Source organism: Zeugodacus cucurbitae, chromosome 5 (assembly GCF_028554725.1).
Source record: "Zeugodacus cucurbitae isolate PBARC_wt_2022May chromosome 5, idZeuCucr1.2, whole genome shotgun sequence".
NCBI classification, from domain to species: Eukaryota; Metazoa; Arthropoda; class Insecta; order Diptera; family Tephritidae; genus Zeugodacus; species Zeugodacus cucurbitae.
Window position 1 is genome coordinate 54,116,730 of NC_071670.1, and position 121,943 is coordinate 54,238,672.

At 35.1% G+C, this 121,943-nt stretch overlaps 17 protein-coding genes, 4 long non-coding RNA genes and 1 pseudogene across 26 annotated transcripts; 10 read left to right on the forward strand and 12 right to left on the reverse strand.

The window, feature by feature from the left end:
* Window positions 1–5,114: 5,114 nt before the first annotated feature.
* Window positions 5,115–11,349, reverse strand: LOC105208982 (septin-2). The gene is made up of 4 exons (XM_011179105.3): window positions 10,340–11,349; window positions 7,499–7,857; window positions 7,332–7,432; window positions 5,115–7,267 (listed from the first exon to the last, which is right to left on the reverse strand). Exons 1-4 carry the CDS (start codon window positions 10,341–10,343, stop codon window positions 6,604–6,606), a joined length of 1,128 nt encoding a protein of 375 aa, XP_011177407.1. The 5' UTR covers window positions 10,344–11,349; the 3' UTR covers window positions 5,115–6,603.
* Window positions 11,350–33,736: 22,387 nt separating this feature from the next.
* LOC114803617 (uncharacterized) lies at window positions 33,737–38,707 on the reverse strand. Of its 3 annotated transcripts, none has more exons than XR_003752074.2 (2): window positions 38,201–38,707; window positions 33,737–34,450 (listed from the first exon to the last, which is right to left on the reverse strand). It is a non-coding gene; the product is annotated as an uncharacterized LOC114803617 (long non-coding RNA). The 3 variants fall into 3 exon arrangements; XR_008471252.1 differs by having other exon boundaries at window positions 33,737–34,522; XR_008471251.1 differs by having other exon boundaries at window positions 38,166–38,707.
* Window positions 38,708–44,647: 5,940 nt separating this feature from the next.
* On the reverse strand, window positions 44,648–45,586 carry LOC105209104 (serine protease SP24D-like). The gene has a single exon (XM_054231793.1). The coding sequence runs from the start codon at window positions 45,413–45,415 to the stop codon at window positions 44,648–44,650; it is 768 nt and encodes a 255-aa protein (XP_054087768.1). The 5' UTR covers window positions 45,416–45,586.
* Window positions 45,587–47,126: 1,540 nt separating this feature from the next.
* On the reverse strand, window positions 47,127–48,359 carry LOC128922180 (uncharacterized). Its single transcript, XR_008471443.1, has 3 exons — window positions 48,172–48,359; window positions 47,916–48,065; window positions 47,127–47,853 (listed from the first exon to the last, which is right to left on the reverse strand). It is a non-coding gene; the product is annotated as an uncharacterized LOC128922180 (long non-coding RNA).
* Window positions 48,360–52,132: 3,773 nt separating this feature from the next.
* On the forward strand, window positions 52,133–119,656 carry Cpm_1 (carboxypeptidase M). 4 transcript variants are annotated; one of them, XM_011179114.3, is made up of 10 exons: window positions 52,133–52,494; window positions 55,299–55,403; window positions 113,360–113,610; window positions 113,818–114,150; window positions 114,208–114,395; window positions 115,198–115,227; window positions 115,374–115,618; window positions 115,694–115,870; window positions 116,061–116,153; window positions 118,809–119,656. In XM_011179114.3, exons 3-10 carry the CDS (start codon window positions 113,438–113,440, stop codon window positions 118,956–118,958), a joined length of 1,389 nt encoding a protein of 462 aa, XP_011177416.2. In that variant the 5' UTR covers window positions 52,133–52,494; window positions 55,299–55,403; window positions 113,360–113,437; the 3' UTR covers window positions 118,959–119,656. The 4 variants fall into 4 exon arrangements, with proteins under 4 accessions (XP_011177416.2, XP_054088500.1, XP_054088499.1 ...); XM_054232525.1 differs by lacking the exon at window positions 118,809–119,656 and adding an exon at window positions 116,531–116,769; XM_054232524.1 differs by lacking the exon at window positions 115,198–115,227 and having other exon boundaries at window positions 115,359–115,618.
* Window positions 61,255–64,232, reverse strand: LOC105208986 (transmembrane protease serine 9). The gene is made up of 4 exons (XM_011179109.3): window positions 63,938–64,232; window positions 63,339–63,873; window positions 61,986–62,332; window positions 61,255–61,923 (listed from the first exon to the last, which is right to left on the reverse strand). Exons 1-4 carry the CDS (start codon window positions 64,177–64,179, stop codon window positions 61,398–61,400), a joined length of 1,650 nt encoding a protein of 549 aa, XP_011177411.2. The 5' UTR covers window positions 64,180–64,232; the 3' UTR covers window positions 61,255–61,397.
* On the reverse strand, window positions 65,635–66,550 carry LOC105209105 (serine protease SP24D). The gene is made up of 2 exons (XM_029038271.2): window positions 66,288–66,550; window positions 65,635–66,222 (listed from the first exon to the last, which is right to left on the reverse strand). Exons 1-2 carry the CDS (start codon window positions 66,506–66,508, stop codon window positions 65,697–65,699), a joined length of 747 nt encoding a protein of 248 aa, XP_028894104.2. The 5' UTR covers window positions 66,509–66,550; the 3' UTR covers window positions 65,635–65,696.
* LOC114803623 (trypsin beta) lies at window positions 68,415–69,523 on the reverse strand. The gene is made up of 2 exons (XM_029038268.2): window positions 69,092–69,523; window positions 68,415–69,026 (listed from the first exon to the last, which is right to left on the reverse strand). The coding sequence occupies exons 1-2, from the start codon at window positions 69,325–69,327 to the stop codon at window positions 68,501–68,503; spliced, it is 762 nt and encodes a 253-aa protein (XP_028894101.1). The 5' UTR covers window positions 69,328–69,523; the 3' UTR covers window positions 68,415–68,500.
* LOC128922155 (trypsin-5-like) lies at window positions 71,791–74,035 on the reverse strand (annotated as a pseudogene).
* LOC128922352 (serine protease SP24D-like) lies at window positions 74,612–75,560 on the forward strand. The gene is made up of 2 exons (XM_054232532.1): window positions 74,612–74,899; window positions 74,973–75,560. The coding sequence occupies exons 1-2, from the start codon at window positions 74,664–74,666 to the stop codon at window positions 75,496–75,498; spliced, it is 762 nt and encodes a 253-aa protein (XP_054088507.1). The 5' UTR covers window positions 74,612–74,663; the 3' UTR covers window positions 75,499–75,560.
* On the reverse strand, window positions 76,846–80,701 carry LOC128922354 (uncharacterized). The gene is made up of 3 exons (XR_008471590.1): window positions 80,562–80,701; window positions 77,245–80,462; window positions 76,846–77,186 (listed from the first exon to the last, which is right to left on the reverse strand). It is a non-coding gene; the product is annotated as an uncharacterized LOC128922354 (long non-coding RNA).
* On the forward strand, window positions 80,581–81,502 carry LOC128922348 (serine protease SP24D-like). The gene is made up of 2 exons (XM_054232528.1): window positions 80,581–80,869; window positions 80,943–81,502. Exons 1-2 carry the CDS (start codon window positions 80,634–80,636, stop codon window positions 81,466–81,468), a joined length of 762 nt encoding a protein of 253 aa, XP_054088503.1. The 5' UTR covers window positions 80,581–80,633; the 3' UTR covers window positions 81,469–81,502.
* LOC128922353 (uncharacterized) lies at window positions 85,855–90,353 on the reverse strand. Its single transcript, XR_008471589.1, has 2 exons — window positions 87,170–90,353; window positions 85,855–87,111 (listed from the first exon to the last, which is right to left on the reverse strand). It is a non-coding gene; the product is annotated as an uncharacterized LOC128922353 (long non-coding RNA).
* LOC128922351 (serine protease SP24D-like) lies at window positions 90,468–91,392 on the forward strand. The gene is made up of 2 exons (XM_054232531.1): window positions 90,468–90,759; window positions 90,833–91,392. The coding sequence occupies exons 1-2, from the start codon at window positions 90,524–90,526 to the stop codon at window positions 91,356–91,358; spliced, it is 762 nt and encodes a 253-aa protein (XP_054088506.1). The 5' UTR covers window positions 90,468–90,523; the 3' UTR covers window positions 91,359–91,392.
* LOC128922350 (serine protease SP24D-like) lies at window positions 94,316–95,241 on the forward strand. Its single transcript, XM_054232530.1, has 2 exons — window positions 94,316–94,608; window positions 94,682–95,241. The coding sequence occupies exons 1-2, from the start codon at window positions 94,373–94,375 to the stop codon at window positions 95,205–95,207; spliced, it is 762 nt and encodes a 253-aa protein (XP_054088505.1). The 5' UTR covers window positions 94,316–94,372; the 3' UTR covers window positions 95,208–95,241.
* On the forward strand, window positions 98,254–99,179 carry LOC128922349 (serine protease SP24D-like). The gene is made up of 2 exons (XM_054232529.1): window positions 98,254–98,546; window positions 98,620–99,179. Exons 1-2 carry the CDS (start codon window positions 98,311–98,313, stop codon window positions 99,143–99,145), a joined length of 762 nt encoding a protein of 253 aa, XP_054088504.1. The 5' UTR covers window positions 98,254–98,310; the 3' UTR covers window positions 99,146–99,179.
* Window positions 101,495–102,489, reverse strand: LOC105208985 (trypsin alpha). The gene is made up of 2 exons (XM_054232526.1): window positions 102,219–102,489; window positions 101,495–102,125 (listed from the first exon to the last, which is right to left on the reverse strand). The coding sequence occupies exons 1-2, from the start codon at window positions 102,452–102,454 to the stop codon at window positions 101,579–101,581; spliced, it is 783 nt and encodes a 260-aa protein (XP_054088501.1). The 5' UTR covers window positions 102,455–102,489; the 3' UTR covers window positions 101,495–101,578.
* Window positions 104,025–104,989, forward strand: LOC128922347 (serine protease SP24D-like). Its single transcript, XM_054232527.1, has 2 exons — window positions 104,025–104,316; window positions 104,390–104,989. Exons 1-2 carry the CDS (start codon window positions 104,081–104,083, stop codon window positions 104,913–104,915), a joined length of 762 nt encoding a protein of 253 aa, XP_054088502.1. The 5' UTR covers window positions 104,025–104,080; the 3' UTR covers window positions 104,916–104,989.
* Window positions 105,119–106,172, forward strand: LOC114803622 (chymotrypsin-2). The gene is made up of 2 exons (XM_029038267.2): window positions 105,119–105,500; window positions 105,559–106,172. The coding sequence occupies exons 1-2, from the start codon at window positions 105,259–105,261 to the stop codon at window positions 106,082–106,084; spliced, it is 768 nt and encodes a 255-aa protein (XP_028894100.1). The 5' UTR covers window positions 105,119–105,258; the 3' UTR covers window positions 106,085–106,172.
* On the forward strand, window positions 107,057–108,013 carry LOC105209106 (serine protease SP24D). Its single transcript, XM_029038269.2, has 2 exons — window positions 107,057–107,356; window positions 107,441–108,013. The coding sequence occupies exons 1-2, from the start codon at window positions 107,121–107,123 to the stop codon at window positions 107,964–107,966; spliced, it is 762 nt and encodes a 253-aa protein (XP_028894102.1). The 5' UTR covers window positions 107,057–107,120; the 3' UTR covers window positions 107,967–108,013.
* On the forward strand, window positions 108,536–109,528 carry LOC105208984 (serine protease SP24D). Its single transcript, XM_011179107.3, has 2 exons — window positions 108,536–108,834; window positions 108,902–109,528. Exons 1-2 carry the CDS (start codon window positions 108,593–108,595, stop codon window positions 109,422–109,424), a joined length of 765 nt encoding a protein of 254 aa, XP_011177409.2. The 5' UTR covers window positions 108,536–108,592; the 3' UTR covers window positions 109,425–109,528.
* LOC105208983 (serine protease SP24D) lies at window positions 109,975–110,880 on the reverse strand. Its single transcript, XM_011179106.3, has 2 exons — window positions 110,607–110,880; window positions 109,975–110,549 (listed from the first exon to the last, which is right to left on the reverse strand). The coding sequence occupies exons 1-2, from the start codon at window positions 110,837–110,839 to the stop codon at window positions 110,021–110,023; spliced, it is 762 nt and encodes a 253-aa protein (XP_011177408.1). The 5' UTR covers window positions 110,840–110,880; the 3' UTR covers window positions 109,975–110,020.
* Window positions 119,657–121,943: the final 2,287 nt, after the last annotated feature.

A 121,943-nucleotide genomic window follows, 5' to 3' on the forward strand; every position in this document is an offset into this window, starting at 1 on the left:
GTAATTTGTTATTTAACATTTCGTCTCATTTGTAGTGAAATTGTTTACTTGAATAGCTGACTGACTGACAGTTGTTACAACACGAGTTGCGCTTAATTTTTCTGCACCTTGGCACCCACACGGAGCAATTGTTGTTGGGTAGACAAGCCGCACAATCTTCCCTCCACTCTCCCCACTCCGCCACTTTTCAAAAATGTATTGCCTTTATAAATGAATGCTTTTATGGTTTTTGTTGTAATATCATCAGTAATTTAAGTACCGTTGTAGCCACCGAAAGCTGGGTGTGTTTGTGTTTGAAGTGTTTTTGTTGTAGCATTGTTGCTTCTGCGGTTGCCATTTGTCGGCAGTTCGATGTATGGGGATGCCAATGGATTTCCAATTGATAAATCACTGCTTCTTCTCTTCTTGGTCGCCCTTTTTATAGCAACATACAAGCTTCATTCAATATCTGATGCTGATCTGAGCAACCAGAGGAATCTTTAAAATTTTGAAATATATCTACTTAAGTTCTAAATTGAATTAAAGCTCTCGCAGCATGACTTTAGCAACTAGTGGCCCTGGAAAGATGCCTAAGAGCTTTAACTTCATAAATATAGAGGTCTCTCGAGTCAACCGTTCTTCCCCCTCTGACCGATAGTATAGAATAAACAACTCACATATGCTTTAGAATGGTATCTAGATGATATAAAGCTTTCTCCATACTTTCCAACGTATCTAGGCTCCATAAAACGGTTACCACGGGCATTAGTATAACCTTGAACCCAAATAAGTTTCATAGAAATATACTTAGAAGAAAAAGAAAACTATATGAGACCATTACTATGAACTGTTTTTTATCCCCGTCTAACCATCGATTCGTATTAAACACCAGTTGGAAAGACCCTTCAGTGATCTAAGACCATTGAAAGGATTATGTAAGAATTTGTATAAGTGAAATATTTGGCAGGGCCTCATTTTCTATTTTTAACTATTTTGATAATTGTTGAATCTTGATTTATATTCACCATATCGCTTTCATCTCGACAGCATTATTCAAAATTACATATTGAGATGCGCTCAATATCTACCGTTATAACAACAACAACAAAGTCCTATACTCTCGGTTCAAAACCGAAACCATGTTTCAGACTGACATCCAAGTCAAATAATGGATTTCGATTTTGGGAGATCCGAGGCAACCCCTGTATCTATATCTTCAGGCCAATATTAGTCTGACCTAGGTAACTGAAACAGTCCCAGATTAATACCTCAAGTCGTCAACATATCTCAACCTTATTCGGGCATTGATTTCTGTGGGGGAAATATTTCTTATTGTTTTATGTTTAACGGGAACCTAGCTAAACTGTCCTAATTCACATATAATTTGGTCCCAAACGCACTCACGCAATATACATAGTTTCGATATGAAGCTTATTTTCTTGTTACAAACCCATTTCCTTAGAATTAAAGAAACGGCAACTCTGTGACCAACCTCACATATTTCTCTGTCGGTCGCGCATGCGCTCAAACCATATGTGTTGCATTCCATAGCGTCGTAGCAGTCGGACACCTTCGTATAGGCGACATTACAGGTGTGTCCTCACAAACAAATAATAAAAATAAAATAAAAAAATAAGTAAATATGATGCCAAATAAATGAATGGAGGAGTTGTTTATGCATTATTATTTGCTTATTGTGATTGTGATAACCGTAATACGCACATGCCATCTCTTAAAGCTTTTCTGTAATTGTGTCAAAAGATGAGATAATAATATTTTATTTAGAAAATATAACAGTGTGTAAAAACGTATTTATGTATTTTTAGATATTTAAGTTTATTTGTGAGCACATTTCCATTTTTGGGCGTTCAAATGTTAGGTAATTGTGTTGGAGGAAGGCAGAAGTAAATAAAATTATATGTAATTAAGTAAGTTTTTGCATTTAATAAAATATATGCTCATACATATGTGTATAGATTTTTATTAATTAAAGCCAAATTTCATGTATGTTCTTAATCAGCGCCTAAAACTGTGCTACGATTTCATGTGCGCTTTACCGTTTGTGTTTAATTTTTGTCTCCTTCGCACACATAACAACAAAACTTGTATATTATTTTTTCAATGCAGCGCAGCAACAAATTAATTTAACAAATTTGTAAGCAAACTCAAACCAACTTCAACAACCCAGCTGGATATGCACCGCGCACTGCATTACCATTATCGGTAGTTGTTGTCTTGACTAACCACAGCTAAAGCAGTTCCTATGAAACAGCAAACTACCACACTGCTATCCAAGCGCATCAGCAACCCAGTCACACGTCAAACTTCCGCCGCCAAAACAATGAATTGGCGTCAGTTTCCTTCCTTCTGCGTGCAAAACAAGTCGTTCAGCAATTGTGAAAATTGAAAATGTGAATTTCTTAGTAAAAATCAGTGTTTTTGTGGTTTTTTGTACAAAAATCAATAGTCCAGCAAGTACTCTAGTCTAATTAAGTAAACAATTGCTGCGGGCCAAGTTCATTATGTGTTTATTTGGAGTGTGAAATTTGTATGAAGACAATGAGTGCAGTGTACATATATGAATCTGCCATAGTTGATTGTGTTTAATAGACAGTCTTTGCAACTAAAGTTATACTGCAAATTCATGAGATTCATGATTGTAATTAAGAAGAGCAAATTTAAATATTTTTAGTAGTAAGTCTAATTTAAGTGCTTCAAATTCCTTATTCGATTTTATTTTGTAGCCGAGACAATTATGTGGGATTAAGATGAGCTAATACTTGTAGAGGCGTTTGAAAAGCTTAAGTAGGACAGTTTTGAAGAATTACCTTCCCCTCCATCCCCCGTTGAATAATTTTACGGCTAGCAATGGAGATATCATGTAATATAGTTTAAGCTACTAAGCGCTCCTAAAGGAACATAAAACAAATTCGGCCTTAAATGAAGAGACAACCAACATTTCCATAAACAAGAGTCTATATAGAAAGCGCTAAAAAATGCCAGATTTATGTATTGTAAGCTTGCTGAACTACAACATTAAATATTGCTTGGTATCTCTTAGCTAATAAAACCAAAGATACTGGTTTCCTCGAGCAAATTCCTACTTGCTCTTTACTTTCTGTACATAGTTCGTGACTTTATCAAACAAATTGTAATTAACCTCAAATAAGTAAGTATTGGACTAATTGGAATATTACATTCTTAACATAACTATGGCAGGGCATTTAATGTAAATTGAAAAGTTTTATGGTTTTTTCTAATATTAAGGTTTACAGTCTTGCCTTTGGGTTTTCTATAACCGTTACAGTCGTAGAGGAATTCATGACAGTAGACGTGGAAAGTATTTGTTGTCGATATTCATGTGTGAACATCTAGATGGCGCTAGGTGAACCTCAATCAAAAACTACAAATTTTAATAATTTTTTTTTTGTATCTTCAGTTAATAATTTATTATGAACTTTTAATCTTAAAATTCTAAAATACTAATTAAATCGTATCGCTTCTTATACAAATAGGATAATAATACATAATAATAATAATAAAATACAATTTAATAATAATAAAAATAGAATATAGTTCATAATAGCAAACATATCATAATTTTACATACATATTATAATTTATATGTATTTTTGTATGTTTTTAGTATGTATATATGTAGTGTTCATGTGTTCTCTTCACTTTTACAAAATATATATAAACAGCATTTATATAACCAAGGAAAATGGTTTACACCAACAACTCTTGTGGCGCGCCCAATACACAACTAACATGAAACGATTCAGCAAATAACAAAGTATAGTTACTTTACATAAATCGTTATAGCTTAAAACTAAAAATATAATAAAGTATAGTATGTGAGTGTGTGATGTGTGTTCTCGCAGTTAGTTCGTTTAGTTAGTAAGAAAGTTTTACATTAGAAAACTTATGCAAAAATAGAAATACAACAATATTTAATTTAACTAGAATAGCAGACGACGATATACTTATTAAAAATGTTGCTTTAAAATTAATCGCAATTAATTGTTAATTTTAATAAGTTTTTTAAATTCATATTTCGTATTTTTTTTATTTAAATTTATAGTTTTCATTTTTATTTAATTAATATATATTTTAATAATTTATTTTTTAAATTTAATTATATATTTTTTAATTGTTTGCAGACCTCCGCACGCTTCTCTACAACTGTTTACTTATAAACGAAACACATTTGATGCTGATACGCTCACTGCTTTGGTATGTTTTTCCTCAATTACTTTCTTATTTTTTTCTCTTTAGTTTGTTCTTCGTTTGAATTTATTTTATACTTTCGATTAAATTATTCGCTTTTTTATGATTTTTGCTTATGCAGATTATTATTTTGTTTGAAAAAAAAATTCGTATTAGGTTGTGGCGATTATCGAGTATGACTAAAACTGTTTTTTTTAATAAAAAATATTTTTTTTTTAATATTCAAAAGTACTTTAAATAAAAAAATTTAAAAAATAAAAAATTGAATTTTTAGTAAAAAAAAATTAAAAATAATTTTACTTCACTTTCAGATGATATAGATTCTCTTTCAGTTCTGGTGACAAATACATTAATTTGTAAAAAAATCAATTTATAATTTATCTTTGAAATAATTATATCATTAAAATCCAGTTGAATGCATATGTGTTCTGATTGAATTTAATTAAATGAATATTAGTTCAATGTAATTTCATTTTAAGTTCAATCAGAAGTGTAATTTTTTTATTAAATTCGACTATAAATTAATCTTCACTGATTTTAATTTCAAGAGCTTTCATTATTGATTATTTAAAAATTAGTTAATTGAGCGCAATCAGAATTTAATTTTATTAAATTTAATTCAAAGTAAATAAATTGGTTCCATTCATAAACAAATATTATATTTAGTAAGTAATTGAAAATTCAAATATTTAGGACATTGAAAAATTAGTTTATTTGAGTTCAAATTTAAAGAAAGTAATCCTAATTAAGTGACGCAAAATCAATTCATTCAACATTACTAAATAGATTGCATATAATTCAAATCGATGCACATTAATTTATACCAATTAAATTCGGTTTGTTTAACTTTTAGGCGTAATCGTAGTTAACATAGTCGTTTCTCAATTTAAAATCTCTTTGTGAACCGAGTTTTAATTGAATATGATTTTAAATTGTTGATTTTCACTTAATAAACAACTCTAGTTTGACTAAAAGCACAACTCAATCAGTTCGACTAAATACAAATTGATTTAATTTGGAAGAACTAGATAGAATTTGAATTAATTCACATCCAACTTAAATCAATTAAAATTAATGACATTCAATTTAGTTCAGTTCAACATAAATTAGAAGAATACAATCTAAATTCTTAATAAAAAAATGTAATAATTATCCATAAATGAATTCAATTTAGTCAAGTTAAATATAATCAATTGAATTAAATTAGAAAGCAATTCAATTTGTTAATAATTCAATTTAACTCAAAGTAATCATGTTAAGTAATCACGTCATTCGTATTGAGAGTTGTTAATTGTATTCAATTTCAAAAAATTAATTTAATTCAATTAATTCTTCCAAATTAAATCAGTCAAAATTGTACTTTTTCATTTAATTTTAATATGTAAATTCTTTGATTTTAATATGTTTTTTAAATAATTGTTTAATTAATATTCAATTAGTTTAAATTTGCCTCAGTGATTGACTAAATTCACATTCACTATAACTTCAATTCAACTGCTTTATTTTAACTAAAGTACGATAATCTAATTAAAATTCCACGATTTGGTAAATATTTAATTATAATTCATTTAAAATTGCCAATAATAATATTTTCAATTAATCATCACTCAATTTAGTCATAATCGATTAATCGCACAACCCTACCGCTCTATTACGAAATAAATGTTGTGTGGCCATACAATTTGAACTCTTTATACGCCAACACTATTAAATGCATTATTTTGCGCTGTTTTCGAAAATGTTTTTATGTTAATTTATTATTAATATTATTTTTTTATAATTATTTATATTTCGTTTAAATATGATCGCTTTTAATATGCAATTGATTAGTAAGTAGCTATTTAACGCTTGTGAATACCGCTAACGTTTGGATTCTCGAAAAACCAGTTATATGTATGTGTTGCATGCCACATAAATATTTCACTCTTGTAATGATGAATGTGGAATGTATTTATGTGTAATTTGTATTTGTTGAAATAATCCTTAAAACAGCTGATCGTTGTTGTTCTGTATATATAGTATTAATATTCATATTTTATTGCACTTTTGTGGGTTTGGCTGAATTTCGAAAATGAAAATTCATCGAAAATGGGTTCTGATAACACTTTGGTGCGCCTAGTACTTGTGCAGGTTAAGCTACCGTAACTCTGTTTGGTTTAATTTAAACTCAAACCTGGCTATAAATGGTGTACTCTATATATTGCAGTATATTTGTATGTGTCTGTGCTTGAAAAAATTACTCAAAATAAGTATTTTCCAAATCATAAATACTCAGTGTTGTACAGTTGTGCGCGAAATATGGGTACTTTTAGATTCAATCGTTCCTACAAGGAATACTCCAATCAAACTGCGCTCTCTGGGTTACTCGCTACCGCTCACTTTCTTCGTGCGCACCTAAACATCGATAACACTATCGTTTTTCTTCATCTCCATCAAATGTGTCTGCTTGAGTTTCTCCTGCATCTGCGTGAGCATATCCTGCATGCGTCGTATCTCTTCGTCCTTCTGCAAGAGCAGACGATCGGTCTCCGTAATGGCCGCATCGAAACCATTTGTCGAACTGATCGAGTCACGCTTCAATTTGCCACGCTCTCGGAGCGCATGTTGCGATATCTGTGAGATGCATTGTGCACGGAAGTTCTCGTAGTGCACATCCTGTGTGGTGTCCTTCAGATCTTGCATATGTGTCGAGATGAGGAAAGTGCGTAATTTGTTGAAATCACTGTGTTCGGGATCCTCTACGTCCACCACACCCCAGGGGTATTGACGTCCACGCACTTTTTTGCCCGCCACCTCAAGTATCGTATTGCTGCCGACGACGGCGAATGGTATTGAAGCTTTTAGATCGCGATCTTGCTGTTTGAAGTCATCGTCTTCGTCTGAATCGCATTCGGGAAACTGATACAACTGTATTTTGTTATCCTCCAGATCTTGTAGTATGCGTTCCTTCATTTTGCGCACCTCATTTTTGGTTAGACAATCCGCCTTGGCGATCACCAGAACAATATTGACTTTACGATGCAGACGTCGAATAAGATCCAGATCCATCTGACGGAGACTGCATACGAAAAAGAAGGTTTAATTGAAAATTAAGAGAGCTTAACATCATCAAAAATACTCACCTATGACCCCACGGCGGCACAAAGTACAGACAGCAATGCACGCGATTATCCTGTATATTACGACGATTCAGTCCGCTCTCATCTGTGAAGTATTGACGGAACTGCGAGAATAGAGGAACAGTATTAGTTTGATTATACAAATCTTCCATTTTAATCAGTTAACTCACCTGCTCATCGATGTAAGCGGTACAAACGCGCCAACTGTCTTCACAATTGATGCCATCACCGAATCCTGGTGTATCCACCACCGTCAAGCGCAAGCGCACACCACGCTCCTCTATATCCATTGTCTTCTTTTCGACACGCGTCGTTTTCTCGAGCCGTTCTTCAACATTTGGTATTACGCGATTCTTGTAAAGATCGCCAAGAAACAAACTATTAATCAGCGTTGACTTGCCGAGGCCAGATTCGCCAACAACCATGAGCGTAAATTCGAAACCGCGTTTCACTGATTTCCGATGCACCTGCTCCGGTAGAGTGGCGAAGCCAATGTAATCGCGATCTTTGTCGAATGATGGAGTTTTAGCTGGAAATATAAAAAATATATAATTTATTAGGTGTGAATTTTAGAGGCTTATACGTTAAATCTTAAGTAGATGTATTTCATCAAAGTGGTTAGAAGTCTCTTTTGGAATAGCCGTAGCAATCATCAAACTTTTTTTGACACTCTCAAAAAACATACTTAAGTGTGGGTCGAACTGTCTCAGTTTGTATTTTTTGCGAGTTCTAATTGACTGAGAAATTCTCATGGGTGCGGTACTATATTTACTATATTTTCAAAATAAACTATCACACAAAAATTCAACAGGTGTTACTTGCTATCTTGTTGTGTGATTTCTTTTATAAAGTGTGTGTTTTAAAACGCCCCCATAATTCACATGAAAGATGGGAATTCTATAACTATTGCTGTTTTCTACTAATGGTCACTGATTAATGTATTTTTTTTTTCTTTAGTAACATTTTCAAAATAGCGCATTTCAGTGTAAATATTATACATTTGAGAGAGATGAAGCCATCCATATAGTAAATGTCATTTTCACTTTCTTTTCCATACTCCGTTCTATGCGAGTTATGTGGTTAGTTCGAGTATGAGGGTATATTTTTACTGATTTCATAAATCTTTTTCAAATATCAAGATTAAGACAGAAGAGGATTCTGCACGCGTCTACATCCTCCTATGGGATAAATGTCAAAAGTGTAAGCGAAATCTTGAAGAAATCATGAATATTCATAAAGGCAAAGGGACCAACGATAATTCACGCCTTTTAAAGAGATAAGGCAAATATAAAGTACAGTAGCATAAAATTTTCATAGAATTATCAGCTTTCTAGCCAAAGATTTATTATCATTTTATGAAGCCTCCTGATCAAGATTCAGATTACTTTTTTGAGCAGAAATTTTTAGAAGGAATATTGTAAACTTCCCCAGTAGATGGTTCATTTATTCACTCATCACCAACACCATATGTATAATAGTTCGAATATGTCATTGAAATGTTTGTATTTATGTTGTATTTCCTCATAAGGATAAGGTAGACCAACAGTATTAAAGAATTCCTATGAAGTTTTATATTTCGGGATAAATATCCTAGTACAAGTAGAACCATAATATGATATATGATAAATATAAAAAAATTCAAGATAATGAAAAATAGGTTTTTAAGTCATGGAAATGTGTAGGGGACTTGCTAAGTGGATGAGTGTAGACTTACTTACTGTCTGAATATTTATATTTATTTTTTATTACCTAAGTTAAGGTTTTTGCGATCCCGAATATATTAGATAATTTCTTTAGAGTGGGTTGGATAACACATGAAACATATTTTTTAGTTGTGGATACATCTTGCCATGTCATGATTAGATAAACCATTTAAGAATTTGAATATTGGTCTTTTTCAGTTTTAAAACAAGGCAGATTTGCACAGCAACGAGTTTAAAGATATGTTTTCATGTAACCCAATATCTCTCCCCTACCTTTTCTATAGACCTGGGTTAGGTATTAATACTACGAATTATTTGAAAGAGAGACAGCAGTTGGATAGTTAAATAACCACATTTTTGGAAGTGAAAGATAACGCAAAGATAGCTGGATCTGTGGGTTTTATGTCAAGCAAGGGTTGTTAAAAAGCTAATATGAAATAAAATATGAAATAAATGTATTTCTATCAAATAATTGGAATATAGTAGCAGTGCCGAAAGAGAAGATAAATATTCCTAAAGCAAGACAAACTCTCTATACCTTACACATTCAAATTCTATCACGATGGTGTCTAAGATTATTCATTATCACAAAGTATATAATATCTTCGATGTATGAAATCCAAATAAAAAGTTAAATGAAAATAAAAAATATTAAATTCAAAACAAATAATTTCAGTACTAGCCACTAGTAACAGCCACGCCCATAATTACTTTATGCCTCCACTGTAGCTGTCTCCGGCATAATTACAACGGCAAGTAATGCACGCATACACTTTGCCTTTGTCTTTGAGTTTGTTTTGTTTTGTTTGCTGCTCCGCACAAACCCCTAATTAGTTGCATGCAACAATGCAACAAACAATGCATACAAATTGCGATGCGCTAGGCATTTTTCACATTTCGCAAACACACACACATACAGAATTCAACCTCGGCACTAATTTGACAGAAACGCGTGCCACATACCAAAACAGCACATCGAAAAAAATATATACAAATGCCTACACTTGCATTTATGTTTGGCACTATATTTTTGCACGCGGCTGTGCCTTTGGGTGCTCGAGAAGGAGGTTAAGTGCAGGAAGTATGTTGTTTCCTTCCAAAAATTTCGGTTTTTTAAGCAATTGCCTGAGGTTTGTGCCATTGTGGGGTGCAGCGCCTTAAAGTATGTTACACAATTTGGCGACAGTGTGCTGTGGCAACACACAAACACACTCGAGCATATGCAAATTTTTACACATGCGACTTAAGCGTCTTCCAAGCAAAAATAAAAGAAAAAAAAAGAAATATGAAAACAACAACAACACTTACACATTGCTACGCTTAAAGTTGATGCGTTATTTGCATACAACAACAACAATTATTTTTTGTTATTTGCTGAATGTCTGATTAACAAGCAGGGTTTATTCTCTAGCTTACTGGCAGTATTACTTGACTTTCGAATTTTTAATTTTTTTTTTTTTTTTTTGTGTTTTTTGGGTGGCACCCGCTGTGTGTATCCTCTGGCAAAGCGTACACAGAGGTCCTACGCACGTCGATTATTTCTTTCTCACTTTGCTGCTTTCCTTACACGCTAATGTATTTCCGTTTTGTAAATTATTGTCTTTTGTTGGTTTGCACTTTCTTTCATTGATTGCGTAATAAATTCTGTTTATTGTTTAATATTTTTTCGTGCGTTTCCCGTTATTAATGTGCCGTTAAATAGTATAGTTGCCGTGTCAATGTACGCCACACACTGTACTCAACGTTGTATTTGTTGCTTTCGACGTCGCTCGTATTCTAATAAGCTTCTTCCACTATTCTTCGCTTTATCAAGCTTCCGAGCCGTGTGTACACTTCTCTTGCCATTCACTGCGAATTCGCTTTCATTATTGAAATAATAATAATAGAAATTGGGCGGTTAAACACTCGAGTCACCACTGCAAATTTAATTATTTAAAATAATTATTTTTATCGCTCTTTGTCTCTTAAGCAAAATTTAAATGCTGAAATTTCCTGTTTTACACTTTCAATTTGTGGAATTTTCATTTGTCTCTCACTTTACATCTGCCTTTCTTGTGGTCACTGTGTTATGGTCCGTTTTTTGGGTTGTTATCACAATTGTTGTGATTTCTGCGCATGCGCTGCTTTTATTTATTTATTTCTTTCTTTGCTGGGCGCCTTGCTTGAACGCGCTCACAGGTTCGCAACCCCTTTGAGTTTGTAAACAAATACTTAACAAATTTTTTTAGCCGAAAGTTGCAAATAATATTCGGAAATAATGAAAAAAAAACATTATTTTGCGCACAAAATATTATTATTCATAAAAATTTTAGTCTAAGAAAAAAAGAATTTTAAAATTTCAGAAATGTAACTCAATTTGTCGTCAAACTCAAGACCTGCCATTTAGCGGCATTTTTCTTCAAATTGCTCACTGGTTTGCTGCTTCAGTGAGCCAAGAATGAGCTACCCAGTAGGAATCATAATAAAATAAGCAATCAAAATGTTTGAGCTTCAATGATTCCAGGAAGTATAGATCATGATTATATTTGGTCTAAATTTAATTCGAAATTATATATCTAGAGTTATATAATTTTTATCCACAGATATTTTAGAATATTCAATTACCACTCATTATAAATAATTTCATTCGTTTTGATCATTTTATAATTATTTTTTGTATATAAGAACTGTCGTCAAACATCCCTTTCAAGTCTATTCACTGGACTTCTTATACATTTGCTACAAAAAAATTAAAACAAAAGTTATTAGGTGGCAACTCCAATAAAAAAAAATAATTTTTAATATTTTCTTTTTCCACTTAATTGTGTCATATTTTACTTATGAAATTAAATTTAATATTTAGGAGAGTTCCTACCTACGGAAATATTTGAATCTATTAAATAAATAATTTTTGTCTTCAAAAATAAAAATTTTAGGATTTTAGTCAAACATATCTTCTTTTTTATTATTTTAAATTTTTAATATAATTTTTTGATAGAAAGAGAGATTACCATGTTGGTTTATTTTTACTGTTAAAACTTTTAACTTTATTCTGAAAGGTTTCTATTTTTCTTGAAACTATGAGGAAGTATTTTACAAAAACTATTTCAGACAATTTATAAAGGTGGCAACTCCATTGAAATAGAAATAAGAGTAATATAGCTAACCTCTATAGAAAATATGAATCTCACAAATCATCCTAGTTAAGATATTTGAAGAAGAGAATCCTGAATAGGTCAAGGATGTTAAACCTGCGTTCGAGCAACTGCCTGAATCTAATTTGTAGCGTTCGACATCAAGGTAATATCTGTGCTAAATTCTATTATAAATTTTTTTAAATATATCATAGTGAACTTCGAGTATATGTCTATACACATTCCCTCGACCAATGCCATATTATTACTAAAAAGCTGTCTATGACTTCTTAAAATAATTCCTATCTCTCATTTTTCTCTCGAATACTTAAATTACAGCATTCTCTTAACGCATTGCCGACTCGTGCTCTCTTTGAAAACTCTTTAACTCTAAAAGTTATCGATAACAAAATCGCTATTAGAGATGTTAACTGTGCGAAATATCGTATTTGATTAAATAAACAAGCTATTTTATTTTAAATACAAGGACACTGGATATGCTTGGGATTTTAGGCCTTTATTCAAACATAAATAATCTCTTTGCTTTAGGCATCGTATGTTCATATGTGGATGTTATGGGTGCTATGCGTAAATAACATTGCATCGCTGAGGGTGTTTTATGGGTATTAAATGCAATTGCAGTACAATGGTTACAGTTATTCGTTTGTTATTCAAATGGGGTAGTTAGTAAGCGTAAAACACATGTATGACGTTTTAGCTATACAAATATGCAAAAGGGTGCCATTTCAAATTGGTGTATTTAATTATGAGACAGACACGCTGTCTGCGTGGGGTTTTATTTTTGGTTAGGGAAATATTTTGCGTTAGGGATGTAATTTTGCTAATTTTCATATATTCAAGAATTGATAGAAATTCAAAGAACTTCCGGAGTTTGCTTTAATGATTATTTACTGGTTGATATTATAAAAATGGATATGAAAGAATGTTGACTTAGTAACCCCAATCTAAGATTCCATAACATTAGATTAAGTCAATAAAGAGTTAGTAGTTTACAAATAAAACGTAGGAGTAAACTATTTACTCTGTCACAAATAGCTTTGTAACTACCCCAAACAGCGTTAACCCAAGAGCGTTCGTTTCAACTGATCGAGACCATAGATACATTGCAGCTGCTATTATATTCGTATTTGCTTTCTGTGCCCTAGTACTTACTCCTGCTTAACATTATTAAAGCATTCCGATAGCAACGGACGGACTATTGTAATAACTCCAGTGTTTATCGACATTTTCTTTAAAAATTTATTAAATATTTTCACATGAGTTCAACAAAATGGATCATTGACGACTATATAATACACTTCGGTTTCAGCTAAACCTTATTTTTGAGGCTTAATTTTGTAATCGTACTGTTTAGCTTGTAAGGAGAAATACATTGATCTAAAGATCTTCTTTATTCAAAATGTGTGTAGGTTATGTTTTCACCTTTAAATCTATGCTCATTACAGAATTCTGTTCAAAAATCAGTTCAAACTCTTTGGAATTATTTGTGAGATTCTTGTTAGCTATTAAATCGTCGAGGTCTAAAGGACTAATAAATATACCGCGTTTTCCATACATTTCCTTTTATTTTCCTCCTCCTTTATACAACCTAATCAGAGTAATCAAAAACTGTGTCTAGGAACCCAACTACCTAACGCTGTAAGGCAGTTATTAACCACTGATGTGTCCTCAAAGAATCTGTCCTACGACTGAAATTGACATAAAATATTGATACGGGCCTTTTCACTGCCATCGTCCATAATATTATCATAAAAAGTATCTTTGAACACTTTTCGAGTTTAAATCCATTTTTTTACTGCACGACTCCCGGATATTAAGATCGTTCGAGGTCTTTAGATCCATTCGGTTTCTAGCTAGGTTTATGATTGCCAGAAGGTAATTGACTGAAGATGACTATATTCATATCATAATCTTAATGTTATCTGAGATCTTTCACCAACTCGCAACCCCTAATGAGATTTACTATTTCAGATACAGGGCCCACTAGTAATGAAATAATCTTTGTTTATTTATCTATAAACACACTAAATCACAACAATCGCCATCGATTCAACAGTTTTCTCCTCCTTATGTTTTGAGATATAAATTCTCTTCACCTTAAACGGTATTAGATTTCCTTTTACTTCCAATCACATATAAGTAACTAACACTCAATTTCTTTCAATCGAATTTGCTTGTAATCTATATTGACCTCACATACAAACACTTACATAGATACTCATAAATAAATAGTATATAATTCAATCAGAGCACACCAATTTACCTAGCACTTGGCAGCTTTACAGCGTCGAGGCGACGAACACTTCGCGGTAAGCTGAAAATAATCCTCCAGCTGGCAGTGAGTAAATTGAGATGCTGGTTCAAAATCCAATGAAAAAAGCTATAATAACAACAAAATACTAAAAAAATACAAAAACAACATACGAAAAGGTGAAGGTGGAAAGGCAGCGCATTGTAGCAACAACAACAACACTAAGCTTGTGGCAAATGTATAAGCAAAGAGTTGTCGTTGTGTGCGTGGGTGTGAGTTATTGTGTATGTGTGTGTTTGGATCTATGTGTTGGTGTCGATGCAACTACTAAGTTGTAGTGGGTAGAGCAGCATAGTGAGCGTACATCGGAAATCTCATATTCCTTAGCGACTGTTGGCGGTATATGCACAACAATAACAATAACAACAACAACAGCTGCAGCAACAAACTAGAAAGCAGCTGAGCTCAAATTGCTCAATATTAAATTTACAATTTTATTATTTTTTTTTTGTATTTTTTATTTGTTGCTTTTCGCTGTGTCTTTTCTATGGCTTTCATCTAGTCTTCTTAATATTCTTCAACGATTAACCTACATTCATAGTTGTCAGTGCTAGAGAGCAACAACTACAACAACAACACTGGCGTATATTAAATCAAAGTGTTGATTGAATTTAATACCCTTACAAAGCGTTTTTTTATTTCTTTTTATATTTTTTTTTTGTTGTTTTTGTATTTTTTTTTTAATTTTTTTATTTTTGTTTTTTAATTTTTTTGTGTGTTTTGCTTGGGAAGCTTAGACACCAACGCAAATATTATTAGGTAGAATGGAAAAATTTAAGCAGTGAAATATTTTCATGAAAATTTATTAAATGAATATTTATAGGTTAGAAAATGTCTAGAAGCTTGCTGATAAGCTTAGCTTGTCGTTTATATACAAATATAAAATGTATTTTTTAGAGCTGCCAACAAATTGTCAACCACCTGCCTTTTACTTGGGGTCAATCACCAAGCAAATACCCAAACAACCACCTCCATGTATCCAGCCACCAGTGGCCACTCAGTCACTCAGTCAGTCGCATAAAAGCGCTGGGAAGTGCTATTCTTCAAGTGTTTCGCGCCTACTTTGCTTTCATACCTTGCAAAGGCACGCAACTTCAAGTGGCATGACTTGCAACAGCAACAACAAAAACAACAATGGCTACTAGAAGCGCAGCAGTCAAAAGGGGTTACCAGTCTATAAAGCAGGGAAAATGGCATTTTGCAAGCCCTTTAGTGTTTTGGGGTGAAATTCCCGCAATTTCATGAGCCTCAGTCTGTTTATATTTCTCACTTTGCAATATACTACATTCCATGAAATACTTGTATTTGCACCCCAAAAAAGTAGAAAAATCGCAAAACAAAAAAAATCGATTTGTAGTCACAGGCAAAGTAAAGCTCTTCAGTAAATTCCTTTGTTTTATAAATTTTCTACTGAAAATATTTGCGCAATTTTTGCATGCAAAATACTTTCAAAGTCACGCAAAGCACACGAACTCTCATACGCACACATGCGTTCTTCTACAAGGACTTTGAGTTACATGCTTGCTGAGATGTTTGAGTGTGTGCAAAAATATTTGCTTGTTTATGAAATTTTTCACAGAAACAGCTTTTGACACGCGTTGCATATACTGTTAGCATTTCTCTGGAATGGAATTTGAGTCCCTGAACGCTGTTAATATTTCCACCCTCAAAAAACTCGCATTTGAAAAACAGAAATTTGCTTTAGTGCGAAACTGTTTGCATTTAAAATTAATTTTTGTGAAATGAAATAATTTTAAGGTTTGTTTCGTCGAAAAAAGAGCTTTTTTCATGAATTTTTTTAGAAAAAATTATTGCTGTAGGTTTATTTTACTTATTATTATGTGAAAGTGCAACATTTGAAGGATACTTAAAAAAAATTATTCGAAAAATAGCGAGGAATAACGGATTTATCGTCGATCTCTGCAGGCACCTCGAAAAAAAGTTGTTGTGCGGTGACCAGCCTACAGCATCACTGGATCATCCGAAACCAAAAAATCAAAATGCTTTCTTTAGTTTATTAGTTTATCACCATTTAGTACTCGGTTGAAATACATTTTCCAGAAATTATGAGATCTCTCTTAATAGATTTAAAAACATGCCCAAAAAAACGAAATTTTAAGTTTAAAAAATTAAATATTTAATATTTTTATTAAATTTAATATTTTTATTATTAGACTGGCACTATTTTTGAAACGTTTTGAAAATTCTACTTATTTGTTCGTAAGCATATTTCTTCCGATTCAAAGATATATAGTTTTTCCAATTAAGAAGAAGGCTTAATCACATTCACAATCATTCAAAACATTCAAAAACTGGTATTTTTCGAAATATAAAGATTATATTTTTCGAACATCCAACTTTGAACTATAAGTGGTCAGATCTCTCATATTTCTTGTTTAAAAAATTGTTAAACAACATTTAAATATTAGGAAAAAGTAGTTTTTATCCATATTATTGATTTTTTAGTAACTGGATTCTATAATTGATAATCAAGCATTTCAATAAGACTATTTTCGAATTTCGTTGGCAAATATTTCTAACTTCGAAAATCGGAGAATACACGCATTTTACTTAGGACTCAATCTTCCGTCTGATCCAATACACAGCCTAGTATTACATAGTGTAATTAAAGATAGTATTATCAGGCAAGCCGTACAATTATGACAACCGTCTATTGTGTTTATTTGCATTTGCTTAACTGCCTCGATAAGCCTAAATATAACAGTTTAATTAATTTTTGAAAGCTATATTTTATATATATATTTTCTTCTAGTTTATTACATACGCAAATAACGGTATATCTACAAAATATACTGAAAATAATTTTTAAACAAACTTCCTTTATTAATATTTTAAGTTTTCTATATCAAGCTTTACGCAGTCGAATATCTACAAATTTTGTTTATTTAACGTTTATCTACATAACTTGGATATATTTTCTATATGTATATACATGTATGTATGTATGTATATATCTGCATAGCTTATGTATATATGTATCTATACATACCTACTACTGCATAATTCCAGCGAATAACAGTTAGCACACATTGTTTTGCAATTAACACTTTTCTTATCACTTTTGCGTTCCAGCTTGTATGAGATTGCCCAAGCAAATCGAATTATCAACAAGTGTGGTATGTTTAACTAAGTACATACATACATATGTACACAGAGCCATACATATGTACACAGAGACATACATATACTAGTATAGTTTTATAACCGCGATAGACAATTTACGCTTAAACGATTTGGAAAAAAAGTATATATATTTTTAATAATAATGCCGATAAGATAAAGTACTCGAGTTAGTCATATGCGATACTTGCTGAACACAAGTGCATGAAGGCATCAATGCATATAGATATATATATATATGTATGTCTAAATATAAATTTATATATTATTATACATATATACATACATATGTAGATAAATATAGATATACACAGTTATACATACATATGTTTATATGTGATTATATCATGGACTAAGATATGAACAACAACTTAACTATGCGGTGGCAAGTATATAGCGACTTCTTCGAAATTGTTTTACAAATTTAATTTTGCATGTCTGTAACAACAACAACAACAACAATTATCTAACAACAAAATTTCATATCATAAATTAGCGCTGCTGAAAATTTAGCGCTCAAATGGCACGTTTCTATTGGATTATCTGCCAGCGAGTATGCATACACACACTCAGCCATAGATATAAGCACACACACATAAATACATATACAGAGAAGTGTACGTGTGTTCATTTGCAATTATGAATTTAAAGTGTTTTCTTTGCGTTCGGCTCATTTGCATTTGCCGCCTGCCGCCTGACGCCGCCTGCATGACTAACCCAACCTTTCTCATAACCATAGAATCGCTTAAGCGATGTTGACCTGCTTTCGACACTCCAATGATGCAAATGAACGCCTTGCCACTTGCTACTTGCCGCTTAACGCTGCTGCCGATATGAATTTTTGTGCAACTTTTTTTATGAGTCCAGTGTGTTTGTATGTGCGTGCGTGTGTGCGTTATGGCGCTGTGTTGCAAGTGTGCTTTATTCAAAACTTTGCTCGTGTCGGCCGCCTCGCTCGATTTATAACTCTATTAGCACATCGCAATGACCCAAAGTGCTAAACGTGTCAGTGGAGGGGTTGTGGGGTGATGAGTGGGGGAAAGTTGTTAAAGAAGCGAACATTTATAAATTTTAAAGGCCATCGTGTTTCGTGAAATTCAGTACGCCTAAGCGAATGCTTTAAATGACAGTGAATTCCCTTCACTCTTCATTTGACCCACTTCAGATCTGTGGAACCTAATTTTCAAAACTTTCTTAGAAACATCTTATAGCCATTTATTTGGCATTTAAAAGCTCTAGAAACAGATTCCTGGCCATTAAATTAAAGATCAATCTGACCCAGAATGCGCAATTGTTCTGGAACAAATTTCGAAAAAAAAAATTTGGGCGGCCCGTTATGGTAATGGATTTAAAAGAAGGTTCCTCATGACAAAAGAAAACCAAAAAAAACAAAGTTTGGGAGGTTATTCATTTACATTTTCAGATGATCACAAGACTATAATGACCACTTCCGACTCGAGATTTGATAATTCTTAGATATACAGTTATAGATTATCGCTGGACATACCATTAGAGACTATCGAAGAACGATTCTTATTTAATATTTCGCTTTAGAACACCTACTGAGTAACAGACTTTCTCCACCTTCTCGCTTCAGTCCACTACATTTTGCTTAAAAATCTCCACTCCAACTCCACTCATTATGGTGGGAAGGAATCCTTTTCTTCAGAAATCCAGTATACAATATACATTTTTATCTGGTTAAAGACTGTCCGCCACAGGTCAAAGGTCAGTGTAAATAGAATTAAGTCTTAAGAAAGTATAAGAACCTCGAAAAATAGTGTTGAGCTCCTGAAAAAGCAGTTCAGTCAAGTCCAGAGAAATTGTGAACCATCAAACCATCAAAGAAATTAATTTCGAGAGAGATTTCAGTAAGGGGTTCCACAAGTTGAATTATGACAACCATGCCTACAATAGTAGTTATGGCCCTACAAGTTGGTGGAAACATGAGGTAGAGTCAAATCATGATACCCATTAACATCCAACAATAATATTCCCAAAAAGCATAAATTGTAAAACTTCAAAGTGGAAATTTCGCAACTTTCTAAAATTTAGTTAATTTCGTGGCATTCCACAATACCTATTAGCACTCGAGTCGCATGTTGCCACCGCGCTTTGTTGCGTCAGTGTGTCTAGCACTTCCGCCAGCAGCGGAGACGCCATCGCAAACATACGCCTTCAACAGCATCATGCTCTTCATTAAACGTTCGAGTTTGCGCTTGCAAAATACAGTATTACCAACGCCGCTGCTTTCGAAATGCGAAATGCTACGGCTCAATTAAGTTCAATTTAGATTTTATTGCGTTGAAAAGAACAATGGCCTACACACATACACTCAGGTCTATGAGTACTATGGATAAATGCGCTCGTAGTTGCTTGCAATCAATAAAACGAATCTCAGCGGCGGCCGCAAAACAGCAGATGCTCGTTGTGTAGTGAAATCACAGCAAGATATGTGATGACTAATAATAAAAGCAGAAGGAATCATATTTCTAAAGGTCCAACAAAAACAACAATGGCAAATACATACATACATGCGGTAGTCTAAACAGTTGGAACTTGAGCAATGCACAGTGGTGTGGATGGCGGGAATTTGTGAAATATTTTTTTAAATAAATAATATATATTTTTTATTAAAAAAATCAGAAACTTTTTCGTGCGAATTGAGACCTAACGGAAATTTCTGAAGATCTACGGAACAATACCTACATATAGCAAGTGTTTTTAATACATATTTAGGTTCTGATACTCTCAATGCTAGATTTTATATATTATTCGTGGTAGAGGGTTTTAAATCAGTACTACGAAGTGCTCAAGAGCTCCCTGTTTGTAAGTTATAACAATGATTGCTTCATTTGCTTTATATATCAACTTAAAATACTAAGAATTTCAAAATTCTTCAACCCAACTTATTTCTGTCCCTCCAAAAAAATATAAAACCAATTTTTACTGAATGAAAAATCGTTACTATTCCTGACAAAACTTCACTTATAAAGTTCTAGAAAATATAAATTTTAATTTACATTAATAATTTTGAGCTTTAAGTAGCCTCTTTCACGAATAGCTTAAAAAATTAGTGGACTAAAATGAGTAAAGGTCACTTAACAGTAGAATTGTATTGTTTATTTTCTTTATTTTGCCGTCAAATGTATATACCTTCTCTAGCGTAACTATGTATTTAGTCATAATATTGATAAGGAAGTGAAAAATAATACATATCTTCCCGGACTTTATTATATTATCAAAATTTCGAAGAAGTTGTAAGTATGTGATAGCCTCAAAGCCATCGTTAGTAAGTGGTAAAACTATATGAGGTTTTGACTATACAGTGGAACTTCCATAGCTCGAACTTCTATAATTCGAAAATCTCAATAATTCGAACTTTTGATATGGCAATAGAATTTAGAAATCAAAATTCATACAAATTTCTTTCCGTAACTCAAACTTCCCTAACTCGAAGTGCTCCATAACTCGAACTCTTGAATTGGCAATAGAAGTCTAATTTCATACAAATTTCGTTCCATAAAACGAAATTTTCGACCAGGGCATAATATAAAATTTAAAATTTTACTATCAAGGAACAACTTTAAAGCAGTCTCTATATTCGAATGGAGGCGAACAAAAAATATGATATTACACTTATAGATTTCATAAGTAACAAAAGCATGGGATACAGACGTCAAGAACCAAACAATAGCAAAGTGCAACAAATAAAATTACAGAATAAATGATTTAACGTACGTACATAAAATTTTATTCGATGTAAATTAATAAAACTGTGTATAAATCTATATTTTACAGCTTTTTGAAAATTTTTATGTTTTAATGAAAATTCTATAACTCGAAGTCTGTCTAACTCAAAGTTTTTTTGTGGATTGTGGTGATTCGATTTAGAGAAGTTCCACTGTATTTTCTTAAAATTTATCTTTCTCTGAAGTCTTAATAAGATTGTATAATTTCGAAACCATGTTTTAAAATAATTATGCCACCCCATATAATATAAAAGGTTGCCTACAATTAGGCGCAATTTCACTTTATATCTTATATTTCAGCATAGTTAAACGCCAAACCTAAAACAATTGTACTGTTTGAATTTTTTCTAATTTTTTTCGATAAAATTTCTTTTTTATCCTTCATTTTAACCTTTAAAATATTGAATTACCAATCATTAAGTCGAGTGATAACCCTCAAAAAAGCATAATAAAAAACTATAATTTTAATTCTAAAAAATTTTTTTCTTCACCTTTTTGCATGCAACGAACCACTGTACTTTGGTGTAAACAATATCGATCACCATAGTCTGCAACGTGATTAAAAATCAAAATATTAGAATACGTATTAAAAATGTGTTGAATTACGCTGAAGATCTATAAAATCTTTAGAAAATGTAGAATTCATTCGTTACAACGTTGCTTGATAACTGTTAATTTGTTGAATTGAATTTTGCTACCCTTCTCTGTGGCTGTTCATCTCTTCTTTTTGTTGTAAACTTGAACTAAAAGCACTGAAAAATTTCAAAGGTTGCTGAAACAACAACAAGACCAGGAAACTAATCGTAGACCAGATGCTGTTTTGACGATCGCTGTGATCTGCAGACTCCGCAATCACACATACAAGAGAGCACAATATTAGCAGACCTCATTGGGCTTTAAGTAGAAAACCCACAACTCAGTCTAAAACTTTTCCAAACGAAAAAATCTTTCAGATTTCTGTTTCTAGTTGCTTACACAACAGCAATTGGTGGCATGTAGATCTGCCTGTTGCAATTTCTTTCATTCTGTTTTACGCCCCCTTGCATCCGCTCTTCTAACTCTTTCGTTGGATTTCTCAATGCAAGTAGCATATGTTGCGGGCTGCAGCTGCTGTGGAATCTTCTTTCTTTTGTTGCTTTGGTAGTAGTTGCGCAGATCTGCTTGCCATTGACATAGAATACCTTTGGTGGAAATTGGAAATGTATCGCTTTGCCCATAAATAGTTGGATTAGCATACACATCCGTACAAACATATCGATAAAGGGATGTCTGTCTGTAGGAGAATTTTAGTGGGAATTTGCGTTTCTACACATAACCGTCTCGGTGCATTTCAGTTGACATTTTAGAATGTTCATGGGAATTTCCATTGGCTGGGTATGCGGTGTTGCAATTTCACAGTCGTTGGCAATAAATCAGCTGTTGCTGGCATCGAGAATTCGCTAACAATGTCTGAGCTTGGACCACTGGAAATTGGATATATGCTGGTGAGTGAAGTGGGGTAAAAAGTGTCTCAAGTTGATTTTATTATACCGAATTGTTGAAATTTTTTTTGAAAAATGTTAGACTAGCACATCACTTAAAATCTTACTAAAACAGAAAACTCTACTTCACATTCTATAAAATCTGAATCTGATAAGAATTCTGTTATTTCCATTAAAACTTCGCTTGTATGGGAGGTTAATTATTAATTTATCTTGTACAATACTCAACATTAGCCAGAGAAGTACGATATTACTTTAATAAGTTATATTATACTATATTATTGAATTGTAATTGGGTGTTTCACAAGTTCATATCAAAAATTTTTCAATTAAACTTTCATTTGTGTGTTTGTGGGATTGTTTCCAAAAATTATAATGTAAAACGTATGAGTAAGCTGAGGCGTAAGATGAGGAATTCAGTTCTCAAACGGGATTTCATAATAAATTTCGGATAATATAGAGCTTCGGGAAATATGAGAGACTTAATATTGACTCAAACAGTTAGATCATACAATTTTATCATTTAAGTTTATCATTTAAGTTTATTATTAAGTTTATCTTAATCGCTACATAATAGAGTTCTAAGTACCTAATAATCACCTAACAATTCTAGAATATGGATCTAAGTCCCTAAGAAACTCCTAGTAGTTCTCGAATATGAATTTTAAAGTTTCCATTCCAATCGAAATCACTTATTTTAAATGATAAACATTTAACTCGAAGATTATTGTGGAATTCTAGAAAGATATTGCTCGGATAGAGTAGACAAATGAAAAGTAAAATACATTATGATGGATTATGGTATCCATCAATGGTTAAATTATTGTACGGAACTAAATAGACAGTTACTTCAATGAGTCAATAGAGATAAAGTTTTTATTTCACTGTCTAAAATGAAGATTCTTTATATGTTTATCACAAAAGAGCCCAACGATCTTTTCCGATTAATAAAATAAGGATGTAGTTTAACATGGAGCTTTAGCTTAGCGCCATCTAGGCAAAGAATACCAAGATTAACGAGCTTTTACTATGCTGATCATCAAAATTTAAATATGTATCAATCAATATCAACTTTGATCAAGGAAAAAAATAAGTCTATTAATTTTCTAATCTTAAAAAGTACTCCTTATTATTTTAGACTTCTTTGAAAGCAAGCTTTTAGTAAATCCATGAAGCTTAAAAGCTCAATGTATCATGTCTTCAAGAAAGAGGTTAATAATTTCAAATAAATTTTATCCTCAGACTATTTATTAACCACAGAGAATGTAAGAACATTCCACTTTATCACTTTAAGGCTTATCGACGCTTATCGACACAACGCAGAAACCACAAAAACAGATTTCAACAAGCTTTTACATTTATAAGTATGTACACGCTCCCGAGTGAAGAATCACAACAATTTAAATATGTGGCAGAACATTTTTGTTGCCTGCCATAAATTTTACAAGTTGAATGAATGCAGCTACAACACAAAGCTAACAATAGCAAATAACAACGACAACGACAGCAACAACAATATGAACTAAGGCATATGACAAAAACTATTAGTGCGCAAAACTGTGGCACAGACCCGCTCGAATAAAAAACAAACGAACTCTGAAAGCTGAACGAAAGTAGGGAAAACATTTTAATAACACAAACATATTTTTAGTTAAAATACCGCAAGCACACGATGGGGAGAGGGGTGCAGGTAGGGGCGAGAGGAGCGCCAGCCGTACCGGGAACTGCCAGGGAGCACTTAACGCTCGATCAGGCAAGATGACAGTGCAGGGTGGCGGTAGAAGCAAAAGTGTACAATGAGTAAGCTCCCAAGTGGGCGGAGGGGACTGCCGTAACAATGTGATGAATGCATTTGTCATGACATGAGAAATAAAATTTGTTGGAAAATATGTCAACGGTGTGTTAACACAGATTTTTCATTGCAGTTTAGTTGGTTAAGTGCTCTCCACAGCAGCCCCTTCTCCTCTCCCTCCGCTGATCACCACGCTCTCCACCGCTCGACAGCTGGTTCATCACTGCACACTTCGTTCGGTTACTTCCGCTTTGATGGTTTTGCTTGCAATTTATGTTGTTGTAATTCCGTTGTGCTGCTCACTTTGTCATGTTCTTTCGTTTGACTCTGTTTGTTGTTGTTGTTGTTGTCGGTTGGCATTTTTAGTTCATCGCTTTTTTGTTGCTCATAATTGTACGATAAACTGCTGCACAATGCCGTGGAGTTGTTGTAAAGTTGGCAACATTGTTGTTGTTGTTTATTTGTGTTTTTTTTTGTTCAGTTTTTGCGGTTTCTGGAGCACATTTTAGCAGTTCAACCGTTTTGTGGCAAACTCTGATTGGATAGTTGGCTGATGCTCCGCTTTTCACTGTTAGCTGCAGCTAATTGATGCTAATCGCTGGTGTCAGCGGTTGTTCTGAAGTGTTTTTTTAGTTATGCGAAGCATGAGTTGGTATTTGACGGGTTGAGATTTTTTTATGAAATTCTTTGTTGTGGTCTTTTGTAGCCGTAAACGTGAAGGTATGCTGGTATTAGACGAAACAATTTGTTTCTTCGAGACAAAACTTAGTAAGTTTGGTATAAACATTCAACTATATTAGTATTATGGAAGAGAAGTACTATAGAGAGGCAGACCTTATATCAAATCAATTATATTTAAAATATAGGTGTTGCTCTAACTCTAACACTCTATATCGGTTCATATTCGGCATTATGCTGATTCTGCTCTACCTAGCTTCTAGAGATTACCAAACAGTGGATCTTTTTGATCTATCCTCTATCCAGACTAAAGTAACCTCCTGATACCAAGCATATCAGTGATGTTTAAAAGCCTTGAAAGAAGAAAGTTGTTCCTCCGGTCTTCATTGTTTCAAGCTACATTGAATGGAGCCAACTCCACCGATTTTTTTTTAGAAACTTCTTGCCTTATTTGACTGGTGACACTGGTGGTTCCTTCTGAGTTCATCACTACAGCACTATTGTTTGTCACCGTGCATATTCTTACACAAAATATTTCGTACTGAAACAACCGTTCAACGAATTATAGGTTGGATAGCTACTATAAAAGTAATGGCCTTGTGGGATCCACTCTATTCCCTCTGCTAATCAGGCGATCTCGTCCTAAAAACCTGAGTATAGTCATTGAGTTTTATAGGATTTGCAGTAGGGAAACTCTACTTAAGTGGCTACTTCATATTTTAACCTGCCAATAACTATGTTTTCATTATCCATATTCATATCAGAGTATTTGTTTTTTACAGAAGAGGAAATATATTCCATATATCAGTCCAGAGGTATAATTTACAGAAAAATATTACCAATACAGCTCAAGATCTGTAAAAATGTTCTCTATGACGCAGTATCCATAATGACACTGAGCCTGGACGCAGCTATCTTACACTTTGAGAGACCTAGTTGCTAAAGCTTACTAATTTGTGATGAGCTTTTCTAGAGGTTATTTATATAAAACCTAACCGAAGGTTCTGGGTTTAAGGAAAACCTCTTTATTAGAATATTTCACAATACTAGTAGCACAGAATACCTCATACAGGGCTTTCCCAAAATGGAGTTTGAGAAGCGGTGACATCAGTGAATAATATCGAATGGGAACTATTTCGACATTTTTGGAAGAAACTGTTTCATATGTAAGAGACGACAATTGATCTTTACTTTCCTATATACATATATATTGTCGACTTAGAGAATCGATTTATTAGAGTTATTGGTGGATTTTTTGCAATACATTTTATGCATTAAATCGTATTTGATTTTAGTTAGTAGATCTCGGGTTCAGCATATTATTCTCTGATATTATAAAAATATATAGTAAAGTTTTGAATATTACTTACTTCTATATCATTAATATATATATATATTTTTATAAACACAAATTCTTTAAATTATTAAAATTTTCAATATTTGTTTTTCACCGCTTGAAGTCACAGGTGCTGGCACATGTCTACCAAACCTTCCCTTATATGGACGATCACTTACACAAGCCCTTGAGAAATCCAAAACTTACAACAACAACTTGCTATTCAAGCTGAGTTATTCATACATTCAATTGATGTCACTTTCTGCATAAATAAAATAAATACACCACTACACACATAAATATATATATATATGTATATGAATTTAAATGTGGCTGTGTGTATGACTACTAGCTTACAACTGCCACACAATTTATTTACTGCATATTTGTGCATATGTTCAGCTGTCCCATTTGTCTAAAACTAATTTTCCGCTTATGTGATTATGTAAAAGTGTCAATGCACACTCATAGGTATGTACATATATAATTGGTAGCGCCGCAGCGGACCTCACGTTCTTACTATTAAGCGCATAATTTCTATACGAACTTATTGACACGTAAATACAAATCTATGTACATACATATGAACAAATATATTTACAAACATATATATTCACATACATATACAAGCATATTTACAAGCACTTTTGTTGTCTTGAATATTTACTGTTTTACCTTAAATGCCTTCGAGCTCATAAACTCATTAGGAATGTGGCCAAATGCCATTAACTTTCCGATTTCAAATGAAGTGAGAGACTGATTGAGTCTTGTAAAATATGTAAACGGAAGTTAGAAATAGCAAGCATATTATTTTAAGCATGAAAGTAAAGTTTTCTGAAAAATTATTTTTTCAAATACTGTTTTGAGTTGGTTCTACTTTCATTCACAACACTGTATATAAAATTTAACTAATGAAGATAATTAATACCTTCATTGCTTTTATTTTTCTCTAATTATTTTTTTATTAATTTGTTTATTATATATAATTATATATTTTATAGTATATATCCATACGAATTACCTATATGACCGAATAAATTTTTTTTTTCGAAAACAAAAAATCAAAATCATAATTAAACATTCACCAATGCTTATCTTAATTGACTTTAGTCAACTCGTTCACACGTTGCTGAACCCACATTACAACAACAACAACAACAAAAAAAAAACATTTCTAACGAATCACCTGTACCTGCTTGAGTTAATGGTTATTTGCGGCTACCTCGCAATGATTCCGGCGAATTTCACGATGATTTCATTACTTGTATTGCTTACTGATTAACTAAAGAGTCATCAAAAGCAATGAAGGTCAGAATAATGTTCGATAAAACTTCGCTATTGGAGTCCAATAAACATCTACCATCACTAGAACCGTAACTATCGGTAAGGCAATCGATCTACTTCAAATATACTGAATTGATCTATTTAATCCATATTTTTTCAAAGCGATGCTGACAGCGTCGACTCGTCGACGATTCCACAGTAAATGTTTGCATCATTTTAAGATGAATATTTCTATATATTAATATATGAATATGAAGATAGCGAAATAAAACTTTACTAAAAACTGCATTTGAACTGAGGTATCACTTGTGGAAAATTGTCGCAATCGGACTATAACCATTCAAGACCCCGGATATCGAACATGAAGAACTCAGTGCCTAAGATTAATTTTTCACCGAAAACATCGGTAAATCGGTAAGATATTTTAAAGTGATGTAGTAGGAATCTTTTTATTCTAATAATATGTCTCTGTACCAAAAATTATTAAAATCGGGTCATAACTTCAGCTCCCATATAGCTCATATTCCGATTATCAAACTTACGGTGGGCTTTATACCGCGTACGGTTAATATGCGAAATATCTTAGCCAAATTAAGTGAGCTTATAGTCTTGGATATAGTGTACCTTGGTGGTGAAAATGAGTGATATCGGTTCAGGCATTACCTCAACCCTCATATACTATATTATATGATGATTTTCATTATTCTAGTGGACTTTATGCAGAATTGTATGTTATCTTAATAAATGTGGTGGGATTAATCTACTTAACTGCAACTTTAAGTGACGTTTGGGTTCTAGTTTTTTAAACTCATGAGTTGGGAACTTACTCGCAGTGTAAAACTTCTATCCTTTTGTATTATCAAAAGCACATTTACCTTTCCATATTATATACATATTCATCTTTTAATGAGCGTTCAACTAAGCTATAACACATCGTTAAGTCAAAATTTAAGTATATAACTTAAAAAAGCTGAATGGTAGCTTTACATTTTAATTATTTTTCCTTCTCTAATGTTTGCAAATTTACCCTTCACCTTGCGGTTAAAAAAAAAGAAAATAGAAAAGCAATTATGAAGATAAAAAGATTAAAAAAAAAAACGCTCATGATTCATCAACTGATAGTTAGTGGCTTATGGTTGGGCGTTTTTTCTACGCTGTGAGTAGTGCTACCACAAAAACAGCAGAATATTGAATATTGAAGATGAGAAGACGAGTCTACTTCATCGCAAATCTGAAAAAAGTTATAGATATATAAGAGATTTATATATATTTTGCTATTCTTCAATAGCTCTGTGCCACTAAACGCTGAGCCAGTCACTTCTCACTGCCTCGATTTTCCTAACTCCCTTCCACCGCTGCGGCTGTCAATGCTGTTTAGCCGTTTTCTATTCACCAATTGAGCATTGCATTAATTTCTATTTTCCTTCTACTGTTTAGTTGTTGTTTTTTTAGTTTAAAGCCTTTTACTTTTTAAATTTTTATTGTTTCTTGGCTTTATGGTCATGGCAGCAGCTCTTTACAAACACATTAAAAACCGCATACAGCTCCAGGTCATAAAGCAATAAAAAAAAACAACAACAACAACAAGGGTGAAAAAAAGTTTGCGACTGCCACACATTGAGGCGCTTCGCTAGTAGCAATGCTCGACTGCAAAACGCTGAGAAACCCCGAGCGCCCTTATTCACCTAGAAATGCAGACTTTGCAGCATAAATGTAAGAAAGTCTATAAAAGTATTTGTTGTTGTTGTCGAGTAACTATGGCAAAAGGAAAATGCAAGCCACAACAACTGTCGCCACCACCATTTATGGGCAGAAGCAACCGTAACAACAACAACATAATTTATAACAATTACAACAACAACAAAACCAGTAGCAGCAACAACGCTAAATGTTTGCAACTTTTTTTTGCCTTCACCAACCATTGTTACCTTAGCAAATATCGTTTTCATTTTATTTCTCTTTCTTTTTGTTGCTGTTGTTGCTATGATTTTCTTTTTTCACTTTACTGCTTTATGCTTAGCTTTGTTGTACTTGCTGTTGTTGTTGTCGATTGCTCTGTCGACATACATTCGCATAAATGTTCTACGAACATTAACGACATGTCAACTACTGTTATTGTTGGTCGCGGCGTGCACATCCGTAGCGGCTAAATTATGTTGTTGGCGGTTGCCGATTGTTGTTGGCTGGTTAGCTTGTGACTACTGCCAATGGTGGTGAACGATGGCCAGTTGGTTAGTTAGCTGGTTGACTATTGCTTGCTTGGTGCCGTTGGAAAGCGCTTCGAGGCATTTATGTGCTCAAATGTGACAGCAACAACAACAACAACAACAGCACTATACAACACAGCGCCAATATTAACAACAACAGCAGCAGCATGAGTTTATTAGGCAGCATAAAACGCAAAAAAAAAACAACAAAAACACAAACAAATACGGAATTAATAAAAAGTAGTTTTGTGCAAAAAAGGCAAAAGCAACACAAAACAACAAACAAATGGCACAACAACAGTGAAATGTTGTTGACGGAAGAAAGCATGCGATTGTTAAATGCAACCTCATGCACATACCAAGAACTATGTATACGTCAATTCTAATATATGCCGACTTCAATGTGTTTGGAAAAAAAGGGTTCAAAAGAGTTTTCCTTTGCTTGTGAAGCCCTCGGGTTAGACCGCGTTTAATATATACAGTAACAAGAATATTAAATCACAATAATGTAGATTGGTTTTAAAGTCAACACTCTGCAACAATAAAATTGTTTCCCACCGTTAAAATTATAACGGGTGATTTTTTTGAGGTTAGGATTTTCATGCATTAGTATTTGACAGATCACGTGGGATTTCAGACATGGTGTCAAAGAGAAAGATGCTCAGTATGCTTTGACATTTCATCATGAATAGACTATGACATGAATGTGTTTGGAAAAAAGGGTTCAAAAGAGTTTTCATTTTGCTTGCAAAGCGAAGCCCTCGGGTTAGACCTCGTTTAATATATACAGTAACAAGAATATTAAATCACAATAATGTAGATTGGTTTTAAAGTCAACACTCTGCAACAATAAAATTGTTTCCCACCGTTAAAAATATTATTATGTTGGATAATTTTAAGATTAATTCATTTCTCTCTTTATCAGCTTTTCATAATTTAACATTTTGAGTATAATAGGGGACTATAATATATTCTAATAATAATAATTCTAATTCGAATAAGAAGAAGAAGTTTAATTAATGACTTTAGAGCTTTCTGATAAATAATTTAATAGTATACGAGATGTGTTCAAAAAATAACGGGAATTCTTCTTTCTCTTTTTTTTTAATTTTTATTCATACTTCTACATTACTGTTGTCGCTTTCAAAATAGTCCCCATTCGATATCATGCTCTTATGCCAGTTCTTGTTCCAATCATCGAAACACTCACCAAGCTCATATTTTTGTATAGCCTTGGCTCTTTCAGCGATTTCCCGTATACTTGCAATACGACGGCACTTTAAGTTTCATTTTATTTTTTTGGAAATAGAAAAAGTTACAATGTCTGGCTTATATGGAAGCTAGAGCAGTTTTTTTCACAAACGAGCAACGAAATTCCCGTTAATTTTTGAACATTGCATTTACTTCCATTTGTTTTTCTAGAAGTGTTTAAGTTAATCATTGAGGAATGGAACAGCGGATAGTTAGTAAAAAAACCCTCATAATGTATTCTAAAAAATCCTCAGTCCTGTCTGCTTTGAGAAACTATATTAAATTTATCTATTTACCAATTTATCCGAGAAGTGGTAGAACTTCTCTAATCTTCTATAGTTTTATTAACCTACTAACAGATTCGACACATTTTTTGTATTATATAGGTAAAGGCTACATAATTTAACAAGATATAGTGAGCAGGTGCCGAAGAATCCACTCTTACCATCTCATTCTGACTCCGATAATAGTACTAAACCTTTTTGAATCTCATCAGTTTACAACGACTTCATTTGTCACCGACCCAAGCGCTACCAGGTTCAGATGAAAAAAAATAGAGAAAGTATTACTTCATATAGTAAAAATCTTTTTGTCGTGGTTCTGATATCTGATTGACGTAAAACATCCATTAATCTCTCTGATATAATTTAAAACAACTCGATATTTTCCAAACAGCGTGAACTATTTAGCAGCATTGTTGATATGAAATGATAGCAGGAAGATTAATGATTGTTTCGAAGATTTTGAAAAAGATAAGTGTGGAAATCTGTAAAAGAGATTTCAGAAACTTAACACACAAAAAGTAATTTTTTGTCTGTGAGGTTTCAAACGTTAAATACTAGGTTTATTTTGTAGGTGGAACCACCAAGTTTTTTAAAATATTTTTAAACTTTCTGTGTTCCATGGTGAGCAAACGTGGGTTCCACATTCAGTTCATTTTCGTCCAAAAATTTTGCTTGATATGGTGTTCGAAATACCTAGTAGATATTTTATAGAAGATAATTTCATACTTTCTATTTAAATTGGTTGTAGAAATTTCACTGATTAAGCTCAGAGCCCCAATATTAATATTATAATGTTATCAAGAATACATTCCTTCCCATTCTATATGAATATGGTTCAAACCCATCGGTTAAATATATGAACCTCAATTTTTTTATAATATTTAATACATCCATCCGATTTATTTTACCAGTATTCATACCACTACTCAAATATAATACTTCTGGGACTTTTCTTACATATTCGAAATATCAATTTTAAAACTATTTTATTCCCACGAAGCTTTGGGGATAATTTTTCACTGATCACAATATCTCTTTGGTCCGAAGCTATGACTTTTACATCGAATTTGGTTGCACTTGAACCAGAGATCTGACTCGACCTGAATTAAGATTAAGACAACAGATGGCGTTACAGTTATCTGCCCATAATTTTGAATTCAATCTGACCGAACCGAGCTAAATGTAAGTCCTTTATACTTGAGGACTTCAGAAGCTCACTCGAGACCTCAGCGGACTTCAAAAGAGAGCTAAGATGTTCTCATCAAAAAAATTTTAAATCATTATATAAATAAAGGTGTAACTCAACTATTTCTACAGGTACATCTTATACTAACTTAAAGTAACCTAACCTATACTCGAAAACGTTCAGATTTACATCCAAGAATACTTTTCTTAGATGCAACAACAATTCTAAAACCCATAAAAATCACTTAACACCACCAAGTGTTTCCAAGCAACTAACAGTATGTACTTACGTTTTGGAAATAATGGCGGCCGATAACGTCCACTGCCGCCACTGCTACTGCCAATATTCACGCTTGTATTGCCATTGCAATTGTTGTTGCTGTTCAAGTTGTTGCTATTGAAATTATGATTACTGCCAGTGCCACTGACACTGCCACTATTGCTGCTATTGATGCTGTTGATAATGCTAGCAATATTGTTGTTGCCATTGGTTAGTATGCCATTGCTCGTGCTCGTATTGCCACTGCGTTCGCCAACGCTCCGTTCCGCGACGCCGCTGCCGGCACTGCTGGCGCTGCCAACGCTGTTGCTGTGATGACTGCTCAAGCTGAAATTGCTGCTTCTTTCCGACGGCTGTTGTTGTTGCGATTGCGAGCGCTGCAATATGGCATCGGTGACTGCGCCGCCACCCGTCGATGGTGACGATGCCAAGGCACCGCCACCGAAGAGGCGTCTTTGCTGTAGAAAAGCCGTTTTGTTGCTGTTGTGAAACGTGGATGGGAAGTTGTTGCCGTTGTTGTTGTTCGTATTGTTGTAGGCGAGTTTTTTGTTGTTGTTTTATTTATTTATTTTACTTCTTTTCTTCACGAAATTGTTTGTTTGGATGTGATTTTGCGCGATTTTGCAATGCTGTTGACGTTTTTGTTGTTATTTTTGTTGTTGTTGTTGTTTAATAACTGTTTACACTTTTTTCTTTACTTTTTACACATTTGTCTTTAATTTATTTACTATACGTTTTGTTGTAATATTTTTTTTTTATATTTTTTGTTTTTGTTGTACTGACTGCAATTAAATATTTACGTTGCTGTTGTATTAACAACTTGCTTCCACTTTATTTTCGTTTTTATTTATTTTCATTCATTTATATTTATTTTCCATTTATTTATTTTTTTATTTTGTATTTGTTTTTATTTTTGTTTTTTGTTTATCTTATTTTGTGTGCTTTACGTATCGTTTAACTCCGCAGCTCATTAAGTTTCCAACATCAGCCACTTTTTATGCCCATTATTTGTTCGCAAATCTGTTTACCAATTCTGATTATTTTTCGCCCGCTATCTTGTTGCTGTTTTCTTATGGTGGCTATAATATCGCCACTTAAAACTCTGTATGCGTATTTTGCAAAATTGGTTGTGTTTTTTGTTGTATTAAATTCGCTAGTTTCGTGCCGGTCTTTTTTGGCAATTTGATTTTTGGATTTTTTCGCAATCGTTTTCTTTAGCGTTTTCTAAGATTTTTGCGATTTTAAGCAACGCTTGATTGCAATTATCGATAATAAGCGACCATTTGGGCTTAAAAAACTATTTCTGTTTCACAAGAAGAAGTAAAAATAATGTTAAACTGAGACATCCAGTAGAATTGCAGTAAGGTTTGTATATCTGAAAAAACGTACAGAGTGTAACCTTCTCTGAACCTATGGACATATGTAGATAGGATGGTAGGATAGATTGTATGGTATCTTCCCAAAAACATTTTTCATTAGTAACCTGATAGTGGAATTTCTAATTTTTCCACGCCGAACTAATTTAGTGTGCTACATCTCCGGCACTACCTCCAGAATATAACAGGTTCTTCAATAAATAATATGTAATAGACCATCTCATTTGCAAGAAAACAAAATCCCATAATGGTTTAAAGAATTCTACAGACTTATATCACTTTCGGAAAAGTGTTTATAGAATTCGGGATCTCTTGGGTAAGACACTGTTTGATAAATAAAATAAGAATGACTTCTCCATTTATTTAGACGAAAATTTCAGCAAGAGTCAATCTTTTGGTAGGACAAGATAATCCTATAGACGACATTGGAACAACTTCTGTATAATTACAGTAGTTTAAAGAATTTTCAGATCTTAAGATGTATGAGATCAGATTAGAAATTCGCTTGATTCGAGTGTACTGCGATAGACCCATGAAGAACACCAATTTCTTCTCTCCAAGTCAACTCATAGTTTTGTATTTGTATTCTAATAAGCGAATCAAAGAATTCAGTTCTCTGTCACCCAATGAATGATAAATAGATGATTTGCTCAGATGTCTGAAAATACTAGATTCTAATGTAGGGATCACAGATTAAATAAAAGTTCTTCCGAAATCATGACAAGTTATTTTTAGTAAATTTTGATTGAAGGGAAGAGTCCGAACAATACTTATTCCAAAGTGGCAGTAATAGTGTTTCAACATTTAGTCTTGGTACCCAATACTAGTATCCTAAAATATTAATGGCATTCCATTTAATGTACCAGAATTTCATAACCCATGTCATAACTACGACATCACTTCAAGATCTTATTTTAGTTTTATATAGTGATTGATCAAGAAGCGAATGTCCATTGCTTGGTTGCTTTAAGTTTACACTGAGAAGTTGAATGCACTGTTCCTCTGCATTCAGTTTATTGTCAATACTAATTTTAAGCTAACAAATTGTTTATTTTTTAAATTTACGCTCTTTGGCTTCGATTTGCGTCCATTTATGGTCGGCGTCTTTTTCAGACAAACGGAATTTTTGCTAACTATTTCAAGCAAAGCTGCGAAATTATTTCAAGCCAAAATGGTGAACTGCTTACAAAATCAAAGGAATTTAGTGATTTGGTATTATTGAATTTAGCTTTAGTAAACGTTTTAGTTGACAAATATTTGGATTTTGACTTTAACGGGCTCGACGGCTTCTGTGCGCCATCAAAGTTGCAGAAAATCAAATATTATCGCAATAATGGCTTTTGGTAACTCACTTATTCCCATGTACATAAATTGTTGCATATATTAGCATTATTTTTTTATTTTAATTGTTTTTAATATATTTAATTTAAAGATATGACGGAGCTTCAAAATCGCTTACTCTATGTGTATTATTTCCCAATGATACTCTACTAATATTTACATCGCGAGCAATTTTGTTCGAATGAAGGCAAGTGGCATTGATATCTACCCTAATTACTGTTCGAACACGACTTGAGTTGATTATGTACTTAAGTTTTTTGAGGTAGCTGAGGCTTTCCATTGCTAATCTATTATATAGTACACGCTAATTCATCTATGGCTCAGTGGCTATATTAATTCTCAAACGAGGACTAATTTTAGGCATTTTGAGGGCGTACTTTCAATTATAGCGTTTATGTGTTAATGAAGTTAATTTATGAAAAATTGTCAGCGAATTCTCATTATTCTGTGAGTTTGCGATTATAAAAGTGGGAAATGTTGATAGCAAGGCCATTAATTTCATATATTCACATATGTAGAGGAAGATACAGTTGAACTTCGACTCAAAATAATCGACAAAAAACTTCGAGTTAGAGAGACTTCAAGTTATGGAGGTAATTTGTATGAAATTTGACTTCTACTGTCAATTCAAGTGTCCGAGTTATGGAGAACTTCGAGATAGAAGCTCATGTTATGTAATTCAACTGTGCATATTTTAAGAAGAGTCTTGAGAACCTTGATGACAGTTCTTCCAACATCATCATTCAATCATTCCATGAAACTCTGAGGGGATTGTTATTGCAATGAGCAGAAAACAATCATTACTATGCTCATAAAACGGCATAACTAGAACTAGAGTTCGACACATATGATATAAAAAGAAAATTTCGTAATTTTATGTAAAAATACACCCGGTAATTATTTAAGCTATCTTAGTAAAACCAAAAATTATAAAAAATAGCATACAGTTGAACTTCCATAACTCGAACTGTCTTGAATTGGCAATAGAAGTAAAATTTCATACAAATTACCATCCATAATTCAAAGTCTCTCTAACTCGAAATTTGTTTTGTGTATTATGGTGATTCGAGTTCGGGATTGAACTTCCATATTGTAATCATATGTAAACCATATTGTAAATCAGTTTGAATGTAGAAAGTATTGGCCCGCAAACACGTATATTTCTCTCAGCTATACTATACATATCATATTTAAGTCTTATTAACCTAGTAAACTTTAGTTAGTATCAATAAGAATATCATTTGAAATCTTATAACAATTAAAATTGGTACATATGTGCTGCTTTCTTTCAAAAAGTTGTGAAATCCTTCATGCCAAGTCCTCTATGTATTATCAAATATGCACTCTAACCAGAACTCAACCCTTTTTTAATACCTAAAATACAAGTTTACCATTTCTGTATACAAAATGGTAGTAATGCGATTCAAAAAAATTTAAATATGAAGACTTTTATACACATACAGACGTTTACTGAATCTACGACGCAGATCACTTTAGAGACTAAATTTTCAATGAAAGTTGTATCAAATAATTTTCTTTTTTATGAAAAATTTCAAAATCGTTGCAAAATTTAGTTATGAAAAATCGCAAAAAAAATTTTAAACTTTTTCTTTGAAATCAAATCACTGCATTCAATTTATATAATGCCAATTTATATATTCACATCTCATATTCATATACATACACACATACATAAAGAGATATATGCCATTTTATAAGCAAAAGTCAAATGTCCTTGAAAACTACGCACACACTAGCGCAAAAGTCCATCCATCGTTGTATGTGTGCGTATGGGTACAGCAGATAGTTTCCATATTGCACTTGCAGGATGCAATTGCCAGCGTGTCACACATACACAATAAGTGTAGGTCCTTATACACACATATGTATGTCAGTTATTAGGTCTCTATTTGATGACACCCATCTCCACCTGAAATTTTAATAAAATACTAGTGCTTGCACACTTTTCATATTTATTACACCTTAACACATTTATTATGACGGCTTTTTAATGCCACACTACACTTGATAAGACGAATTATTTATGTAGATATTTAATATATTTACTTTAGACACACAGCTGTCAAGCGAGAACAGCATTACAAACTGATTACATGGAATTGATTGATGCACATAAACGCCAAGATATCGAATATTATATTTATTTTCACAGAATTAAACAGCTGCAGAATTATTTTTTATTTTAAAATTTTTTCTTAAACATATTTTTTTCATAATATTTTTCTTCATCAATTTTATAAGCCCACAATTATTATAAATAATTTATTTCATCACACTCACGCATTGCTGCACGCGAAACATCAACGTTAGCTCACCTTGGCCTACCCCAGCGCACTGTGGCACTGACACAGTGTTTCGCTGACGAAATTAAGAATCGCAAAAGTAATAGTTTTCAAAGCGCGTTTTCGAAATTTCACGATGCGCCACAACGCGTTCGTCGCTTATTAGCAACACTCAAGGGTTGTTTGCTTGTCACTAGTATTGTTGTTGTTATTTTGTTAGTGTACGACGATGCACCATCACCACCATTAACCAAAAACAACAACATTACCCGTTCGTTAGTGGTTGTTCTAATCCCAAGGGGTGGTAATGCGCTGCAATTGCCAGTCTTGCTATTGTTGTTGTTGTTGTTGTTTCCACTACGAGTTGTGTTGAGACTCACCGACTAACAACTTTTGTCGCACGCGTGCAAACACCTCAACAATTCCGAATGAACTGAGGCCACAATGCCGCCGATAAAGGCAAATAGCCAGCCAGCCAGTAGTTAGACGGCATAGCTTGAGCAGCAGCAATCGCGCTAGCAGCTGTTGAGCGTGGAGCAGAGAGCGGCATTGTCGATGAGAAATGTATGCGTTGAGTCGGCAGTGCTGCAGTAAATAAAGCAATTGGGGGGCGTCTTTGGAGTCATTCACTAGCTTGCACACACACCACTACACATACATGTGAGGTTCCATCTCATCAGCTGTGGAAGTAAACAGTTCGGGTACACTGTGCGACATTTGTTGAGACTTTTGTGATCTGTGGTGATTTGAAAATTCTATTTTAAAATATTTATGTATTTATATTATATAATTATAAAATAAAAATAGAACAAGTAAGGCAGGGCTAATTTCTGGTGTAACCGAACATTTTATATTCTCTAAATGTATTTATTAAATATATATTTCATATATTCAGCATAGAGCCCACTAAAATAACGAAAACCATTATATATAGTATATGGGGGCTGGGATTATTCCTGATCAAATTTCAAATATTTTCACTATCAACCTATATTATATCCAAGATTCTACGCTAACTTCATTTTGTATGATTACGGTATGCAGGCCATCGTATAATACTCGACCGAAATCAATACACAAAAATGTCATCATTTACTCCCTGTTTAAGATCGTTGATTATTCTGTAACGGGATATTACAATCACTTAGTTCCTTTGAGATGCTTAACTTATTGTAAACAACCCTAGCCGATGGGCTGAAATCTGAAATGTTCCACCCCTCCCCTTATATATTCGATATGAAACCTATTGAAAAATGGCAATTTCAGTTTCGCTATAAATAATTACGGCCACTATGAATTGAGGTTAAAGAGCCGCTACCAAGGCGTCGAGTTTTTTTTTTAATTACAGCAAATTGAAACACTCTGATATCTAACTATAGCTATTAAAATTCCGCATAGTGTATGACTTGCACTGGCACGAGTGCTAACAAAGAAGGCGCACGAGCCTCACTATGCAACAAAATTGATTGTGACACCCACACACACACTCCTAGAACCTACATATGACCAACAACAATACTTTACGAATGATACGAATGCAACGCTCAAAACAGAAATGATAAAACATCGCGAAAATGCAACAAAAAGCTGCAGAAGAAAAGATTTGAAAATACTCGAGGAGACCAGAAATGAGTATGTGTTTGAGTAGAGCCGAATGAGCAACGGAGCATATTTTGAAATGAGTTTAATACAGTGATGGCTAATGGCAGTGGGAAAGTCAATGACTTATGTATATTGAAGAATTAAAAGAAAGGGTATTCAACGATAAGAAGCCAATCTGAGAGACGTATACTTTATTCAAGATTACATTCATCTTAATCCGAACTTAAAGCTTATCAGGGGTGTTGTGGAATCCAAGACAGATTTGCTGAATATCAGAATGGCAAACCAATTCTGATTTTCATTGGTGTCACAGAATCTGATTGGATTTTCGTCTTTTCGAATATAAGTAAACCAATATTCGAATCAGCTGTTCCGCTATTTATTCATGGGGAAAAATTAGCGACATGTTTTTGGAATTGTAATCATATAATTAGTTCAAAATATTCATTAAACCCAAAAAATATAATTAAAATGAGAAATTATTTCAGCTTTTATTTTATTTGGCAATGAAAGTAGCGCGAAAAAATGAAAGTTTTAAGGAATCACAGTAATTCGCTTTATACTCAAAGAAAGTCAAAAATAGTAATTATTTTTATGTAAAAATGTACATATAAGTGTATATATACAGTGGAACTTCTTTAACTCGAATCACCATAATCCACAAAAAAACTTCGAGGAAATTTGTATGGAATTACCTTTCAATGTCACTTCAAGAGTTCGAGTTATGGAGAACTTCGAGTTATAGAAATTCGAGTTATGGAAGGAAATTTGTATGAAATTTGATTTTTAAAAGCTAATGCCAATTTAAAAGTTCTAGTAATGGAGATCTTCGAGTTATGGAAGTTCCACTGTATATTGTTTAACTTTTATATAAAAAGTTATATAATTCCATGGTCTAATCTGAATTACTTATTTTGTAAAATTCTTAGAATATTTAATTTCTTTCCGTTGAATTTAATAATTACGTCATTTAGCGTTCTTATCTTATTTTTTAATAATAATTATATTTTTTCCAAAGCGTTTTAACGGCAAATCAAAATAAATTTGAACAAAATGTCTCGAATCTGTCAGCCCTGAGCTCTTGGCTTGTTTCTGATAGTTAAACCGATAATATTGATATCCATGACACCTAAAACCAATAGAATTTCTGATTCGAACATCAAACCAATAATATCAGGATTCATGACACGAACCAGAATTTTTTGTCGGTTTGAATTCTGATTCCGACAACTGGCAGATTCCACAACAACCCTGTATATTAAAAGTGCCTCTCGTTAGGATAAATTTCAAATTGTCCTTTGATCTGATAGTGAACTCGGCCCTCGTCCTTTGAAACCAATTACCATTGAGGTTATCGGCACATAGGTTTGGTTGAAGTTGAGAGTAACATGCTCAAGGAAGATATGATAAATGGCGAATCCAATTTCTAGTATCGCTTAGTTGTCAAAGGTTATAGGTTTCTAAGTTGGGTAGAAATAGAGATTGTCTCGTCCAAAAGCCGGTGAACTTCATCTGACAGAAAATCACTTCACGAGGTGGAAAAAAGGTTTTACAAACCCATATCGTTTTGGCGTAACGCGTTCTAATATTGTCTCTATCTTGTGTGGATTAGATTCTATGAGACTGTTGATATAAAGAAGGTACATTTCTAGTAAAGTGGAAAGTTTTTTATGATTAGATATTGATTTTAATTTACGGCTGATGTATTCCTGGATTAGTTCTCTTATATAATAAAATAGTAGTGATTCCACTTGTGACGACTATGAACCGTTACATCTGATTCGATATTCATGATATTTTAAAATATAATATTAATTTGCTTACTCTTTTAACTTCCCCTACAATGTAGTTTCCAGATCATATTTGCATAGTTCCTCCTCCTCTTCCATTATAGTTTCTCAGCCTACGATAAAGAGGAACTGAAAGTGAGTTTCAAACTTTTTTACGTGCATTATTGGAGCCTTGTGGACATATTAAAAGTAATTTTATAATAAAATGGAAATGTGAGTATGTTTCATCGCTGCCACACACGCCCCACAATACAATTGATAAGATCATCGAACTTGCAAACTTGAATGCACACAAATGTATTAACAGCACTTATGATTTGCTGATGTTGACTTAACTTTTTTGTTTACACTGGAAGGGTCCAATGACTGCTTGCATATTTGTACATATAACCATACGTATTAGCACTTATGTATGTACATATGTAAGTAAACAAAAAAATAGTAAACAAACGATGCTTTTCTATGCAGCTTTTACTTTAATATTTTCCAACAACAACAAAAACAAATATGTGTCTTTCTTAATAAAATACTCAACACCTTTTTGTCTAATTGAAAATAAAAATCAAAGATGTTTACATAATTCCATCTGTGGTTATATACAAACAACCAGTTAAGCCTTGAGGTGTATTTATATTTACATTATTTACATACATACATATGTACATATACTAAGTTGAACCCATCTATTTTTGTTTTGTCCAAGTTGGTTTTGAAAGCAATTAATGCATTTCGCTTCCATTTCCGGTCTGCCACACTGACTCTTACTGCGTCCATCAGTTTCTTTATTCGTAAACAAATTTGTTGGTAAATAGTGAAAGCGTGTTTGCTAGAATATGTTACTTAGTAAAAATATTCTTTCGAGAATATAAATTCATATGGGCATTTTCCAATTTGAAGTTTTAGAACTTTTTTGAACTTTTGTTAGCTGAAGTGAAGAGTTTCACGAATACTACTAAAGGGGTCAGAAATTTAAAGCATAAGTTTATATTATTGATATCTACATACTATATCCGTTTGTGGTGACTAATGTGGTACAATCTCTCAGATTCCTAGTTTTTTTATTGAAGCTATAGAGAAAGAGGAAAGATAAATTTTCGCAAACAAACCGTTTTTGCCTTCAATTTTCTATTATCTAGTTGCAGAAAATCCAGGTTCAGAATTATCTCAAGTCCCCATCATTGTATAGTCAGTATGACTAACACAATAATCGACATCATTTGATCAACAATTGCGTACTCGTTTCTTGAAGCTTTCTCCGCTACTTATTTACTTTGAGATTATTGTCATTGTTAGCCAAACTGATACTCAATGATCAGGAAGGCCATCTGTCTAAATCAATTAAAAAATTAAAATCTTCGATTTCGACCGCCAAGAAATCATTATTTTTATTGTTAAATATTCCACAAACAAGTGTTTGGGAACATTTAAACCCGCCCACTTATGGATCAAAAACTATATCTCAGGAACTACTCGACAAATTTCAACGAAATCCAGTTTTTATTTTGTTTTAGCATCTCAATGATATAGTTCGAAAATGAGCGAAATCGGTTAACAACCACGCCTACTTTCCTTGCATAATTTGGAGACCTTAAAAAATTGAGTAAGCAACAGTACAGATAGCGGTACAAAACTTTACACAAACACTATATTTATAGTATTGCAGAACTCGTCTAAAAATTGCCGAAATCGAACTTTTTAAGGCCCGAAATACCGAACATCCGGACCTTAGAGCTTGTGGCTAATTTTATATATATTAGGTCTACAACTTTGCTTCCGCCGTTTTCCAATAGATATCTCTAAAGTCAAGCACTGGTCGATTAAATCGATTAAATCGTTTTATATCTTTCTTGGACCTTTGTGTCAACATTAACCCAACAAAATATTTGTAGAGATCTGTTTGCATCCCAAACTTATTCTCAACTGAAAATGTCACTTTTTAAACCGAATTCTCGACATTTGTGGGAAATTTTGCATTTCTTAATAGAATTTTCCAGCTTCCGATGGACTTAACACCGGATGGGTATAATATAGCTTGGTGTCAATAGTTGAAATCGGTTCAGGAATTACCCCAGCTACCATATACTCTAAAATGTTGGGTTAGACCCGAACTTAGCATTTCCTTACTTGTTATATAAAGGTTTTGAGATCAAAATTCAATTTTTAGATCGACTGACTGTAGTCAATCCATTTTTTCGTGGGGTCTACTTCATATGATAAAATATGAAATACCTAATAGTCTTTGTCAAAGTTTCGGCCTACAACCTATCTTAGTGATATCCTTATCCTTTTTTAAAAAGATCTGTAAATAAATGAGAATAGTGATTAAATAGTTATTCCTTCTCTAAAGGAATAATTTCGTTAAAAATAAATTCAATTACATTGTTAAAACAGACTCATATCCACTTTTTGGAAATGCATCTCTCTAGAGTGGATTTTCAATACAACAACCACTATAGTCTCCCCCGCGAAATTCTCTCTTAAAATCTCTACTGTAATTAACGTAAAACTACTGAATTTACACTATTTATATATTGGTATATATACCAGTAATATCTGCATACTATTCGTACTGGTGACCTATATACTATACACTTGATGCATGATGTAGTGCCCGAAAATTGTTGCAGTTTTCGTCAAGGCGAAGTGCGCAATTGCAAATTTATTTTGTTGCTTCATTTTAACGGTCGCATATGTACATTTTGTATTTGTATATTTTTTCTGGGTATCCTTTAATATACATCCGATTTTACATGCATATGTGTATTCCCTAAAATGTATATAAACATTGGTATATGCTTGAATTAAGGTGGGCTTACCGATAAAATGTTATCAATTTGCAATCAGTAGAAGGAAGTATGATTGTATAATGGTATAAAGCTTACTCCATGAGTTATACCAGTTTATGCGATTTATACCAGTGGTTTTTTCGATTCGCTCTTATTCAAGATTTATGGAAATTATTGTAGAAATCTGAGTTAGAAATCCTACAGTGATTTGACTGCAGATTATCTTCTTTCTCTTGGAAGAAATAGAACTCTTTCCCTTCAAAATCAATTTATTCACCTTCAAAGACAACAATCTTGCATCACTATTTCATATTTTTTATTATCCACTCTCTTGTTGCTACCACATCCGTGAAAACATCGGGATATCCGAGACCACAATCACCTAAGATATAGGAATTGACTCCTACAAGTTCGCCTTTATGAGCGGCCGGACCGCCAGAATCGCCATGACAAATGCCATGTCCCACCGGTCGTCTCATGCACCTCATTGCGTCTCCCAACCTATATACTCGCCTGACACATTGTGCACGACTCATCGAATATTCTGTATTATATTGTAAAACAGGTGAAATATCGGTTTTGTTTACTTGACCCCAACCACTCACAATAACTGGCGCACCGTCGGGTATATTTGCTTTAGCCAATGGTATATAGTTGATGACGCTGTTAAACTTTAACGAACTATTCAGTTTTAATACAGCTATGTCATTATTATAATTGACATATGCTGGATGTACGATCACCCGTGAGACGCGCTTTTCAACACCACCACTCATGAAGTATATCGTACCAGCATACACGGTTAAGAGCTCAGGAGTTCTCTTAGCCTTGTCGACACAATGCGCTGCAGTCAAAATGTGATCACGCGATAATATTGAGCCTCCGCAAATAAATATTAACGTACCATTTTCTCTGATCACCAATACCTGATAGGGGAATTGCCCTTTCGCTGCCGTTCGGCCGCTAAATATGCGAGGTTCTAGAAGCGGACGGAATTTACGCTTACCACCGTGGATGTTGTTGACTGAAATTGCGGCCAGCAAAGTCCAAATGACGAGAACCGATTTCATGTTTGCCTTTTACTCCAAACAAACAATAGATGAACTGGCATTTGGACTTGAGTTGGGTGGGCTTACCGTATATATATACAGTTACGAACAAGTAGACTTCTTTCTTGTATTTGTAGGAAATTTAATTTTATTGCAAAAGTGATAACTATAATGAAAAGCTATACTTTGTTGAAATTGAAATAAGTAAATCAATAATCCGACACTTGTTTACAGTTACTTCCGTTCAAATGAGAACGACGCTTCTAGATTTAGCATTTTGTTTAATAGGTCACAGTCAACCTTTCTGAAACATAATATCGTTTATAATATAGGAGATTTATACCAAAAATAGATAACTAAGAAAAAATAATGCGATGCTCATCTCACCTCAGCGAACTCTCAATCCATATTCCGATTGTCTTCATTGGGGGTCTCTCTATCTTACAGTCACGTGTAGTAGCAAGGAACCACCAAGGAACCAGCATCCTTTACGATTGTGTTCAGGTCCAAAGTGAACATAGTACTACCATTATTTCCTATTTATTTTATACTGCAATCATTTGAAGTACCGCTGGTAGAGGATGAAGGTCAAACATGAATAGAATGTGAGAGAGCGAATAAACATAAAAAAAATTTTAAATGTTTTAAGCCTAGACAAATACCTTACTATAGTTTTCAATGGAAGCTTGGCTTACAAAGCTCAAAAGTTCATTACTACCAAAGTGTGGAAAGCTTCAAGAGTTATCCAAGTTAAAAACCGAGCTTTTCATAATTTATAAGAGTTGTAGGCGAAACGCTCTCACACACTTCCACTCTCTCTCTCACTCTACAGCGCTTTCGTATTACATACATATTGACTCTGCAGAAAAGCTTAGCTTTTCCACCCTTATGAAATTGGCTTTTCATTCACCGACTTCGTCGTCACCGCTAGCCTTGGTGGCTTTGTTGATGGCTGTGTTTGTTTTTATTTTTCTCGTCTCACCTTCGAACTGCGTTAGGCGATGCTACAGACTGTATGTCCCTGATCTTGAATTTTATGAGGTAAATGCATTAAGAAAATTGTTGAATGTCAGTGGGGGATTTAATAACTAGAATGTCTGTAGTTAATAGCCATTGGAGTAATTTATTAAAAGAATGAGAAACTGGAGTTCCCAAGGAGACTAAGATGTGCTCTATAATTAAATTTAGCTTATTATTTTTATAATTCTCATCTTAATATTGAAAATCAGGATTGGAACTTGAAGAATCCCCAAATCTTCCTAAGCTTTAAGTTTAATTATTTCTTTCTTTTATCTTTCATTTCCTCCATTTAAGTTGGCATATATTTTAGTTGTGCACATATTCTCCGCTCATTTTTTGGCTTCCTGCACATGACATTGAACTCACAGCACGTTTCAATTTCAAGGTAGTATATATATTTATTCACTCACTTGCCAAATCTGAGTGTAGTAGAGAGTGGGTGAGTGTCTATTTCCTCATTTCCCGTGAAATATACGAAAATTGGTGGATTTTAATGTAGTATTGTGGTGAATATATAACTCAGTTGTGACGTCAAAGACATTTTCCCAGTTAACCTTAAAGTTCTTTGTTGTTTCAATATTTGATAAACTTGTATGATACTTTAAAGGGTTTAACATGTTCTTTCATATTTGATCAGGATTTTATAAATTATATTTAAATCAAGAAATAGTTTATTTTCTAAGTCAACGATATTTCGACTTTGGTGGGAATATTTAATCCTTCAATATAGCAGATTTCTAACGTCTTCATGACAAAAATAATTCCAGATATCTTCACTCATATATCTTCTGCTCTCTTGACATGAAATACTCTTCTTATAACAAGAACAGAATTTCCCAGTTGAATTCAATAGAAGAGCGCATATCAGTTTATATGGTTTAGACCAGTTGTTTGTTCGATACGCTACGCACTCGTATATTATTATAATTAACATATAGAATCTTTCAGATGGTTCACTGGGTTGTACTGCATTGACAATGCATTCATATACTATATATGGGGATTCAGCAATTTGGCTTTTAAGAGATCGCCTAAAAATAGGCTACGTGGTTTCATTTATATTGATATATTTATATACATTTGTACGTGTGTAGAATAGGAAGGTCAAATTAAATTTGTTGTTGTTTTGTTATTTAAGAAAAGCTTCCATTTCTGATACAATCCATCTGGATTTTTGTTGTAATTTTAATACTGGTTCAAAAATATTGGCAATTTGTCTTGAATATAATGCCAAATATTTTTTTTTACTTTCATCTAATTTATTTATGCCTTATAGAACTTTTCCAATTGGGATTTAATTTTTCTAAATTTCGTTTTTATACTATTCTTTACTCCTTTTTCCTCCCAGCTTGCACCAGTTTCAAGCACAAACGCTCTTTCGTCCCATCCTGTATATAAAAATACTCTTTAACGTGTAGATCAGCTCCTGGACATCCTCTCTAAATAGTAGTATATATTTGGATAAATATTTATTGAAAAGGTTCTTTTATTTTAGATTTACCAAAAAAAACTTCCAAATCTCAATTTTAAGATTATTGACATCTTTAAGCTTCATTGATTTTTCTTCTCTGCCTAAGATTCCTTATGTCCTTGGTCGGGTATAAAACCAGATCCGTCCCTGCTCTACACACAGAAGGAAGCGTCGGAGGCCCTATAAAGTATATATATAAAGGTCGGTTAACTATATAACCTTAATGTTTCTAGCAAACAACCCGGCTAAAAAGAATTAGTAAAATGTTTTCTTTTTTTTTACTTACTTTTTCTTACGTCTTTAGATTTGCTTAAACACATAGTTACTAAAAGAAATGCACCTGTGAAGGGTATATTAGCCGAAGTTAACGGTTTTTCTTGTTTTAATTTAAATCTGAAAAGAGGGTTTGCCTACATTCGTTTTATGGACTTCCACAGCTCAAATATTCATTTATAAAAAAACATTTCCCATGAAAATCACTAAACTTTAAAGAAAAAGTGAATTTGTACAAATTTGACTTCAAAGTATTGCCGGCATTTATTTAAAAAATTTTTACTAAATACAGTACTGTCGCCACTCCAGCGGACTGTCTGCGCGAATCCAAATAGCAAGCTTCCCACTTTGGTGGACTCACTAGCCAACCGAGTCCGTTTGCTATTCCTAATTGTGACGAAGGCTTGGCTCCAAAACCGACATCTTCCTGACTTTCCCAATTAATAAACCTATATGTATATTTAGTAAATGCAACATAGTTGCATTGCAATAAATCTTCATGTCATTGCACTGTCGACAACTTGACATTGAATAACGACGACAAAAACTTGTCAAATACTTCGCGAGCATGTGAAGCATAACGGACCTGTTGTACGAGTTAGACGACGCGCCTTCATTACTTTGAAGTTTTCATTTTTCTTGCTATTTTTTTGCCCAAAAGTAAACGCTAACTCAACGAGATGTCTCTATTAGTAAAACTATTGAAAAATATTTCACATTTGTCAAACGCAAATTGGAAGGCACTGGAGCCAGTGAAATACATGAAATTGTTGGTTAATCGAACTATAATCGGTTGCAAAGGCGCCACTATATTTGTAAAGTAGATGTAGACGCAAGGTCGATCAGGAAAATATCCAGAGGTGTGTGACCTTCTGACTAAGAAAGTGGATAATAACAATAATCTGACTTAGAGCGACTTGAGTACTCCAATTAGTGTTTAAACATAAATCTTCAGTAGAAACTTGTTTATGTTCTACAGTTCCATTCATCTTTATCTCACATTTTTCTAAAAATCGAAAAGGTGAAACCCAAATAGTAGGTATGAAGAGGGTTTCAATAAGAGTAATACAAGAAACGGTTAGAGATATCAATGAAATTGACATGGCCACCACGCGCACAGTTGCAGATTTTCGACGGTTTTCAAGCATAAATCGACCGATACTTCTGCAATTTCAAGTTCGATATTCGTACGAAGTTCGTCAATCGTCGCTGGCTTGTCGGCATAGACCATAGACTTAACGTAGCCCCACAGGAAATAGTCTAACGGTGCCAAATCGCACGACCGAGACTGGGCCGTTCACCAAATTTGGTTTTCAATAAATCGATTGTGAAATTCGCTATGTGGCTTGTGGCGCCTTAACCACATATTGTCCAAGTCCATATCATCCAATTCGGGCCGGCTATCATTGAGTCGTTGCGATTCCCGTTAACAGTAAGGTGCCGGTTTTGATCTTCACGAAAGAAGTTTATCGGGATGCAATGGTGACTCATGGAGTACGTGTGGATTGCTGCCTGACCACTAACGCATATTTTGCTTATTGACGAAGCTATTCAGCCAGAAATGAGTCTCATTATAAATTGAACGTACCGCTCTTAAATTGAGGCTACTGACTCCGAATTTTGGTTGTAAATTTTAATTATTTCGACTCGTTATTGCATCGTATATCTGTACATGATGAAATGGCGAACCTTACTGAAGAGAAATGTCAAAAGAGCGGGAAAAAATATGGCATCGTTTACTGTCTCTATCGATTTACTTTTGAAAAACCCTTTATTATGATATTATTATGACTTCGGAAGTTCAAACTAGAAGATCTGATAATAGATAATATTAATTCATTCAGACTTCAATGCACAATCTACAATAATTTGAGACCAGAGTTATCACTTTAAATTCCACATGAACTTGTCGACATATCATATAATCTACCCACATACGTCTTGCATTTTAAATCGAAAGTAATGACATTAATGACAAGTTGCAATTTCATTGACTTAGTATAACTAATGACTTAAAACAGGAAACACTCGATCTGCATTGCAATTGCAGGACAATAAACTTGAGATTTGCGAATGTTAATGGCAATTCGAAATACAACAAAAACTTATAAAAGAAAAACCATACCGTCTCAAACACATAAATTACTGCAAAAAAAACTGCTTTCAAAATTACAAAAAAAAAAAACGCTTGAGACTCGTCAATCAACTGATTCCATTAATTTCATAAAATTGAATGTTTTATTACTTGTTTGTGGAAAACTTAATCTAAATGGCCACTAATGTGGGAAAATATAACTCATTTAATAGCATTTAACAGTCGGTGCAATGCACAGCAGCCAAACCTATTAACGCTCTGTTACAATGTAGATGCTATCACATCTATGTTAAAGTTAACAGTGACAGCTTAATTACAGATTTGAAGCTACTGTTGCGGCTTTATCTCTATACGAGTTTAGTTTCATGCAGTGTACAGTGTTGTGATTTGATTAGTGAGGGATACAAATTTTCAATTTCTGAATAAAATTTTAAATTCGATTAACAGTTTCTTAACATAAATATTATAAAAGAGAGCGGGTGTTGAAGCTGCTTCACTATTCTAATATCTAATATAAGCAATGAAGTTAGAATATTACCACCTGTTTGTCTATATATGAGCACTAACATATAGTTTCAAGATGAAGAATCTTTTGAAAACTTACAGTTTTTATTGAAGAGGGTTGCCACTTTTTGTAACAATTTATTTCAATAAAATTGATAAAGTAGTAATCAAATACAATATTTGTAGCAAACTAAAGAGGCAAAAAGAAGCTTACGCTTAAAAATATAATAGAAAAGAGTTGCCACCTATTAAAAATATTATGCAATTGAACAAAAGCAATACAAAATATGATTTATCATAATTAAATATATACATAAGTATGATTTAGGAAGATTTAAGTTAAAAATATTTTTGAAAAGAGTTGCCATCTTTTTAAAAATAATTAATAAAGTATATATGTAAAATTTGATTAAATGAAACTTATAACTTAAAAAATATAAACGAAACATTTTTGAGTGATATTTTTGGGTAGGGTTGCCATCTGTTAGAAAGGATTCAAAGAAGTTTATAAAATAAATTCATTATTGTAAAATCTTTATCGAATCAAAAATATTTGATATCTACTATTCGACGAAACTGGTATTAATAACATACTAGTAACAACAAAAACTATATACAAGGTGTGTTCAAAAAATAACGGGAATTTTCGTGTTTTTTTTTTTAATAAAATATTTATTCCTTCGTCTAAATTAATGTTGTCGGCTTAAAAAAAAGTCCGCAATCGGTATTATGCACTTATGTCAGCGTTTCTTCCAATCGTCGAGACACTTCTCAAGCTCAATTTTTAGCTTTGGCTTGTGAAACTTTAGGAATAATTAATAATTAGATATGTTTCTGGATCATTAGCCATAAAAAGTCATATTTTAGAGATCTAAGAAATCTAAAGTGGAAGATGCATTTCTCAGAAAGTTAAAATCTTCAAAAAAAACTATAAAATGTTTATATGAATTTTAGCACTTTTGACAATTGCTCAGAAAATTTTAAAATATTCAAGCGAATAAAAAGCTTTTTTTAACAAAAATCTGTGCCTAAATTTGAACACCATAATCCCACTGTGCCGCTGTTAATTCCATGTTTATCTGCTGTCAAGCAACACCAGTAGCTACAACCAGCGGCGCTCATTCAAAAGCAGACAATAGTAAACAACATAATTTCCCCCAAACGCAGCAAGCGCCAACACTCACCACACACACACACACACACAAACACACTCACGCATACAAACAAACATAACAACAAACATATGTTGACTAGCTTCTAGCGGGCTCCAACGCACCACAGCACACGACCACCACCACCACCACCACCACTATCCCCACCATCGCTCGAGTTCGAGTCAAGTTCAGTGCTGTGCGCAGTCAAAGCGTAGTGAAAACCGCTTTCAGCTTTCAGTTGAGCTGCAACGTTACAACCAAACGGTTCGGTTTTAAGACACAGCGACTCAAGACTCAGCCTCAGTGGAGAAGAAAAAGAGTTTGTATGCGTTAGTGCGTGAGTGCGTGTATTTGTGCTGTGCAATAAAACGAAAGAAATAAATAACAACAACAACAGCAACGAATGAAAGTCAACGAAAAGAGAAATGCAATAAATTTAAATATTTCAATAAATTAAAGAAACGAATTCTAATTGATTTGTATGACAGTGAGAATTTTAAGCGACAACAACGGAATTTCATTGACTTCGAAGTGACGAAGTTTGTTTGTGTGTTTGTTGTAGTACGCGTATTTGTTGCAAAAGGTATTTATGATTTATGTTTTCGCTGCATAATTTGTGCAAAAAGTGCCAATGAGCAGAGTAAATATGTAAAAATAAGAGGAGAAAGAGTCAACTGAGAGGTGTTGAACTCCGGGGGAGTTCAAAGTCAAAGTGCTTTCTATGAGTTTAAATGTTGTTTTTTGTTTGTTTGGCTAGCAAATGGATATTTTGCATATATGTATTTAGAGAGATGAAAAACAGCCAAAGTCAAAGTCATAAGTCAGCAATAGGAAGATATCAGTATAAGAAAAACTAAAAAAATAGTAGAAGAAAATTTGTGCTTCTAAGCACTTTTGTATAAACATATACAAATACATATAGTTACAAATGAAGTAAAAGAGTCGTTAAAATGCTTGCGTGCGCCTAACCCCTCCCCTTAAAGTGGTGCTCTGCGGCTTTTGACAATAGAAATATACTGAAATTTTTTGTTTCCTTAGTTCTTTCTTTCTTTCGTTTTTGTTTACTTTTGTCTGTATTTATATACTTTTACATATGTATGTATATATTCGCTTTGTATCTTCTTCTTGAGCACAGATACTCGCATTAGACTTTTGTGCGGTCAGAGAAATTTTGTAGGTCAGCGTTTGACTTAAAAGGGTTTCGAAGACATAGGTACGTATGACATGCATATGTATGTCTGTTCATTGGCACGAGTTAATGTCTTATTTATATTATGATATAATTCTATGTTAGAAGCACGAGCTTTTGATTGAAAATTTAATAGGCAATTTATTAATTCTTTTATTAATTTAGCCCCATGACAATTATTAAAATTGTTAAAAATATTTTTTTTTTCGATTTTCGATTTATAAAATAATTTCGGGTCATTAAAATTTTACAATACAGTGATTTTTTAATAAGGTTCAAAATTTTTTTAATTTATTAAACAATGTTTCTTAATTTATTTCTTAAAGTTTAATATCCTTTCATAAACTTTTAAAAGTTATAACCATTTTTTCAAGAGAATTTTTAATAGAATAGTATAGTTACTTTTTTAATACATCTTAGAAAATATATTTTTAAACCACCTTTAAACCTTTAAAGTATTCCTATATAATAAAAATATGATCAACAAACCAAAATATATAAAGATTATATGTAAAAGTTTAGAAATCGGTAATTTTTTAAAAACACTTCAAATGTAATAAAATTAAAAATCTATTTATAACATTATAAAACATGTAAGGAAGGGCTAAGTTCGGATGTAACCAAACATTCTATACTCTCGCAATTTATTTATTTAATTTTATTAATATAACAAACAATTTGAAACACATATTCTGCATATATATTGTAATAAGTCCATTGGAAGTTTGAAAACCCTAATATTAGGTATATGGGAGTTAGGAGAAGCTATGGCCCTATTTCACTAATTTTTGGCACGGAGACATATTATTATAAGAAATATATTCCCTCTGAATATCTTCAAAATATCTGAGAGACTTACTTATTTATTCGGTAAACAATTGATTCGAAGCTTTGAGGTCCTCATGTTTGATGTATAGGCCCTTGAATACTTATGATAGGCGTGGTTGTGAACCGATTTCATTGTAATTGGTCGAGTAGTTTCGGAGATATGGTTTTTGACCCAAAAGTGGGCGGAGCCACGCCCGTTTAAAACTTTCAATACCAATTTCAACAAAACCTTTGTATGGGAGGTAGGCGTGGTTATAATCCGATTTCTTCAATTTTTGAACTGTATAAGGTAATCCTAAAAAAACGATTCTAGAGAGTTTCCTTGATATAGCTTTAGTAGTTTTCAAAATATGTATGTAGAAAAAACTTAATAGGGGCCGGGACAACGCCCACAAATATGCCCCTTCCTAGTGCGATGCTCTGTACCAAATATAAATTTTTTAACTTTATTTATGGCGTAGTTATGACACTTTATATGTTTTTTGTTATCGCCAATACCAACCTCCTCAGGGTGCCAAGGAACATGTGTACCAAGTTTCGTCAAGATATCTTAATTTTTACGCAAGTTATCCGTTGCACGGACAGACATCCTGATTTCAACACCACTTACCATCCTGATCATTCATATACATATATATAACCCCATACCTAACTCTTTTATTTCTGAGTGACACAAACAACCGTTATGTGAACAAAACTATAATACTTTGCAACTTTGTTGCGAGAATATAAAAATTATAAAATTAAATATAAAATCCATATTTGAATGAAATTCAGAACTTTGGGCATTCAGTTATTAAAAAAAAAGTTTTTGAAAAAATTTCATAGACTTTCCTTCTTAAGAAAGAAACATTTTAAAATCGGCTTTTTTAGCAAGATTACTGTTGAAATGCAAGAGTCCTCAAATTTAATATATCTCAAAACATAAGTAACAAGTAAATTATAGACATTTCATCAACTTTATTCAAAATTTTTCCTATCTTTTCTAGCCGCATCCAAGGCTATTGTAAAATAATATTATATTCTTCGTCAAGATTGTAATGCTATCCAAAAAATTCAAAACTTTATAAAATTAAATTTTTTTGTTCATAGCACTCTACAACATCAACGCAGCGTTACAACAAAATTTTAAATATAGTTATAATTGAATTTCTTAAAATTTTAACGCACTCGATAAATAATAAATTTTCAACAAATAACTCCCTGTGCTCATTATACCCCATCGCACCAAAACAGTGTTAATAAATTATGATTAAATTGATAGGTCGATGCCGATAACCTTACTATGTTAATAGAAAACTTATATTAATTAAAAATGAGCTGATAAGAAATAATATTCACTTGAATCTGTATCTCTTTCTATTTTCCAGTGAAATCATAATTTTACTAAGTATCAGTGCAAATTTTAAGCAGAATAATCAGCAACAGTGTTTATTAAATTCGCAGTTGCAGCACAACAATCAGTCAACAGCAGGGTAAGTGCAAATATACAAATATTTATTTATGTATTTATATAAAAATAGTCAGCAATTGGCTTCATATGAATTTATGTGCATATGTATTTGAGTGCATATGTTTGCGACTGGAAAATTTAAGTGAAAAGTGTAATAAAGTACAGATGCACAAATGCAGCATTCACGGCCAATGTCAATGGCAAGGATATGCAGGAGATGTAATGCACGCTGGCTGGCTATGTACCAGTTGGCTGACGGTTGCATGCAGTCAAGGTGAAGGTTAAAGGCGCGAATATATCTATACATATATTTTGGGGTGAAATATACATACATATATATAGATATGATTGAGGAGAGCAGAGAGTGTGAGGCTTCAGGTGTGTTGTTGTTGTACTTATCGCCGCAAAACTGTTCGACCGAGTTAAGCATAGATGATAAAAGCATCCAGTGAAGTTGAAATAGAGTCAAAGTTAATTATTTAATACCTTTTTTTCAACAATTACCTGCAGAAAGCTAAAATTTTTTTATATAAATTTTGTGTATGAGGAAAATAGCAAAAATTCTTTGTTTACATGCAAAAATAGTTTGCTATTTTGATGGTTTGTAATGCGCATGTCCTAGAAAAAATATATTTTACTCTCTGTTCTGCTTCCTCTCTTATACTCTTATAATGATAATTCTCTTATACACTTGTTATAAGGAATAGGTCCAATTTGTTTTCGCTTTGCAGCTTTTTCGTCTCATCTTCGTATCCCTTATATCTTCGCCAGATATTTGGCCGAGCTTATCCCACCATATTGCCTTAGGAGACTTCAACATCCTAGGGAACCTACAAGTTTAAATTCAATTCTGAAAGGCTTCCATTAATTTCTCAGACCTTTTCGTGTTAGCAATTCAATGGATATTATCATTAATGAACTAAAATGGGAACGAAGCCAAGTCTTAGGTCCTGCATAATCATGATAATATAATATATGATGCTTTGAAAGATAACCCAGAACATCAAGTTTTTGGTTCTTCTTTTAATCGCATTTCAGTATAATTTTTAGGGCTTCTCCCTTGACAATCTGACGTAAAGATGAATCTATTTTCGATTAATATCATAGTTAGTTAGAGAACTTACAGTACTGTTATAGTTTAAGCTAATCTGAACCTTTATGTCTCTCTTTCTAGATATATATGCATATCTTAAAAATAAGTAAAAATAGTAACTTCTCTTAATAGCAAATCTAGATGTCATTCCACGGAACAAATATTTCCTAGTAACATTAAGAAATAATGATTATAGTTTTCATGTATGTCATGAACCACCCCACATCATAAAACCATATCTATTTCTATATGGTAAATATCAAATACTTCACTTCTTCACTTTATTTTTCTTATTGCCAGTCTACACATGGTAAGTCATTAATTTTTCAATCAAAATATTTTATTGCATTTCACGCATACCGTTGCAGCTGTCAGCATTGCAATTTTTTCAAAAATTTCACACATTTTCACTTGTGCATACGATTCAAGATCTTCACAGACTACAATCAATCAGACTCGAGAGGCGTTGCGCTTGCGCATAGCTCACCGTCACCGGCAAGTTTTTGAGTGGGTTTGCACATTTCTTTTATTTCCATGGAAAGTAATTTCACGAAAGAAAAACTTGCCAAGCGAGTAATAGGCGGCGAACGAGTTTTTCCCAAGTGGTAAATGTTTACCGGCGGTAATCGTTCGTCACTCTGCAAATGGCTAGTGGCAACTGTTTAGATACCGGTAGATACGAGGACGGTTTGAGATAACAGTGAGTTATTAAAAAAGGTTCATTCTCCCAAGTTCACATTGAGAAAATCTTAGATTTCTAAAAATTTGATGCATAAAAATCGATATATCTTATGACCGTGGTTAGAAACTGGCATAAAAACAGATCAGTTTTGAATTGTTGCAGCATGAATTTTTGAAATGTGGCACCCTTTTTTATAGTCATTTCTGGAGCATCGCTGAGCCCATAATTTTATGCTCATTGTCATACAAGGTGTCTGCAGCCTCATCTGCCATGTGACTTAATTTTTTTCATTTTTTTACGAGCTTAGTTCCTTCAGAATACTTCAATTTGAGCAAAATGCTGACAACTTCTACTCAAAATTTGACATCTGTCATTCTAACACCTGATATTTGACAGTAGCAGAAGTAGTTCTTTCGTGAGAAATACGATTTGTTTCAGCTTTAGCGAACTGCCCTCGTATATATAATTACATTTGCTCATATTTCAACGTCATTCCAACTGATATGACAATCTAACTGTCACTTTAGTTTACCAGTCTGCTGTCACAAATTGTATTTAACTTCAGTACGCTTCACACAAATGTCACTCAACCACTTTGTTCACTACTGACTACTCTTATTGTTGTTGTATCATTATCTTTTGATTCAGAGCAGAATTTAACCTAGTGACCTACAGCTAATACGAGTACTAACACGCTAACTACAATACTAAACAAACAAACAAACAGAAGCTTGTATTCTTGTTCTAACTTCAGCGATCATCAAGATCTTCACGTCAAAATGTTAATGGACTCATTTGTCAACTGTCTTGTTGCGAAATTGCAAACCAGTATTAACGGCATTTTGCTAACGGTGTTTATAGAAGTAAACAAAAGTTGAGTAGAAAAAAAGAGTAATAAGCGCTTGATGAGTTCTATTGTATTTGACGAGTACTTGGCGTATTTAAGCCAGGCTTAGAAGATTTTTTTCGATTTGGTTTTTTCTTATTTTTTGTTTATTTTTTCTTACAAAGTACTTTAATTGTTTTTTTAATTCTCAACTCAAACAAAGCGTAAACGTAATTTATTGCCTATTCATTGCCAAACATTAGGTGTGGCCTCACAGCGGCTGAAAAGCACAGCCCCGAGAATAACACTGACAATTAGACAGCCAGTTGTTGCCAAATCATTTGCGAAAATGCATACATACATATGTACATACTTCAGCTTGATTTAAAGCAAGCTGTAATTAAGTGCTGTTCTAATGAAACAAACAAAAATATTTGCAAATCAATTTACATATTTTTACTGCTATTGTTTTTGTAATATGTGAGTTGAATATTTAGTGTTAGCGAAAATATTATTGAATCAAAAATTCTCAGCAAATTGATCACGAAAATAATTCTGAACCACAAAAATATAAACTGTTGGCATTTCGGTATTCTATTTTCTTTAAATCAGGATCCCGAAATTTATACAAAAATTTGATTGTACGCTAAAATAGCTTAGGTTAGGTAAATTTGGCAGGCAATTAGCCACATATAAACCGATTTTGGTCCTTTGCATTGAAGTTCATCATTCTTTAGGATGGCTGCGTTTAACGAGAATTTGAAAAGGTGATGTGGTTTCACAAACTATAACACTTCCAGATTATCGTACTGTGAAGCTCCCAAGTGCTGAAGCCGTTGCCTTAACACTGCCGGACAAGCACGCAAGAGATGTTCCATTGTTTTTCTAGTACCTTGCTCTTGACATTTCCTGCATTCTTCGCTTTCTGTGATTTTGCGGTGTCCATGGGTTTTACGCCTCTGTTGACAATTTCGTCCAGTACCTCGTTACCCTCGACACACACACACAGTGTCTGGAACCAAGTAGAATTGGAGTCGCTTATTTCTGGCGACATCCACCACTGCTGACCAGCTACACAAGGCGCAGAAAGAGAATATTGCCTTGATTGCCGCCTAACTGTTTACGTACTTTTTACTTTAAAGATAGCTAAGCGGCTTTTCCAATACCAAATAGAAATGTACTGCAATAAATACTGCAGTTATTCGGTGTTTTGAAATGCTGTCTTACACCTAACTCCGGACAGTATATCCCCGCACCTACTCCGTCCTCGAGTCATCCGTAAATATATATATAATGTGTTGCGTGCAGCTGCCATACCTTTACGCCAGCCACCTCTTTCCAGGTTTAGGTTTTCCAGGTTTTTTATGACCGAAGGTTCTATGCATAAATTTTCCTGCTGTCATTAGTCGTCCCGCCGATTTTGTACGCAATAATTCTGATTAAAAATAAAACAAGATTTTTAGCATGTCAGGGTTAGGGAGGTCGGCATTCAAATTTCTTTAATATGGGTTCCCAAAATGTTTCATAAAAGTTGCACATTACAGTTATTGTCTTTATGATTAAGTCTTTATAAGATATTTAATAAAATTCTGTTCTAATCAAAAAACAAAATGAATTTACAAATTAATTTAAATATTGATGTTTTAAAAATAATTCTGAATGGCAGTAAAAAGTATTTAAAACTTCGAGATTTCGGGATTTAATTTTATATAAATCGGGATAGCATGAATGTGTTACAAAATAAAAAAATAGAAGCTAAAGCTATGCAAAAACAATTAAAGAAACATTTTTTTAGTTTCGGGATTTCGCGATCCCGATTTTTTTGAATTGTCACAGTAAAGTAATTATCTTTATGATATTTATGTAAATTTTTAATAAAATATTTTTTTATAAAAGTATAATACATTCCCGAATTCTTGACGAACCGGCAAGTGCACTCCCATGCATTCACTGCCAATTCCATGAAACCAGTATTTTTTATTGTAATGTGGAAATTTCCAAATTGATTCATTTTTACTATTTAGCAGACCAAAGCGGATATTCATTAATTAAAAAAACAGTCAAGCTCACTTTTTCAACACTTTCTCTTTCAATGATAAAATTTAATTTGTTTACTCGTATATTAAATCAACATATACAGGCCATGGGCGAATTTTTTTTTTGCTCCACTTTGGAGAAATTACTTCAAAATTATTTCAATATAACCACCGCACTGTAAATAAATATAAACAAAAACCCGCCTGCCATAAGTAGCGTATCAAATTACCTGAGCGTCAGACAGCAGAAAAACACTCCAAATTATTTGTGTCCCAAAATGTATGCATAAATAAACCGTTAAGTCTTAATTGTGCCTACGCTCTATTTACTTTGGGGCACAAACAAGCGACGACTGCTGCAGCCGATCATACAGGGTGTGTGAATATTTTCTATAATGGAAAAAAATAAATGTCCGTGCTCTTTATATATGTAAACTTTAGGCCTCTTTGGCCAGCTTAGCAGCCGGTAGTGTTTGGTTTTCAAATGGTGACCCTCCCAAAAAGGAGTCCGTAGGTCAGTCGGTCAACACAGGTCTGTCTCAATAAGTGAGTTATAGTCATCCGAGAAAACTTATTAGATTATTATTGACGGGAGAAACCAGCAAGACCAATAATTTACATGTATATGTAAACAGTGAAGATATCTTCAATTTGATATAGAATAATGACAAACCCCACTAGAGAGTAGAAGCCACAACAGACAGTTCTAAAGTATCAGAATCAACTCGGATTTTTTCCGACTAAAAAGGCTGCCTTTCGGCGATTTAACCCTGTTTGGATAGGGAAGTAAGCAGCTTATAAACGAACCTGAAGATCTCGCGGCTAAGATTTGGAAATTTAGCCTACTTACGTACCCATTAATTTAAAAATATGACGCATGATAACCTAAGTATAGGTTTCAGACTGATATAACAAATATAAATATCTTTAGAATAATTTCGACTGATTTCAGTTCAATAAGAATAAAGCACTTGTTGCGCCTACTATTAGCCATTTGTGGCTGGTAATATATTTCCTAATATTTTGTAGTACTTCTATCGTCACAAAGGTCTAGACTACTCGAGATCGGGGTTACCGACGATTTACAAGCTTCATATGGTAATAACTTAAATGATATGGGAAGCCTAAAGACTGAAACGTACATCACTTATTCCAAATTTCATGAAAACTACAAGCAAATATTAAACGAATAAAGTTAAGAGGTTCGAGCGCCATCTTACAAAAGTTTTCCCAATGTTTCTTTACAAAAATCCCAAACAGTTTTTATTACTGAGACACATCTTCACAATACTGGTCAACAACTGAGACCAAGTGGACGAACACTCATAAATTTATTTAGTAACATGATTAAATTCATGATAATTCCGATAACATTACAGTTACAATTCAGCATGTTTCTTAATCCAATCAACATGATAGAAGACCTTAGCATAACCATCTGGATTAGCGGAGCCACAACCACCATACACGAATCCAGCAATTCCGACGACCTCACCCTCGTACAAAGCCGGACCACCGGAGTCACCATTGCAAGCGCCATTATTTGGAGCATGAGCCAAACATATGAGCGCATCACTATCCCACCTTATGGCCTCTTTGCATTCACTGCGTGAGATGGCAGTCAAGGTGTTCCATTTCAACTCACGCGGCACATCACCACCATGTTTCACGCGACCCCAACCCGAAATTATTACTGGCGAACCGGAAGGAACTTCCTTGGTGGCCAGGCGAATGGGTTGTATGTTCTTCGTCAATACTAAAGGCCGGCTGAGACGCAACACCGCCACATCATTCAAGAAATTTCCGTAATCCTCATGTGTGACAATCGATTGAACGTTCACCAAAACGCCACCGCTCAGACGATCGTTGGATCCAGCGCGTACGGTAAACAAGGAAGCATTGTAACTGTTGTATAGTGGAAACATGTATACCAGAATTTTATTGTATTGCCAAAATGGTGTACTTACACAACATAATTGCCCTCCGAATCGGCGGTGCCAACACAATGTGCCGCCGTCAATACGTAATTCCGACTCAGTATCGAACCGCCACACGTATGCGAACCGCTGCGTCGCAAAGAGATTTGATGTGGGAATTGTCCGTCGTAGGCCTTGTCACCACCCACAACACGTGTGGTCGGACCAGCTTGACTGATGGCGATGACACCCAAAAAACAGATCAAAGCGAAGAATTCGAATTTTGCCATGTTGGACCGTAACGCGTGGAAGTCCAAACTAAAACTAAACATTGACGCACGTAACGGTTGACTTATTACTATATCTTGGGTGGGCATCCATAAAACGCTTTGTGCTAAAATAAATTATTTTATAATACTTAACGCATGCAGAACTGGGTAATTGATAAGTAATCTAGTTCTTATTTATTATAAGCCAATATTTTCTTGCGATAATGTTGACAGCACAGAATTTATAATACGTCTAAAGCAGTTCGAAAGCGGTTTAGTACGCTTGACGTAACAGTTAAAGGCACTGAAAGAAGTACTAACCGAAGAACCTCCTCCTTCATTATTGCTCAGAAAGAGTTCATAGAAATAGTTAGCAAGAGCCTTAGTAGACACTGAAGACTGATCGGGGTGTAGAAAGGTAGTTTGAAGCCTGGAGAAACATACAGCTATACCAACCTATGAAATGTATGTGATAATCCCAAAACTTCCGAGCGATTTCCTTATTATCCGTGTAGCTCCGTTAGTAGGCCGTGATGAATCGTTATTCATCTCTGATCGATCAGTCCATGGCTTCTAGAATTCTAAGAATTCGATACGAATAGCATGCACCTCTATGACTTTTAGACTGGACTTTCTATATTTTTTGGACTGACCTAGACTAGCCAGAGTTGTTTATTTTCATCTGGCCTTGTCATCGTTTATTAATCTGTATTATTCATTAGACTTTAATGTTAGTTTTATGAAGTTCTACCTTCGTTCGTTGGTTGGGTGAAATGTATCCAAATGGAATTGATCCAAACCAGCATTTGGACCAATCTATACGAACGATTTAGTTCTGAGTGAAATTGGATTTTTCTAGTGTCAAGGTAAAGTAATCGGGAAATCACGAACACAATACACAATCCAGCTGAAAAGTGACTACAAAAGTCAAAAGACTCGTTTCAAATAAAACACGGACGATACTCACAGAAATATCTCTAACTGATAATAATTTAGACCACAGATGACTAAGGGAATAGAAGTAGAGGCTCAGCTTGCATTAAATAAAACACTTTGTAATAGTTTTGACTTAAATCTCCTTTTATTACCGACAAAAAACTTTTTCGAATTACTTAAAACATAGTACCCACACTCAGTTCGCATCTCCCAAATCAGAGTGCTCCTTAATCCAATCCAAATGATTGAAAACCTTTGCGTAACCATCTGGAGAATCGCTGCCACAACCATTGACGACGAAACTAGCCACACCCACCAGTTCACCTTGATATGCAGCCGGACCACCAGAATCGCCAAAGCAAGCGCCATTATTCTCCGGATGTCCCAAACAGAGCAGCGCATCACTAGCCATACCGATTTTAGTGAAGCACGATAATTTCGACAAAGCTTGTACAGTGTTCCACTGCAATTTGTTGGGTGCAAATGAATTGGTCGCTGTATTACCCCAACCGGAAATGATGACACGGTCACCGGTCGGCACTTCAGCGCTTGCCAGCGGTATTGGTTGTATGTTATTGGAGAAAATCAGTGGAGTTTCCAACGTGAGCAATGCAAGATCGTGCAAGAAGTCACCATAATTCTCATTTACGACAATATTCGAGACCTTTGTGACCACACCGCCATACAGACGATTTGTAGCGCCGGCGCGTATCGAGAAATAACTAGCTGGGTAACTGTAAAATGTATCATAAGAATTAGTCTGAATTTCACAAACAAATGATGCAGCAAAAGACTCACACGAAATAATTGCCATCCTCATCCTCATCGCCGACACAATGCGCCGCCGTCAGCACAAAATTAGTGCTAATGATCGAACCGCCGCAAACATGTGAATCTTGAAAACGTAGCGATATTTGGTAGGGGAATGCGCCTTCAGCTGCATCCTCACCACCGACAATACGTCCGCTAGTTTGAGGTTTCGCGCTGGCCCAGGCGAGCAGCCCAAAGCAGAGTAGAATTTGCAAAGATTTGCTCGACATAACGTCTTAACAATGGGTGTGAGTGACACGAACTGAGCTTTGTACGCATATCGCAATACGTTTTTATGTTCTAATCGATTTTACCAGATCAGTAGATAACTATTTAAATTATTGTAAATTATTTATTATCAAGGTATAACAAATCAGGGGATTTGAGTTATTTCTATGGTCAAGATAACTAGTTTATGACGATTTGTATAACCTTAATGATAAGTGATAAGTGTTTGCGAGTCGTCATGGAATTTCCCCTCCTTGACCGTCAATAGATTTTTTGTTTGGGGAAATCTTTAAAAAGAGCGCTATCTTTATAGTCTGGACAAACCGGCTCTTAATCTAATCACGTATTATTAGCGATTTCATAAAGCAAACGTTTACATTGTCCAAACTACATTAGAAACTCGCGGAAATGAGTTCGTTGTACTATTTTCTTATTCTTATCAATTTTTTGAAATCCTTACACTTTGCTCAGAACTCAATGACCTCCGATGTTTCCAATCTATTTGTGGATAGGCGATTTTAGTTAAGATTGAGAGTACGCCCAAGAGTTTTCAACAGCTTCAGGTCTCTGAGCAATAAGGGAAAAAATATAGAATTCGATTTTGAAGGGACCCCTTATCGTTTGAGACTCATGAACTCAAGTGAGGTCAACGTTGCTGATTAAATATACAGCGGAGACAAATGAGTTATGATCAGAGGTATTGAAGCACGATGAGTTATTTTGGTACCCCATAACCGTATATATGCACCGTTTAATCTCAAAATCTATATGATTTATAATAATAATATAGATTATCTGATAATAATTCCGGCTATTTCATAATATTAACATCAGAAAACCCGCGTGATTTCTTAGAATTACTTATGTATGAAACTATTGACTCTTTCTGGGAGATTCCTTTAAAAGTACAATAAGGATTCTGCTGGACTATAGAAAAAATAATTGAAGGACTATCCAGAAAACTGCAAAATGTAAATTATAATAAAAAGTAAGAGTCTAAGGCTTATTAAGGACCAAGATTTAGAACATATCGGGAATCACGACACTGGACATCTATAGTCTCTATATCGAAGTAGTCTCATATTTCTCTTTTCGTCCGCTGTTACGGTAGATTCATTTCTCTATCCATCCCATGCTATATATTGGTACGGAGAAACTAGACCTGCCTACCGAATAAAGACGCAATAGAAGATATAGAAAGGAAAATCCAGGAAAATGAAGTTTGTGAGGGCTACTGTAAACAATTTCTTTATAGTTTCATCCATTCTCATCCAGTGTAGAATTTATGAACTATGTCGAGGAGTTCTCCATTGATGATTCTAGTAAATAAATCGAAATTTTTCACTTCATTAACTCCTGAATGACTCTACTCTTACGGAGTTGTATTAAATACGTCTTCTTAGGAGACTTGAAGAGTCCAGTGATACCCATGATTAACAATACAAAACAATAAAGACTTAAGCGACTAAGCACAAAAACTATTTAATTTTCATCTTTACATCACAACAACACAATCCATTTATATCATATTTTCATGAATCCATTTAAGATTGTAGAATACCTTGGCATAACCATCGGGACGTGAGCTACCACAACCGGTGACAACGAAACCTGCAACACCCACTAATTCGCCATTGTACGTTGCTGGACCGCCGGAGTCGCCATTGCAAGCGCCAGCGCCTTTGGGATGATTCAAGCAAATCAAGGCATCGGAAGAGATTAAAATCTTACGGAAACATTCACTCTTGCTCAACGCTTCAACGCGATTCCATTGCATGATAATGGGCAAAGTGTCACCCTTATTCTCGGTAAGACCCCAACCGGAAATGATAACCTCAGAGCCAGAGGGCACTTCAGCGCTGGCCAACTCAATTGGCTGGATTTTCGCCGAGAATGTCAAATGCTTCGCCAATTCCAACAAAGCCAAATCATTTTCGCTGTTGGCATAACCCTGATGGACTGCGACACGTTTCACTGGCACGACTACACCGCCGGCAATGCGATTGTGGGTACCAGCGAGTATGGTGAAACGTTCGGCAGCAAAGCTATGGGTGTATTAAAAGAAAAATAATAAAATTCAATACGAATATGTTCTGAATGTTCTACTCACGGTTTTAGGCCAATTTCGACCACACAATGCGCGGCGGTCAAAATATAATTGGAACTAATAATCGAACCGCCGCAAACGTGTACATGATCTCTACGCAGAGAGATTTGATGTGGGAATTGTGCGGGTGCTGCGTTGAAGCCACCCACTACACGCCCGGTGGGATCGGCTGTAACCGCCACGAAGGTGGCTGTAAGGAGTACCAAAAAATGTAGGAAAGCCATTGTAGTCACTCGGTTGACGATAGGCAAATAAACTGTGCAATACACAGTTCTATATTATTTATACACAGAAATCAAATCTCTGATTTGAATCCATAAAATTTATGCGCACTTAACCAACATTTACAAATCAGTATATAAATCAAATGTTATAAATTATTAAATCTATAATCCAAACTATAATCCATATCAAATATGTTCGGCATATGCCGAATTAGCTGGTAAATAATACAATAAACACTTATTATTCTTATCTCTTATACTGGGTACATACATACGTAAACTCTCTATACCATATATAAATAATACCCCTGATCCACGTCCCAAGTATATACATATTCGATTCTTTAACATAGCGCTGCAGAAAGTTTCGAAAAACACTGGAGATTTTCCGTTAAAGCTCAAATGTTGATATTATTATTTGAATTTTTACATTTGAGCTCATCGCTCATTCAAAGTTCTTCAAATCGGACTATAACATTTTAAGGCCCCATATATCGAACATGAGCTCTTCAGTATGTACATATGATGGTAAAGGAACCGTTATTCTATTATAGCCGAATCAATAATAGCGAATTTTTTCTCTTTTTCTCGCAAATTCATCGCCAATTGGAAATCCCTAGTGAAACCAGGTCATTCTCCACTTGATCTTTTCCACGGAGTGGAGGTCTTCCTCTTCTTCTGCTTACACCAGCGGGTAAAATGCATCGAACACTTTCGCAGCTGGAGTGTTTTCATCCATTCAGACAACATTAGCTAGCCAGCATATCCGCTGTCTTTACATTCGCTGAACTATGTCAATGTCGTCGTATAACTCGCACAGCTCATCGGACTATACATCTTGCGTAAAACTTCTCTCTCGAAAACTTTTTGTGACTTCTAATCGGATGTTGACATCTTCCACACTTTTGGAACGGGAATAATAAGCGACTTGTAGAGTTTGATTATATTTTGTCGAGAGAGGACTTTACTGTTCAGTCCAAAGTAGTTTGGATAATTTTTTACTGAAAATAACGGTATAACTCTCACACATTCTATAGTTATTTGGAGGAAATATTTTTCTTATAATAATGCGCCTCTGTGACAGGAATGGGGAAATCGGGACATTACTTCTCCTAGCTCCCATATACCCAATATTCGGCATCATTTGTATGCTTTGCTAAAGTCGTTCAAACAAATCTTATTGATTATTTGAAATAAGTACTATCTAGGCTGTAGACTTCTTGGAAATACTTCTTGAATCCATCTATATAGTATCAGTTGTAAGTACGAAAAATGTGTTGCTGGTATTACAGATAGAGCTCTAAAATTAAAGTTCTTGAAAAGTGAAGTATGGGCAACAAAGTAGTTCTCCTCGATATATGTCAAATTATTTTCTTTATCAAGTTGTTGTTTACCTTCGCACTATTAAATTACAGTATTTGAAAATTTTATAGCCTATAAATAATGTATTATCTACTGATAACCACGTCGAATGGCAATTCCGTCAAAAGGAATCCATATAAAGCTGATAATAGTGGCACTGTCTTATCTCATTGATAGTGATAAATCAGTACAATGTCCATTAATTTAAAAGGAGTTAAAAATATCTGTGACTTACTTCATCAATTTAATTTGAAGCCATCATATCGTGGTCTTTTTAATAAATTGATGGAAATCTGAAGACAGAAAGTCTATATTAAGTGATAGAAATAAGGTTTATTTCGACAACGTCAGATCAAGTTTCCAATTGGTCGGACAAGATTCCGAATATTAAATTAACAAGCCTTTAAAGAAGATCTCAATGCACAAAAATGTTTAGACGATCCAAACCCCAAAGCGGTCCTCGTTAATCGGGAGGGATAGAGTCGAAACAAGATGGTTCTTATCTACTCAAGAGAGTAATAATTTAAAAAAAAAATTAATTCAGTACTTTTTATTAAAAACCTTCAAAATTTATTCGCTTTACTATTACATATTATTACTGTAGTATTACACCAACTCCCCGCGCTAAACTCACAATTGACCCTGGATCCATGTGGCAAAGTGTGAGACATTCACGAACACCTCGGCATAACGCGAACCGCATGCGCCCACTACAAAGCTTGCTACACCAACTAAACGATTGTTGTAGACAACACCGTTACCGGCATCACCCAGACAACTGCCCTCCTTCAGATTGTGCGCCAAGCAGAATGTGGTCTCATCAGTTTCGGGGAAGCCCTTCTTGCAATCCTCTTCGCTGGCCGCCGAGAATGCGACCGATTGTAGTTTATATGGTGCCGCACCAGACGTCTGCTCACCCCAACCGGCAACGGAGAGTTTAGTGCCAACAGCGGGCAATTGATCGGCGCTGGTGGCGAGTGGAATTATGGAGATTTTACTGCCCACCACAACGTCACTGTTCAATTGGATTACAGCGACATCATTGTGTATGTATGTGTACGCGGGTTGTACAGCAATGGAATCGGCATAGATGATCTTGCCACCGGCAAACTGATTGATGCTGCCAACGCGCACCGAGACACGATTGGAGGCGACACTGTGGGGAAAGAAAAATAATGGATTATTGAGAATTTGAGAGAAAAAATCTTCACTTGCACTCACACTTTGTTGTTGTCGTCGACAACACAATGCGCCGCCGTCAAGATTTGCCGTTTGCCAATAATGCTGCCACCACAGACATGCGCACCATCCAAACGTACCGAAGCGACGAAAGTGAACTGACCGGATGCGACATCCTCACCGCCCAAAATGCGACCCGACACTGTCGTTGCCTGGCAGTTGGCGACGATGCCGGCGAAAGCGATCGCGAATAGCGCGAAATTTACTGTTGAACACATTGCGTTTGCGCCGTTACTGAGTTACTGACACTGACTGAACTGGCCGTACCGGATCGCCGCTGCAATTATACTCGTATGAAATGAATTGTAGTTAAGTGAAGATTTTCACACACAATCGTATTTGAGTTTTGACGATTGATTTTGCCGTATTGTCGTATCGTAGCTTCACTTGTTATCGTAACGTGGCGTTGTTGTTAAATGTTCGAAGCGTTGAATTTATTTATGACCCACTTTTATGGGAGTAACGCGTACGCTGGCTAATTACTTTATTTTTAAATTTACATTTATTGCGCCTTACGCGCCTTGAGTTGGCAAATTTATATTTTCACCGACTGACTAATCTTATCGCCTATATGGTAGCTGAAGGTTGGCGTTTGATAAAATTCGGGAATTTCGTACGATAATTTGAAACAAATAATTGTTATTAAAGGTGATTACCATCGGGTAATGAAATGAAATCATTAAATTTCTTACAAATTTTGAAATGTTTCTTTTTAATTAGTTCTAAAGAAAGTGATGAACCGATTGGCGTGAGTAACGAGTTCCTTTATCGAGCGAAACTCTCTTTTTATTTCCATTCTTTATGATTGACTCTTTCATGATCCTTTTTGTTTCTCTGTGGACAAATATTAAAATGCTATCTGAAATCAAACTACAAAGATTCACGTTTTATTAAAATATTTCTATGACTAAATATTCTCTTTTGAAGTCCTTTATAAATGAATCTCATGTGGAATATATGATATATGTACATTAGATCAGTACTTGAATAACACAGCCAAACAAAATTTTTTTTGTCATGACCTAGGGGTCTTATGCGACTCTCAGCGACCCTGAAAACCCTCAAGTAACGAGTTTCGAGCGATACATTTTTCAAAATTTTCCAAAATTTTCCAAAATAGCCATATTAGATCCGCCTTTTTGGAATTCTGATAAAGTCGACACCGTATTCGTAATTAGCAACCCAAAAGACCCTCGAATAACGTTTCAAGTCAAGTTTAAATAATGCTTTCCCCCATATTGGTTTTCTGGGGTTATGTGAAAACCTTGATCTGTTGGGGTCAAATGGAGCGGAGATTCGGATAAGGCACACACAGTAAAACAAAACTTTTTTTTGTGTGGCTGTGTAATTATTAATCATGCGGTATCGCTCCTCAGGCGCCGTTATATTGGATTTCTGGAAAACTAACTCTATTTATACATAGTTCAAGTCCCACTGGATCATGGACTAAATTTATTTTTTTCCACTATGTAGTACTAACCTCTAAATCGGCTTTTTCAAATTTCAGGGTAGAACCGAAACCATCATGTTATTGGAAGGAATTTTTTGTGGCCGAATCATATAAAGAAATGGGTCAGTCAATTTTCCATTAAGGTCATATATTATTATTTCCTTAGAATACATTTTAAGAAGATCTGAAGAGTTCACGATCTATGCTGATAAACTAGTAATGCTGGGAAAATATTTGCCAGATTGACAATATACTCGAAATTCTGTTTAAAGAGATCTAAAACCCAAAATATTGATAATTTCTTCTTGTTACCTAAGTTTTAAATGGATCTATACCCAACAGATTTTATTATATGTACATTCCCCATCATACCGTCCTTTACGTCGTACCAGTTATGCTCTCGGATCTGAATTATTTTCACTGTGCAAATTCAAACGGTTTTAAAATAAACAAACGAATACTTTTCAACACGAGTGTAGCCGTATTTTTGTCTCTCATATTTGATATTATCACTGTTTGTACATTAACTTTACTTTCATTTATATGGTATTATCGGATCCGACCTTTTATACTGGTTGCGCAACCCCAATTGCGCACGAAAGTTCATATATATTTAAGTAGTCAAAGCTAAACTTCCCTCGTATATACAAAATTCAAACAACAAGCGGTGACGATAAAGTTAATTGCTATAAAAATCCGCATATTCACAAAATAATAATAAACAATCGACTAACTCACGGGAGAGAAGATGTTACTAAAGCTTACATACATATACTTTTTTATATATTTACTGATTATATATATAAATAATCTGAGAAAATGATGTCGACATTCCAAGCTGCCGAGTTCGACTTTCTCCATCTCAATCGATAAAGCTCATGACTTCACACTTGCGCAATGCAGTTCTACCCTGCCGCTATATTGTAGCGGATATTGGCGATCCAAGAGAGTTATCGTACGAGTCATTGGATTGGATGCCACTACATTATCGTTCGTTATCGATTCCTACAAGATCCCCTAATATTCGGTGTTTCGTAGTTGACCTCATCCTTTAGTCAGCATATGCTCGTAAAAAGAGAACAAAGTCATATGGAATGATCTGTGATACCTTAAAAATTTTCAACCAGCTCTTTAAAAAAACTTTTTGAAGTTTTTCCCCTAAAAAAGTATTTGAAAAAATTATCGACGTTCTTTCTGAATATTATCTTATGCTAACTCACTCACTGATAACATTTATATTATTTTCTTATCAAATCTTTTTATTCGTTCATTTGTGTCAAGGTACACTATTTTTTAATTTTTAACATATACACTATATTTCACTAAGCATCATTCGACGCCGCAATTGTTTCGGCAATCCAGTTGCTGTAGTAAGACACTGCTTACATCGGGGAATTTAGTACCACCGGCACCCGATAATTGTAGACCCCAACCGGCGATTGCAACTTCGGTGCCCTCAACCAATGACTCATTGTCTTCGGCGGTGGCCAAAGCAATGGCGGCGATTTTAGCACTGAACGTTAATGGCTTCTGCAATCTGATGATAGCAACATCATTCAGGAAGTTGCCATAAGATGGATGGGTTTTGATCGATTCCACATTGACAATTTGACCGCCGGCATATTGATTTATGGTGCCCACACGCACCGAAACACAATGCTGTAGGGAGAAAGCAGAAAAACACAAGTTATCAAGGCAATTCACAAGAATGATAGAAGACAAGATTACGACAGGCGTTTACAGTTAGCTTTTTTTGGTTTTGAGTTCCTGTTGAGTGACAACTTTCACGACCCAAAACAAAGAGCTGAAGTCAAGGCTAGTGTTTAATTATTATTTAAAATTCTAAGTGAAAAATGTATTAACTTGAAAAAGAAGTCCGCAATGGCGGAATTAAACAACAATAGTACAAAAAAGTCGTCTATAAAGAATTTTTTTTTCACTTTTCCAACCAACAAAAAAGTTGGCAAAATGGCGAACTTTTTGTAACAAAACATATAATTTTAATTATAAATATGCATGATTATATTGGACCATTTTATAAATGAAGATTTTAAGAATTACGTTCATTGTGATATTTTATCTGCACATTATTCAATTTGGCTCACTATGTTTCACATTTCCGTTTTCCATTTGACAATTCTTCTGTTGCCTATTCCCATTCGTGGGTCGTGAACGCTTCAGCCTGTCGTAATCTTCTATCATTCATCATCTATCATTCTTGGGAAATTTAGAGGATCTAACTATCCTCTCTCTCTCTATCTTCCATTCATTGCACTCACGCTCTGCTGCCCAATTCAGAGACCACATGTCCACTGCAACTTGTGAATTGTCGACATATACCGAAACAACCCATGGGTATGCGCCGGCAGCGGCATCGTTACCCTCCAATATGCGTCCATTCGGCGCGGCGTTAGTGCTGCCGCAAACGTAGAAGACGGCCAAAATATAAGTTAAAGCGGTGATGCATGTAACTGCCATTGCGACGAAACTTCAACTGTCCAATGTTGAGTTCTGTACATCGTAAAGAACTCAATTAATTTATTAATTCAAGTAATAATTTCTTAGTACAACAACAATAAGTACAGTTTTATCAAATTCTTGTAGACGGTAGTAATTTTTCGGTGGCAAATAAATTCAAGTTCGACTGATTAGATGATTAGAATTTCAACATTACACTTTTCTAATCGGCTCCAACAACAACTATGCGAAATAAAGGTACTTGTCAAATGTCGCGTAACGAGTCATAAAAATTCATTATTGGCCTTATCGCTCTATCTAAAGTGTATAAAGTTAGTTCTACTTGATTAATGTTATCCGTATTTTCCTAATAATTGCAATAAGTCAGGGATTGTCAAACTCTTTTTATGTTTCTTTCGCAACTTGTTGTTTACTTTCTTAGATGTGCCGTTGAGGCTGACAATTGAGGGTCATTTTGCTCGTTACCAACTTCGTCGAGATACTTTCTTTACAAAGTCTCAGTTACTCAGCTATATCTAGCTGGTCTCTAAGAGGTTTCTGGATTATCTGAGACCTTTCTGATCCCTCTAAAGCCTCAGATGACAACGATGTAGTATTCAATGCCTTGAGGCGTTTCTATGTTTATTGAAGTTCCAGAAAATAGGTTCTTGCTTACACTTTCTGATCCTTTTGGAAACAGACTGCTCTGTATTATTTATTGAGCTCTTCATCACTTAATGGTAAATGTTCAATTTTTTAACTTCTACAATAGTCCATGTAACAACATAGTTTGCCGTTCACTGTTCTAAGCGACCTCTAACTAGCTGATAATGATAAGACGAAAATTATTGCCAGTAATTACACATTTACGTCGTCAGTCTAATCCTAAAAAAACATTTATAATTTTTGAATCTTTAAAGAACTTTGTTCGAAAATGAATGTTCTCAGGGAATTGCATTGTATCATAAAAAAAGGAAACCGATAAAGCTATCTGAAAAAGCATTGTAATCTAACCTTTTACAATGAAGCAAAAATAACATTCTTATCATTGGTTTACCAAAATTTTAGTGTGTGTAAAAACCTAAAATACGAACAATAAATTATTGAACGAAATTGTTTACACATTATATTTATTTTAAAACCTATTTTTAACCGGCCCTACAGGTTCTTCTTTTAAACATCTTACTTATAGGGACATAGTAACGATCTGTCTGTCTCAATATCCATCCCTAATTTCGACTTCGCTCATTATCACATCTGTGTAAGTTTTAGCATCTCCCTAGGTCTCAGTTCCAGTAGACACACTTGTTTTGCCTCTACCCCTATTTTCATCTTCTAGCGACGCAAAACAAACACTTCAGCCTCTATCCCTTTCTTTGCATCTCTCCTTTCTATAAATAAATATCTCTAACGATCACTATAAATTTGACTCTATCTGAGAAAAACAAGCCATAAATTTCACAACCATTATCTAATCCAACAACCAGGAGTCATAACCAATAGTTTCTGTAAGATCAAAACAAATAAATTAATTTAGTATATTACATGAATGGTTTGTTTTGACAAACCACTAACTATAAAATCTCTCCAGAACCCAAAATTATTACAGTCTTTATTTTACATCCGAAGTTTTAACAAGTTTTAAAAATGGTGCCGCGTCTTCTGCTCAGTATTGTGCTTCTGGCTTTGGCATTGATCAATAGCAGTAATGCAGCTCCCAATGGACGAATTGTCGGTGGTGTCGACGCCACTATTGGGCAATTCCCCCATCAAGTCTCACTACAAAGTAGAGGTGGTTCACACATCTGCGGTGGTTCGATCATTAGTGAACGGTATATTTTGACAGCAGCGCATTGTGTTGTTGTTGGAGAAAGCATTGAATCGTAAGTTTACTAAAACCCAATTTGGAAAACTGCACATAGAAGGCACTTAGTAAAACTTCCACTTTTTATACAGTTATCCACCCAGAGTTTTCCAAGTTCGTGTGGGAAGTATTCAACGTTCAATCGGTGGTCAAGTATTGAAATTGAAACAAATCATCGTTAACAAAGCTTATAGTGACAGCCTAAACGATGTGGCTCTCTTAGAATTGGAGCAACCATTGGTCTTTACCAAAGATATACAACCCATTCAATTGGCCGACGCAGAGGTGCCCTCGGGAGAGGATGTTATAATCTCTGGTTGGGGACGTCTATCCACGAACGGTCCAAGCCCAAATATCCTACAATGGAACACTTTAAAAGCTTTGACCGTGCAGGAGTGCGAGGAACTGATCGGAGTGGGCGAGGACAGTTTGATCTGTTTAGCTCATAAAGTTAATAATGGGGCTTGCAGGGGCGACTCTGGCGGTCCAGCCACATATAAGGGTAAATTGGTGGGTGTAGCTGGTTTTGTAGTGAATGGTTGTGGTAGTATTTATCCAGATGGTTATGCTAAGGTGGCATATCATCGCGAATGGATTCGTGCTAATTCTGGGATTTAAATGAAATAAAAATGTATATTTTGAAATAAAGTAATTCAGTCGATGTTGTTCGTCTCTACACAGCTAATTGTACAAGAAAACTTTTTCTGTTAGAAAAGCTTTCCCGAAAGTTGAATTTGCTTCCAAAAGAACGATTGTTTTGTCGGCTACTGCCAAAAAAACCAACCGGCCAAGTTGATATCAGTGGATATCATAAACTGCTAATGATAATAAAAAGTTTTTTGTCATGACCATCATGCAGTATCGCTCCTCAGGCGCCGTTATATTGGATTTCTGGAAAACTAATGATATGTATACATAGTTCAAGTCCCACTGGATCATAGACTATTTATTTTTTTCTAATATGTAGTACTAATCTCTAAATCGGCTATTTCAAATTTCAGGGTAGAACCGAAACCATCATGTTATTTGAAGGAATTTTTGGTGGCCGAATCATATAAAGAAATGGGTCAGTCAATTTTCCATTAAGGTCATATATTATTATTTCCTTAGAATACATTTTAAGAAGATCTGGAGAGTTCACGATCTATGCTGATAAACCAGGAACTAGTAATGCTGGGAAAAGATTTGCCAGATTGATCCGAAATGCTGCCGAATCGACTTCGTTTCTATCTCAACCTAGAAAGCTCAAGACTTTGCACTTGCGCAATGCAGTTCTAACCACCGCTTTATTGTTATGGATATTGGCTATTCAATAGAGTTATAGAAGCTCTGTTAAAAATATTTGCCCATCCATTTATTTTCATTGTATGTGGCTTGTTTATTTATATAATTCGTTTGGAAGCATGATTCGGTTACAGACTCAGTAGATTTATTCGCAGTATACAAATATTCGAGTTCGGATATAAAGGATATTCCAAAAGGGCGTTATATTTTCCCCGCCCTTTTGACATTTCCTTAAGTAAGAAAGATGGAAAGATATACGATCCAACAAAGAGATGAAATTATTAAACTTTACTACCGAAATTCGGAGTCAATGGCCACAACTTTAAGAGCGTCCTACGAAGTGATGAGGTGAATTTCTGGCTGGTGGTGCGGTTTATGGGCTGGCGAAGTCATTGGGCCGTACTTCTTCCGGGAAGATCAAAACCGGCACGTTACTTTGAATGGAAATCGCTACCGCTCAAAGATAACCGAATATTTTTGATCCGAAGTGGATGATATGAACTGGGACAATATGTGCGAATATCACAATCGATTTATTGAAAACCGAGTTTGGTGAACATGTTATCGCACGAAATGGTCCAGTCAATTGGCCGCCTCAGTCGTGCGATTTTATGCCGTTAGACATTTCATGTGGGCAGTGGCGAAGAAAGAAAAAAATTTGGGGGGCGGGGGGTTGGGTTGGGTTAGGTAAAAAAACAATGTTTCATTATTTTATTCACAAATTGAAGTCTAATCTTCTTTTATTTTGGGCCATAACATTTAAAATCTCTTCCTCCGTCACGTCTATATCTCTATGGATATTCAAGAGAGCCATTCCGTTCAGGCGTGCTTCTCCAGTTTTATTTCTTAAATATGTTTTAAGCCTGCGAAATGAGGAAAACGAGCGTTCACTTGAAGCGACAGATATAGGGATTGTTGCTCCAATCTTTAAAAAACGATGCACTGTTTTGAAAATTTTTGCATCGCCACAATTCAACGCGTCTAAAAAAGTTTTGCATCTCTTTGTTTGATTTAACCAGTTCCTGAAAATATATTCAAAATTTTAGTTAGAAAATATAATCTGAAGAAAAGATTTTTAACCTTTTCCACATTCTATATTCAGCAACGAAATCATCGGGATCTTCTACATCAGCGGACCATTGATTTTCTAAAACACGAACAGTCTACGGCATCTCAATAACGTCAAGATTTATGCATTTATTTGGCAAAATGTTTTCAATTTTGGAAAGCAGCTCTCGATGTTTTAAAAATCGTTCATTGATTTGGTCCAAAAAATGATCTAAAAACGGTATATAAATTGATCTGCGGTAATATTCTTCCGGTTCGCCTTCATAATTGTCGCGATTAGTTTGCCGTTTCGCCAAACGCGGAATTTTGATTTCTAAATCTAATTCTGCGGCTATTGTTTTAACTGATTCAAAAATTAGTTTAAACGATTGTTCAGAATCCTTACGCATTTCACTAATTTCAGCATACAAATTATTTGCATAAGCAACGTAGCTGCTCAAATCACAGTCTATTTGCTGCAAACATAGGCTTATGTGTTTTGATAATGCAAAAATTTGCTTTAGTATCGCCATAGCAATCACAAATTGAGGTGATTGGATTGCAGTCAACAAAGCATGTGGCTTTGATAAATCACTTCTTAAATTTTCAGTATCAAGCTCTTCCAGCGCTGTACAGATCAATGGGAATAAATCGTTAAATAAAGAAAGATATTCTAAATGCTCCACCCAACGTGTTTCGCAGAATTTAAGTAACCTCACTTGCTTTGAGTTTGGAAAGGATTCAAGAATAAGATTTTTGAGCAGTGTGCCTGCTTTAGTTGACATCCGAAAAAGATTTACGGTCTCTTTCATGGAACCAATACAATTTCTTATAGCAGGTATTTTGCAAGTCGTTGCGATGGCTAAATTTAAGCTGTGATTAGCACAGTGCACAAAACACACGTACGCACCAAGAATGATAGAAGACAAGATTACGACAGGCTGAAGCGTTCACGACCCACGAATGGGAATAGGCAACAGAAGAATTGTCAAATGGAAAACGGAAATGTGAAACATAGTGAACCAAATTGAATAATGTGCAGATAAAATATCACAATGAACGTAATTCTTAAAATCTTCATTTATAAAATGGTCCAATATAATCATGCATATTTATAATTAATATTATATGTTTTGTTACAAAAAGTTCGCCATTTCGCCAACTTTTTTGTTGGTTGGAAAAGTGAAAAAAATTCTTTATAGACGACTTTTTTGTACTATTGTTGTTTAATTCCGCCATTGCGGACTTCTTTTTCAAGTTAATACATTTTTCACTTAGAATTTTAAATAATAATTAAACACTAGCCTTGACTTCAGCTCTTTGTTTTGGGTCGTGAAAGTTGTCACTCAACAGGAACTCAAAACCCAAAAAAGCTAACTGTAAACGCCTGTCGTAATCTTGTCTTCTATCATTCTTGCGTACGCACATAATTCATTTGTTCTACTCTCATTCACGCTCTAATCATTAGTGACAAGTGTTGCCTCGAGCTAAAAAAATTAAGTATATGTTGCCAAGCAAAAAAAGTATCAAAAAGTATCAAAAGCACAACCGTTGTTTTAAAAATTTTCATTTCAAAAACAAATAATAAGTAAAGTTGTGTATCTAATTCAGACCAGGTTTTCCTGGTTGTTTTTATTAAAAATATAGACATTTTAGTTAAAACACTAAAGTATTTTTTTGCAAATAGCATAATTTTTTTTTAATTTAAATTTATTTGTTTTGTCAGTTTACTCATGGAACGAAAACTGAAAGTCATAATAAATGAATTTTTATTTTTCCTGTATTATGATTAACAATAAACTCTAAAAAAAAATAATAGAAACCTTATTGGTGACTTTTCAGTTCAGAACTAATTTTCAAAAGAAGACCATTTTCGACTCACAATTCCCCTTAAATCTAAAAAAATCCAGTTCAGCAGCCACAGAGTTATAAGACAAACTCATTACTTTGAAGAAAATTAAAAAAATGTCTATGTCCAGTTTATATTTTTCTGGGTTTTTTAATTGGCCTAGTTTAACATTTTCATAGTTTCAAAAAATTAAATTCTATCAGCAGAAAAGTATCAAAATAGGCCGTTTGTGAACAAAAAAGTATCAAATCACAAAATTTAGAAAAAAAGTATCAAAAAAGATACAATTGTATCAAAACGCTGTTAGTGACTAATGTATTCATTTATTTTACATATTCATATATCGTCGGCAGAAAGATTGCTTTGAAAGCAACGAATTACAATTTTTCAAATGACTATGTAGAATTAAATTCTATTATTTAAAAATTCAATTACTTTGGGTTGTTAACCCCCCCCCCCCCCTGCGTTCGCCCCTGCATGTGGGGATGCATTAAGTTTATAGTCTATGCCAACAAGCCCGCGATACGTTATACGGTATATTTTTAAAGACCAAGATAACAATATATGCATTATAGAGCTATTTTCTCTTTCGACTCACCCTGATAGGGACTTTATTCCGTGTCGTACAAAGCCACAGGATCGGATTTCACAACATTATCTTTTGATATCAATTTCTGCAAGAACTCCTCGGTGTTTTGTAGTTCAACCCCATACCATGGTCATCATATACTCGCAAAGAGAGAACTGAATATTTCAGAATGATCTATGATACCTTAAAAATTCCAAAGTACATTTATAATTTATGAATCTTTAAAGAACTTTGTTCGAAAATGAATGTTCTCAGGGAATTGCATTGTATCATAAAAAAAGGAAACCGATAAAGCTATCTGAAAAAGCATTGTAATCTAACCTTTTACAATGAAGCAAAAATAACATTCTTATCATTGGTTTACCAAAATTTTAGTGTGTGTAAAAACCTAAATTACGAACAATAAATTATTGAACGAAATTGTTTACACATTATATTTATTTTAAAATCTATTTTTAACCGGCCCTACAGGTTCTTCTTTTAAACATCTTACTTATAGGGACATAGTAACGATCTGTCTGTCTCAATATCCATCCCTAATTTCGACTTCGCTCATCATCACATCCGCGTAAGCTTTAGCTTCTCCTAAGGTCTCAGTTCCAGTAGACACACTTGTTTTGCCTTTACCTCTATTTTCATCTTCTAGCGACGCAAAACAAACACTTCAGCCTCTATCCCTTTCTTTGCATTTCTCCTTTCTATAAATAAATATCTCTAACGATCACTATAAATTTGACTCTATCTGAGAAAAACAAGCCATAAATTTCACAACCATTATCTAATCCAACAACCAGGAGTCATAACCAATAGTTTCTGTAAGATCAAAACAAATAAATTAATTTAGTATATTACATGAGTGGTTTGTTTTGACAAACTGATGGTTATGCTAAGGTGTTTTGACAAACCACTTACTATAAAATCTCTCCAGAACCCAAAATTATTATAGTCTTTATTTTACATCCGAAGTTTTAACAAGTTTAAAAAATGGTGCCACGTCTTCTGCTCAGTTTTGTGCTTCTGGCTTTGGCATTGATCAACAGCAGTAATGCAGCTCCCAATGGACGAATTGTCGGTGGTGTCGCCGCCACTACTGGGCAATTCCCCCATCAAGTCTCACTACAAAGTAGAGACGGTTCACACATCTGCGGTGGTTCGATCATTAGTGAACGGTATATTTTGACAGCAGCGCATTGTGTTGTTGTTGGAGAAAGCATTCAATCGTAAGTTTACTAAAACCCAATTTGGAAAACTGCACATAGAAGGCACTTAGTAAAACTTCCACTTTTTATACAGTTATCCACCCAGAGTTTTCCAAGTTCGTGTGGGAAGTATTCAACGTTCAATCGGTGGTCAAGTATTGAAATTGAAACAAATCATCGTTAACAAAGCTTATAGTGACAGCCTAAACGATGTGGCTCTCTTAGAATTGGAGCAACCATTGGTCTTTACCAAAGATATACAACCCATTCAATTGGCCGACGCAGAGGTGCCCTCGGGAGAGGATGTTATAATCTCTGGTTGGGGACGTCTATCCACGAACGGTCCAAGCCCAAATATCCTACAATGGAACACTTTAAAAGCTTTGACCGTGCAGGAGTGCGAGGAACTGATCGGAGTGGGCGAGGACAGTTTGATCTGTTTAGCTCATAAAGTTAATAATGGGGCTTGCAGGGGCGACTCTGGCGGTCCAGCCACATATAAGGGTAAATTAGTGGGTGTAGCCGGTTTTGTGGTGAATGGTTGTGGTAGTATTTATCCAGATGGTTATGCTAAGGTGGCATATCATCGCGAATGGATTCGTGCTAATTCTGGGATTTAAATGAAATAAAAATGTATATTTTGAAATAAAGTAATTCAGTCGATGTTGTTCGTCTCTACACAGCTAATTGTACAAGAAAACTTTTTCTGTTAGAAAAACTTTCCCGAAAGTTGAATTTGCTTCCAAAATAACGATGGTTTTGTCGGCTACTGCCAAAAAAACCAACCGGCCAAGATGATATCAGTGGATATCATAAACTGCTAATAATAATAAAAAGTTTTTTGTCATGACCTAAGGGTCATATGGTCAAATGGACCGGGGATTCGGATAAGGCACACATAGTAATACAAAACTTTTTTTGTGTGGCTGTGTGATTATTAATCATGCAGTATCGCTCCTCAGGCGCCGTTATATTGGATTTCTGGAAAACTAATTATATGTATACATAGTTCAAGTCCCACTGGATCATAGACTATTTATTTTTTTCTAATACGTAGTACTAATCTCTAAATCGGCTATTTCAAATTTCAGGGTAGAACCGAAACCATCATGTTAGAAATGTATGTATATAAAGAAATGTATGTATGTGATTGGCGTTGCAACCGTTTAGCCGGTTATAGCCGAATCGACGATAGTGCGCCACCTCTCTCTCTCCTTCGCAGTTCGGCGCCAGTTGGAGATCCCAAGTGTAACCAGGTCGCTCTCCACCTGGTCCCTCCAACGGAGTGGAGGCCTTCCCCTTCCTCGGCTTCCTCCGGCGGGTACTGCATCGAACACTTTCAGGGCTGGAGTGTTTTCGTCCATTCGGACAACATGACCTAGCCAGCGTAGCCGCTGTCTTTTTATTCGCTGAACTATGTCAATGTCGTCGTATAACTCGTACAGCTCATCGTTCCATCGTCTGCGGTATTCGCCGTTGCCAATGTTCTGAGGACCATAAATCTTACGCAAAATTTTCCTCTCGAAAACTCCTAGTGTCGTCTCATCTGATGTTGACATCGTCCAAGCTTCTGCACCGTAAAGCAGGACGGGAATGATAAGCGACTTGTAGAGCTTGATTTTGGTTCGTCGAGAGAGGACTTTACTGTTCAATTGCCTACTCAGTCCAAAGTAGCACCTGTTGGCAAGAGTTATTCTGCGCTGGATTTCGAGGCTGACATTGTTCGTGTTGTTGATGCTGGTTCCCAGGTATACGAAATTATCTACGACCTCGAAGTTATGACTGTCAACAGTGACGTGGGAGCCAAGACGCGAATGCGCCGACTGTTAGTTTGATGACAGGAGATATTTCGTCTTGTCCTCATTCACCTCCAGACCCATTCGCTTCGCTTCCTTATCCATGCGGGAAAAAGCAGAACAAACGGCGCGGTTGTTGCTTCCGATGATATCAATATCATCGGCGTACGCCAGGAGCTGTACACTCTTGTAGAAGATTGTACCTTCTCGGTTTAGCTCTGCAGCTCTTATAATTTTTTCCAGCATCAGGTTAAAGACGATAGTGAGTCACCTTGTCTGAAACCTCGTTTGGTATCGAACGGCTCGGAGAGGTCCTTCCCAATCATGACGGAGCTTTTGGTGTTGCTCAACGTCAATTTACACAGCCGTATTAGTTTTGCGGGGATACCAAATTCAGACATCGCGGCGTAAAGGCAACTCCTTTTCGTGCTGTCGAAAGCAGCTTTAAAATCGACAAAAAGGTGGTGTGTGTCGATCCTCTTTTCTCGGGTCTTTTCCAAGATTTTGCGCATGGTGAATATCTGGTCAGTTGTCGATTTTCCAGGTCTAAAGCCACACTGATAAGGTCCAATCAGTTCGTTGACGGTGGGCTTTAGTCTTTCACACAGTACGCTCGATAGAACCTTGTATGCGATATTTAGGAGGCTGATCCCACGGTATTTGGCGCAGATTGTGGGATCTCCCTTTTTATGGATTGGGCAGAGCACACTGAGATTCCAATCGTCAGGCATGCTTTCTTTCGACCATATTCTGCAAAGAAGCTGATGCATGCACCTTATCAGTTCTTCGCCGCCGTATTTGAATAGTTCTGCCGGCAATCTATCGGCTATTCGAATTTCTTCATGGTCGGGTAATGGAACATCTGTTCCATCGTCATCGATTGGGGGATCGGATTCGCCATCTCCTGGTGTTGTACTCTCACTGCCATTCAGCAGGTCGGAGAAGTGTTCCCTCCATAATCCCAGTATGCCCTGGACATCGGTTACCAAATTACCACCTTGGTCTCTACATAAGGATGCTCCGGTCTTGAAACCTTCGTTAAGTCGCTTCATTTTTTCATAAAATTTTCGAGCATTCCCTCTGTCTGCCAGCTTCTCAAGCTCTTCGTACTCACGCATTTCGGCCTCTTTCTTTTTTTGTCTGCAGATGCGTCTCGCTTCCCTCTTCAGCTCTCGGTATCTATCCCATCCCGCACGTGTTGTGGTCGTTTGCAACGTTGCGAGGTAGGCAGTCTGTTTTCTCTCCGCTGCGAGACGGCACTCCTCATCGTACCAGCTTGTTTTTTGTCGTTGCCGAAAACCAATTGTTTCGGCTGCAGCGGAACGCAGTGAGTTTGAGATGCCGTTCCACAGTTCCCTTATACCGAGATGCTGATGAGTGCTCTCATAGAGCAGGAGTGCAAGTCGAGTAGAGTATTTCGTGGCTGTCTGTTGCGATTGCAGCTTTTCGACGTTGAACCTTCCTTGTATTTGTTGACGGGCATTCTTTGCTGCACAGAGGCGGGTGCGTATCTTCGCTGCGACCAGATAATGGTCCGAGTCTATATTTGGTCCTCGGAGCGTACGCACGTCTAAAACACAGGAGACATGTCTTCCGTCTATCACAACGTGATCGATTTGGTTCCGCGTGTTTCGATCAGGAGATAGCCAGGTAGCTTGATGTATTTTGTTATGCTGGAATCTGGTACTACAGACGACCATATTTCGGGCCCCAGCGAAGTCGATCAACCTCAGGCCGTTTGGCGATGTTTCGTCATGGAGGCTGAATTTTCCGACAGTTGTGCCAAAGACAACTTCTTTACCCACCCTAGCGATAAAATCGCCAAGCACGACTTTTACATCGTGGCGGGGGCAGCGCTCATAGGTGCGTTCTAGGCGCTCATAGAAAGCATCTTTGGTCACATCGTCCTTCTCTTCCGTTGGGGCGTGGGCGCAAATCAGCGATATGTTGAAGAACCTCGGTTTGATGCGGTTTCTGGCAAGACGTTCATCCACCGGGGTGAATGCCAGGACTCTGCGACGGAGTCTCTCTCCCACCACAAATCCAACACCAAATTTGCGCTCCTTTATATGGCCGCTGTAGTAGATGTCACAAGGACCCACCTTCTTCCGTCCTTGTCCCGTCCATCGCACTTCTTGGATGGCGGTGATGTCAGCCTTGAGTCGTATGAGGACATCAACCAGCTGGGCAGAGGCACCTTCCCAATTAAGGGTCCGGACATTCCAGGTGCATGCCCTTATATCATTATCCTTAAAACGTTTGCAGGAGTCGTCATCAAAAGGGGAGTGTCTCATCCGAGGCCTTCGTAGATTTTTCATTGGGGAGATTTTTTTATGTGGTGGGTCCCAAGCCCTACGCACAACCGCATAAGCGGGCTTCGCCTTCTCACTTTGCTCGCCTTCAAACGGATGTCTGTTGGCTACCTTGGTCTAAAACCGGAAGTCGTGAGCTGCTTAAACCATGTGGAGAAGAATCGTTTCTGGCCACTCCCAAGTGAATGACAATCAAAAACTTTCCTCACTTGCGTGAACTTCTACACATGATCCCATCCTCCAAAATGAAATGGGTCAGTCAATTTTCCATTAAGATCATATATTATTATTTCCTTAGAATACATTTTAAGAAGATCTGAAGAGTTCACGATCTATGCTGATAAACCACTAACTAGTAATGCTGGGAAATGATTTGCCAGATTGACAATATACTCGAAATTCTGTTTAAAGAGATCTAAAAACCCAAAATATTGATAATTTCTTCAGGTTACCTAAGTTTTAATTGGATCTATACCCAACAGATTTTATTATATGTACATTCCCCATCATACCGTCCTTTACGTCGTACCAGTTATGCTCTCGGATCTGAATTATTTTCACTGTGCAAATTCAAACGGCTTTAAAATAAACAAACGAATACTTTTCAACACGAGTGTAGCCGTATTTTTGTCTCTCATATTTGATATTATCTGTACATTAACTTTACTTTCATTTATATGGTATTATCGGATCCGACCTTTTATACTGGTTGCGCAACCCCAATTGCGCACGAAAGTTCATATATATTTAAGCTGTCAAAGCTAAACTTCCCTCGTATATACAAAATTCAAACAACAAGCGGTGACGATAAAGTTAATTGCTATTAAAATCCGCATATTCACAAAATAATAATAAACAATCGACTGACTCACGGGAGAGAAGATGTTACTATAGATTACACATATAAACAATACATACTTATAATTTTATATATATTTTCTGATTATATATAAATAATCTGAGAAAGTAATGTCGACATTCCAAGTTTTATTTTTTCATTACGCAAAATGCTTTAAGAAATGCTGCCGAATCGACTTCGTCTCTATCTCAACCTAGAAAGCTCAAGACTTTGCACTTGCGCAATGCAGTTCTAACCACCGCTTTATTGTTATGGATATTGGCTATTCAATAGAGTTATAGAAGCTCTGTTAAAAATATTTGCCCATCCATTTATTTTCATTGTATGTGGCTTGTTTATTTATATAATTCGTTTGGAAGCATGATTCGGTTACAGACTCAGTAGATTTATTCGCAGTATACAAATATTCGAGTTCGGATATAAAGGATATTCCAAAAGGGCGTTATATTTTCCCCGCCCTTTTGACATTTCCTTAAGTAAGAAAGATGGAAAGATATACGATCCAACAAAGAGATGAAATTATTAAACTTTACTACCGAAATTCGGAGTCAATGGCCTCAACTTTAAGAGCGTCCTACGAAGTGATGAGGTTAATTTCTGGCTGGTGGTGCGGTTTATGGGCTGGCGAAGTCATTGGGCCGTACTTCTTCCGGGAAGATCAAAACCGGCACGTTACTTTGAATGGAAATCGCTACCGCTCAAAGATAACCGAATATTTTTGGTCCGAAGTGGATGATATGGACTGGGACAATATGTGGTTCCAACAGGACGTCGCCACAAGCCACACAGCGAATATCACAATCGATTTATTGAAAACCGAGTTTGGTGAACATGTTATCGTACGAAATGGCCCAGTCAATTGGCCGCCTCAGTCGTGCGATTTTATGCCGTTAGACATTTCATGTGGGCAGTGGCGAACGCAGGAAAAAAATTTGGGGGGCGGGGGGTTGGGTTGGGTTAGGTAAAAAAACAATGTTTCATTATTTTATTCACAAATTGAAGTCTAATCTTCTTTTATTTTGGGCCATAACATTTAAAATCTCTTCCTCCGTCACGTCTATATCTCTATGGATATTCAAGAGAGCCATTCCGTTCAGGCGTGCTTCTCCAGTTTTATTTCTTAAATATGTTTTAAGCCTGCGAAATGAGGAAAACGAGCGTTCACTTGAAGCGACAGATATAGGGATTGTTGCTCCAATCTTTAAAAAACGATGCACTGTTTTGAAAATTTTTGCATCGCCACAATTCAACGCGTCTAAAAAAGTTTTGCATCTCTTTGTTTGATTTAACCAGTTCCTGAAAATATATTCAAAATTTTAGTTAGAAAATATAATCTGAAGAAAAGATTTTTAACCTTTTCCACATTCTATATTCAGCAACGAAATCATCGGGATCTTCTACATCAGCGGACCATTGATTTTCTAAAACACGAACAGTCTACGGCATCTCAATAACGTCAAGATTTATGCATTTATTTGGCAAAATGTTTTCAATTTTGGAAAGCAGCTCTCGATGTTTTAAAAATCGTTCATTGATTTGGTCCAAAAAATGATCTAAAAACGGTATATAAATTGATCTGCGGTAATATTCTTCCGGTTCGCCTTCATAATTGTCGCGATTAGTTTGCCGTTTCGCCAAACGCGGAATTTTGATTTCTAAATCTAATTCTGCGGCTATTGTTTTAACTGATTCAAAAATTAGTTTAAACGATTGTTCAGAATCCTTACGCATTTCACTAATTTCAGCATACAAATTATTTGCATAAGCAACGTAGCTGCTCAAATCACAGTCTATTTGCTGCAAACATAGGCTTATGTGTTTTGATAATGCAAAAATTTGCTTTAGTATCGCCATAGCAATCACAAATTGAGGTGATTGGATTGCAGTCAACAAAGCATGTGGCTTTGATAAATCACTTCTTAAATTTTCAGTATCAAGCTCTTCCAGCGCTGTACAGATCAATGGGAATAAATCGTTAAATAAAGAAAGATATTCTAAATGCTCCACCCAACGTGTTTCGCAGAATTTAAGTAACCTCACTTGCTTTGAGTTTGGAAAGGATTCAAGAATAAGATTTTTGAGCAGTGTGCCTGCTTTAGTTGACATCCGAAAAAGATTTACGGTCTCTTTCATGGAACCAATACAATTTCTTATAGCAGGTATTTTGCAAGTCGTTGCGATGGCTAAATTTAAGCTGTGATTAGCACAGTGCACAAAACACACGTACGCACCAAGAATGATAGAAGACAAGATTACGACAGGCTGAAGCGTTCACGACCCACGAATGGGAATAGGCAACAGAAGAATTGTCAAATGGAAAACGGAAATGTGAAACATAGTGAACCAAATTGAATAATGTGCAGATAAAATATCACAATGAACGTAATTCTTAAAATCTTCATTTATAAAATGGTCCAATATAATCATGCATATTTATAATTAATATTATATGTTTTGTTACAAAAAGTTCGCCATTTCGCCAACTTTTTTGTTGGTTGGAAAAGTGAAAAAAATTCTTTATAGACGACTTTTTTGTACTATTGTTGTTTAATTCCGCCATTGCGGACTTCTTTTTCAAGTTAATACATTTTTCACTTAGAATTTTAAATAATAATTAAACACTAGCCTTGACTTCAGCTCTTTGTTTTGGGTCGTGAAAGTTGTCACTCAACAGGAACTCAAAACCCAAAAAAGCTAACTGTAAACGCCTGTCGTAATCTTGTCTTCTATCATTCTTGCGTACGCACATAATTCATTTGTTCTACTCTCATTCACGCTCTAATCATTAGTGACAAGTGTTGCCTCGAGCTAAAAAAATTAAGTATATGTTGCCAAGCAAAAAAAGTATCAAAAAGTATCAAAAGCACAACCGTTGTTTTAAAAATTTTCATTTCAAAAACAAATAATAAGTAAAGTTGTGTATCTAATTCAGACCAGGTTTTCCTGGTTGTTTTTATTAAAAATATAGACATTTTAGTTAAAACACTAAAGTATTTTTTTGCAAATAGCATAATTTTTTTTTAATTTAAATTTATTTGTTTTGTCAGTTTACTCATGGAACGAAAACTGAAAGTCATAATAAATGAATTTTTATTTTTCCTGTATTATGATTAACAATAAACTCTAAAAAAAAATAATAGAAACCTTATTGGTGACTTTTCAGTTCAGAACTAATTTTCAAAAGAAGACCATTTTCGACTCACAATTCCCCTTAAATCTAAAAAAATCCAGTTCAGCAGCCACAGAGTTATAAGACAAACTCATTACTTTGAAGCAAATTAAAAAAATGTCTATGTCCAGTTTATATTTTTCTGGGTTTTTTAATTGGCCTAGTTTAACATTTTCATAGTTTCAAAAAATTAAATTCTATCAGCAGAAAAGTATCAAAATAGGCCGTTTGTGAACAAAAAAGTATCAAATCACAAAATTTAGAAAAAAAGTATCAAAAAAGATACAATTGTATCAAAACTAATGTGACTAATGTATTCATTTATTTTACATATTCATATATCGTCGGCAGAAAGATTGCTTTGAAAGCAACGAATTACAATTTTTCAAATGACTATGTAGAATTAAATTCTATTATTTAAAAATTCAATTACTTTGGGTTGTTAACCCCCCCCCCCCTGCGTTCGCCCCTGCATGTGGGGATGCATTAAGTTTATAGTCTATGCCAACAAGCCCGCGATACGTTATACGGTATATTTTTAAAGACCAAGATAACAATATATGCATTATAGAGCTATTTTCTCTTTCGACTCACCCTGATAGGGACTTTATTCCGTGTCGTACAAAGCCACAGGATCGGATTTCACAACATTATCTTTTGATATCGATTTCTGCAAGAACTCCTCGGTGTTTTGTAGTTCAACCTCATACCATGGTCATCATATACTCGCAAAGAGAGAACTGAATATTTCAGAATGATCTATGATACCTTAAAAATTCCCAGGTACATTTATAATTTATGAATCTTTAAAGAACTTTGTTCGAAAATGAATGTTCTCAGGGAATTGCATTGTATCATAAAAAAAGGAAACCGATAAAGCTATCTGAAAAAGCATTGTAATCTAACCTTTTACAATGAAGCAAAAATAACATTCTTATCATTGGTTTACCAAAATTTTAGTGTGTGTAAAAACCTAAATTACGAACAATAAATTATTGAACGAAATTGTTTACACATTATATTTATTTTAAAATCTATTTTTAACCGGCCCTACAGGTTCTTCTTTTAAACATCTTACTTATAGGGATATAGTAACGATCTGTCTGTCTCAATATCCATCCCTAATTTCGACTTCGCTCATCATCACATCCGCGTAAGCTTTAGCTTCTCCTAAGGTCTCAGTTCCAGTAGACACACTTGTTTTGCCTTTACCTCTATTTTCATCTTCTAGCGACGCAAAACAAACACTTCAGCCTCTATCCCTTTCTTTGCATCTCTCCTTTCTATAAATAAATATCTCTAACGATCACTATAAATTTGACTATATCTGAGAAAAACAAACCATAAATTTCACAACCATTATCTAATCCAACAACCAGGAGCCATAACCAATAGTTTCTGTAAGATCAAAACAAATAAATTAATTTAGTATATTACATGAGTGGTTTGTTTTGACAAACCACTAACTATAAAATCTCTCCAGAACCCAAAATTATTACAGTCTTTATTTTACATCCGAAGTTTTAACAAGTTTTAAAAATGGTGCCACGTCTTTTGCTCAGTTTTGTGCTTCTGGCTTTGGCATTGATCAACAGCAGTAATGCAGCTCCCAATGGACGAATTGTCGGTGGTGTCGCCGCCACTACTGGGCAATTCCCCCATCAAGTCTCACTACAAAGTAGAGATGGTTCACACATCTGCGGTGGTTCGATCATTAGTGAACGGTATATTTTGACAGCAGCGCATTGTGTTGTTGTTGGAGAAAGCATTCAATCGTAAGTTTACTAAAACCCAATTTGGAAAACTGCACATAGAAGGCACTTAGTAAAACTTCCACTTTTTATACAGTTATCCACCCAGAGTTTTCCAAGTACGTGTGGGAAGTATTCAACGTTCAATCGGTGGTCAAGTATTGAAATTGAAGCAAATCATCGTTAACAAAGCTTATAGTGACAGCCTAAACGATGTGGCTCTCTTAGAATTGGAGCAACCATTGGTCTTTACCAAAGATATACAACCCATTCAATTGGCCGACGCAGAGGTGCCCTCGGGAGAGGATGTTATAATCTCTGGTTGGGGAAGTCTATACACGAAAGGTCCAAGCCCAAATATCCTACAATGGAACACTTTAAAAGCTTTAACCGTGCAGGAATGCGAGGAATTGATCGGAGAAGGCGACGACGGTTTGATCTGTTTAGCTCATAAAGCTAATAATGGTGCTTGCACTGGCGACTCTGGCGGTCCAGCCACATATAAGGGTAAATTAGTGGGTGTAGCCGGTTTTGTGGTGAATGGTTGTGGTAGTATTTATCCAGATGGTTATGCTAAGGTGGCATATCATCGCGAATGGATTCGTGCTAATTCTGGGATTTAAATGAAATAAAAATGTATATTTTGAAATAAAGTAATTCAGTCGATGTTGTTCGTCTCTACACAGCTAATTGTACAAGAAAACTTTTTCTGTTAGAAAAACTTTCCCGAAAGTTGAATTTGCTTCCAAAAGAACGATGGTTTTGTCGGCTACTGCCAAAAAACCAACCGGCCAAGTTGATATCAGTGGATACCATAAACTGCTAATAATAATAAAAAGTTTTTTGTCATGACCATCATGCAGTATCGCTCCTCAGGCGCCGTTATATTGGATTTCTGGAAAACTAATGATATGTATACATAGTTCAAGTCCCACTGGATCATAGACTATTTATTTTTTTCTAATATGTAGTACTAATCTCTAAATCGGCTATTTCAAATTTCAGGGTAGAACCGAAACCATCATGTTATTTGAAGGAATTTTTGGTGGCCGAATCATATAAAGAAATGGGTCAGTCAATTTTCCATTAGGGTCATATATTATTATTTCCTTAGAATACATTTTAAGAAGATCTGAAGAGTTCACGATCTATGCTGATAAACCAAGAACTAGTAATGCTGGGAAAAGATTTGCCAGATTGACAATATACTCGAAATTCTGTTTAAAGAGATCTAAAAACCCAAAATATTGATAATTTCTTCAGGTTACCTAAGTTTTAATTGGATCTATACCCAACAGATTTTATTATATGTACATTCCCCATCATACCGTCCTTTACGTCGTACCAGTTATGCTCTCGGATCTGAATTATTTTCACTGTGCAAATTCAAACGGCTTTAAAATAAACAAACGAATACTTTTCAACACGAGTGTAGCCGTATTTTTGTCTCTCATATTTGATATTATCTGTACATTAACTTTACTTTCATTTATATGGTATTATCGGATCCGACCTTTTATACTGGTTGCGCAACCCCAATTGCGCACGAAAGTTCATATATATTTAAGCTGTCAAAGCTAAACTTCCCTCGTATATACAAAATTCAAACAACAAGCGGTGACGATAAAGTTAATTGCTATTAAAATCCGCATATTCACAAAATAATAATAAACAATCGACTGACTCACGGGAGAGAAGATGTTACTATAGATTACACATATAAACAATACATACTTATAATTTTATATATATTTTCTGATTATATATAAATAATCTGAGAAAGTAATGTCGACATTCCAAGTTTTATTTTTTCATTACGCAAAATGCTTTAAGAAATGCTGCCGCATCGACTTCGTCTCTATCTCAACCTAGAAAGCTCAAGACTTTGCACTTGCGCAATGCAGTTCTAACCACCGCTTTATTGTTGTGGATATTGGCTATTCAATAGAGTTATAGAAGCTCTGTTAAAAATATTTGCCCATCCATTTATTTTCATTGTATGTGGCTTGTTTATTTATATAATTCGTTTGGAAGTATGATTCGGTTACAGACTCAGTAGATTTATTCGCAGTATACAAATATTCCAGTTCGGATATAAAGGGTATTCCAAAAGGGCGTTATATTTTCCCCGCCCTTTTGACATTTCCTTAAGTAAGAAAGATGGAAAGATATACGATCCAACAAAGAGGTGAAATTATTAAACTTTACTACCGAAATTCGGAGTCAATGGCCACAACTTTAAGAGCGTCCTACGAAGTGATGAGGTTAATTTCTGGCTGGTGGTGCGGTTTATGGGCTGGCGAAGTCATTGGGCCGTACTTCTTCCGGGAAGATCAAAACCGGCACGTTACTTTGAATGGGAATCGCTAACGCTCAAAGATAACCGAATATTTTTGGTCCGAAGTGGATGATATGGACTGGGACAATATGTAGTTCCAACAGGACGTCGCCACAAGCCACACAGCGAATATCACAATCGATTTATTGAAAACCAAGTTTGGTGAACATGTTATCGCACGAAATGGCCCAGTCAATTGGCCGCCTCAGTTGTACGATTTTATGCCGTTAGACATTTCATGTGGGGGTACATTAAGTTTATAGTCTATGCCAACAAGCCCGCGATACCTTATACGGTATATTTTTAAATACCAAGATAACAATATATGCATTATAGAGCTATTTGCTCTTTCGACTCACCCTGATAGGGACTTTAGTCCGTGTCGTACAAAGCCACAGGATCGGATTTCACAACATTATCTTTTGATATCGATTTCTGTAAGAACTCCTCGGTGTTTTGTAGTTCAACCTCATACCATAGTCATCATATACTCGCAAAGAACTGAATATTTCAGAATGATCTATGATACCTTAAAAATTCCAAAGTACATTTATAATTTATGAATCTTTAAAGAACTTTGTTCGAAAATGAATGTTCTCAGGGAATTGCATTGTATCATAAAAAAAGGAAACCGATAAAGCTATCTGAAAAAGCATTGTAATCTAACCTTTTACAATGAAGCAAAAATAACTTCTTATCATTGGTTTACCAAAATTTTAGTGTGTGTAAAAACCTAAAATACGAACAATAAATTATTGAACGAAATTGTTTACACATTATATTTATTTTAAAATCTATTTTTAACCGGCTCTACAGGTTCTTCTTTTAAACATCTTACTTATAGGGACATAGTAACGATCTGTCTGTCTCAATATCCATCCTTAATTTCGACTTCGCTCATCATCACATCCGCGTAAGTTTTAGCTTCTCCTAGGGTCTCAGTTCCAGTAGACACACTTGTTTTGCCTTTACCTCTATTTTCATCTTCTAGCGACGCAAAACAAATACTTCAGCCTCTATCCCTTTCTTTGCATCTCTCCTTTCTATAAATAAATATCTCTAACGATCACTATAAATTTGACTATATCTGAGAAAAACAAACCATAAATTTCACAACCATTATCTAATCCAACAACCAGGAGTCATAACCAATAGTTTCTGTAAGATCAAAACAAATAAATTAATTTAGTATATTACATGAGTGGTTTGTTTTGACAAACCACTAACTATAAAATCTCTCCAGAACCCAAAATTATTACAGTCTTTATTTTACATCCGAAGTTTTAACAAGTTTTAAAAATGGTGCCACGTCTTTTGCTCAGTTTTGTGCTTCTGGCTTTGGCATTGATCAACAGCAGTAATGCAGCTCCCAATGGACGAATTGTCGGTGGTGTCGCCGCCACTACTGGGCAATTCCCCCATCAAGTCTCACTACAAAGTAGAGATGGTTCACACATCTGCGGTGGTTCGATCATTAGTGAACGGTATATTTTGACAGCAGCGCATTGTGTTGTTGTTGGAGAAAGCATTCAATCGTAAGTTTACTAAAACCCAATTTGGAAAACTTCACATAGAAGGCACTTAGTAAAACTTCCACTTTTTATACAGTTATCCACCCAGAGTTTTCCAAGTTCGTGTGGGAAGTATTCAACGTTCAATCGGTGGTCAAGTATTGAAATTGAAACAAATCATTGTTAACAAAGCTTATAGTGACAGCCTAAACGATGTGGCTCTCTTAGAATTGGAGCAACCATTGGTCTTTACCAAAGATATACAACCCATTCAATTGGCCGACGCAGAGGTGCCCTCGGGAGAGGATGTTATAATCTCTGGTTGGGGACGTCTATCCACGAACGGTCCAAGCCCAAATATCCTACAATGGAACACTTTAAAAGCTTTGACCGTGCAGGAGTGCGAGGAACTGATCGGAGTGGGCGAGGACAGTTTGATCTGTTTAGCTCATAAAGTTAATAATGGGGCTTGCAGGGGCGACTCTGGCGGTCCAGCCACATATAAGGGTAAATTAGTGGGTGTAGCCGGTTTTGTGGTGAATGGTTGTGGTAGTATTTATCCAGATGGTTATGCTAAGGTGGCATATCATCGCGAATGGATTCGTGCTAATTCTGGGATTTAAATGAAATAAAAATGTATATTTTGAAATAAAGTAATTCAGTCGATGTTGTTCGTCTCCACACAGCTAATTGTACAAGAAAACTTTTTCTGTTAGAAAAACTTTCCCGAAAGTTGAATTTGCTTCCAAAAGAACGATTTTTTTGTCGGCTACTGCCAAAAAAACCAACCGGCCAAGTTGATATCAGTGGATATCACAAACTGCTAATATTAATAAAAAGTTTTTCGTCATAACCTAAGGGTCTTATGGTCAAATGGACCGGGGATTCGGATAAGGCACACATAGTAAGACAAAACTTTTTTTGTGTGGCTGTGTAATTATTAATCATGCAGTATCGCTCCTCAGGCGCCGTTATATTGGATTTCTGGAAAACTAATTATATGTATACGTAGTTCAAGTCCCACTGGATTATAGACTATTTATTTTTTTCTAATATGTAGTACTAATCTCTAAATCGGCTATTTCAAATTTCAGGGTAGAACCGAAACCATCATGTTATTGGAAGGAATTTTTTGTGGCCGAATCATATAAAGAAATGGGTCAGTCAATTTTCCATTAAGGTCATATATTATTATTTCCTTAGAATACATTTTAAGAAGATCTGAAGAGTTCACGATCTATGCTGATAAACCAGGAACTAGTAATGCTGGGAAAAGATTTGCCAGATTGACAATATACTCGAAATTCTGTTTAAAGAGATCTAAAAACCCAAAATATTGATAATTTCTTCAGGTTACCTAAGTTTTAATTGGATCTATACCCAACAGATTTTATTATATGTACATTCCCCATCATACCGTCCTTTACGTCGTACCAGTTATGCTCTCGGATCTGAATTATTTTCACTGTGCAAATTCAAACGGCTTTAAAATAAACAAACGAATACTTTTCAACACGAGTGTGGCCGTATTTTTGTCTCTCATATTTGATATTATCTGTACATTAACTTTACTTTCATTTATATGGTATTATCGGATCCGACCTTTTATACTGGTTGCGCAACCCCAATTGCGCACGAAAGTTCATATATATTTAAGCTGTCAAAGCTAAACTTCCCTCGTATATACAAAATTCAAACAACAAGCGGTGACGATAAAGTTAATTGCTATTAAAATCCGCATATTCACAAAATAATAATAAACAATCGACTGACTCACGGGAGAGAAGATGTTACTATAGATTACACATATAAACAATACATACTTATAATTTTATATATATTTTCTGATTATATATAAATAATCTGAGAAAGTAATGTCGACATTCCAAGTTTTATTTTTTCATTACGCAAAATGCTTTAAGAAATGCTGCCGCATCGACTTCGTCTCTATCTCAACCTAGAAAGCTCAAGACTTTGCACTTGCGCAATGCAGTTCTAACCACCGCTTTATTGTTGTGGATATTGGCTATTCAATAGAGTTATAGAAGCTCTGTTAAAAATATTTGCCCATCCATTTATTTTCATTGTATGTGGCTTGTTTATTTATATAATTCGTTTGGAAGTATGATTCGGTTACAGACTCAGTAGATTTATTCGCAGTATACAAATATTCCAGTTCGGATATAAAGGGTATTCCAAAAGGGCGTTATATTTTCCCCGCCCTTTTGACATTTCCTTAAGTAAGAAAGATGGAAAGATATACGTTCCAACAAAGAGGTGAAATTATTAAACTTTACTACCGAAATTCGGAGTCAATGGCCACAACTTTAAGAGCGTCCTACGAAGTGATGAGGTTAATTTCTGGCTGGTGGTGCGGTTTATGGGCTGGCGAAGTCATTGGGCCGTACTTCTTCCGGGAAGATCAAAACCGGCACGTTACTTTGAATGGGAATCGCTAACGCTCAAAGATAACCGAATATTTTTGGTCCGAAGTGGATGATATGGACTGGGACAATATGTAGTTCCAACAGGACGTCGCCACAAGCCACACAGCGAATATCACAATCGATTTATTGAAAACCAAGTTTGGTGAACATGTTATCGCACGAAATGGCCCAGTCAATTGGCCGCCTCAGTTGTACGATTTTATGCCGTTAGACATTTCATGTGGGGGTACATTAAGTTTATAGTCTATGCCAACAAGCCCGCGATACCTTATACGGTATATTTTTAAATACCAAGATAACAATATATGCATTATAGAGCTATTTGCTCTTTCGACTCACCCTGATAGGGACTTTAGTCCGTGTCGTACAAAGCCACAGGATCGGATTTCACAACATTATCTTTTGATATCGATTTCTGTAAGAACTCCTCGGTGTTTTGTAGTTCAACCTCATACCATAGTCATCATATACTCGCAAAGAACTGAATATTTCAGAATGATCTATGATACCTTAAAAATTCCAAAGTACATTTATAATTTATGAATCTTTAAAGAACTTTGTTCGAAAATGAATGTTCTCAGGGAATTGCATTGTATCATAAAAAAAGGAAACCGATAAAGCTATCTGAAAAAGCATTGTAATCTAACCTTTTACAATGAAGCAAAAATAACTTCTTATCATTGGTTTACCAAAATTTTAGTGTGTGTAAAAACCTAAAATACGAACAATAAATTATTGAACGAAATTGTTTACACATTATATTTATTTTAAAATCTATTTTTAACCGGCTCTACAGGTTCTTCTTTTAAACATCTTACTTATAGGGACATAGTAACGATCTGTCTGTCTCAATATCCATCCTTAATTTCGACTTCGCTCATCATCACATCCGCGTAAGTTTTAGCTTCTCCTAGGGTCTCAGTTCCAGTAGACACACTTGTTTTGCCTTTACCTCTATTTTCATCTTCTAGCGACGCAAAACAAATACTTCAGCCTCTATCCCTTTCTTTGCATCTCTCCTTTCTATAAATAAATATCTCTAACGATCACTATAAATTTGACTATATCTGAGAAAAACAAACCATAAATTTCACAACCATTATCTAATCCAACAACCAGGAGTCATAACCAATAGTTTCTGTAAGATCAAAACAAATAAATTAATTTAGTATATTACATGAGTGGTTTGTTTTGACAAACCACTAACTATAAAATCTCTCCAGAACCCAAAATTATTACAGTCTTTATTTTACATCCGAAGTTTTAACAAGTTTTAAAAATGGTGCCACGTCTTTTGCTCAGTTTTGTGCTTCTGGCTTTGGCATTGATCAACAGCAGTAATGCAGCTCCCAATGGACGAATTGTCGGTGGTGTCGCCGCCACTACTGGGCAATTCCCCCATCAAGTCTCACTACAAAGTAGAGATGGTTCACACATCTGCGGTGGTTCGATCATTAGTGAACGGTATATTTTGACAGCAGCGCATTGTGTTGTTGTTGGAGAAAGCATTCAATCGTAAGTTTACTAAAACCCAATTTGGAAAACTTCACATAGAAGGCACTTAGTAAAACTTCCACTTTTTATACAGTTATCCACCCAGAGTTTTCCAAGTTCGTGTGGGAAGTATTCAACGTTCAATCGGTGGTCAAGTATTGAAATTGAAACAAATCATTGTTAACAAAGCTTATAGTGACAGCCTAAACGATGTGGCTCTCTTAGAATTGGAGCAACCATTGGTCTTTACCAAAGATATACAACCCATTCAATTGGCCGACGCAGAGGTGCCCTCGGGAGAGGATGTTATAATCTCTGGTTGGGGACGTCTATCCACGAACGGTCCAAGCCCAAATATCCTACAATGGAACACTTTAAAAGCTTTGACCGTGCAGGAGTGCGAGGAACTGATCGGAGTGGGCGAGGACAGTTTGATCTGTTTAGCTCATAAAGTTAATAATGGGGCTTGCAGGGGCGACTCTGGCGGTCCAGCCACATATAAGGGTAAATTAGTGGGTGTAGCCGGTTTTGTGGTGAATGGTTGTGGTAGTATTTATCCAGATGGTTATGCTAAGGTGGCATATCATCGCGAATGGATTCGTGCTAATTCTGGGATTTAAATGAAATAAAAATGTATATTTTGAAATAAAGTAATTCAGTCGATGTTGTTCGTCTCCACACAGCTAATTGTACAAGAAAACTTTTTCTGTTAGAAAAACTTTCCCGAAAGTTGAATTTGCTTCCAAAAGAACGATGGTTTTGTCGGCTACTGCCAACCGGCCAAGTTGATATCAGTGGATATCATAAACTGCTAATAATAATAAAAAGTTTTTTGTCATGACCATCATGCAGTATCGCTCCTCAGGCGCCGTTATATTGGATTTCTGGAAAACTAATGATATGTATACATAGTTCAAGTCCCACTGGATCATGGACTAAATTTATTTTTTTCCACTATGTAGTACTAACCTCTAAATCGGCTTTTTCAAATTTCAGGGTAGAACCGAAACCATCATGTTATTTGAAGGAATTTTTGGTGGCCGAATCATATAAAGAAATGGGTCAGTCAATTTTCCATTAAGGTCATATATTATTATTTCCTTAAAATACATTTTAAGAAGATCTGAAGAGTTCACGATCTATGCTGATAAACCAGTAACTAGTAATGCTGGGAAAAGATTTGCCAGATTGACAATATACTCGAAATTCTGTTTAAAGAGATCTAAAAACCCAAAATATTGATAATTTCTTCAGGTTACCTAAGTTTTAATTGGATCTATACCCAACAGATTTTATTATATGTACATTCCCCATCATACCGTCCTTTATGTCGTACCAGTTATGCTCTCGGATCTGAATTATTTTCACTGTGCAAATTCAAACGGCTTTAAAATAAACAAACGAATACTTTTCAACACGAGTGTAGCCGTATTTTTGTCTCTCATATTTGATATTATCTGTACATTAACTTTACTTTCATTTATATGGTATAATCGGATCCAACCTTTTATACTGGTTGCGCAACCCCAATTGCGCACGAAAGTTCATATATATTTAAGCAGTCAAAGCTAAACTTCCCTCGTATATACAAAATTCAAACAACAAGCGGTGACGATAAAGTTAATTGCTATTAAAATCCGCATATTCACAAAATAATAATAAACAATCGACTGACTCACGGGAGAGAAGATGTTACTATAGATTACACATATAAACAATACATACTTATAATTTTATATATATTTTCTGATTATATATAAATAATCTGAGAAAGTAATGTCGACATTCCAAGTTTTATTTTTTCATTACGCAAAATGCTTTAAGAAATGCTGCCGAATCGACTTCGTCTCTATCTCAACCTAGAAAGCTCAAGACTTTGCACTTGCGCAATGCAGTTCTAACCACCGCTTTATTGTTATGGATATTGGCTATTCAATAGAGTTATAGAAGCTCTGTTAAAAATATTTGCCCATCCATTTATTTTCATTGTATGTGGCTTGTTTATTTATATAATTCGTTTGGAAGCATGATTCGGTTACAGACTCAGTAGATTTATTCGCAGTATACAAATATTCGAGTTCGGATATAAAGGGTATTCCAAAAGGGCGTTATATTTTCCCCGCCCTTTTGACATTTCCTTAAGTAAGAAAGATGGAAAGATATACGATCCAACAAAGAGGTGAAATTATTAAACTTTACTACCGAAATTCGGAGTCAATGGCCACAACTTTAAGAGCGTCCTACGAAGTGATGAGGTTAATTTCTGGCTGGTGGTGCGGTTTAGGGGCTGGCGAAGTCATTGGGCCGTACTTCTTCCGGGAAGATCAAAACCGGCACGTTACTTTGAATGGGAATCGCTAACGCTCAAAGATAACCGAATATTTTTGGTCCGAAGTGGATGATATGGACTGGGACAATATGTGGTTCCAACAGGACGTCGCCACAAGCCACACAGCGAATATCACAATCGATTTATTGAAAACCAAGTTTGGTGAACATGTTATCGCACGAAATGACCCAGTCAATTGGCCGCCTCAGTTGTACGATTTTATGCCGTTAGACATTTCATGTGGGGGTACATTAAGTTTATAGTCTATGCCAACAAGCCCGCGATACCTTATACGGTATATTTTTAAAGACCAAGATAACAATATATGCATTATAGAGCTATTTGCTCTTTCGACTCACCCTGATAGGGACTTTAGTCCGTGTCGTACAAAGCCACAGGATCGGATTTCACAACATTATCTTTTGATATCGATTTCTGTAAGAACTCCTCGGTGTTTTGTAGTTCAACCTCATACCATGGTCACCATATACTCGCAAAGAGAGAACTGAATATTTCAGAATGATCTATGATACCTAAAAATTCCCAACTACCTGTTTAATTATAAAAATTAATTTAAAAAATATCGACGTTCTCTTCGTATATTTTTCTTATGCTAACTCACTCACTGATAACATTTATATTATTTTCTTATCAAATCTTTTTATTCGTTCATTTGTGTCAAGGTACACTATTTTTTATTTTTTAACATATACACTATATTTCACTAAGCATCATTCGACGCCGCAATTGTTTCGGCAATCCAGTTGCTGTAGTAAGACACTCTGCTGCTTACATCGGGGAATTTAGTACCACCGGCGCCAAAGAAGAAACTCGCCACACCTACTAACTTCTTATTAACCACAACACCAGCACCATCATCACCACGCGCAATACCCTGATTAACGCCATGTTCCAAGCACAAGACAGAATCATAACCGTAACCAGCCTGATATTCACACTCGTGCGAGCTCAACACTTTCAAGGTTGCCTGCTGTAATTTATACGGTGAGGCGCCCGACAATTGTAGACCCCAACCGGCAACTGCAACTTCGGTGCCCTCAACCAATGACTCATTGTCTTCGGCGGTGGCCAAAGCAATGGCGGCGATTTTAGCACTGAACGTTAATGGCTTCTGCAATCTGATGATAGCAACATCATTCAGGAAGTTGCCATAAGATGGATGAATATTGATCGATTCCACATTGACAATTTGACCGCCGGCATATTGATTAATACTGCCCACACGCACCGAAACACGCGAAACGGCAATGCTGTAGGGAGAAAGCAGAAAAAAAAATTATCAAGGCATTTCAGAGGATCTAACGATCCTCTCTCTCTCTCTATCTTCCATTCATTGCACTCACGCTCTGCTGCCCAATTCAGAGACCACATGTCCGGAGGTTATTATATGGCTGGCATCAATGATGTTACCTACTGCAACGTGTGAATTGTCGACACGTACCGAAACAACCCATGGGTATGCGCCGGCAGCGGCATCGTTACCCTCCAATATGCGTCCATTCGGCGCGGCGTTAGTGCTGCCGCAAACGTAGAAGACGGCCAAAATAAAAGTTAAAGCGGTGATGCGTGTAACTGCCATTGCGACGAAACTACAACTGTCCAATGTTGAGTTCTGTACATCGTAAAGAACTCAATTAATTTATTAATTCAAGTAATAATTTCTTAGTACAACAACAATAAGTACAGTTTTATCAAATTCTTGTAGACGGTAGTAATTTTTCGGTGGCAAATAAATTCAAGTTCGACTGATTAGATGATTAGAATTTCAACATTATACTTTTCTAATCGGCTCCAACAACAACTATGCGAAATAAAGGTACTTGTCAAATGTCGCGTAACGAGTCATAAAAATTCATTATTGGCCTTATCGCTCTATCTAAAGTGTATAAAGTTAGTTCTACTTGATTAATGTTATCCGTATTTTCCTAATAATTGCAATAAGTCAGGGATTGTCAAACTCTTTTTATGTTTCTTTCGCAACTTGTTGTTTACTTTCTTAGATGTGCCGTTGAGGCTGACAATTGAGGGTCATTTTGCTCGTTACCAACTTCGTCGAGATACTTTCTTTACAAAGTCTCAGTTACTCAGCTATATCTAGCTGGTCTCTAAGAGGTTTCTGGATTATCTGAGACCTTTCTGATCCCTCTAAAGCCTCAGATGACAACGATGTAGTATTCAATGCCTTGAGGCGTTTCTATGTTTATTGAAGTTCCAGAAAATAGGTTCTTGCTTACACTTTCTGATCCTTTTGGAAACAGACTGCTCTGTATTATTTATTGAGCTCTTCATCACTTAATGGTAAATGTTCAATTTTTTAACTTCTACAATAGTCCATGTAACAACATAGTTTGCCGTTCACTGTTCTAAGCGACCTCTAACTAGCTGATAATGATAAGACGAAAATTATTGCCAGTAATTACACATTTACGTCGTCAGTCTAATCCCAAAAAAACATTTATAATTTATGAAGCTTTAAAGAACTTTGTTCGAAAATGAATGTTCTCAGGGAATTGCATTGTATCATAAAAAAAGGAAACCGATAAAGCTATCTGAAAAAGCATTGTAATCTAACCTTTTACAATGAAGCAAAAATAACTTTCTTATCATTGGTTTACCAAAATTTTAGTGTGTGTAAAAACCTAAAATACGAACAATAAATTATTGAACGAAATTGTTTACACATTATATTTATTTTAAAATCTATTTTTAACCGGCCCTACAAGTTCTTCTTTTAAACATCTTACTTATAGGGACATAGTAACGATCTGTCTGTCTCAATATCCATCCCTAATTTCGACTTCGCTCATCATCACATCCGCGTACGTTTTAGCTTCTCCTAAGGTCTCAGTTCCAGTAGACACACTTGTTTTGCCTCTACCTCTATTTTCATCTTCTAGCGACGCAAAACAAATACTTCAGCCTCTATCCCTTTCTTTGCATCTCTCCTTTCTATAAATAAATATCTCTAACGATCACTATAAATTTGACTATATCTGAGAAAAACAAACCATAAATTTCACAACCATTATCTAATCCAACAACCAGGAGCCATAACCAATAGTTTCTGTAAGATCAAAACAAATAAATTAATTTAGTATATTACATGAGTGGTTTGTTTTGACAAACCACTAACTATAAAATCTCTCCAGAACCCAAAATTATTACAGTCTTTATTTTACATCCGAAGTTTTAACAAGTTTTAAAAATGGTGCCACGTCTTTTGCTCAGTTTTGTGCTTCTGGCTTTGGCATTGATCAACAGCAGTAATGCAGCTCCCAATGGACGAATTGTCGGTGGTGTCGCCGCCACTACTGGGCAATTCCCCCATCAAGTCTCACTACAAAGTAGAGATGGTTCACACATCTGCGGTGGTTCGATCATTAGTGAACGGTATATTTTGACAGCAGCGCATTGTGTTGTTGTTGGAGAAAGCATTCAATCGTAAGTTTACTAAAACCCAATTTGGAAAACTGCACATAGAAGGCACTTAGTAAAACTTCCACTTTTTATACAGTTATCCACCCAGAGTTTTCCAAGTTCGTGTGGGAAGTATTCAACGTTCAATCGGTGGTCAAGTATTGAAATTGAAACAAATCATCGTTAACAAAGCTTATAGTGACAGCCTAAACGATGTGGCTCTCTTAGAATTGGAGCAACCATTGGTCTTTACCAAAGATATACAACCCATTCAATTGGCCGACGCAGAGGTGCCCTCGGGAGAGGATGTTATAATCTCTGGTTGGGGACGTCTATCCACGAACGGTCCAAGTCCAAATATCCTGCAATGGAACACTTTAAAAGCTTTGACCGTGCAGGAGTGCGAGGAACTGATCGGAGTGGGCGAGGACAGTTTGATCTGTTTAGCTCATAAAGTTAATAATGGGGCTTGCAGGGGCGACTCTGGCGGTCCAGCCACATATAAGGGTAAACTGGTGGGTGTAGCTGGTTTTGTAGTGAATGGTTGTGGTAGTATTTATCCAGATGGTTATGCTAAGGTGGCATATCATCGCGAATGGATTCGTGCTAATTCTGGAGTTTAAATGCTTGTTTTGTAAATTTCAACGTATTAATAAACAAATATATATTTTTTAATAAAATAATTTAAAAACATAAAGTCGACGTTATCCATCTCTGCACAGCTAATTCTACAAGAAAAAGAATTATTGTTTTGTCGGCTACTTTCTGGGTTATGTCGAGAAACTTGATTATCTTTTACGAAATTCCGAGACTACTGCCAAAAAAACGCTACGGCCAAGTTGATATCAGTGGATATCATAAACAGCTAATAATGGCATAATAAAAGTTTTTATATTATAAAATGCCAATAGATTGGCGTTAGAAATTTCAGTTGACTCTGAAACCTCGGTCGATTTCGTCGCAATAATGTCGACACGTTACATTTTATCCCTATTCACTTGCCTTTTGGCACTAACTGCTATTAGCAGCAGCAATGCAGCACCCAATGGGCGTGTTGTTGGCGGTGCTGATGCTGCTGTTGGACAATTCCCCCACCAAGTCTCACTACAACGTAGTGACGGTTCACACACCTGTGGCGCCTCAATTATAAGTGAAACATTCATTGTTACGGCGGCGCATTGTGTTGTCGTGGGGGAGGGCATTGAACCGTAAGTTTACCAAAACCAATTGAGAAGAAACTTATTAAAACTACTATTTTCTATGCAGTTATCCACCTCGATTTTACCAAGTACGTGTGGGCAGTATTCAACGCACAATCGGTGGACAACTATTGAAATTGAAACGCATTATAGTTAATAAAGCTTACGGCGATTTCCATAACGACATAGCTCTCTTAGAATTGGAGAAACCATTGGTCTTCACCAAAAACATACAACCCATCGAATTGGCCGAAGAGGAAGTACCCTCGGGTGAAAATGTTATAATCTCTGGTTGGGGACGTCTATCCACCAACGGCCCGATACCACATCGCTTACAATGGAACACATTAAAAGCGCTAAACGCGCAAGAATGTAACGAAGCAATTGAAATGGGTTATGATTCTGTGATTTGTTTGGCTCATAATCCCGATCATGGTACTTGCTTTGGTGATTCTGGCGGTCCTGCCACTTATAAGGGTAAATTAGTGGGTCTTGCCAGTTTTGTATACGGCGGCTGTGGTACTACTAATCCAGATGGTTATGCTAAGGTGGCATACCTACGTGAATGGATTCGGGCTAATACGGGTGTGTAAAATGAGTGATTCTGTGAGAGAAATATGGAAAAATAGTTATATCTCAAAGAGAAAAAAAATTAAGTAATAAAGTAATAGACAAATTTCATTTCGTACGGATTTTGGGATCAGTCTAGAGGCGCCGTTTGTCCTTTATTTTTGCCTTCCGCTTGACAAACTCGAAAATACTATACATTAATCCGCAAATGCTTCCAAATGGAACGGTTAGGCCTATGCTCGTTGACTAGCTGGTTTCTTCCTCTCAATGTATTCCTTGATCTGCCCCGAAAAATGCGGAACGACCACAGCTTGGTGGATTCCGCAATCTTGTCTCTCTCTCTCTCTCTCTCGCATTTATTGGTTACACTCACATTCCGAGTTTGACTGATTAGATGAATTTCAATAAGTATACTTGTCTTTTAATCGGATCCAACAACAACTATAAGTGAATAATTAAATAAAGGTACTTGTCAAATGTCGCGTAACGCGTCATAAAATTTTATTATTGGCCTTATCGCTTATCGGGTTTGTATAAAATTAGTTGTAGATATGTCTTTGATTACTATAGTCAAAAATTTTGATGATTTCCTCCAAATTCCGTCGAGGCAGACAATTAAGGATGCCATGAACGCCTTCATCGACAACCGATAAGATTTGTTCAGACAACAAATGTTCATACTTATAGGAAAATAATAGCGATCTAACTCCGTCTCTATATCAATGCCTATCTTCATCTTCGCTTACTCAATGATCGCGCGCAAGCGCAAGCTTTATGTATGGAGATCGTTAAGGCTACAAACGTCGCCATTATAATGTGTGCACCCTAAATTTTAACAAATCTATATCTATGAAATATCAAACCGTAAATTCCTCAACCATTATCTAATCCGATAGTCAATGACATAGCCAAATGTTTATATAATAGCAAAACTACGAAATCAATTTAATATATTGCATGGCTAATTGCTTTTAACAAAATACAGGCTATAAAATCTCTCCAGAACCCAAAATTCTTTTAGTCTACATTTCACATCCAACCACGGAGTAGGTTTTAAGAATGGCACCGCGTCTGCTGCTCAGTTTTGTGCTTCTGGCTTTGGCCTTGATCGGCAGCAGTAATGCAGCACCCAATGGACGTATTGTCGGTGGTTCTAACGCCAATGTTGGACAATTCCCCCATCAGGTTTCACTACAACGTGAAGACGGTTCACACACATGTGGTGGTTCGATCATTAGTGAACGGTATATTCTGACAGCAGCGCATTGTGTTGTTGTTGGAAATGGCATTGAACCGTAAGTTTACCTAAACACATATCCGAGTTCTAGCACTAAATAGGTGTATCTCTCCCCTCATTAATACCTACACTTACCTTTTAGTTATCCAGCTAAATTCTATCAAGTACGTGTTGGCAGTATTCAACGCTCAATCGGTGGACAACTATTGAAGTTGAAACGCATCATCGTTAATAAAGCTTACGGTGATTTCCTCAACGATGTAGCTCTATTGGAATTGGAGAAACCACTGGTCTTCACTAAAAATATACAACCCATTGACTTGGCCGAAGAAGAAGTGCCTTCGGGAACGGATGTTGTAATATCGGGTTGGGGTCGCCTATATACAAAAGGTCCGATTCCACATACGTTGCAATGGAACTTTTTAAAAGCTTTGAATACGGAGGAGTGCGACGAATTGATCGGTATGGGCGACGAAAGCTTGATCTGTTTAGCACATCCAGCTGATAATGGTGCTTGCAATGGCGACTCTGGCGGTCCAGCCACATATAAGGATAAACTGGTGGGTGTGGCCGGTTTTGTAGTGAATGGTTGTGGTAGTACTTATCCAGATGGTTATGCGAAGGTGGCATATCATCGCGAATGGATTCGTGCTCATACAGGCATTTAAATGAAATGAAAATAAATATTTTGAAATAAAATAATTTAGTAACTTAATATTGGTTGAATTTCGATAAGGTAATCTTATTCACTCGCTAATTTGGACAACTAAGATTAACTATTGGATTATACGAGATTATTTTTATGAGGGAAATTGTCAAAGAGAGTTCTATCTGGCTGCTAAAGTGCGGCTTGTTTTAGTTTTTATATCGGTTACATTCTTGATCACGAGAAACCTCAATTCCTCATCTCGAGAAACTTCAATTTCTTTTAAGCAATGTTGAGGCTACTGCCAAAAAACACATTCGCTTATTTTGAGAACTAAGTTGGGCAGCTTTCAAATTTCAATTGAAAAACAATATTGCTAAAATTACAATACGTACATAGAATCTTTATATACGGTTATCAGTAGAGCACTATATCATCGTTTTTGAAGTAAAACTTAACACTTCTTATCTTAAGCGACCTGATATACCAAGTAATGGACTACTAAATACACTCAAGTTGATAACAGTGGTCATTGTAAATAGCTAATCAAAGCTATATAAAAGTTGTTGCCAATAAATATAAAATACCAATAGATTGGCGTTAGAAATTTCAGTTGACTCTCATACCTCGTCCGAATTTGTCGCAATAATGTCGACACGCTATATTTTACCCGTATTTACCTGCCTTTTGGCACTAACTGCTATTAGCAGCAGCAATGCAGCGCCCAATGGGCGTGTTGTTGGTGGTGCTGATGCTGTTGTTGGGCAATTCCCCCACCAAGTCTCACTACAACGTAGTGACGGTTCACACACCTGCGGTGGTTCCATCATTAGTGAAACATTCATTGTTACGGCGGCGCATTGTGTTGTCGTTGGGGAGGGCATTGAACCGTAAGTTTACCAAAACCAATCTACTACTCCTCGAAGAAACTCATTAAAACACCCATTTTCTATGCAGTTATCCACCTCGATTTTACCAAGTACGTGTGGGCAGTATGCAACGCACAATCGGTGGACAATTATTGAAATTGAAACGCATCATCGTTAATAAAGCTTACGCCGATTTTCAGAATGACATAGCCCTCTTAGAATTAGAGAAACCAATAGTCTTCACCAAAAACATACAACCCATCGAATTGGCCGAAGAAGAAGTGCCCTCGGGTGGTGATGTTATAATCTCTGGTTGGGGACGTCTATCCACCAACGGTCCGATACCACATCGCTTACAATGGAACACATTAAAAGCATTGAATGCGGAGGAGTGTGAGGAAGTACATCACTTGGGTGCATCTGTGATCTGTTTGGGTCATGAACCCGATAATGGTACTTGCTTTGGTGATTCTGGTGGTCCGGCCACATATAATGGTAAATTAGTGGGAGTTGCCAGTTTCGTGGACGACGGCTGCGGTTCTGATATTCCAGATGGTTATGCTAAGGTGGCACACCTACGTGAATGGATTCGTGCTAATTCGGGTGTATGAAATGTGACTGTGTGAGAAATATAAGTAAATAGTCATCTCTCAAAGAGAAACACAAATTTAAGTATTAAATTGACAAAGATAAATACACAGATTTATTTTCTTAACGACTTGGCTCTGAATAAGTGCTTAGTATTTGACGTCGTGTTTTGGTTGCCTTTCGCTTGATAAACTTGGAAATACTATTATCTTCTATGCAGAGAGTCGATACTACTGCTAAATATGGAAATCTAGAGGCATATATTTAACGGTATTACTGCTTTCATTAACTTGTTAGTCCTCCTTGAGCTAATATCTCGTCGGACGAAATGGGAAAATTCTTTTAGAAGCTTATGGGATGACTTCTAACCTTTTTAGATTAGAAATAGTTTCTTTTACCCTTTCTTGACACATCCAAATACCGATTCCTGTCGATTATTATTGTTGAATTTTAGGAAAGCTACGGATTTCCCACAACCTTCTTCTACATAAATGCTTTCCCTCGTCATTTATCGACTTCAGAAGTCTAATAAAATACCTGACAATCAAAGCAGAATTTTATAAAAAGAAAATATATTATTTCAAAAAACACTCTTTAATGAACCTTTCGAAAGGCATTATTACATTGCAATTTGCGCCTGAATCCAATCATAGTTGCTGGCAATGCTGACGAATACATCGGGCAACATGCTGCCACAATCACCCAACACATAAGCAGACATGCCGACCAACTTGCCCTCGTATACAGCCGGTCCGCCAAAGTCACCGCGGCAAATACCATTTTTACGTGGACTCCTCAAACAAAGCACCTGCTCCTCCACCTTGTCCGTTAAAGTGGCGCACTCCTGTGTGTCTACGACCACAGCCTCGTTGATTTGTAATGTGCGATATAGATTCTCTTCGGTTTGTTTAATACGGCCCCAACCGGAAATTTCGACCTCAGCATTTAAGGGTGGTTCCACCGCTGACAGTGCAATCGGTTGAATTTTGTCGGAGAAGACGAAAGGTTCTTTGAGCTTTAGCAATGCAATGCCTGTATCGAGACTACTGTAGTTGGGATTGAGTGTGATTTCCTCGACAACAATCTTTACACCGCCTCTATAGAGTTCCACGGTGCCAGCGGTGACTGAGAACAGTTGTGGTGGCCAACTGTATGGATAGAAGGGAGTGTTATTGAGTTTCAGTTATATTTTCTGCTACACTTACGGTCTGTTGCTACCTGATGAGCAGATACAAGTCAATGCCGTTAAAGCGTAACGCTCGCTCAATATGCTGACACCACAAGTCGCGGTTCCGCCAATGGTTAGGAAACCCTGGTAAGGTAACTGGCCGGGTTCAACATCGTCACCGCCAACAATGCGTGCCTCTGGCTGCGATGGTGCCGCTTGACTCGCGGCGAGTAGTATGCTTAGCAGTAATGCGCTGACGATTCTTTTCATTTTTAGTACTCACAAGAAACTAAATGAATTAAAAATGAAATCAGAATTTTATACTCATATATATCAGATCAATATCAGAATCAAAATAAAATTATCGGCACATGTGTATGAAATATCTTAATTCTTTTATCTTCTGCCATATTTTAGAAACAAAATCTTTGTTGAAGCGACAGTTGTGTTCATGTCATATCGCGGTTGGTGGTCTGAGATTTATTTTGCGCTTCTTGCTAATAAACCATTGACATGTTGATAGCAGCTTTGAACGTAGAAAATAATGAGTGAAATGTGATTTCATAGGAATCACATGAAGATTTATATCAAGCTGTCAGAATATCTTTCGTATATAGGGTGTTTTTTTTTACAGGTAACAAGTTTCCTAGAGGGATAGCTGTCAAAGTAAACACAAATGTTTGACATTTAAATTTCATACAATTTGGAAACATTAAAAAATCGTGGAAACCTTAATTTTCACCAATGAAACAAATCTCGAACATAACCGAAATATGTTTGAAAATTTGAAGGAGACTTTCCAGGTTCCTTCGAATTCAGGTGAAGTCACCATCTGGTGTTCTTAATAGATATATTTTTAAAATAATTTTTTTTTTTGCGTGCTATCAACAAATATTTCAAAAATTTTTTGGTAAATTTTATCATCCAGCATTACGACTCTGTTAGAATAGTTCATTCGAGGGCCCATCAAATAGCTAAATATTAGCCATTTCATTTTTTTATGGTGATATTGGAAATACCAGTGTTATATGTCTTAAAAAATACCCTTTATTTTATTTATTCGAATATGGAACTACTCAAACCAAAGCAAAAATCAATGTACCAAATCTAATCATCAACTGAAGGTGAAGCCGAAACTGATAACAATGATTTTTATTGCCAAAGCAGACGAAAACGGAAAATGAAATATATTTTTCACTAATGGTGAAACAGAAACCTAGTACATATAAAGAAAGTAACAACAACAACCAAAAAAAGGCACTAAGACACCAGAACAGAAACAGAAAAGTACAAAGCAGAACCTGAACAGAAACAGAAAAGTACTAAATAGAAACAGAAAATGTTTCTTTTTCTTACTGATCTTTAAACAAAGTGATTCTTTATGTTTTCGATCATTATACATAAATTTTCTCATAGTTCCTAGTTAGAACAAAAGGCCCCAATTCGATATTTGATCGTTACTGATCATTTGTTGTTCATTTCATACGGTCCATTTCATCAAAAGCAGTCATACATATATGAGATTTTGAGTGTAATGCCATTTACTATATTTTTTGAAAGATGAAATTATTTTTTCGAGTATCTTAGACGATGACTCCTGATTGTAACGCTCTCATTACTGAAACGAAACGATTGAGATTCCCTCTATATAAATTGCTCTGAGCAACCGAAGTGATTCAAATTCTCAGTAAATAGTACAGGCCTACTCTTTCTTAGTAGTAATTGATAAATATTCATATAAAACAACAACAGCAATTATTGATGTTATAAATCAAAGTTAACCAATATAAATCACAAATCATAAATGTATAATTACGTCAATGGCTTTATCAATGTTTGGTTTTCCAATAATCATAAAAAAGTTATTGGAAAAGCCTTAACTAACGTATTAATATCGTTGTTATGCCACTTTTCTTCATTATTTTTCAATTTTTTTTTTATTACTATGGCCTCATAATTATTTGATCAGCTGTTGTTGATTTTACTCACTCTCGCTGGCTGAAGACGTAATCCAAATTGAATCACGTCATATGAATGGTGGAAAAATTGATTGGAATTATTGCATGATTGGCTAAGTGAAATGAAAAGTTAGAAAATATATAGCTGCAAATAAAATTGATTACGGCGAACGTGTTCGTGATCATTTGTATTCGAAGATTACGTAATGATCTTGATCTTTACGGATCGTTGCACTAATTCAAATGATTTTTTAGTTTCTGTTGTATAGACATCCTTCTTAAGCTAAGCGCATAAGAGTGCGAAGTGCAAAGAGTAAAGATGCGAGTAAATATAATTAAAGTTGGCGCATTTTATAGTGGAAAGCTGAAGTAACTTAGAAAAACTCACATGTTTGGAGGCAACAGAGCCAGTAATATGGAAGTTAGGTGTGATTATTGCCGATTATAAGAGATTATATGTTAGCGTACATATTTCCATTTTTCTAAGCATGTATCTTCGATTCTTTTTGCTTCTTTAATATGTCTAAAGTCAGAACTATACAATTTCAATATGGTAAGCTTCAGGCTATCACCCAACACAAGCGATAGATCTACTGCTATCGAGTACGAAGTTTGTTCATCTTATACTACATAATCTCTCATAATCATTGCCTAATAGCACAACCGGTAATCTGTAGATATTCAGGTTACTTTCTCTGACCGAGCAATTGGTATTCCAACTTAGATCCTAGTAATAAATTTGTATCAGACATTTGTATGGGAGTAATACCTCCTTTAATTTAATATTTTAACTATTTAAATTTTACCATATCCTTCTTCTTTTCTTTTACAGCATTCCACCATTTAACACTCTGCGGAATTCCTTAAATATAATTTTCGTGAAGTCTGTTAAAAGGTCGCATCAGACAAGATGATTCTGCGGACCGCATACATTTGCATTTTCTTCTTGTACTCCTATCATTGCCTAGCACAATCCACAAATGAGCTTGACGCAGCACTGCCCGAACCACGTGCTTACATACCCGATTCACAGTATTTGGACTTTGTCTATCATGATCATGATGAATTGACACGATTTTTGAGGTAAGTTTTAGTTGAAATATAATAAACTTCAAAGAAATGTCTTGGTTAAGAGACCTCCGAGATGGTACGTATAATATATGAAAGTAAGTAACCACCCTTTCTTGGAATCCTTACTACAGGAACTAATCCGAAGAGTCTCACTTTCGATTAAAAGTCGGATCCTAATAATTTACTTAAACTAATACCACACTCTACTCTCATTTACAGAGCGACCAGTGCGCGCTATCCCAACTTAACAGCCCTTTACTCTATTGGTAAATCAATACAGGGACGCGATCTCTGGGTTATGGTGGTATCCTCCTCACCGTACGAACATATGGTTGGTAAACCGGATGTGAAATATGTCGGAAATATACATGGCAATGAGCCGGTGGGACGTGAATTGCTTCTACATCTCATACAGTATTTCGTGACTAGTTACACCACCGATCAGTATGTGAAATGGTTGCTAGATAATACACGCATACACATCATGCCATCCATGAATCCAGATGGCTTTGCGGTTTCAAAAGAGGGCGCTTGCGATGGCGGTCAGGGCAGGTGAGTACAGTAATTATTGGGTGTCGTGGTTTCGAGTTGTAAAATTTCCATTTGTAGATACAATGCGCGTGGTTTCGATTTGAATCGCAATTTCCCCGACTACTTTAAGCAGAACAATAAACGTGGACAACCCGAAACCGATGCGGTAAAGGATTGGATCTCGAAGATACAATTTGTGTTGAGTGGCAGTTTGCATGGTGGCGCTTTGGTGGCGAGTTACCCATATGACAACACGCCAAACTCTAGTAAGTATTATAAAAAGTTCGGAATTTTTGAGGGACTTCGGGGGGGAGGGACTTATGCTATGTAGTCAAATCATATCGTGGGATCCAAGTACAAGCTTCGAAACTTTATATAAGAAAGAGGTTTAGATTAGAAATTACAGATCGTCACAAATTACCAACTTTGAGATAGCAATATTATGACTATGATATTAAATAAGCCCAAGGTGTTACAGCCATTGTGAGTTCATATGTTTTCGAACAATCTTAACTCTTGTACATCTTAGTAGTGTTAGATCGCCGAAATAACAGTTCTCGAGGTCGGATCTCCAAAGATAGAGCGATAATATCAATATATTGTATCCAAAGAAACTACTGAAGCCCCTGTGTGGTACAGAAGACCAATGGAATCACTAATGTGGTACTTTCTGAAAATTTAATTGAGTCAGAAAGAGTTACTGAGAACAAGAAGAATCTTAATACAACCTAAATTAGAGTGATAAAATAATTAGTATTTTCTTTCTCATTCGTTTAACTAAATATGTTTGTACTTGGATCACACTATCAATAAGAAAATCTCACTAATCTACACCAATGTTAATGCAACGAACCTCATAAAAATGCATTCCTGGACATCATATCATCCAACATTTGCACCACCTCATCTCTCTATTTCGCTCGCTTCGCCACATAACTCATAATTGGCGCTCTCTCATTCTCACGCTTCACCACTTAAATCATATATTTAAAAAAAAACTTACCGATCTATAAACTTGTATTACCAACTTCCTTTCCCATTCCCTAACAACAACATGGCTGCTCAAAGGAATTTGTCGTTCGTCGGCCTTGTGCGCGAGTGAGTAGCACCCAGTTCCAATTCGCAAGCAATCCACTTTTATGTTAATATAATAAATTAAAATCTTTACAAAAACAAAAAAATGTTCAACAATATTTTTCAATTTCTTAATTTTCACTTAACACCAACATGTCCCCTGGGCGTAGTGTTCCAAACATACTCGGCAGCACCATCACTCACACCCGACGATGACATCTTCAAGCATTTATCACTCGTCTATGCGAAGAATCATGCGAAGATGTCACGTGGTGTGGCTTGTAAATCGGCAACGCCCGCTTTTGAGAATGGCATTACGAATGGCGCTGCCTGGTATCCACTGACGCTGGAGATCTCATGCTGCAAATTTCCACCAGCGTATGAGTTGAAGAAGTACTGGGAGGATAATCAGTTGGTGAGTGGGAATTTAAGATCCATAAAAATTTTGTAAATTAAATTTTATGGACCAACATTTCTTTATATTTTATAGTCTATGATCAAATTTTTGGCTGAGGCTCATCGTGGCGTGCAAGGTTTCGTGTTGGATCCCACAGGTGCACCTATCGAGCGCGCCTCGCTGAAGGTTAAGGGACGCGATGTTGGTTTCCAGACAACAAAACATGGCGAGTTCTGGAGAATACTGCTGCCCGGTTACTATAAATTAGAGGTGAGTAGGCAGATGTGTAAATGGCGGTTATATGTATAACTTCCATAACCTCAATTCAGCATATAGTAAGTCAAATATCGGGTAATGCCGTTGAGCTCAACTGACAGCTCCACAAATTCTTTCGATATACGATTCGATATGATACACATCCGGTAATAATATTAAATATATCTCATATCATCCTCTCTAGGTCTTTGCCGAGGGTTATGCCCCACGTGAGGTGGAATTCATTGTTGTCGAACAGCATCCAACACTGCTAAATGTCACACTGACACCCTCAAAGGTTAGTAACTTTTAAATTTTGTATTTTTTATATATTTCTTATGCCTATAAACAATACTTTATACTTTGTAAATACAATAATTATCTATAAGCAAAATAACCGCTGAAAACTAGCAACAAATTTGCAACTGCATGCTGCACTTAAATGAATATGTACTCAAACTCGTAAATAATTATATTTATTTTTTTTTTTAACGTATTTAATACACTATAATGTGGACATAATATTTTTCTCTTTTTTTATATATTTATTCTACTCTTCTTGTATGCATATTTTTCTTAAACACTCAATTTCACTATAATTAATATTTTATTGGGTTTTGGGACTTTTTTTATTTATAAATAATGTTTAAAACTACTCGTATATTACGTTTTCAGCTATTTGCTGTGCCCACAACAACAATAACGCCAACTACAACAATTGATTTAACAACAATTTGGGGCAATGGCGGGGATGATAAGGATAGAATATATTTTCCTCGTAATTAATAACGTTTTGAATGTGGTTAGAGGGTGGGCGTCGAAATTTTGTAAAATATTTGAAAAATAGCGGTGAATAGCAATTTGAATGCTTCTCTTGTTGGTGTAACTAAAAATGTAAATAAATAATTTTTAAACGTATAGAAATTAATTTTAAAATAATATAATCGAGTTATAATTAATAAATTCTCAACGTATCTCAGTCTCGGGTTAGGCTAATTATTAGAAAGTCATTAAAGAATTTATATTTCCAAGAAAGCAGCAAAAAGCTTTTATTTTGAAGTGAAAGTCATGTCTCTTAGGTAAACTCACATACTCCCACCGTTACTCTGATGTTAGTAATCTGTCTAATTCGGATATAAAAAATACCGCAAATTAATGTCAAATGACTCAACTTGAAAATATATAAAAATATATTCGGAGTATTGCTGTTCTTCTAGCGCTTAGAAAATGTGTTCGTCATCCACAAAAAGCAAAAACTTAATTTTAAAAATTTTTTCGAAGTTTGAAAAAAAGTTCATTTTTTTTAAGAAAAAAAAATTGACTTTAAGTTGCAAAACAAGTAGTTTAAATAATACTTTTGTCCAACTTTTTTAGTTCAAATAGAAGTTAATTTAATACTGAAGCTAGATCAATTTTGTTTTTTTTTCGATCGGACATATATTATTTTTGCTATCGCTGGCACCGTTTTCTAACACTTGTGAAAATGAAAACTCGAGAAAACGCGCTTTAAAGATCTGCCTGAGCATTCGCACCTGCTCGATGCTCGGCCACTAAAACTGCTCTAGCTTCGAAAATATGTCGAATCGGCCTCTGGAATTTTAAAGACATATTCTTGGATAGTTTTGGAAGAGATTTAAAACAAAACAAAAAAATCGATTTTTTGAAGCCTGTAAAGCAGACTACTGCCTTAAAATTGAGACGAACTCTGAAACATTTGGTATTCACAATTTTTATTATTTATTATTCTCTGACACTTTTACTGGAAGCTATGTATTTTAATTCTATTGCGTGAAAAATAAGGATTACATCTAACAGCAATATTAACATGGAAACTGTAGTATACCTTTAGGAGCCAATTCTATTTGTTTTAAAAAATATATGATTTATACCAATATTAAAATTTTCTTGTAAAAGAAGTTTCTTTGAACATATAAATGTTTCGTGAGTTTTCGTCTTCTTCTGAATATAATTTTAAACCCGACAAAATGACTGACCTATGGAAAATTAGCAGTAAAAATGTTCATTTAAAAAATGAAAATTAAAAAAAATACTTTTTAAAAGTAATTACTATAATAAATTATGAACAAAGTGGTTTGGACCTTTTTGTTGAGAGCTTTATATGTTTTGCTCCTAAATATTTTTTTTTCTAAATTCTTTTTGTTTAAAAACAAATCTGATTTTTAAAAATTTTCCTTCTATAGTATAATATATCTTATTATTTTTATATATTTATTTTTTGTTACCAAAATTGTGTTTTTTTTTTCAAAATTATTTTGAGGTTAAGGTCTGTTTGAAACAAAAAAATGTAGATATTAAACAATTTTTATTTGCTCTGTGCTGGTACTGGATAAACTGCTTGTAACACGCCCCCTTCAAAATACACGTACGCAATTGTAGTATATATTATGAGTAAGTATTTTAGAATACAATATAAAGCATAATATTTGCTCAAATTAATTATTAACTGCACATTTTTTTAATAAATTTTTTTTTTAATTCATTAAATAAATATTTTGGAACAAATTTAAATAATAAATCATTTTTGCTCTGCTTTTAACAGTAACTAATATATATTGCTAATATATTTCTATAAAATAATATTTTTTTTTTAATTTTTTTAAATAAAATTTCAAAATATATTGCAAATAATACTTACCATAAATCATGCATATACATATACATTTACTAAAACAACAACTTGCACGCAATTTCACTGCTCATTACAACCTCATAATCCCCCCCAATCACATTTCACACCACTTCGCCAAAAAAATTCCCATATCATTTTTCTCAGTGTACATACAGCCCATACAAAAAGCGTTGCATACTTTACGGCTCTCCCGCACACAGCATGACTCATACTAAGCATTCTCATAAAAATTTTACAAATGTACAAACCACTTTTAACCCTCTCATATAAAAAAATACTCTCTCCCTCTTCACCTCTTCGCAGCGCAATGAAGGCACTACGGTACCCTTCTATCGCCCCCTACCGATACCACAGCAGCATTATCGTCCCTCTAGCCCGACCTACAGCGATAGCGGCATTTTCTCCACCATCAGCAGTGGCCTTAACAGTTTGTACTCGAATATTTTCGGCTGATCTTTGCTCTCTTGACTCGCCCTCTTCGTCGATATGAAATTGGCCTTTCTGCTGTTGACCTTCTTCATTGTAATCACCGTTATTCACATTGCCAGCCGTGCGGATTTCGATTGACCCCAGTGAGTGGTGGACGCTGAACGCAGAAGGGCGCGTGGGAAGAGAAGTGGTGACGAGAGCGCAATGTACGCGCAGCTTAGGGGTAGTAACGTACAAAATAAGCATAAAATTAAAATAAAAGTGAAGTGAACTGAAGTGAAGTGTAGGGAGCGAGTGAACAGTGAAAATACACACTGCCTGCTTAGCGTAATGGTACATTAGAATTACCTGCATCATTGTTCTTCTAAAACTCTAAAATTATATATAAACTTAAATTGTATGCGAGTTGAAAAAAATTCTGAAATATTTTTGTAAATGCATATTTAACTGTATAAGCGACAATAATGGCGTTCAAAAAAAGAGTTGAAGAAAAATATTTACATACATACATATATATATATTTATTACAACCAGTACTTAGCTTTTAAAAATGTTTAATATTAGTTTAGTGTTTTAAGTCTCCTTCGTCCATCTCAACATTTGTTGGAAATTCCAGTTAATTTCCAATTCATAACTGTTAATTGTATGTAGTTTTTAAACTATTCACAGTTATTCCGTTTACTAATAAAGAAATGCATTTTTTATTTATTGAAAAAGGTAAATTTGTATTTTTAATAACAAATAATAGGGATAGTGTCTTATTGAAAAGTACGACGAATAAGTTATGGACATTGATACCTTGAAATCGTTTCCTGGCCGATCCCGATAATAAAAACATTTTCTTAATCCATTGATTCATTTTTTTTTTTCAAATGGATTGAGAAGAAGTTATCGTAATGTTTCTTCGATTTAATACATAAAAATTAGATTCTAATATATGACATGTCGATAAATAATCTCGTACTAAGATTCATGATTACGAAGGAAATATTTTTCTCATATATTATAGGAGGATTACGAAAAGGTTAAAGATTTTCAAAACAATGTACGAAAATATCGAGAATAATACAGAGACGTACTTACAAAATCCATAGGTCTGTATCTCTGTTTCTATTCAGACATAGTAGTATAAGGTCTAACGAAAATTTAAAACGAGTCTATAGCGAAGTTGTTGAAGCAAAAGTCAGGTAGAGGAAAGAATGTTTACTTTAACGAATATAAGTTTTGAATGATTTTTATTAAGAGAGTATTCTACTTTTCCAAAGCCGAGGCCTTAACGTATACTTACAATTCTTAAAGGTAAATAGGGACTTTCCATTGGTGAGCCACCTGTAGCCACAGTAACTAGTTCTTATAATTACATAATACGGCAAAATCGGGGTATTGGACCAAACTAAATTTGAGTTCTAATTAAAAAAAATGTATTTTCCGATTTTCGAAGTATTTTTCGATACATAATTTTTTTTTAGAAGCTCAAACTTTGACCCTTCATAGCATCTGTCATATAAGTTTGACGAAAGGTAGTTTTATATACCATTGAATTAAGAAGAAAATTTTGATTTTATCTATATTTTGGATTTTAGTAGCCTGTGATTAATAATAATTTTTTTAGAAAGTCCTTTTTTCGAACTTCGAAACCAAATATTTCGATTTTGTAGGCTAACTTCGAATAATCGAAAAAAATTAGTTTGGTCCAATATCTAGTCGAGTGTTGTACCGTGTTATCAATAACCATTGCATAAAAGAGTCCAAAGATATCATGAAATTACCGAAAACATTGTTCAATGAATTTTGAATTAGTTTCATTAAAAATGAATCTACATTTGTCGACATTTAAGTAGATCTACACTTAAATGAAGCCATCCCTATGCTAGAAAGATATAGAATGTCAAAGAAAGAAAGAAAAACTATATATATCAGAAATGTATGATATCTCTATCAAGAAGCAATAATCAAGAAAAAATAAAAGGTTGGGATCCACTGTAATTATCTTTTCCTTGACAGTATTAAATTTTTAGTTTAATAAAAATGAATACCCGAAAATACTTACATATTGACTATTTATATCATAATGAAAAGAAAGTCTGGCTAAAACTCGACGCTCTTATGCAAAAGAATAAGCCCCAATAATTCTACAATAAGCTTCAATGGTAAGATGTGTCCATATTGATTCCTCGAAAAACTATGAATTTTTATATATACATACATACATATAAAGAGGGAGGAAAGGGCCGCAATGAGATTTCTGCATTTATTACGTTCTTGTGGCTGCCCCTGGATTTGACTGCATCTTTTTAGAACTTAGATATTTCGATAACCAAATTTCTTCTTAAGATTAGAGCGAGTCGGCCTTTTCTTCAGCTACCTTGCGGATTCTAGTCGTTGCGAGTGATTGTATCTGGATCACGTTTCAGAACTCGTCCCATTTCCTTTTGATGATTTCGGCCCATAAGGATGTTTGACTTGTGCGTGACCATTAATCGGTTAAGATAAGGACCAGAAAATGCGGCAAATGTTGCGAAGGCATCAGTTTGTGAAATCTTGCAGAAATATCTTGATATCAGAGACTGCGACATACCATGTTTCGCAACCATCTAGAAGTGTAGACTTAACGTTGGAATTAAATCTTTTTATTCTGGTAAGTCGCGTAATAATGGAGGAGCTCCAGACCATATTCTGTGCGCCAACCTTTAACATGAGGAATATGAATACCCTACTCATGGTTTTATATAATGTTTCTTCAACTCGTTCCATCTCAGTAGAGAGGAGGTAGCCAAAAACTCCGAAGCTTAAATTCGAAATATGAAGATGGATACATGAAAACAACTGATTGGATCGACGATGTAAGAACAACTTTGTATTCAAAGACAACCATGAAATTTGTTCTTTAAATTATCCGCACGAGACTCTATCTTAAAGTATTTTTAAATATTCATCCACTCATTCAGAATATTTTAAAAGTAATAGTTTATAATTACTGGCTTAAAGGTCAACAAACCATCGAGTTCA

Excerpts from the sequence above, each read along its gene's own strand:
- LOC105208982 (XM_011179105.3), bottom strand. Across the intron at positions 7,433-7,498 it reads CCGCTTACATCGATGAGCAG|TTCCGTCAATACTTCACAGA; the intron begins GTGAGTTAACTG and ends CTATTCTCGCAG. Across the intron at positions 7,268-7,331 it reads GTGCCGCCGTGGGGTCATAG|TCTCCGTCAGATGGATCTGG; the intron begins GTGAGTATTTTT and ends TTTCGTATGCAG.
- LOC105209104 (XM_054231793.1), bottom strand. The coding sequence starts at position 45,415 with ATGAAATCGGTTCTCGTCATTTGGACTTTGCTGGCCGCAATTTCAGTC.
- LOC105208986 (XM_011179109.3), bottom strand. The coding sequence starts at position 64,179 with ATGTCGAGCAAATCTTTGCAAATTCTACTCTGCTTTGGGCTGCTCGCC. Across the intron at positions 62,333-63,338 it reads CTGATTTGGGAGATGCGAAC|TTAGCACAAAGCGTTTTATG; the intron begins TGAGTGTGGGTA and ends AAATAATTTATT. Across the intron at positions 61,924-61,985 it reads TCGGAGGGCAATTATGTTGT|TTACAATGCTTCCTTGTTTA; the intron begins GTAAGTACACCA and ends ACTATACAACAG.
- LOC105209105 (XM_029038271.2), bottom strand. The coding sequence starts at position 66,508 with ATGGCTTTCCTACATTTTTTGGTACTCCTTACAGCCACCTTCGTGGCG. Across the intron at positions 66,223-66,287 it reads GTCGAAATTGGCCTAAAACC|CTTTGCTGCCGAACGTTTCA; the intron begins GTGAGTAGAACA and ends ATACACCCATAG.
- LOC114803623 (XM_029038268.2), bottom strand. The coding sequence starts at position 69,327 with ATGTGTTCAACAGTAAATTTCGCGCTATTCGCGATCGCTTTCGCCGGC. Across the intron at positions 69,027-69,091 it reads GTCGACGACAACAACAAAGT|TGTCGCCTCCAATCGTGTCT; the intron begins GTGAGTGCAAGT and ends CTTTCCCCACAG.
- LOC128922352 (XM_054232532.1), top strand. The coding sequence starts at position 74,664 with ATGGTGCCGCGTCTTCTGCTCAGTATTGTGCTTCTGGCTTTGGCATTG. Across the intron at positions 74,900-74,972 it reads GTTGGAGAAAGCATTGAATC|TTATCCACCCAGAGTTTTCC; the intron begins GTAAGTTTACTA and ends CTTTTTATACAG.
- LOC128922348 (XM_054232528.1), top strand. The coding sequence starts at position 80,634 with ATGGTGCCACGTCTTCTGCTCAGTTTTGTGCTTCTGGCTTTGGCATTG. Across the intron at positions 80,870-80,942 it reads GTTGGAGAAAGCATTCAATC|TTATCCACCCAGAGTTTTCC; the intron begins GTAAGTTTACTA and ends CTTTTTATACAG.
- LOC128922351 (XM_054232531.1), top strand. The coding sequence starts at position 90,524 with ATGGTGCCACGTCTTTTGCTCAGTTTTGTGCTTCTGGCTTTGGCATTG. Across the intron at positions 90,760-90,832 it reads GTTGGAGAAAGCATTCAATC|TTATCCACCCAGAGTTTTCC; the intron begins GTAAGTTTACTA and ends CTTTTTATACAG.
- LOC128922350 (XM_054232530.1), top strand. The coding sequence starts at position 94,373 with ATGGTGCCACGTCTTTTGCTCAGTTTTGTGCTTCTGGCTTTGGCATTG. Across the intron at positions 94,609-94,681 it reads GTTGGAGAAAGCATTCAATC|TTATCCACCCAGAGTTTTCC; the intron begins GTAAGTTTACTA and ends CTTTTTATACAG.
- LOC128922349 (XM_054232529.1), top strand. The coding sequence starts at position 98,311 with ATGGTGCCACGTCTTTTGCTCAGTTTTGTGCTTCTGGCTTTGGCATTG. Across the intron at positions 98,547-98,619 it reads GTTGGAGAAAGCATTCAATC|TTATCCACCCAGAGTTTTCC; the intron begins GTAAGTTTACTA and ends CTTTTTATACAG.
- LOC105208985 (XM_054232526.1), bottom strand. The coding sequence starts at position 102,454 with ATGGCAGTTACACGCATCACCGCTTTAACTTTTATTTTGGCCGTCTTC. Across the intron at positions 102,126-102,218 it reads TCTGAATTGGGCAGCAGAGC|CATTGCCGTTTCGCGTGTTT; the intron begins GTGAGTGCAATG and ends TTCTCCCTACAG.
- LOC128922347 (XM_054232527.1), top strand. The coding sequence starts at position 104,081 with ATGGTGCCACGTCTTTTGCTCAGTTTTGTGCTTCTGGCTTTGGCATTG. Across the intron at positions 104,317-104,389 it reads GTTGGAGAAAGCATTCAATC|TTATCCACCCAGAGTTTTCC; the intron begins GTAAGTTTACTA and ends CTTTTTATACAG.
- LOC114803622 (XM_029038267.2), top strand. The coding sequence starts at position 105,259 with ATGTCGACACGTTACATTTTATCCCTATTCACTTGCCTTTTGGCACTA. Across the intron at positions 105,501-105,558 it reads GTGGGGGAGGGCATTGAACC|TTATCCACCTCGATTTTACC; the intron begins GTAAGTTTACCA and ends TTTTCTATGCAG.
- LOC105209106 (XM_029038269.2), top strand. The coding sequence starts at position 107,121 with ATGGCACCGCGTCTGCTGCTCAGTTTTGTGCTTCTGGCTTTGGCCTTG. Across the intron at positions 107,357-107,440 it reads GTTGGAAATGGCATTGAACC|TTATCCAGCTAAATTCTATC; the intron begins GTAAGTTTACCT and ends CTTACCTTTTAG.
- LOC105208984 (XM_011179107.3), top strand. The coding sequence starts at position 108,593 with ATGTCGACACGCTATATTTTACCCGTATTTACCTGCCTTTTGGCACTA. Across the intron at positions 108,835-108,901 it reads GTTGGGGAGGGCATTGAACC|TTATCCACCTCGATTTTACC; the intron begins GTAAGTTTACCA and ends TTTTCTATGCAG.
- LOC105208983 (XM_011179106.3), bottom strand. The coding sequence starts at position 110,839 with ATGAAAAGAATCGTCAGCGCATTACTGCTAAGCATACTACTCGCCGCG. Across the intron at positions 110,550-110,606 it reads TCATCAGGTAGCAACAGACC|TTGGCCACCACAACTGTTCT; the intron begins GTAAGTGTAGCA and ends CTATCCATACAG.
- Cpm_1 (XM_011179114.3), top strand. The coding sequence starts at position 113,438 with ATGATTCTGCGGACCGCATACATTTGCATTTTCTTCTTGTACTCCTAT. Across the intron at positions 115,619-115,693 it reads ACTGGGAGGATAATCAGTTG|TCTATGATCAAATTTTTGGC; the intron begins GTGAGTGGGAAT and ends TATATTTTATAG. Across the intron at positions 116,154-118,808 it reads TCACACTGACACCCTCAAAG|CGCAATGAAGGCACTACGGT; the intron begins GTTAGTAACTTT and ends ACCTCTTCGCAG.